The sequence below is a fragment of the Melanaphis sacchari genome, unplaced genomic scaffold, assembly GCF_002803265.2.
Source record: "Melanaphis sacchari strain LSU unplaced genomic scaffold, SCAv2.0 Contig95_pilon_pilon, whole genome shotgun sequence".
NCBI lineage: Eukaryota > Metazoa > Arthropoda > Insecta > Hemiptera > Aphididae > Melanaphis > Melanaphis sacchari.
The window spans coordinates 377,890-522,068 of record NW_020271679.1 but is presented as its reverse complement, the minus strand read 5'-3'; the positions used below and the strand labels follow the sequence as shown (position 1 = coordinate 522,068).

General features: G+C 25.7%; 14 protein-coding genes across 21 annotated transcripts in view; 8 read left to right on the top strand and 6 right to left on the bottom strand.

Annotated features, from left to right (window-relative positions):
• The window catches only part of LOC112603080 (proton-coupled amino acid transporter-like protein pathetic), a 21,315-nt gene extending 19,921 nt beyond the window's left edge, over nucleotides 1–1,394 (top strand). For both annotated transcript variants that reach the window (XM_025351496.1, XM_025351497.1), the window contains one exon: nucleotides 703–1,394. In XM_025351496.1, the coding sequence (XP_025207281.1) occupies nucleotides 703–992 (290 nt within the window). In that variant the 3' untranslated portion in view covers nucleotides 993–1,394. The remainder of the gene's footprint in view (nucleotides 1–702) is intronic.
• Nucleotides 1,395–6,639: 5,245 nt separating this feature from the next.
• LOC112603097 (methyl farnesoate epoxidase-like) lies at nucleotides 6,640–13,424 on the bottom strand. Its single transcript, XM_025351520.1, has 8 exons — nucleotides 13,319–13,424; nucleotides 8,216–8,467; nucleotides 8,002–8,153; nucleotides 7,665–7,925; nucleotides 7,324–7,607; nucleotides 7,142–7,259; nucleotides 6,919–7,060; nucleotides 6,640–6,818 (listed from the first exon to the last, which is right to left on the bottom strand). The coding sequence occupies exons 1-8, from the start codon at nucleotides 13,398–13,400 to the stop codon at nucleotides 6,640–6,642; spliced, it is 1,470 nt and encodes a 489-aa protein (XP_025207305.1). The 5' UTR covers nucleotides 13,401–13,424.
• A 4,793-nt stretch (nucleotides 13,425–18,217) lies between these two features.
• Nucleotides 18,218–21,224, top strand: LOC112603096. Its single transcript, XM_025351519.1, has 7 exons — nucleotides 18,218–18,327; nucleotides 18,434–18,579; nucleotides 18,661–18,785; nucleotides 19,219–19,561; nucleotides 19,626–19,888; nucleotides 20,660–21,074; nucleotides 21,187–21,224. The coding sequence occupies exons 1-7, from the start codon at nucleotides 18,218–18,220 to the stop codon at nucleotides 21,222–21,224; spliced, it is 1,440 nt and encodes a 479-aa protein (XP_025207304.1).
• A 4,330-nt stretch (nucleotides 21,225–25,554) lies between these two features.
• LOC112603095 (inhibitor of growth protein 4-like) lies at nucleotides 25,555–27,257 on the bottom strand. The gene is made up of 6 exons (XM_025351518.1): nucleotides 27,180–27,257; nucleotides 26,887–27,122; nucleotides 26,716–26,824; nucleotides 26,589–26,642; nucleotides 26,283–26,509; nucleotides 25,555–25,656 (listed from the first exon to the last, which is right to left on the bottom strand). The coding sequence occupies exons 1-6, from the start codon at nucleotides 27,226–27,228 to the stop codon at nucleotides 25,555–25,557; spliced, it is 777 nt and encodes a 258-aa protein (XP_025207303.1). The 5' UTR covers nucleotides 27,229–27,257.
• Nucleotides 27,258–30,394: 3,137 nt separating this feature from the next.
• On the top strand, nucleotides 30,395–38,250 carry LOC112603085. Of its 2 annotated transcripts, XR_003115146.1 has the most exons (5): nucleotides 30,395–30,628; nucleotides 30,899–31,618; nucleotides 37,774–37,844; nucleotides 38,043–38,109; nucleotides 38,171–38,250. XR_003115146.1 is itself a non-coding variant. In XM_025351505.1 (3 exons), the coding sequence occupies exons 1-2, from the start codon at nucleotides 30,395–30,397 to the stop codon at nucleotides 31,604–31,606; spliced, it is 942 nt and encodes a 313-aa protein (XP_025207290.1). In that variant the 3' UTR covers nucleotides 31,607–31,618; nucleotides 33,573–33,651. The 2 variants fall into 2 exon arrangements, 1 of the variants encoding a protein (XP_025207290.1); XM_025351505.1 differs by lacking the exons at nucleotides 37,774–37,844; nucleotides 38,043–38,109; nucleotides 38,171–38,250 and adding an exon at nucleotides 33,573–33,651.
• A 9,312-nt stretch (nucleotides 38,251–47,562) lies between these two features.
• Nucleotides 47,563–51,392, bottom strand: LOC112603077 (general transcription factor IIF subunit 1-like). The gene is made up of 11 exons (XM_025351492.1): nucleotides 51,239–51,392; nucleotides 51,098–51,171; nucleotides 49,808–49,942; nucleotides 49,620–49,739; nucleotides 49,399–49,569; nucleotides 49,206–49,333; nucleotides 49,029–49,133; nucleotides 48,661–48,787; nucleotides 48,343–48,596; nucleotides 48,107–48,245; nucleotides 47,563–48,040 (listed from the first exon to the last, which is right to left on the bottom strand). The coding sequence occupies exons 1-11, from the start codon at nucleotides 51,251–51,253 to the stop codon at nucleotides 47,782–47,784; spliced, it is 1,527 nt and encodes a 508-aa protein (XP_025207277.1). The 5' UTR covers nucleotides 51,254–51,392; the 3' UTR covers nucleotides 47,563–47,781.
• A 799-nt stretch (nucleotides 51,393–52,191) lies between these two features.
• Nucleotides 52,192–55,965, top strand: LOC112603076 (WD repeat-containing protein 20). The gene is made up of 5 exons (XM_025351491.1): nucleotides 52,192–52,931; nucleotides 53,253–53,435; nucleotides 54,202–54,599; nucleotides 55,118–55,631; nucleotides 55,706–55,965. The coding sequence occupies exons 1-5, from the start codon at nucleotides 52,644–52,646 to the stop codon at nucleotides 55,793–55,795; spliced, it is 1,473 nt and encodes a 490-aa protein (XP_025207276.1). The 5' UTR covers nucleotides 52,192–52,643; the 3' UTR covers nucleotides 55,796–55,965.
• Nucleotides 55,966–58,860: 2,895 nt separating this feature from the next.
• On the top strand, nucleotides 58,861–61,676 carry LOC112603074. Its single transcript, XM_025351490.1, has 4 exons — nucleotides 58,861–59,090; nucleotides 60,731–60,803; nucleotides 61,323–61,429; nucleotides 61,502–61,676. Exons 1-4 carry the CDS (start codon nucleotides 59,067–59,069, stop codon nucleotides 61,610–61,612), a joined length of 315 nt encoding a protein of 104 aa, XP_025207275.1. The 5' UTR covers nucleotides 58,861–59,066; the 3' UTR covers nucleotides 61,613–61,676.
• A 6,522-nt stretch (nucleotides 61,677–68,198) lies between these two features.
• LOC112603072 (battenin) lies at nucleotides 68,199–77,630 on the top strand. 2 transcript variants are annotated; one of them, XM_025351485.1, is made up of 10 exons: nucleotides 68,199–68,403; nucleotides 68,562–68,796; nucleotides 69,806–70,033; nucleotides 71,951–72,087; nucleotides 73,062–73,220; nucleotides 74,659–74,805; nucleotides 75,158–75,341; nucleotides 75,419–75,568; nucleotides 76,205–76,345; nucleotides 77,427–77,630. In XM_025351485.1, exons 3-10 carry the CDS (start codon nucleotides 69,887–69,889, stop codon nucleotides 77,547–77,549), a joined length of 1,188 nt encoding a protein of 395 aa, XP_025207270.1. In that variant the 5' UTR covers nucleotides 68,199–68,403; nucleotides 68,562–68,796; nucleotides 69,806–69,886; the 3' UTR covers nucleotides 77,550–77,630. The 2 variants fall into 2 exon arrangements, with proteins under 2 accessions (XP_025207270.1, XP_025207271.1); XM_025351486.1 differs by lacking the exon at nucleotides 68,562–68,796.
• Nucleotides 77,498–91,724, bottom strand: LOC112603071 (Bardet-Biedl syndrome 1 protein). Of its 3 annotated transcripts, XM_025351483.1 has the most exons (13): nucleotides 91,655–91,724; nucleotides 88,546–88,696; nucleotides 88,371–88,470; nucleotides 83,147–83,424; nucleotides 82,907–83,044; nucleotides 80,988–81,206; nucleotides 80,350–80,602; nucleotides 79,483–79,638; nucleotides 79,293–79,408; nucleotides 78,575–78,706; nucleotides 77,915–78,062; nucleotides 77,678–77,729; nucleotides 77,498–77,580 (listed from the first exon to the last, which is right to left on the bottom strand). In XM_025351483.1, coding segments are annotated over exons 1-13 (1,752 nt in total). In that variant the 5' UTR covers nucleotides 91,663–91,724; the 3' UTR covers nucleotides 77,498–77,579. The 3 variants fall into 3 exon arrangements, with proteins under 3 accessions (XP_025207268.1, XP_025207267.1, XP_025207269.1); XM_025351482.1 differs by lacking the exon at nucleotides 77,498–77,580 and having other exon boundaries at nucleotides 77,594–77,729; XM_025351484.1 differs by lacking the exons at nucleotides 77,498–77,580; nucleotides 91,655–91,724 and adding an exon at nucleotides 88,793–88,980 and having other exon boundaries at nucleotides 77,594–77,729.
• Nucleotides 91,725–91,854: 130 nt separating this feature from the next.
• LOC112603073 lies at nucleotides 91,855–96,797 on the top strand. 3 transcript variants are annotated; one of them, XM_025351488.1, is made up of 5 exons: nucleotides 91,895–91,979; nucleotides 92,689–93,169; nucleotides 95,330–95,480; nucleotides 95,567–95,815; nucleotides 96,651–96,797. In XM_025351488.1, the coding sequence occupies exons 2-4, from the start codon at nucleotides 92,769–92,771 to the stop codon at nucleotides 95,807–95,809; spliced, it is 795 nt and encodes a 264-aa protein (XP_025207273.1). In that variant the 5' UTR covers nucleotides 91,895–91,979; nucleotides 92,689–92,768; the 3' UTR covers nucleotides 95,810–95,815; nucleotides 96,651–96,797. The 3 variants fall into 3 exon arrangements, with proteins under 3 accessions (XP_025207274.1, XP_025207273.1, XP_025207272.1); XM_025351489.1 differs by lacking the exon at nucleotides 96,651–96,797 and having other exon boundaries at nucleotides 91,855–91,932; nucleotides 95,567–95,942; XM_025351487.1 differs by lacking the exon at nucleotides 96,651–96,797 and having other exon boundaries at nucleotides 95,567–95,942.
• A 959-nt stretch (nucleotides 96,798–97,756) lies between these two features.
• On the bottom strand, nucleotides 97,757–103,069 carry LOC112603094. Its single transcript, XM_025351517.1, has 17 exons — nucleotides 102,686–103,069; nucleotides 101,610–101,765; nucleotides 101,189–101,406; nucleotides 100,703–101,121; nucleotides 100,599–100,633; nucleotides 100,413–100,526; nucleotides 100,223–100,327; nucleotides 99,872–100,150; nucleotides 99,510–99,778; nucleotides 99,231–99,438; nucleotides 99,045–99,171; nucleotides 98,731–98,950; nucleotides 98,537–98,662; nucleotides 98,295–98,423; nucleotides 98,143–98,228; nucleotides 97,946–98,067; nucleotides 97,757–97,860 (listed from the first exon to the last, which is right to left on the bottom strand). The coding sequence occupies exons 1-17, from the start codon at nucleotides 102,996–102,998 to the stop codon at nucleotides 97,757–97,759; spliced, it is 3,030 nt and encodes a 1,009-aa protein (XP_025207302.1). The 5' UTR covers nucleotides 102,999–103,069.
• A 5,935-nt stretch (nucleotides 103,070–109,004) lies between these two features.
• On the top strand, nucleotides 109,005–118,946 carry LOC112603087. The gene is made up of 17 exons (XM_025351508.1): nucleotides 109,005–109,313; nucleotides 109,524–109,627; nucleotides 110,059–110,145; nucleotides 110,212–110,286; nucleotides 111,048–111,170; nucleotides 111,249–111,444; nucleotides 112,378–112,520; nucleotides 112,912–113,021; nucleotides 113,179–113,276; nucleotides 114,232–114,309; nucleotides 116,015–116,094; nucleotides 116,239–116,349; nucleotides 116,414–116,581; nucleotides 116,661–116,723; nucleotides 117,991–118,137; nucleotides 118,222–118,458; nucleotides 118,874–118,946. The coding sequence occupies exons 2-17, from the start codon at nucleotides 109,541–109,543 to the stop codon at nucleotides 118,895–118,897; spliced, it is 1,827 nt and encodes a 608-aa protein (XP_025207293.1). The 5' UTR covers nucleotides 109,005–109,313; nucleotides 109,524–109,540; the 3' UTR covers nucleotides 118,898–118,946.
• A 6,698-nt stretch (nucleotides 118,947–125,644) lies between these two features.
• LOC112603086 (ADP-ribosylation factor-like protein 6-interacting protein 1) overlaps nucleotides 125,645–144,179 on the bottom strand; it is a 24,715-nt gene continuing 6,180 nt past the window's right edge. The window contains exons 2-5 of the mRNA XM_025351507.1: nucleotides 137,669–137,802; nucleotides 135,909–136,146; nucleotides 129,586–129,670; nucleotides 125,645–126,085 (exon numbers count right to left, since the gene is read on the bottom strand). Of these exons, the coding sequence (XP_025207292.1) occupies nucleotides 125,970–126,085; nucleotides 129,586–129,670; nucleotides 135,909–136,146; nucleotides 137,669–137,802 (573 nt within the window). The 3' untranslated portion in view covers nucleotides 125,645–125,969. The remainder of the gene's footprint in view (nucleotides 126,086–129,585; nucleotides 129,671–135,908; nucleotides 136,147–137,668; nucleotides 137,803–144,179) is intronic.

Sequence of the window (144,179 nt, the reverse complement as noted above, 5' to 3'; positions counted from 1 at the left end):
GTTATATTTTTAAATAGTATATGGTAAAAAAAATGTTCGTAGTGAGAAAGTAGCAAAACGACATTTAAAGTTAAAAGTTTGATTAAAAAGACGTACACAATACAGTATAGGAGATTTTCGTTAAGCTGAACCATTGGTGTTTTTAAAATTATTATTAAAATGAATTGATTTATTATTCAATTTAAAAGTATAAGTATTAAAAGGGCGTGAGGTAGGTTTTTATTTATATTTTAATTTTAAAGTGAGTTGTATTACAATGTAGGATATTACATATATAACATGTATTTTTCACTTGCTTAAAAATGTAAATATCAATAAAAACCTACATACAATGACCTAGGACCTAGATAAAATTTTAGTTTAAATTATAGATTAAAATCAATTTAATTTTAATTCAAGCAACACAAAATTAATTCTGCTGAACGTAAATTTTTTATGTTATAACTTATAAGTTTGTAAGATGGAAGTAACACATGCGGATGTCCTCTTATAAATAGGTTTAGATTTTTCTGGGTGCTCCGCGGATGCATACGAGTCATAGCCATATTTCCTAATATAGGTATATTTTATACTCCAGTACTTATAGGTATACCCACACCCCTAAAACTGATATTTTTCGAGCCCTAGACTTACATATTTATTATACTCGATATTTTAATAATGATAATATAACATTTATCTACCTGTTTTTTGGTTTCACAGTGATGATCGCTGTAGCTGTACCGACAATTGGACCGTTCATCGGACTCATCGGCGCTTTTTGTTTTTCGCTTCTCGGCATCGTTGTTCCTGTTATGATAGAGTTTGCCACATACTGGAACGACGTCACAGTCTGGATGACCATCCGGAATGCAGTGCTGATTGCTGTCGGCATTTTGGCGCTGATTTTCGGCACGGCCAGCAGCATCGCAGATATCATATCTACGTACGATCCTGCCCAGGCCGTTAAGTGTGCTATCAACTCCACGCTGACTGAGCCAACCGCAGAATGACCGAAAGTCCGGTCATAGCATCCGTCACCCAGCCACACACAACTCAAGACTTCCGATCGTTCCGAGTATATCGATACGATAATAATTGTATATATTTATAACCATAGGCGTAGTGCTAGGAGCTCTTTGGCTAGACCAAATGCCTTCCACCCCTTTATCTCCCAAAAAATGAAAAGGGTCTATTGTTTATATTGTCGAGATCAAATTTTACGTTGTTTTTTAAAATTTACGAATTGCCTCCCGTTCTTATCGTAAATAAAAAGGTTAATAAATACTGGTTGCTTTCGATGAACAGATAGTTCATAATTATACACGTGTTATCTCCCGTAAAGAATAAAATAGTAGTTATAGTAGTCTTCAGTAAAATATACTATAAGAGATAAATATTATTACATATTTTAATATATTGTGTTATGATTTTAAACAAAATTAAGCTTACATTATACTATTTATACTATAATCAATAAAATAAAAATGAATATGATATTACATGGTAAATAATAACGATAGACATTAGTCTTATAGATATATATGAATACATTTTTTCCTATTTAATTATACCGAACACCGTGATTTTATTGTAAGTCTAAGAAAAACTACATATTACAATTATTTAGAATAATTTAATCATTAATTTAAAAATTTAAAATTATATAATACGATTAAAAAGTATCAAACTTAGAAAATATTTTATACATTTATACAAATTTCAAATACGATATACAACTATATAAAATAATGATATAATTAAATAATAAAAAATATTTGGTAATATTTATAAATTATAATACATATACATTTTTTGAATTTTTTAGGAATTAATTTTTATTTATCACCTACTCATTAGGAGGCAACTAGTATACTAGACCCTTTTCATTAACGATACAACTTAGGGTACATACACTCAAAGGCAATTGGTATAAAAATAATTGACTTTTTTTGACTTCAGGAGGTCACTAGTATGTGTCTAATTTTTAATAGGTTTATTTCTAATCTCGATAGTTTATAATATTATGTACAAATTCATAACTGACTGAATATTAAATATAATAATAAATTATAATTTATACATATATAATTAATAATTATTGAAATGCATGTAGAATATTGCAATAATAAATAAATTGTATTAATTATGTATTTTTTTAAGTTAATTTTTTTTTTATTCGATAAAAGCTATTTAAAATAATTTACCGAGTAAATAAAAGTTTGGTTAAAATAAAATTTTTCTCATTGAAATTTATCGTTATTTAACTATAAAAACAATTAGGTATGTGAATAAAAAAGTTTCCAAAAAAAAAAAGTTTTTTACACAAATAATAATATAATAATCACATGCAAAAATGCGGTAATATTAGTAATTATGGCCCTTCAAACGAAAATACTGACTACGCCTATGTATAAATTATAGGTTATTAATGCGTTTTCACGTATTCAGAATGTTTAAGTCTCGGCCGGGATGGTCGGACGACAGGTCCGATACGGTCGAGAGAAACTGCTACGATTAATAATCGTTATTTTTTCCTCGACCGGACGCCTGTTGAACACTGCGAGGAAAAATTGTCGGGTTATAATATAATATAGGTGACAGGCACGCATAATAATATTATTTTTTGGGGCTCAAAAATTTATCAAATTATTATTTTTATTTTAAATACTTTTTTCATAAATATATTTATCAAACTTATCATTTTTGTCGTTGTAATAATATTGTATACGATCAATTTTTTTATTCGATCCAAGCTGGATTTACATGGTATTTTATAATTATATAAATATTTTCTATTTTTTTATATATTATTTATAGATAATTAAGGAATTACAGTTATATTTTATTATTTTTTATGCATATATAATAATAAATAATATATAATTTAACAACAATGATAAAAATATTTATTTTTTACCAAATACCTGATTAAAATTATATCAAACCATATTTTTTGGACTGTCCAAATCGAATAAAAAATATCCGAGGTAAAATTTGGTATTTAGGTTATAATGTTATGTCTGTATTATTACTTATCAGTCATCATATTTTTATTGAAAATTTAGTTCAAACATTAAAGGGTTTTTGTGAAAATTCCAGTATTTTTTTTCTCAATAATAAATTAATAAAAAACAGTCGAAAATAGGATATTTTTTACTTAAAGCCAGTTTTCAAATAAAGACCATTTTGTTGTTGTATCGCCTATAGTAAAAAAAAATGCAAGAAAATGTAATTATTACGGGTATCAATAATTATATTTGTTGACAGGCAAGTAATAAAATGAAATTTATTGACCTATAGTAAGTTATTGTATTAATTTTTTCAATATTTTATTTATTATCCAACTATAAAAAAACAATAGACAAAATACCTATATAGATTATGGAAACCTCGATAAAAAAAAAAAAAAATTATCAACATCAAAACAATTATTTACAAAACAGAACAAAAGAAAAAATATACGAACATGTTTTAAAACACGATTCTTACAAGTAATAGGTATTTTAATCGATTGATATTACAATAACAATTTTATTATGATTATAATCAGATGTCGTCAATTTTTATAACTATTTTTTTTTTTTAGACGTTACCGTAAAACAACGAAATTAAACGAATAAACATTAAATCGCGGCTATTGTTAAGTATAATAAAATATATAAAGTTAAGTATACTTTATCAGTTGTTATTTGTAGTCTTGTAGGTAAATCAGTGATTTACGCTTTCGGGGATATCTATTTATAATGAACTAAAGTTGGAAAATATTTGTTATAATGTGTGTGTGTGTGTGTGTGTGTGTGTGTGTGTGAGTGTATAGTATATACTGTTTACTGTTTAGATATTTGATATCTATGGACGTTATCTTAAAACGGAATGAATAAAAATATTTGGAGACACGTGACGGTACGCCGCCGTACGCAACGGCCAACGTCGCCAGTACAGAGTACACAGATATCACAACAAATGGTCTAACATTGCGGTCACAACCGCCACGCACAGGTGAAGTCGCGACACCGTCGACTCTGCCGCAAAGGCAAAAGGCGGGACGCGAAGACAGTCGCAGCGGACATGGATTAAATAATATACTGAATAAAAATATATATAATCTATGCCTCTTAAATAGTGTTTATGACTTATTTGCTATATCAAATTAAAATAATGAAATATACTAATATTCTACGGCCATCTTGTCGTATGCGCTCTACTACCCAATTTATCTTTACTATCGTGACTTAACGCTAATAAAGATTATCACTCTCTTTTACTGCATGATATAATATTTGATCGTGTAGTCATTGGCCGACAGTTCTTGGGTTTACACGGTTTTTATTTTCACTTTTCGATATGCTTGCAAAAGAATTTTAAACCATAATTCAAAACGAAGAATCAGCTACTAATTTTTTAATTTCTAAAAATCTTTTAGTAAATGTAGAAAATATATTGTGCGATAAATGTATCTATATATATATACTATAAATTGTAATCGTAATCCGTGCCGGCCCAGATAATATTATCATCATTCATCTTCAAAATTATCTAAACCGCGATGTTTGTCAGAATAAAATAAATCTAAAAATACGGTTTCCAAATATTCCTATAGTTCGACTTATCATCTGTATATAAAATTAATGCTTGTACCTATCACCTGTCACCTGTGTATGTACATATGGTGTAATAAAAATTATTACTTTATGTTACTTACAATTAGAGTGGTAAAAACGGTAGTGCAATTAAACGATAGAGCGCATGCGGCATGCCGCATATTGCAGTCGTAATGTCGCCGGTAGAGCGCATACAACAAGATAGCCCTTCGACCGTTGTCGAGACGTCATCGTTTCGCAACGATTGTCGTACTTGCAATCATAATATCGTGTTTCTACTTTTTATCGTTAATCGTACACGCGCTACTATTCCGTTTGAACGTCGACGAATATTAACCTCACTTTTTCGGTTTCTTGTTTTTTTTTTTTTTTTTTTGTTTCACGGTAAAACCACTTGGTTAAATTTTGTCCGAGTGCTTATGGATTTATTTTGTGCTTTCGTGATCGGTTCGCCGCGGCTTAGCATCGTTAGTCCATCACGGTGGCCGTGTCCAATTGGCCCCCCCGAAGAGGAATCGTCGCCTGGAGACGGCGCAAAGGTAAGAGCTTTTCACGTTAACGCTACCTCGGGTTGTTCACTTTGATTGTTTCATATTAAGATATATTTTAATCACCACGAGTGTGTTTTCCGATGAGCTAATTTTACGTAATAAGTATTCTGGTACGCACTACGTAGGGGAAATTCTGCAGAACCGATAATAACTGCAATATGGCTATGGGAAGTAATTGTTACATAACTTACCATCACTCCGTCAAACACCCGCCTTTCGTCACTTGACACTATCGCCGATAACAGCGCAGTGCGCAGCTGAGAATCTTTTTAATTGCCGTCGCCGTTCACGTAATCCAGTTCGTTACAATATTGGAATACGCCGACGACATTACGACAACAATATCATTACGGTAATACAGTTGATCGTTGCTTACATCGACATAATAATATCATTCGTCAAAAAGATATTGTCATTCACTCATGAGCTTACGCTCGAAATCGCTGCGTCGTACTGTAATACTGTACACAAGCGCGCTCATCTTTCAACCGTGTAGCGACCACATCGTGTGATATTAGGATAACTTTGTTATATTGTGACTGGTAAAATGCTAGGACAGTTGACGTCGAACGAGTTGCGACTCGAGTGCATGTAGGTAGCGCGCGGAATTAGCGTGTCCGGATCGAAGTCGGATTTACTAATAAGGTAGAGGAGAAAATTTGGGAATCCGGTCAAGACCCCCGGTGACGTGTGGTTCTACCTCAACGTACTCGACCAACCGTTAGATTTAGATTTGACGGAAGGTGCGGGATGGGCACTCACTGTCACAACAGACGCTGATAGAAATGCAGCAACAGCACCGAAACGAAAGAGTTCGAGGCACGTTCGCGGGTGCTGGAGGCTAGAATGTCGAGGTTCTTCGAAGAACGACGCATACGATTAGCACACTGCAGTCATAACGTTGTGAGGTTCCGCAGCCGGTGACTACACTGGTTCAGAGAGAGTCCAAATTAAGAAAAGGGTCCAAAAATAATGTAGGTACCCCCGAAAATTAGGTTTGCGCACGCTTTTGTCGATTATCTTATTAAAATTAATATGTAGATTCGTATTATTACCTACAAATATTGGTGGGGTTTGTGTTGAATGCCATAACGGTAAAATTATCACTTAATTGGTAAATAATTATGATGAAAAATTATATTTTTTATTTTTTATTTTAAAATATTAATAGTTAAGTTTATGTTATCTGCACCACTTACTATCAAATAAAATTGCAATTAGTTATTATTTTTTATTTATTTAAACAGAAATGTATTACTCTGCAATAACAGACCTGTGATTTGTATATAAATAATAAAGACATTTAATGTTTTAATTAAAAATTCCCTTTTTAATTCATTTTACTATAAATACTAATGCTAATAATAATTAAAAATAAAAAGATTACATGATATATTATTATATATTATAACTAGTTATTACGTTTATTTAATATTGGAGATTTATTCTTTAAGATTATAGATTAACACATAAAGAGTGTTATACATTTTATTTTTTTATTTACATCAATGCCTAGGTACAAAAATAGCAGAAAATGGAGATGGAGAAATAGTTACACCATCTTGAGGTTTATCTGGTAATTGGTCTCCGTGCGGAATTCGTATCTCAAATTTTTGAATTAGTTTGGCAACGAACATGAACATATTGGTTTTAGCCAGTACCTCACCGAGGCACCTTCGTCTACCTATATATAGTTTAAAAATTCATAACTACTCGTTTAGTATTTAACTTCGATATTAATGAAGAATGCAAAAACATTTAATAAATAATAATAGTATACTAACCAACACCAAACGGCATAAGCCAGCTGTCATTTATTATTTGTCCAGTACTGTCTAAAAATCTTTCCGGTCGAAATACCTCGGGATCACCCCAATGGTTTTTATCCATATGAACGCTCCATATACTTGCCAATATTAATGTATCCTGGAAAATGTTTTCACAATTATTCATTATTCTAATACCATTTGTTATATAATGTATATTTTCACAGTAGCGGCATCATACTTTTGGTATTATGTATTTCTGTAGATTGGTTTTTCTAATAGTTCTATGAGCGATTGCCAACGGCGCCACGTTACTATGTCTTTGAACCTCCATTAATACAGCTTCGAGATAACTCAACCTGTGCATATAATTACCAATATGTTAAAACGTTATTAAAACAATTATGTAAGCTTTGTACCTACTTTTTTTTATCTGCAAGATGAATTTCTCGATCTCCGATTACCGCATCTAACTCTGCACGTACGTTATCTTGAATATCTTGATGTTTAAGTAAAAGTAATATTGTGAATGATAACATACTGCTCGTAGTTTCCGATCCGGCTAAAAATAGGTCCAATAATATAACAAGTAGCTGTTCTTCCGAAAATGACCCGGGAGTTTTTTTATTCTTCTCAATTTCCATTAAAAACGCGTGTATAAAATCCTCCTGGTCATTTTCACTAAATTTATGTTCTTCTATTGATTCCTATATAGGACATTAATTGATAAATAAAATAAATATATTTGATTAATTTAAAATTACTTTTAAAAACGTGTAAAATTCGATTAAAATTTGTTTGATGTGTTTGTATCCTGAAGATTCGGGTGCGAAAAACCGAAGGAACGGCATCTGATTTAATGTTCCTCCTGACATATCCAACATTCTGAAGCTGATATGTACTAATTCCATAAGTCTTGCAAGTTTATAGTCGTTCAATGCAAATCTTCGACCAGCTAACATTGCCCAAAGACCGTTCAAAATTGATACGTCGAATAAACCGGTAACTTCAATTGGTAAATCATTCTAAAAATAAATTTATAATACAATAATTATATTCTTTGTTTTTAGTTTGTAGAAAATATATAATATATACACATACCTGACATTTTGACGTTATGTCTATCACAAGATCGTTAACTTCCTCAATTACAATTTTTTCCATCAAATCACCACCAAATCCCATTTTTCGTAAATGTTGCATGCAAAATTTTCTCTGTACAGTCCACGTTGGTCCGTCCACAAATACTATACCTAATTTTTTAATTTTTTAAACTGATGTTAAATATTCAAATGTATCGTTTTGGTAAGCTTACCTAATCTCTTATTAAAAGCTCGGAATCTGAAAAAAAATCCATCAGGTCGGCCATTAAAGTCGTCATTGCATAATACTTGTCGTACTGTATCATATCCAGAAACTATCACAGCCTCTATTAGACCAAGTTTAACAGAAAAAACTTGACCATAACTTTTGGCCAACTCATCCCAAACCAAGTGATAGAATCCTAATTTATTTCTGAGCTTTTGAATTTCAAAATAACTACCAAGCAATGGAATTCTTGTAGGACCTATAAAAATTTGTTTCAATTTATCCATTTATTAATGATGATAATAATATTGTTTGTAATTTTATTCTAATGATATATGCATTTTTTGTAACTTAAAGGTAAATACAGTTTATAAGTCACAATTTAATATCATTCAATAAATTATTTACCTATAAAATATTACATCTACTCGGAAATTATTATTAAAGATTCAAAATCAAATTTATATAAATATTTATCATAACTGTATTAGTAGGTATATGCTAATAACCAGCAAATAATTAGTAATCACTAATTATTGGAAAACATAATTTATAAATATTTTTTTCTTTTAGATTACTTTACTCTTGTCCTATCTAAAGACCTAAAAAGATCTTGACTTAAAAATTAGATTATCATTTTAGAGCAAATTTAATGAAAAATTCAATTTTATCAATACTAAGTTTTTAAATTGTAGCAGTCTTGTATCAAGAGTTATTTTTGTTTTAAATATAACTTGTATGCATTTTTTACAGTATATTCCATTAGAAAGTTGTTTGCCTTTAAATATAACAGTTTTGTCTGACAAGTATTCAAAAAAAAATTTTTTAACGTTTAAACTACCATACGAGGAATATATTTTTTTTAATTTCAAGAAGATTTTTAATCCAATTTGAACTGTATGCTTTATATTTACTTGAACACTTTCTTCACAAACTTTTTGAAAGACTATGATATTATATATTTGTTTCAAATTTGTAACCCTACTTTGTACTGTTAACTTTAAAGATAATAATTTCTTTTTGTTTTGGATATTAATTTACTTGTTTGAATAAAATTATTTCACTTACTGATATGTAGTATGTTTTTCATTTAAATTATTTTAGTAAATTATAATAATGAGTAGGTGGGTGTCCTATTTTTTCTCCGAGTTTCGGATATTGAATTTCAAGATTGTATATTATTTATTTCCTGTAATGTAGCTACTCAATGGAACGTCAATTTTTTTATAAATAGGTATTAATTTCTTGCGATTGCTATTTTCAACTAAAAAAATTATATGCTCATTTGCTGAAATTGAAAGAACAAATATTTACATTACTATTTTCTATTTCACTAAATTTAAAAATAATCATAGTGTTTATAACATTGCTTAGAATTATTATGTTTGTCATTAAGTTTGTTAACTTTCAAAAAAAAAAAAATAAAAATATGAATCTATTATATCTATTATCTATCTATTTATTATAATATCAGATTATTGACAGATGACAGTAACACGCCATTAAATTCTATTTCGTTTTTATTTATTGTATTTTTGATTGTATGATTCAACGTTTTACATAAAAATAATCTACTGATTTATTTTATTGTTCAAATTTAATGTCACAATAGACAATAGTTAATATTATTGTATTCTGCATATTCCGATTTACATAATATTTTTTCTTTACGACACTGCAATATAAAATAAAATAATTTTTAACAATACAAAAAAATAATAAAAATCATAGCATTATCTGGCTAATTGCATTCGTGATTTCTGCCACAAAAGGCTTAAAAGAATATTATTTTTTCTGATTCAATTTATATATTATTCCACTATTGTACGTTTAACGGGCTTGCAACTTTACGAATTCACGATTGTTGGAAATGATTTTGTACTCAAACATTTATAAAATTTAAATAACAAGGCATTTTTGACTATTGTAAATTTATTACGGAACTATAGAGTGACGGTTAATTCATAAACATAATAGGTACATAATATTATATTATTGTGTATTGTTCGTATGTACATATACAATGATATAATAAGAAAATTAGTTTTAATTTAAACTTTAAGTAGTAGGTATATACTATTATGTGTAGTGTAAATACTATTTATAAATACTATGATATTGTCACCGTTTAAAACCAAACCTAAATAGTGCATTTATTCATAAATCATGAGGTACCTATTCTTCACACAATCGGTGTGCGTCATATTTCAGAACGTAACGTATAATTTTATCAATCCATGTTTTACTATTCGTTCAAAGTATAAAATACTTTAAAAACTACATCCCATTTAAAATATTTTAAAATTATTCGACTTAGATACTATTTATTTTAAAACAATTATGTATCCTGACCAAAATATAATAATAATAATTTATTATTGATTGTAATATAATTTAAAGTAAGTCAATCCCGTGTTAAAGGATATTAAAAAAATGGAATTACAGAATCGTTTTGATCAAAATCTAAACTGAAAAAAAATAATAATAATTTTCAACGTTAATAGGTAGGTTCTATAAACCATAGGATCAGATATTCAGTTGAAAGAGAGTTAATTATTCAATTTACGAACTGCGAGTACAGTATAAAAAAAAAAACGCCGGGAAACTTGCTCTGCCGTACCTATGTGTTAAATTTAAATATGACGTCGAAGTGCGAAGCTATAAACTCTTTCCCAAGCCTCGGGTAATATATTGAAAAAACTTTTGTATAATTAGATTTGGATAGTCTCTAGCGGACAACACAATTCTAGAATAAATATTACTTTTTGTACATCTCCCAGATATACAAATATGTATGATGTATGAAATACACTATATTGAGCATATTGATCAGTTATGCGCGACGGGGAATCAATCGATACATGCGTGCGGTTGGAGCAATTTTTTTCTTACCAAATCGATTTCTTTCGTTCGCCATTTTGCCGTTTTACACTCATCAAGTACTTCAGTACCATCAGCTGAATTGTTTCGGACGCTCGGCTTAGATCAATGAATGATTGAATGTACTAATAATATATTTTAGCCGTCAAATGTGATATAATATACGTACTACACGTTATTCACAATCCCCATTTTGACTAATTATTTACAAATGACAAATTGTGTATTATCATAAAATATGATTATTTTTGATACTCAACAAATAAAATAAATAATAATACTCACAAAACCCTTTGTTGTAAAATATGCAAATTAGATTAAAATTTATTTCATAAAAGGCAACTTCTTAGTGTTCCTACAAATTAGTAAGTGCGTTATTACATAGAATGCAGAAAGCGTATTCAAGGATAACTGCTGTGTCTGAAGAGGCCAACTTTCTAATCATAATGCATTTTCATATACGCCTTCTATAACAACATATTAATAACAAAGAGTTCTATGTTAAACAAGGCTTAGGTACCAAAGTACCGTTAATCGTGTGGGCACTACTCACCCAAAACCAAATTGATGGGTTCTATAAACTTTCTCTACGCATTCTTCAAAAAATTAGATACAGAAATATTCAAAAATTAGATACAGAAATATTCAACCGGGTATTATTATTTACTTAAAATGTCTCCTTTTGGAATTGTTTTTTATCGAATACTTATGTTGATTTATCGTTAAAGTCATGTTTAAATGTAACATATAGGTACGGCAGAGCGAGTTTTCCGGCGACTTCCCCCCTATAGGTCGCATTATACAGTCGACTTTCGATAACTCGAAGTTAGCGGGACTTTTAAAAAATTTTGAATTACCAAAACTTCGAATTGCTGAGTAGTTTGAAATATCGAGAGAGCAAAAAAAAAAAAAAAAATTTAAATTGCTGAGAGTTATGAAAAATTTTTTATTTTTTATTATTCGTACATAATTATTAAATATTTCAGCAAATTAGGCGGTATGTACATACTACATATTATGTAAATTAAATTATTATTAACAAACGATCAAGAAATAAAATGCTAGGGTTAGGTTAGAGTTCTTACGATAATAATTTTATAGTTATCGAAAATAATAAGCTAAATTTTTACACTATTGTATGGTAAATTATCGAAGAAAAGATTAAAAAAAAATACATTTGGTGAATATACTTCGAATTATTGAACATTGAACGGATGAAACTTCGAATTATTACGTTTTAGTGGCCAATTTTCCCAATATTAAATTTAAAATTACCGAGTATACTTAAATAAATGGTTTTTATTCAAATTACCTCGAGATTTTTAAAGAACGAGCATTTATTTTGAATTGCCGAACATTTCGAATTATCGTAGTTTTGAATTATTGAGAGTCGACTGTAAATAGATAATAAAGTGGTTATTACGATTGGATATGATGATTATCTGTACCGCATTGCATTCGTCATTTGGCTGCAACTGTTCTACAAAAATATAAAATCGAGTAATATCTATTTTATACAAATAAGAGTCAAAGTAAATTGTTGCGGTTTATTTACTGTAAAAATGCCCTGCCGATTTTGACAAAAAACAATTGTGAAAATTTCAACTGGAGAAAAACGGAAATGATAGATTCAATGGATAGATTATAATATACAATCGACTAATCCAGTTTATAGTTATAATCAGTTTATTTATGTTATTAGTCGGATAACATCTAAAATAATAAATATGCAAGTCCGCAGTTTTTGACCGATTGGCACCAAATTTTGCACACATATTAATTAGGGATCCCATAGGAGTATTATATTATAATAGAAGCCATGGGCAGTAATAATAACATTTATGCATAAAAATCAAAGTGAACGGTAAAGGCTTATACATTTTGACGATTCGTGGAAACAATAGATTGAACCAGTTATTGTTTAGTGGCTTATTTATTATCAATAATATTAAAAACCTAATTTTTTTTCTCGTAGTTGGTTACGCGTAAGTAAAAAAAATTGCTTATTACTATCCACCTCAGATGGATTGCCCATATCGGTTTCCTTTATCCCTGGTCAACGCCAGATTGTACATCCAATTATTATACATAAATATAAAAAAAAAAAACGGTTATGAGTATTATGACATAATACAGTGTTAATAAAAACTTTAAATTATAAATTACTTAATGCATTATGTGAGTATTATTGAAATAGTAAATGGGATAATAAATTAAATAATAGTCTTACCTATTGGATATTTATGCGGTGTAATAATATCTAAAATACAAAAAATAATAAAAACAGAAATAGCTGCGGCCACGAGAATCATTTTATCCCGGTTACTGACGGTTGAAATTATATGACTTTACTCACGTAAGCATAGGTAGCGTTTTCCGCAACCTGTCTGTACACCAAAACTCGAAAGAATGAATTGAAGTAGTTTTTTTATTGACCTTCAGTTAATTTTTATAAAATAAACATTTACTATTTGGAAGGGGTATACCGTTTTCTTCCTTTTATCTACGACTCTTTCTATATTAAGGCGATGATCTTATCTAAAATCATTCATGAATAAATAGAAATACTTTTTGTTAAACAAGGAAGACATATTTACATAACACAGCACATAACATTTAGTACATAAAAATTATATTATGTTCGGATAACTATTATACGATTTATTTGAAAAACGAAACTATTATTTTCAATCTAAACAATTGATTCATCTGAAAACATAAAATATCATAATAAATGAATAAAATATATTATTAGACAATAGTATTATACATACTAATAATAATAGCATTTAATACATACCTACAATGTTAACAATTACAAAATAAAACTTGTACAAGGTTGCGAGAAGACATGTATAAAAAAATACAAGAACATCATAAATTAATTTAACTAATTGTTTTAATTTACAAACTCTGTACATGAATAACATATATTTTAAGGGATTGTTTTTATATTCAAACGGAAATGCGAATCAAAAGCTCATTTGAAAATCCCTTTTATACTTGACATTTTTAATATCTCGGTATTTATTACGTAGGTAGGTATTTTTGTGATATTTGTGTTCATGTATTTTAAAATTTTATGTATTTATTTTACAGTGTTGTTATTTTTATTCAATAGAAACAAATACAAAATTATAATATAATTTATATGTAACAGGAACGTATATACAAATAGTCGCGATGACCGATGAACCGCCGTCGCCGCCACCACTGGCAGTAGAAAGCCGTAGAACGAGAAGCCACTATCCCATTCGCCCCTGGTGCTTCGGGACTCGGTTTCGGGATTCTAACGTACTCGAACGGTCTGAATAAGTCCAGGCAGCTAACTGTTAAGAAACCATACGACGAAAAGCCACTAAGGCCATACGTTCCTGGTCCTCGGGACTCAATTTCGGGAGAACTGATGGAATACTGGTGTACGCGAGTGATCTGCACAAGTCGAGCCAGGTAACTCTGTTAAATAACTATTCGACGAAAAACCACCAAGTCCATACGCCCCTGGTACTCGGGACTCAACTTCGGGAAAACTGTTTTTTTTTTTTTTTTGCACGTGTTGTCTCCGTCTTAAATACATACAACCAGAGGCGGATTTAGATATGTGGTGGCCCCTGGGCAAAATGCGTTGTGAGGGCCCCTTATACGTAAACAAGGAAATATATTTTTTTACTTATTAAATGGCATTTATTGACATGTTTAGTAGTAATAACAATCAACTACTTATTTAATAATAAATAATTATAAAAACAATCAAATCGAGTATATAACTAGTATAGGTATAATATCATCATAATATTAAGTGTAAGTAATTAAATGGAGAATAATAATAAATAATTATGTCAAGTAATCATTAAAATTAAATGCTGGAACTTTTCATAATTTTATTTGTACAAAATTATCAATAATGTTTTGAAAATCAAGTTTTCTTAAAATATCAGACTCGGAGCTTATTATCGCCAGTTAATTGATTTTGTCTCCGTCCATTAGAAGTACGCAATCTATTTTTTATGTGCTTTAAATTAAAGAATGATTTTTCACTACTGCTGTTTGTAATCGTAAAAACAAGATAAATGCGCAGAGCTACGACATTTTAATGTATAATTCTAGATCCACGTGTGCATATATTTTAGAAACACATTTATTAATATTATTACGATTGACGATGCACACCGATCATGGACGACATAAAAACCTATCTTATCTAGATTCTTAAACACCTTCATTGTCAATAAACTCGAATACATCTATTATTAGTCGGTAAAATTAAAATTTTTAAATGTACGAGTAAAGATCAATATTATTTAATTACTTATGTATAAATATAAATAAAATATTTTTCCTGTATCCTAATTTAAATATCATAACATTGTGAAGGCCTCTGAGCTTCAGCCCACTCAGCCCTCCCCTAAATTCGATTCTGCATACAACATTGCACACTTTCGTTCAGCAGAATCTATTTTATGTTGTTAGCTTTAACATTAGAGTAAATTTACCTATTATCAAATTTAAAGGTAAGAATTTTATCTAGGCAATGACTTATGCTCTTTTATTAATATTACTAGCGGCCGGTTAAACTCGATTCCGGATATATGAAAGCCACCTTCGGGGAGGGGGGATTGAGTGAAACTCGCTGTAAGTGAATACCCTAGGTCGGAGACAGCACTTGAGAAAAACCGTAGTTAGAAAAGTTTAGTAGTCAATAGTTTAGTCTTGGAGAACGAAATCGATGATAACGATGTTTGCACCACTGCTTTGGTGGCTCTAAACTTTGGCAGTGTCATTTTAAACGTGTAAATAAAAGTCTATGAAAGTATTGAAAGTTGAATTCGAGTGTCTAGCGGTCGATTATCACAGGTGTGTATTACACCTTGTCTCCTCGTCTGCCCAGTGCTTTTATGCATGTAGAAGAAATAAAAATACATTCTGAAAATGGCAATTGAATGTCTAGCTCACCCGGTGTATGTCGATACCTGGCTGGATAATTCGCTAGGTATTCATTTATATTCTATACGGAATACCGTAGCGGTCGTGGAGGTTAGGTTAGGTTAAAAACACGTATTAATATTAAATAATAGATTTAAAATATCTATAAATAGGTAGCTAAGTAATATTGTTAAAATTTTTAATAAATTATGCTTATGAGTAGGAAATTATGATATGAATATTTGGTGAAGATATATGTATATATCTATGTTATTTTTTTTATTATTACTATAGCATATCAAAAATTGATTGAGGAGAAAAAAATTATTTTACGTGTGAAATTTTAATGACGTTAAAATTTGAACTTAAAACGTTCATAAAAAATCAATGTGACTTTCTGATGAACTTTTGTTTTATTTTAGGTAAAAAACGTTAAAAATAAGATTTTTATTATATTTTCAAATCTTATAGATGTAAAAAAATAGTTTTTATAATTTTTAGCTATAAAATAAATAACAAATTTTTAAAATTTTGATAAAATTCTAACACCAAACGTTTATAAATATATTGTGACTATGTTAAGACAATTTTAACTGGAATCTGAAAAACTTATAAAGAACTTTATTAACAATTGTATTCAATTTTAAGTTTTTGACTAAGAAAAAAGTTTTTATTGACTAAAAGTAAAAATAATCAACTTTCTCATATTTTAAATAGCTCAAAGGGAATCAAAACATTTTGAAAATGTATCTTCTGTATTAATTACTGGCACAAATATTTGGTGTTAATACTTTAATAAATAATTTGCAACCGATAGTACGTCGTTTGTCAGCCTATAGGTACTATTGCATAATACTTGCTAAATTTTAACTAGGAACCAAGTTAATTACTTGTAATCGTCAAGCATTGACACTTATTATTCGTTTGTCGTACACACTAGATCGCGAGATTCTGTTTTTTTAAATTATTCCCAGTTATATTATGTTCTTTACAAAATTTATAAAAATAACTTTAAAATTACATTTAAATACGGATATGTAAAATATACATCTATTGAGAAACTATTTAAAATATTTTTAAGGTCAAAAACATATGTTTATATAATTGACACGTATTTAAATACTTTTTTAATGTTATTTATTTAATTTGACAAGTAGGTAAAAACAAATTAATATTGTTATTTAAATTACTTATTTAAAATGGTAATATTATGTCACATTTTAGTATTAAAATTTTGCACTACTTTTGTGTATTAAACAATAATTAAAAAAATATGTTTTAATTAAATTAGAATTATTTAATCAATAATAACAGTTGTTAATGAATAAATACTTGAATTTTGCAAAGTATTTGAAATTAAACTAATATAACTACGTCCAAAAATAATGTTTGAAAATATATTTTCTAAACATTTAATTTTTAAATACTACAAAAGTGTTTGATACATTTACCCAAATAGACGCTGTACTAATATGTTAGATTAGGTTAAGCTCACGTAGCTTAATTTAATTGTTTTATTTTAACAAGTACGCGTATGGTACTGTGATGTATTAACTTAAGACTTTAGACCGGGTTCTCCCTAGTCGATAATTTCTTCACCGGGCCGTATCAGGTAGAATTGAATATATTCAATTTGTCGTTGAGTACCAATATTTTGTTACTTACGTATTAAATAAACGAAGTCTAACACTAAAAAATAGCGTGAGCTCAGTTAAAAACAAGAAAATAAATTATACTATTTACTTGCATATTGCTTATACATTTTTATAATGTAATTTGTGATATAGTATTACGGGCCATGGCCCATAACTATCGATTATCCTTACCTGTGGGCTGTGACCAGTTACAGGGTTGTAAGTATTTGGATAATATGGGTCACCTGCGAAATTGTCAAAATGTACAAGTGGACAAATAATACTGTGGCTTCACTGACAAAATATTTTATTGATTTCTTATCTTAAGATTTTTTGAATGTTCATTGGATTATTGATTTTTGAATGTTTCTACACCTGTTGGTTGTGCATACGTGGAACATTCTTTTTATTTACTTTTTTTGTGTTCTTGTGTGAGTTTTATTAAATTTGTCGTGTATTTTGTTAAGTTTGAATATTATTCAGTACCATTGTACTAAGTAAAAAAATTATAACATATTATTTATTAGTATATACTATATTATATTTAATACTAATATAATAATATATGTATAATGTTATCTAACTATTTACTACCAAAAAGTGAGGTGTGTTGTGCTGTTGCTGGTTGCGAACAACATTCCGGCAATGCAATACAAGAAGGATATAACGTATCGTTTCACGGGTAAATATTTTTATGTTATCCGTATGGTTCTATGCCAATATTAAATAGAACATCTTAAGTATAATTACAAACAAACAATGATTATATACATTTTATATATTTATAGGTTTCCAAAAATTTTAAGACTACAAAAAATTTGGGCTGAAAAATGTAAAATAGTTGATACATGGGACCCTCAATTGTCATATTATGTTTGTTCTATGCATTTTGGTCGAGATGATTTTATTCATGATTTGGAAACAGAATTGTCTGGTAATTTTTTTTTCTTAACTTGTATTTAGATTACAATATAGATAATAATTACCTAACAAAATAATAATTACAATGTTTTAGGTTATGTTCCTAGTTATCGATATTTAAGACAGGGCATTACTCCAACATTAAATTTACCAAACGACTCGGAGATGTCGAAAACGCCTATCGAATGTAACAGTAGCTTGATTAAAACAGCTCAACGTGTAAATATTGACAAATAATTTTAAAATATAAATACTCTTATTACCCCTTATTGGAGGTTAGATGTACATGCATTAAAAATTGCTTAAATTAACGCTAATAGACGAATTGAAAAAATAAAATACAAATTAAAAAACAATTTTTATTTTTTAATAAATAACATAAATATTAAAACAAAATATATATTTTTAAGTTAAATTGTTTTTATATTTTATCAGTCTCATCACAATAATCAAATAATATTTACCAAATCTCAGTACTTATGAACTTATTTTTTTTTAAATTAATCTATATATTTTTTTCCAAAATTTATTAAAAATTATGCAAATGATTACATATGGTGGCTCTATTTATCTCACATGTGTCAATTATGCATTAAAAATATAATTAATTATTCTTTTGAAAATTTTAATTAGATGTATTATTTTTTTAAAGATTCGTGAAGTATTGGCTAGATCACTTCCACCAAGTTTTCTTCCCGGAACTACGAGTATATATTCATTACCACCAACAACAGCATCTATTTCATCATGCGACAACGATACAGTTTCACACCAAAATATGTCTACTTCTACTGATTATAAAAAGTTATATAATGATACTCTCAATGAATGCAATATTCTAAAATCTGAAAACAAGCAACTTTTAAAAAAAGTAGAAAAAAAAAAGAAGGAAAGTAACTGGACTAGAGATAAAGTAGCCAATGCTTTTGCACTAATGTACCATAGTAAAAGAGCATATGAATATTTAAAAAATGAGTTACATTATTCACTTCCTGGTAAGTCAATTTTTTTAAATTTTTAGTATGTTTCTTACTTCATCATTATTTAAATTTTTTTCAGAAATGTCATGTTTTCAACAGTGGGCCAAAGCAATAGTGATGAATAATGGTCTTATTGAAGACGTTCTGAAAATAATGAAACTGAACAGTGAAAATCTTAAAGACCACGAAAAACTCACAGTGCTTATGTTTGATGAAATAAAAGTCTATAACATATTCAATAAAACGAATGATAAAGTAATTGGTCCATATACCAATATGCATGTAGTCATGGCTCTAGGCATTGCGGCAAATTGGAAACAACCAGTTTTTGTTGATTTTAATGTAAATATGACTAGAACTATTTTATATGATATTATTGATAAACTGGATGATGTAGGTTATAAAGTTATATGTTGTGTTTCTAATTGTAGTAACAAAAATATGGAACTTTGCGATCAATTAGAATTAACTTATAATAACCCTTACTTTTTTATTCCTAATGGACGAAAAATAATGTACATTCCTGATTCACTTAATTTACTGAAGCTTGCGCGTAACTGGTTATTAGACACTGGTTTTTGTTTAAATGGATTAGAAATAAATAAAAAACCATTAGAAGCACTAATAACTAAGACATCAGCAGAAGATATACATCTCCACTTAAAAGAAGAACATTTAACATGTGAAGGGCCTCAACGGGAAAATTTTAAACTAGCTAAGCAACTTCTATCACATAATACAGCTATAGCGCTCCAACACTATAGACCTATTGATGATTGTCAATTAATAAATAATACAGCTGAATTTATTAAATTAATGAGTGATTGGTTTAATTTAACTAATGTTTCTCAGATGAACGATAGTACTCCGTTCAATTCTCCATTTGGAATGTTTTTATATGATCAAAATAAACTTTTGAATGAAGTTTATAATATTGTAAATTTGATGAGATGTAAAGGAAAAAATTATACAAATCTACAAAACTTTCAAAAAGGCATTCTTATGTACATCAACGGAATTAAACAGCTTCTTCCAATTTTAAAAGAAAATGGCTTAAATTATTTATTGACAGCCAAAATTAATAAAAGTGCTCTAAATATTCTATTCCATCAGATATATTCTATAGATAACTTCCCATCACCATTGAATGCAGTACACATATTAAAAATGATAACTTTAGGAAAATTTACAGACATTCCTAATGAATCAAATATAATGGACAATAAACATGAAGAAATTATGGTTGCTCAAGTATTAAAATCGGTTAACATACATTTTAACGATGAAGACGACAAAAAAGAAGACAGTGAGCAAAGTGACTCGGATACAATAGGAGAAAATGAATTAATAATCACAAAAAAAGATGAAATGGAACTCAGTGCAATTGAGTTTTTAGCAGGTTGGGTGGCTTTAAAATATAAGTCTAAAATTCCTGAAATCGGATGTATGACAGTGTCTAATGAATCAAACAAAGATATGATACCTTCATGGATGAACCACTTATCATATAATGGATTAATGATACCGAGTAATGATTTTAAAAATATTATTTTTCGTGTTGAACGGCTATTTAATAAATTTACAAAACATCAAATTCCTAAATGTTCAAATGCTAAATTGACAAACAAAATTTTCTCAAGGATGTCAGTTGAAAAAAAATTTAAAGGTGCAATTCTAACCTATATTAAACAAAGAATTGTTATACAAATGAAATATTCTAATTACTGCACTCAATTAAAAAAAAAACAAAAAACAAAAAAAAGAAATCCAACAACTAAACTAATTAAGTAAAGTAAATGACCTGCTCAATTAATTGTATTATTTTTATTCTATTTTAAATATTGTTAATTTTTTTTTATATTCACTATTTTAATTGCTTATAATTACTTCGTATTGGTAAACTTCTTTAAGAAAGTATAGTACTTGTATGTGTTGTCTCCATTTTACTTATATACATCATAGCAAATTTAATAAATTTAAGTATTTATTAGCTTTAATATTAGAGTCAGTTTACCTATTATAAAACTTAAAGGTAAGAATATTACTTAGAGCAGGGGTTCCCAACCTTTTTATCATCGAGTACCATCAGACACTTTTATAATCAATACGCGTACCACCTCAATTTTAAAACTAAATTAGGAGTCAAATTTTTTTAGCGTATATTTTTATTATTCATTCAATTCTTTACATTTTTATTATTTGATATTTATGAAAGTAAAAAAATCATAATTTTTAGTTAAATCTAAATATTTAAATTTTAAATTACAATTTTCAAATTAATAAAAAAAAATAATAAATATAAATAATAATAAAATTAAATAAATAAAATTAATGTGATATTTGTTGTTGTTTATTTTTCACAAGGTCATCAATATACCATATTATATAAAATATAATATAAATAACACAAACGTTAAAACACTTAAAACTATAAGAATGCGCTTTATCGATAAGAATAGAGTATCTAAAATTCTAAATTGCTACGATTACAAACCCCATGTTATCGACATTAAATTTATTTTGATAAAATAATAATTTTATAAAATTAGCTAATATCAAATAAACTAAACTAAATAATATTGAATGCAAATAGTAATAAAAAAATTTCTTCGCGTACCACCTATGAGCCTTCCGCGTACCACTAGTGGTACGCGTACCACGGGTTGGGAACCTCTGACTTAGAGTATCACATAGGTTTTATTGACATTTTCAGGGTGTTTTATGAATATTTTTAAATTTTAATATTTTACATAGCTATAACTCGGTAAGAATGAAAATAATAATAAAAATCTAAGTGATGCTTTAGTTAATATTCTTATCTTAAAGTCTTATAATAGGTAAATCAATTTAAAAATTGTTGAAGTTTATAGAATACCTAATATGGATTCCGCAGAACACTAATTTTCTATATTGTACATTAGTAAAAAGAAAACAATACATGCATGTACAGTATTCTTTTTACAAAATTAGCATACAGTGGTTCAAAAATGAAAATAGTTGATAAACTATTCTAGTTTTTTTAAAAACCTTTAAAATAATGTATTGTATATTTATATAATATATTTCATCAATTATTAAGCTAATATTTCATATCACAGTTTAATGAATTATTTAAAAGCCTATTTTTTGAATATAAATCAAGTTAAATATATACCTATAGGTACTTAGATTAGTTTCCTATTTTATTGAGTAGTATGTTTTACTATAACATGTTTTAACATTTCTTGATACTTTATATTTTATATTTTTAATGTTTATTTGTATTAATTTTAAATGTTCAAAATATAATTCTGTACAATTTTTTTTCTCTTTTTTTACAATAAAATACATAGTTAATGTAAAGATATTCATGATTTTGATTTTTTTATAATTTGTCGAATTTAAGTCATTATACATAATATAAAAAAAAAATTGAATAAATTTCATTCAGTAAAATATTTGAGTTTCAAACTTCAGATGTTTACTTTTAATAAATTAGCTAATTGCAAATAAAAGCAGTTAATGGTGATTTTTCAATCATTTGAGTGTGGTTTACTTTAAGGTGTTGACTATTTGTACTGTCGTGTTACTCCGTGAAAAAATATATTTCCTTTTTTTATTCTTGAGAGAGTACAAAAATATGAATGATGTCCTCTATTTTAATATTTTATTGGAATCTAACAAATTATTTCAATGTTAAAGAACATTATTTCTAGATGAAATATAACATGCATAAAAATTGTTTGTCAAAACTACTTTTATGAAAAGAGAAAAGGTTTTATCGATTTCAATAATAATGTTATAGATCTGCCTAATAATATTTTGTCATTAGTTTTAAAGTTCACATACCTTAGATTAAATAAAAAATGTTTTTACCTTTTTAATTTGGGTTTAAAAAAAAAAGAAAAATGTATATTTAGATGATTACTTTATTATTTGCACAAGTTGTATGATTTTCTAAATAAAAATCCACAAAAAAAAAAAATAATATTAATTACTATTATTATAAATATGCATTTTAATATAATTATGAATTTATATAGTTGAAATAAGAAAGAACAAGTAAAAATGTATGTGTCGTATTTGGAGGAGAAACTAAGTTGTATGCTAAGTAAGAGATATAAATCTGGAAAGAAGAAGAAGTAAAAAAAAAGCTAAAATAAGAAGCAAGTCGATATAATGGAAAATTAGATGAGGACAATATTTTTGTCAATTCAAGTAAAATTACAGATCGTAATATCTTCAAAATATATTTTTGTAGATTGCATATTGGACTGTTACCTATCAATTAAGTCAATATAGATAAAATAACAGATTGTCTTTGTTATAACTTGAATTTTACCAAAATAAAATGTTCTAAGAAAATTATTATAAACAATATAATGGACTTAAAAAAAAAATACATGCGATCTATGTGTAACATTTGAATGATACCAAATATTTTAAAATTGTATTATAATTTATAATATATATTGTTTAAAATTTATTTTAACAAAATGTCTGAAATATTTACTTAAAAAATAAGTATAACAAAATATGCACTTAAAAGAAAATAAGAGCTGAATATACAAAATGAGCAAAATAAAAAAAATCGTTTTAAACTTCTAGTACAAAGAAACAAATTTTTATATAATTGAGCTTTGTTTTGAATGATTATTGAAAAATATGCCAACTTCTATAAGTTCCAGCTTTAGTTGTGGCCTATAGAATATAAGTAATCCTTATTATACTAAATTGGTTGGCATACAATTTACAAAATATTCTGATATCAATGATTTATAATAAATACATTTATTTTTAAAGTATCATTCCAGGAATAATATAATAAGTTTATTTTTAAAATGGTAATTAAATAACAATATTAAATGAATATAAAGAGAATATCATATTTTAAATAAGTTTATGTAATCTCTTAAAGAAAATTATTCTAATAATTCATGGAACAGTTGTGCTATGTTTAGAGTTTTTTCTATGAATATTTATGTTTGTTGAGAAAATAATGAATACCTCCACAAATTGTATATAACTACTGCAAGTATTGGAAACAATGGAAACCATACTAAAATTACTTACATGATATCATAAACTTAGTTTGGATATATTTTTCATAAATATATATCATGAATTCGTGCTCAACACGTAAGACAAAATTAAAAGGTAATAACTTATACAATAATAACCTCTTAAAATATATCAATGCAACAATATATATAGCAAATATACATTTTTTTTGCATGTGGAACAAGTATTATCACTAAGTACTAATCAAACACTATTCTTATTAAAAAAGCTTGGCAAACACCATACTATTATAGTATGTCTTTCAATGAAAAAAAATGCAAAAATTATTGATTAGGTTGTTGTAAAACGTCTTTTGATTTCATAATAGATTCTTTATTTGTTTACTCTCTGTGTCCTGTATCTAATATTTATATAATTATATTTATTACTACCAACTAGTAGCATTGTGTGTATGCCATAAAACCATATGAGTATTTTTATTTTTTTGTTAAGTACCATGTTAAGTATTTTATTATTACATTAAATTCTAATACTGTAATAATATTTATAATTTTAAATATGTATTATTATTTTATGTTTATTTAAAAACAAATTGTAATCTATTGTATTAGAATGTATATTCATGTTTTTCCATGTATATAATCTATTTTATCTGGACTATATTTGTTTGTGGCCATGCACAAGTCATTTCATATTTTGTCAATTAATTGTACACCGTTTCGTGTATAGTACACTACTTAATATAATTAATATGAAAAATGACATTTTGGGTTTAGATAGGAAAAAAAAACAACATAAATTTATGATATAGATATGATAGAATATTTAATTATAATTTCAATTTTTTATACAATTAAATGATAATAATATAACTAATTTGAATAAATACAAACAAGTGCTCTTTCAAAAATGTGAAAAAAAATTTTTTATTTAAAAAATGTAAAATATGTTTATCCATAAGTAATTGTATATTATTAGAAGCAAACATATTTCCTTTTAAAAATGAATTATTTTTTTTCTCCTCTTTGCTTGCATATTGGGCAAAACCATTTTCCTTTGGGCTTAGTACTCAATTTAACACATACAAAGTGAAACCATTCAATAGGACACTAAAATAATAAAACCAGACAATTAAAAAAATTATACTTTATAAATATAAAACAAAACAATATTTATAATAAAAATAGAACAATATAAGACATTTAATTTTAAAAATATAAAACACTATATTTTCTAAATAAAAGAAAAAAATGTAGGATATTGGATAGCATATGCTGTTAGCATAATATATGTCAAGTGGATTACTATAAAGGGTGTATTAAATTTTAATTCTGAAATATTGTATTCAAAAATGATTTTAAGTTGAGACTGTTAGCCTATGTTAATATAAACATCAAGTGAAGATTTCAGATATCTATGGTTATTAGTTTTTAATTACACTAAAAAATAAAATTGATTTTGTCAATAACTGGTTTAAAGTAATTCCCTCTTTTCTTTAATTTTTTTGTATGTTTCTTTTAGTTATTTTGAAAAATGTAAGAAATTTTAAATTTGAAGTCTTTCAAAGTATAAAATTAGTTCACTCTGGTTCTATAATTCACCCTTAAATTTGGTTAGTGTAGAATTTTTTCAATTATTTATCAACTTACAAGATACAGACACAAAAAAAGAACGAATCATTATAAAATCAATAGATAATTATGAATAATAATTAAATAAAAATTACAAGACTTACATCCGGGTTATCGCAGCCGATCATTTGACCAAAGGAAACTTGGTTACATAAGCAAAACTTTGGCTCATTTGGATCCACAGGCATGTCGAGTATTTGGGCCAGGTTAGCAGCTTCGGCACCAGCCAATACACCAGTCTCTGCTTTACGGGTAGAAGCAATCGGTTTAGTGTTACCACCAAGCAAAAGTGTTTTGCTATGTACTGCAGCACTTGCTGTTTTTTTACCCCCTGAAAAATGTTGGTGATTTTAATTCATAATACAATATAATCAACTCAAATGATATTAGAATTATATTGTTCACAAACTTTTTTCCATTTTTTTTCTTTCTCATAGCTCTCTTCTCCTCAGTTCTTTTAAGTCCTTCTGAAAGAAATACAAATGAGAGAAAAGCTTAACATCACTATCATTACATTATATGTTACAGAACACTTACTTTTAAATGAACTTTCGTCCGAATTTTCTGGGACGTTTGTGACTTTATTTTCGATTTTGGTGTTAAACTGGGCCAAATTTGAATCAAGTTTTCTTATACAATCATCCACCTGAAAGGTACAAATTAGTATAAAAATTCTTGGGTTATATGGATAATTCGAAGACAACATACCAATGCATATGTTTGTATAGCCAGTTGCACTTTGTCATCGCTAAATTCTTTGGCTTTCTCAAACTGACGCTGTATGTTGTCCATTGAATGGTTGTTTTTATCCGATAAGTATTTTTTGGATTTAAAATAATCGTCCGTCATTTTATCAATGCCTTGCATCACATTGTGTGTTCCAGAATCGAGGTTACGCATCAGAGTGAGATTTTGACGTAGTATGGCAGGCAAGTCCTCTAAACCTAAAATGTAATTTTTGTTATTATTTCATTGAAATATAAAACCGAAAGATCGTTTACTAGTTAGAAACTCATCCATGTTTGACGAAGACGATGACGCTGAATTCATTTTTATTACTTTATGATCTATCCGAAATTGCTAGGAGAAAAAAAAAATTAACTAAGACGTAGAACGCAGTTTTTACTTTATCGTCTTACTAAATAGTATGGGTTTGACACAACAATGATTTTTGTGATATCACGAATTACGAGAATTTTCTAAAGCTTTTACAATCATTTTCTATAAATCAGACTTGAAGCATGAAAAAGCTGGTAACACTGTGAAAATCATATGATTTCTAAAAAGCTAGAATGAACAATGTCGTTCAAATCTAATGTTTTATTTTTTTATAATAGTTTATTAAAACGATCCCATCGGTTTTTATCAATGTCTCTTTACTTTGGAAGAGTGAAATGTATTATCTAGCACACTGCTACCCCCTTGCCTGGGAAGAGAATTTTCATTTGTATTGACGTCACTACCAATGAAGTAATGGTAGAGCAATCAGAACGAGGGGGGTGAGACTGAGAAGTAGTATTTTTTGCACCATGTCAGGTTTGAACCGATGATCGCGCGCGTCATGGCCAGATGTGTGACCATTGCACCACCACTGCCCATATGTTTTATGAAGAAACAAATAATGGGTGCGGTTTTTTACCATACATGTAGTTTTTGGGTAGGCCTGTTGAGTGGTCCTATCCCTTAGCTTGACTAGGTTTACAATATTTCGAGTTAAACAATTAAAAGTTTGTGGTTTTCATGTGTTAAAAGGTCATTATACTAAATCTATTGCATATCATTACTTAAAACTCCTTGAATGCTGTTTGCCTGGAACTGAGGAAGAAGGATGTTAAAGTGGTACAGGGAGGAAAGGGGGGCGTAGATATTTTGAGGGAAGATAATGTTAACACAGATGTTTGAAAAACGCACACTAAGCTCCTTAATTGAATGTGTCACCATTATGTGGCTTCTTTTATTAAAAAAAAAAAAAAATGATTCAATTTATTACTTTGATATATTATTTACACAAATAAAGCAATGACTTTAAATAGTGCTGTACTATTATATCAAAATAAAATATATTGTTAAAGGTACATTTTAAATTTCATACTACACACAATTTTAAGGGTTGAAAAAACTAATAAGTAATAATTGTATTTTTGTAAAAAGACACGTAACATACGATAATAAAATATGCTGTATTGCCTGTATTATTATTATAAATAACCTATCTCTATTGACATAATCACAACAAATTGTTAAATATGGGAAAACGATTTGAGATAATAATGATTATTGATCGCTGATAGCTATATTGCTGTAAATACATTATATGATACAATACTGTTAATAAAATAATTTCAATTATAAAAGTCTTAATATTTACAAGTGAACAAATTTCTGACCATGAAATTTTGGCACTTCTAAAATACTGGCGCCCGGGGCAGTTGTAGCCAGTGCCTCCCCCTAAAAGGGGCCCTATATCACGCACACAATAATCAATATGGTTTTATTTTTGTTATAATGATTATTAGTATTATCGAATGTGTCTTACGAGTTGTGAATATTATAATAGTTTATGTAGATATTATATTTGCCATTTCATCGTATGACGCAAAGTTTATTTGGTTTTCGGTCAGCACACTAATAAATTGTACTTTGTGTATTATAATCTACATAACTATTGAGATGAAAAACGTTATGAAATACAATAATTAAATTGAATATAATTGGTATACCAATAATAATTATATCATTTAAATGTCATATCTAAATAGTTTTTGAAACATATAATATTAGTATTATATTTTATAGACTTTTTACAACCGAATAAATTGCGATAATATCCGATAATAAAGTTAATAATGGTTTAGTAAGTGTGAGTGAGTTTTTTATTATTAAAGACGAAAGTATAATAATATTTTTATTCGTAGTTCTATCGCAGCGTTTCTCGATCAGCGTGTCACGAAGTATGCCAAGACAGGTAAAATAATGACACAAAATGTACAAACATTTTTGATACGATTTACAAAAGCTGATTTAGATATTCGATATAATATTCACGATGATTAAAAGCAAGCTATCTGTTATTGACATGTTTCATATAACCAATTAAAATTAGATATTATCAAAATTCTTAGTCCTTAGTCTTATTTTTTCTATTGTGTGTCCCGAAAGTACGAAATATTTCAATGTTATGTCGCCATATCACCAAAGTTGAGAAACACTGTTCTATCGTCTCGCGTTCATATTTCCATATATTATCGTTACCTATAATATATCATAGAATGATCAATGCTCGTAAAACTACATCGGAGTACCAATATACCGACGTTAATCGAGTCCTACGTAAAATATGCGTTGCGTCCGACGAAAAACAAAACGGCAGCTTTTATTTGGCCGCATAACGGACGCAACGGAGTGGGCTGAACAGCGCAGTCAAAATACAAAGCACGCGGACTCATCGCATTTGAGTTGGACAGGAAAACCGGGATTCGGGTACCAGGGACCTATTCGGCAACGACTAGCGCCGCCTTGAACGTTCTGGTCGGACGCGCATCACCGCGAAGCTGGTCGTCACCGATGCGTGGTTTATGAGACCCTGTAACCAAACACCATTTGTTTGGTGATCCGAAAAACGGCAGAACAACGACGACCGGGAATGGCGACCGGTGCGGACGGTGCTCATTGAAATGGTAACAAAATACATACAATACGATACGCCAAAGCGTGTCACGATACGTTTTCACGGCGTTACACGAGCACATATTAATACATAATAAAACATGATATTTAATACAATGTTCGCGGTAAAGTATATTTTGCCACAGTGACAATAACGAACAGCAAAAACAGTTATTGTAAGTTGTCATATTGATATTATAGGAAGCTTATTTCCATGTATTATAGTCCATTTATACTCAGTGTTTGTTATTATATAAATTATTGAGTTTTAGTTAAAAGTTATCTTGCATGGTGAAGGTACAAATGTACAATACATATTAATATGATAGTATACAACGTATAATTGGCTTATAGAATTTAAAGCTTTGCTGTTTTAAATATTAACAACGAAATACCTAGTTGACTATAGCAACCAGATAATACATTCGTTTATAATAAATTAAAATTTTAAAAATTAAATTTTAATCGTCTATAAAAAAAAATTAATCCAGCAAAAATTTACATTTTATCTAACTCAAACAATTAGAGAGGCACGATTAATTATTAAATAATGGCATTTAACTGTAAGCGGATAGCTAAGTCTGAAGGGTGTTGCCGGCAAGACAAACAAATGATGAGATGTGCAACGACTGCTCTAAAGCAGATGAAAGATATGTTTGAAACAGCTTGGTGTCCGGTTAAAGAAAAATCGGACAAACAATTGAAAGGATACAATGGTTGTGTAATAGATCCTGCATGTAACATCAAAGAATGTCCATTTCGCGGAACTGGTGTGGCGCCTAACGTAAGTATAAATAAAATGATTATAAATTCGTAAAAATATAGTTATAACCTTTAATTCTATTAAGATATTAAGCTTGCATAACGTCAAAATTATTTAAGTCACAGAATAATTTTAGAAAAAAAATAATATGTTACACAATTTAGGTATGTGCTATTCTTATCTAACTGACAATTTCTTTATAAAAGGATAAAGGGTTAATACCATATACGTATAATCAAAATTAGTTCGATTGGTTAAGTGATATTTGATTTGTACGCAATCGTTGTATAGGTTTTACAGAACTATTGCACAAAAAGCATCGAGAAAACCTTCGGCGGGCAATCAGACCGTGACGCCATGCGGCTGTTGCCAGGCGAAGTAGGCCTGCGTGGTGACCGTGCCACGTTCTCTTTGGTTCGTGGCGACTGCTTAGGGTACGACAACTATAGTACCGGTGGCGGCGAAGTGTACTACAACATACGTCCGAACGTAAATCAGTTTGCGGATGACGAAGAAGTTATCTACGTCGATAGCAACGATCTGCAGGAGCAAGATCAAGAACAGGATCAGGATCGGAATCAAGAGCGTGATCCGGAACAGGATGATAAAGAGAACGACAATCAGCAGGTGGAAGAGTTAGAAGAACAACCATTGTCAAACGAACGCAAGCATGTGATGGAAGTGTTACCTAAGTCTGTGAAACCAAAGCTGGGACCAGTTACCGGGCTGCCTGTCAGCGATGACGAGCACGTGTTCGTTCTATGGCTGGGGAAGCGACCGGGTGAACCTGACGAGAAAGCCCGGCTGCAGATCGAGGTGCGCGTGCCCAAATGGGTACCAGATTCAGAGGAGGAGACATCTGAAACAATGCTCGCGGAAGAATTACCTGAAGTTACGACGAAACCGATAAAAGAAAAAAAGGCTAGTAGCTCCAAGAAGTCCGGCAGATCCAAAAAGTCTCGCAACTCCAAGAAGTCCGGCAAGAATAAACAGAAATAAAATCTATGAAAAGTAAGAATTTTATCACGCGTGTATATTATAGTTTGTGCCTCCGCATAGGTACTTTGTGTCCCGTTAAAAATAATTGATATTCAAAACTTAAAAAAAAATAAATTTTCTTATAATTTATATTTAAATAATGCAACGCCGACATTGAAACGCATATTATTTATAAATTAACTAAAAATAAATAATTTATAACTAAAATGGTAGAATAAAGTTATATATTTATATATCTGCCGTAAAAAGTTTATTTTAGAGATATAGACCATTAACCAGATCTCTTATAAAATAAAAAGTTAAAGTATATAAACAACCGAACTCAAATAGAACAAAACGTGATTATACAAATATGTGTTAATCGCGACGTTAAATGGCTGTTAAAACTGAATTAAAATACTGGTGAATAACATTTCCAATTATAAATAGTTTTGATAATTACTTAATTTTCTATAAACAATGAGAACTTCACATAAAATAATCGTTTTTCGTTACCCTACAAATCTTTTTGTGAGTCTCTCTTTAAATACGAATTTTGATTAATCCTTTCCAAATGTGAATTTGCGTTATGAAATTAAGATATTGCCTAAACTCAGGGCCGTGTTTAAGAATGTGGAGGCCCTAAACCCACCCTTATGAGTAGATATTATTTTTCGATTACATATATTTAATATATTGTTATAAGTGAATTTAATTTAATAATATATTAAAATTTACTGCAAAACAATATTTTATTAGAAACTATGGTTTAAAAATATTTGTAATTAAATATTAAAATAAAAATAATAATAAAATGTGATACAAATGTAAATTATATTAATTAGATAAATAATTCTAATTGTCATTATTGTCATTTGCACTCACCAACTTAGAATACTATCCTAACCTAACCTGACCGTCTTGAAAAAGAAAAATAGCAGGTCACTTTTGGAATTTGGGAAATAATATTTACCTTCTACTTTTAACTTTCTTTCCTTTGTCCACCAGAAGTATAATATATGCAAGGCGTTTTATGACGACCGTCGTATTATTTTGGTGAATAAAAAATTTATGACTATAATAATGGAGTAAAATATATTTATATTATTTTATAAGTAATTTTTCAGTAGTTAAATCAAAGAAAATTTTTAAATTTATTAAATATTTTAGTAATATAAAATAGTAACGTTTTCACAATAAAATACATCTTAATCATCGACGACGACTAAGAGATTTTATAGGATTTGATAGATTGTACAATTTATATAAAATACGAGGCACAAATTTCATTAAATTATTTCGAAGTTATTTAAAATAAATTATACAAAATTAAATTTTTCTTATGTGAATTTACCGCGTGCTTACTGTAAAAATTTTTTTTTATCGTTGCAAAGAGAAAGTTTTGGAACTATATTTTCAAGTTTTCACTTCATAATACTATTTAATACACTTAACTAACTCCGATAATTATCATGATCAAAATTTTACCAAAATATACTTGTGTAGTTAAAGAGTGTACACGTCTACCACATCAATGAAACCTTTATCAACATTATCATAAAATGTTTTTATTTAAAACTTATTCAGAACAGCGGTCAGGCGGCTTGCTATACAAGTTATATTATGTATTTATTTATAACTAGGGCTAGTATTTAAATGTAATAAAAAAATTTAAAACATGCATTTGGCTTTTTAAAAATATGCAATTAATATACACTAAAAAAAAAAAAATCATACATTTTAAAATAATAAAATAATATTCTTAACTATTCACGCTTTTTAAATGTATTATATGAAAGAATTACATGGTGTTTTAAATTTTCAAAACTAAACGAGCTTCTGTTAAACCTTTAATATAAGTGTTTTTGAGCTACGTTAATACATACTGTCACGAGATAAAAACGTCTAGTAACAAAATATACCATATAACATGCATTTTTTTCCAAAATATACAAAATAAAAACACCACTGTTTATCTCATCATGAGGTGATTCGTGGATATAAATGACAAAAGTAACACTTTGGAGGATCTAAAGGCCAATCCTATACAGAAACGTGGAACAACAGACTGGTTTGATGCAGCGAGCATAACCTGGGATAGTTATGGAACGAAACTGAGTAAGAGATCATCCACCACTAGAAAGTTCTTGTTACAGCCTGCTGACAAATGAGATGAGCAACAAAATATTATTGCTATGAGAGAGGAACAACCTTTCTTATAAAATATTGTATCAAAATTGTTTTTATTATTACCAAATTAAGTAATGGGACACTCTACGTTCATTTTTTACGTATAATGCGAAATAAATAGTTAAGTTAAAAAGAAAGGTGTTTTTACTACTTATTAATTGATATTGGTTATATTATATTTTATTTTTTTATATAACTTATAATTTTATAATATGTACCTGGCTGTACACCCACATACCATGATAAATTATAATTTGAACGAAAGACACTTTTATAAACGATGTTAGGTAAGTCAGTAAGTGACATTTCGAGAAGTATCGATGGGTAATTAATACTTATTGATTTAAAGTTTGAACAAAATCATATTATTTCAAAAACAATTAAGTCCATCTTTTGTTTTTCTTTATCTTCAGTTTTTACTATTCATACTAGTAATATAACTGATTTACAAAGAGAAGTAGTCTGTAAGTGTAAGTGTTCTAAAATATAAGATATTAGTTATATTTGAATTAGTAGATACAATATTAAAGATTGAAATACAATTTTTTTATAATATGCACACTTCATATTAAAGAACTAATATAAAAGAGCCTTAAGAACTTTGTCCCCATCTTTATACCATAAGGGAGAGTGTGGTAAGTTGACGAATCGATTATATTTCTTAACAAATTATGATATCATTTATCGATTACATACATGATATTAAAAACAACCATCGAGATAAGAATTTTTTTACATTCTTATAAAGCACATACAAATATGCATTTTGAAAAAAAAAAATTTAAAAAATTGATAGGTTGTTAAACTAGAATTATGCCAAATGTATAATGTCTAACATAATTTGTAGGTATTTATAAAATCTGTTTAAAGTAAATTACCAATTGGAGAAATTGTACAGTGTTGCCTTTAAATTGCCCATTAGTACAAACCAAATGCAGCACATGAAATAACCATATTATTTTCAATTAATTTAATGTTACAAAATAAAAATATTTTATAACCTACACAAGGTAAAAGTCAAATAAATTTGAAGTAAAAGTATAAAAATAAAATTATAGTAACAGTCACACAGGTCTAAATAAAATACGAAAATAGGGATGTATTACAAATGCTTTACTATATTATCGTTATTTTTTTTTTGTACGGTGGTGGGGATAATATTTTAACTGGCTAACCTTTCTTGGTGTCTGTACGCACCCCACTATTCGTGTCTATTTTGATAGGAACAACTTATATATCAATTTCTAAGTTATTAGGATAAGAATTAAATTGTTTATACGAGTTATTCTAACCACGTTTTGACAATATTTTTGGAACATTTACCGTTAAGGAATTTTTGAATTACCGTAAGTATAATTATTAAATCGAGTTTATACTTTGGAAAGTACATGTTCTATGCTATATTTTAAATGTATTTATGTAGAATATAACAAGTTATATGTGCCGATAAATAATTAAAAGTTTAAAAAGAATGTGTGGGGAAAGATGACTTGGGTAAATTGATGATGTAAAATAAATATACAACAAAATCGTCAACTTACACAGTTACACCAGTACATTTTATAAAAGTATTCAATTTATACAAAAATTATTTGTTAGGATCATAATGGTGACAACGTACAAGAAAAAAACCATAAAAACGTGGTCGCCCGATACAATAAAGAAAGCAATAGATGAACATAAAAGTGGAAAATCGACATGCTATGCTCTTGCAAGACGGTATAATATTCCAGAAGCTACTCTTCGACGGTATATTAAAATTAATCAAAAGGTACCTAAACAGTGTAATGTAACTTTTTCATGTATTTAAACAAATGAACTGTGTCATTTGTGAATTTACATATTATTGAATATATTTAAAAATAGTATGATAAATGATTAGCACTATGCACAGATTTAAAGTTTAAATCCAAAAAAATTATTACATTTATATATCCAGTCATATATTATATTATATAACAAATGAATATTGAATAAGTTTATTAGGATTATGCTATACATAGTGGTCGATTTAGAGATACATTTTTCTCAGAAGAATAAACACAATTAGCTAAATACATCTCTGACATTAAACATAAAGCTTTTGGTTAGACTAAATTTCAATGTCAAACATTGGTGTATGATTTTGCTTAAAATAATGGCATTGTACATAATTTAAATAAAGAAATAAAATTAGCTGGTTAAGAATGGCTTAAGAAGTTTATGAACGATTTCGGTTGTAGTCTTAGAACACCTGAGTCAACATCAATTAGTCGATTAAAATATATTGAATAGAATAAATGTAGACTTATTTTTAACTTTTTAAAAGAAATAGGATTACAAAATAATTACACAGCACATCAAACATATAATGTTGATTAATCAGGGTTGTCAACTGATCTAACTAAGGCAACCAAAAGTTTTTCACCATTAAGCACAAAGTGGGTAGGAAAAGTTTCATCTAAGGAAAAGAAGTAAAAATATAGCAGTTGCATGTGGTATGAAATCTTTGTTCCCCCCTTTTTTCATCTTTCCAAGGAAATATATGCATCCAAAATTTATGATAGGATCTCCTTCAGGCAATAAAGGAATAGTGCAATTTCATGTTACATTTTGTATCATTTTGTAAAATATGTTAGACCCAATATTGATGGTTCTATTTTACTAATTCTAGGTAATCATGCTTCGTTTTCTACCAAATACTACTCATAAACTACAGCCTCTTGATGGTTTTTTTGGGGTGGGGGGGGGATCTCTGAAATCATATTATAACCAAGTATGTAACAACTACATGATATCTAATGCTGGACATATTATAACGGAAACACTAATTGATCATTTATTTGAAGAAGCATACTCGAGAGTTGCTACTTTAAGAACGTCTTTAAATGGATTCAAGGCATGTGGGATTAAATCATTTAATCTTTTGATTTTTCTGATGAAGACTTTGCTCCAGCTGCTACAACAAATTTAAATCTCATAAGAAACGCTAATCAATTTTAAGACATTTATTTGTGAAATATGTATCTGTTAAGTATTTTATTTTAATTTTATTTTTACCATATACTAAAATGTATATTAGTTGTGTTAAATTTGTAATTGTTAATACTTAATTTTTACTGATAAAAGTTCCTAAGAATTAATATTTTAAGAACCTATTATTTTCTTTTTTAAATTTATTAAATAATTATGTTGTTAGTTTTGAGTTTTCACTAAATAAAGGTTAATGAATAAAGTGTTTTAAATTATTTTGATTTGTTTAATCATGATTATTTATTTAAATAATAGGTTGATTATCTAATAATTATCATTTTTTTTTTTTTTTTAATTTAAATTTAAATTTTCATTATGCTAACTTTTATAATATGTTTAATATTATCATACATAAAATAAAATTAATAATTATTCTATATTTTATTGATTTATCAAATGTATTTAATAAACCCTTTAATATAAAGTTTTGAAATTATTACACATTATTCTTGATATTTAAGACAATGCTCATAAAAAAATTTTAAGATTTTCTGATTATTATTTATTAATGTAATTATCATTTAAACCTTAGATTTGTCAACTTACCATGCTCTCCCCTACACATAAACGCAAATTAACCGGTAACTATTTTTTTAAATATTTATTTACATAATTAATTACAATGATTGACAACATCACAATAAAAAGTACTATAAGCTTGAAAAAATTACCAATGCATAATTACAAACAATAAATAATACAGTTAGATTATACATAAAGTAATGCGTTTATTCGCCACTGTTTATCTTGTAGTATTCTCATACAAATCGATGTGTATCACAACAAAATTTAATCAAATATAAATTAAACATAATTAACATATATTATACAGTCAATTAAGACAAGTATTATATTTTTAAAACAAATTACTTCTATAGAGACAACAATTATTGAATATTAATATTTAATTAAATATTAATTGTATCTGTTTCAAGAGATTTTTATTTTGAAGTTAAACATTAATTATATTTTCTTTTTTCTTATAGAATTCAACCCCAGCAGAATTAAAAACTCTAGAACAATTTTCCATTGGTTTGCAATCCTCTAGCCATAACAGGTAATATACATATTTTTTTTTATTTACTCATTAAAATACTACCATTTAGTTTTAATCAATTATTATTATTTAATTCTGAAACAAATTATGAAGCTTCAGTTCAAAGACAAACTCAGTTAATTAGAATAATATGTAAATTAAAATATTTATAACTATAAATATGATTTTTGTTAATTTTAAATTAAATTATTTCAACAGTAACCAAATCCCTACAACATCAAAAGATATGGCAATGTCAACTAATATGAAACCAGATATGCTACGAGTAAATTTATTTTTAATATATTTTTTAAATATTTTATGATAATTAATTAATTACATTATAGGTGAGATTAGATAAACTAGGTGAAATTCCTTCAACATCTGACAGAGTCTGTATTGAATGCAAAAATTCATGTTTATTACATGAAAAGATTTGTGCATTATGTCGTTTACAGAAATTGCCAGGTCTTATAGTAACACAGATTAATATGCCTGGTAAGTTAATTTAGGCTTAAGGATTTTAAACTATTTAACAATAAATTTATTATTATTAAGTACCTCCATGAGTTCTTTAAATTCATTCAGAAACGAACAACCATTAGAACCTGTCAATGCTACAAGTCAGGAAAAAAATTCCTAAAGAAAAACAAAAAACGCGAATTATAATTTACAGTTTATAAAGAGTGAACTATAAACCATTTAACAATAATAAAAATATTAATTAGTTATAATAATATTAGTGGTGAAGCTGCTTACGAGACAAAGACATTGTCTACCCATTTTTATTTTAAACTGATTGCTTTGTATATATATATTGTCAATTTGTGTTTTAATTTGTATTAAAATAAAATGTTTTTATTAAAATTTATTGTATTTTATCATAGATAAATATTTTAGTTTATAAAATAAAATAAAATATATTTATATTTTTGGATATGCTGTTATTTAAGTTTTATTTTCCTTAAAATTTAAAATATATATATATATATATTATAAAATTAAATTTTTTTTTACTGATGTTTCCAAAAATAATTTATAATAAGAATATTTATTTTAAATTATTATATTTTTTTTTTAAAATCACTGTTTAATAATATGAATATATCTAAACATTGTTTATATAAATAAAAGAAAATACTTGCAAACAAACTAACAAATGATATTTAACTTTAAATTTCATACACAAAATACATCTGTAATATAATAATTACCTAGTAAAAAATTGTAACAAAATACCTATTATAATTATAATAAATATTATTTATAAATTATTAGATTTTATTTTAATCTGCAATTTAATATTAAAATATATATTATAATATAGAATAATTATAAATTATAATTAATGAATCTGCAGTAGATTGAAATAAGTTTAGTATACTAAATTCTTTATAGGTACTTACCAACAAATATTTTGTTAGATGTATATGACGTGCATGTTGCGACCGATCCAAATGATATTTATTTATTTTTTTATTTTGGGTTATTGACAATAGTCAGCAAATTTACAAGTTTTTTTAAACCAAGCTTTTTAGCTCCGCCATTCTCTTTTTTTCCCATAGTACTGTATTAATTATGTAATAATTATAGCTGTACTTCTACACTGAACACTGAACAACCAAATTTTTTCACACACGACTACACGAGGTTAGGTACGAGTAGACGAGTAGATGGTACTACGACAGAAATCAAAATCGTGGAAATATCAAGGCAATTCGTATCGTGCATTGAACATTTATACTATCATTATCATAGTATCATAGCTTTTATAGTCTCAATATTATTGTAATAACTATTTTAGGAATATGTTTCCTGGTATTCTCCAGTGGCATCGACCGCTGATACTTGATAGCATAGCGATAAATATAACATAAACTAGCCGACTAGCATATTATTGTGTAATAGTGTAATACGCAAGGAATCAAACTTGCATAAAATTATTAAAATTAAATATAATAATATAATATTTTACTTAAAACTTAAAAGAGTACTTACAAATAATATCATTAATATCTGTCTTTAAAAATATTTTTAATACAATAGGTACATATTGGGTTATTTTGTATGGGCCCGATGGATATAAATTATAAATATGACACCGGTCCACTATGCAAATGCACAGTAATAGTGTAGCACAGTGGCTCAGTCCGCCCCTGTACTCTGTAGGTACCCAAGAAATCCATCTCGTAATGAGCTTAGCCGATGGGTAAGATTATACGACTATGCGACTATGCAACGAATAATCTAAATTTTAAACTATTTGGACAAATGCGATAAGATGTAAAACGTCAATGATTTTTACTTGAAAGTTAATACCACAATTATCAGTTTTCAGTCGATTGTTTTAAAATTATAAAACTATCATCTATTACAATAAAATATCTAACATAAAAAAAATAATAATAAATAAAAATACTGTAAAATGCTGTTAATTATAAGAATATTATGATATTTAGTAATGTCAATTGGATACAATTTTAGATGAACTCAGTACAAAAAAACGCTAAATTTGTATGGCATTTAAAATTTTTTTTCACTTAGTTAAGTGTAATTGAGTGAGCACGTGCTATCTTTAAATTGTAGAAGTTGATTGTCGAAATTTCGACAATTAATACATTTTACTAATAAAGCTTAACAATAGATAAGACAAATATAATAATTTAACTTAATTAAAAAAGATGCAATTCATATTTTTTTAGTAGCTAAATAAAATTAGTAAGTGATTCATGTAAAAAATGATTGTGCTCTTTTTAATTTTTTAAATTACAATAAACATTTGTCTTTAACTTTAATTTCTACGATGTAGTATATTTTATTTACCTATATTAATGTTAAATTTAAATAATTATTAAAATGTATACATCTCAAATATCTAAATAGGTAAAAAAATTTAAAAAATAATAATGTTTTTTATCAAAAAACAATTTAAGATAAGTCATATAATATTAAAATAACGTTTTTAATTTAATATTTTTATACAAAATACTTTGTAGAAAACATTTTTTTTTTTTTAAAAAACTTTGAATCCAACTTCCAAGATATGGAATTAATTACTCAGTTAATAAAATATAATAAAAATTATATCATAATTTTTTACAAAAATTTAAAATAGTTTAAATCAGTAATTCAATAAATATAGTTGTAAATACGAACTATTTGGTAAAATCATATATTGTTTCAGGCCAACTCAGTGGCGCCGAACACGTACTTGAGGTGGTGCATTTGTACCACCTATAATATTGGTAGGTGGGTACTGGCCACTGGGTGTCTGGGTCCATATAGTTATGTATTATATAAATAGATCATGAATGTGTCGATTTATGTATAAAACAATATTTTATTAAAGTTTTATTGAAAATGTTGACTTTGAACTTAATTGGAAATAATATTTTGTGGGCGTCTAGGTATGAGTGGGTGGTGGGTGGGTGGTTAAAATTTGTGTTTGCACCACCTACTAAAAAGTAGTTCGGCGCCACTGGGCCAACTACTTAGCTAATAGTCATTACTTATAACTACTAATATTATATAGTATTATTTTGTCAAAAAATTAGAAACAGAAGACATATATAATAGTAGGTATTATATTATTTTTATTTTAAACTGAGTATTAGTATTTGAGTTTAATATTGTTTAAAGTAATTTAATATACAAAACCATTGAATAAAAAAAAAAACTCGATGGATTGTTTTTAAAATAACTGATAAAAGCTTAGTTATTTCAACGATAGATTTGATTAAACTGGTTAAGTTCTCAAGTTAATTTGAAAATAAACTAATCAAAAAGTTTCAAAAAAAATTGACTTTTTAACTAGCCTTCGGCTTTTTTCAATTGGTTAATGCGCACTCTTGTTGAAAATACTAAATCACGTTCGTGTGTACGAATAATATAATAATATTATATTATATTTCGCCGTATCGGACGCACCGCAGTACCGCACTGCGCGGCAGAACAGCATGGTCAGAATAGAAATCGCACAGACGCCACAGACTCGCCGCACCGTCGCTTCACGTAGGACACGGTGTGGCGAGTACGAACGATCGTACACGAACGATTTATTTTGTACGCCATATTATTCATGTTGGTATATTATGTAGAATAGAGCCCACCAGACAATCTGACCGAAATATCGTTTGTCAATAATTTTTGTTTCTACGGAGTACGGACATGGACAACGCTAAATATTTACGAAAAACTTATGCGGGAAAATCAATCATAGAAAGGCGTGCCGCGTGATAGATCTTTCATTGCTGTATTGAATGGAAAAAACGATAAAATAATGTTGCGAACGGCAATCGTCGTCTAGAGGAAACTAGTAAACAACGCGCGGGCTCCACAGTCCACACCACAGTCTATGTTTCTGAGTACCTATTTAAACGACGGAATTCTCACTAAGTCGACGTCAGTTATCGCGTTACATAAATCTTAAACAAACATTACCAATTAATTTTTTTTCCATTGAGCTATCGTATCTAAGCTAGGCGTGATAAAGTAAAATGTAATATTATGTTCTTACACTGCAGTAAGTACTATACCGAAACATAATGATTATTATGATATGATACATTACGAATAGTACTCATAAATCACTTACGCAGAATAGTTTACGACTGCCAATAAACATTATTACAGGCAAGACTGTACATAATCGTAAACGCGATTGCCGATTGTTTGATTCGGTTTTTATCGAAATATATGTTAGGGAAAAAGTAATATATAGCCATATAGGTACTATAAATGACGTCGACGACACGTCGGTTGTCGATAGAATATGCTTTTTAAGTTTTTTTACAATAAATGTTTAAAAACGATAACTGTGCAGTTTGTGTTTGATTTGTACTTTAACGATTAAAACGGGTTTGGTTTTTTATTATTATTGTTATTATTACTTTTCGTTTTTTGAATACCTATCCTAGGTTTACGAGATGATGATCAATTTGCGTAATCCTACAGGTAACAACTATATATATATCTATTTACTTAATTTATCATTCAGGCTCATTAACATGATTATCCTAACAACATGACATGCTTTTAATTGCCTACAATTACATGCCAGGTGTGATTAAAATTCGAAAGATACCAGGATTTTTTAATCCTTTTTTAAGTTTTCACAAATACAATACCTATTGTTAGGTTATTAATTCATTTTTAATTTAAATAAAAGATCGATAGCTTAATCGACAATAGGTTGGTGTAAATCATTATAGTAAAATTGACAAATAATTTTTCAAATACTTGTTCAATATTTTTTAGTACATACCATTATACTAAGTAGGTAGGTACGTATGTGAATATTTCTATATCGGTATTGATAGGTAGGTACATATTATAATTTGTATTATGTAGGTGAACAAATATATATATTATGTACATTTATTGTTTGTGAAGATGACCTTTGGTATTTGATATTAAGGTCATTAATAATTAATTTTATTATATTTACTATATTTATAAATATTATATAATATATTATTATTTTATAATCAGAACGAATGAGCAATGTAAAACATAGTAATATATTGTAACATATTTTGTAATTTTATACACACAATAAATAAGTATATCGTATTATCGTATAATTAAAAAAAAAATAACACATTTTATGAATATTTATTTAATTTTTGTCTTATAAATTGTTGTAAACTAATTAAAATAATTAAAAAATAAAATTTTTATTGTGTATAGAAAATAATAATATAATTTATAATTAATATGTAATGGAAAAATTTTAAGTAAGTATCTATAAATGAATAATTTATTCTTTGAGTTTCAAAAAAATATATACAGTAAAACCTCTCTATAACGGAATCGTTTGGGACCAATATTTTTTCCGTTATAAAGAGTTTTCCGTCATAGAGAGGTAGGAAATTATATATTATTTACACCGGGACTATTGACATTTTCCGTTATAAGGAGGATTCCGTTTAATAGAGGATCCGTTATAGAGAGGTTTTACTGTAAACCTATAAGAAGAAAAAAATAATTTTTTTATTAGGTATATCCGATTTCGTCAATATTTCAATTTCAAAAGTTCATAATGTAATTTAACTGTAGATTTTTATTTTTAATTTGTAGTAAGAACAACTCATTTGAAACATTGCATAACTTTTTTTTGCGAGTATACAATTTTTTTTATTAACATAAATAGAAAAAAATTCGAATATTTCAATAATATATAGGTAATAATAGCTCAAACAATTTAAAATTATATTATGTTCAATATATACATATAGGTAAATATTATATTTATAGTATATTTGATAAAATTTCAAGTTTCTGTGGTTATTCAATGATTTTTAATAACATTAAGTACTACTAATACCTAATCATAGAAGTCACCTCGTTGTAAGTAAATTTTAAATACTTCACTTTAGCAAAAAATGGATGAGTTAAAATTTAATTCAATGATAAATCATTGCTCATATAAACGATTCTGTGCGATTTTGAGACGGGGCAGACAGGCTGTCTGCTTATATTTTTAAGGATGTTTTAAAATCACCAATGTTAGTAAATTGTACAGTAGAGCCAAAATTTAAGATCGTCAGTTGTCTCCATTAGCTACTTTTTCTTCATCATATTTAATAGATATTTATTTGTTAAAAATAATTTCCAATTATTGGAAATTGCATGTATTTTATTTGGTGGAACATTTATGCATTTGATTGGTTATATATTTAATATTTTAATGAATTAAAATTATAAATACAATTTTCTCACTTTTTGCCTTTTGAATTTATGTTATACATACCTATAAATTTTTATATATTAAGTAGGTATCTAATTTTAGGAACCATAATTAATTAAAAAAAAAACTACAATTGACAAAAAAATAAAATAAAATTTCAATACGTGAAAACCATATCTAACTAAAAAATGGAATCTATGTTGATGAATTTACATTTTATGTACAAACATTTCCGATAATCGAGTATTCTCACGATTTTGTGTACTTGCAGTCATTACTCATTAAAATAACATTATTGTTAACGAGATTTTAGAAGATATGTACTATAAAAAACATCTAGGTATACATCGTATATATTATTATTATATATATATATATATATAAAAAATTGTTTAGTAGGTTTAAAATATTTTCATCATAATATTATATTTTAACTCTTAACGTTTATGTGTATAATAAAATTGGGTCATCAATCTACACCCCGCCACTTCCAAATGAAACCTTTAAGATTTTTATTAAAATAAATAGTTATGTATTAATATATTATATTACCTAACAATAATACTTTTTCGTATATCAAGGTTAACTGCTTTTAAGTTATAATAGTCAATATTGACATACCTACACTAGACAAGTGTTAATAGGTCCATGATATAATTAGGGCTGCGAATTTGTAGAAAAGTGCATTTTTTTTTGTGACTGTGAAACGTGGCTTTGTAAGTATATAATTTGAGTTAAGTAACAACGAATCCATTCATAAAACATTTTATTTTATATTTTTTAGCATTTTTAATATATTTAATTTTTAGGTTATTTTTTTGCATTTTAATGTCATATTTTCTTTTTTTAGTTTATTTTTCAGTATTTTCAATTATTTCCGTCAATTAACATTTATGAAAACTAAATTACTAATAAAATAAATATAAAAAAAATTTAAAAATGTTTCAGGTGAATAGCATTATATAAAATTCAAATTCAATCAAAAATTTTTTTTTTTAATAAACACATTTTTATGCATGTAAAAATATCATGTACTAAATGTATATCCTAAAATATCAATATAAATATAAAAATCGTATTAAATTCACAGCCCTAATTATAATATATTGATAGTATTATTTCAAATATTTCAATAGGTATTAGTGCAATTACTATGGGTCAGATGATTGATTGAATAAAATTACATTACATGAAAATCCAAAATATATAAATACATATTATACATATAAGGATTAAAATGATTAAATTAAAAAATGTAATTATTTGTTGATAATATATTATAGATTTATACACTTGAAAAATATAAAATATGAAAGTAGTATTATCAACAATTAAAAATACTACATTTTATTGATTGATTGATGACAGAATGTCAGTCATAGGTACCTTGCTAATGATAATTTTAAATTGATTTTAATGTATATTATGTACATTTCTGGATTTTCAAAGTTGAATTATTACAGTACCATCCACAAATAATCTTTTATTAAAATTAAATGTTTGTTTATATTGTTTTGTTTGTATTCACATGAAAATGAATTAGGTACATACTTATGAGTTTTAAATTAAAAGTATTAATTAAACAAATATTTTTCTTCATTTCACCAATGTACAGCATAGAAAATTTGAATTCATTTATTTGATTTTGGTTTTTTAATTTCTTAAATTTTTATACTTTATGTATGCATAAAAGCATAAAATTGTACAAAACCCATATGGAAACATAAATAATATTTTTGCTTTAAATTTGATTATATATTAATTCACTTTAATATTAAGGTTTTTATACAAAGTTCTAAAATTTGAACTGTTTAACACAAATTTGGTGTGTCGTACATTCGTATGACATAGTCAGCACTCAGCATCACAAATTAATGTCTTTGGTCTTCTAAATAATACTTGATAAAAATTTAGTATAAAAAAAAGAATTCAACATAATACATTCAAATATTGCAACATTAAAATCTATAAACTGAATTCCCATTTTTCATATTTTATGGACTTCTGCATATTTATTTATTTAATTGGGTTTGTTGGTTATCTCAAAGAACTGTGATAGACATTACCATAATTATGAAAAGACATTATGTTAGTAAAATAGAAATGATTATGATAACAATATTATGTTTTTTATATTTATTGAGCAAGTTGTATTAGCATGTTTGGTGATAGCTAGAGAGAATGCCCAATTATAGATACTACCTTACTGCTAACGCTAGTATTAAAATGTGTGGACAAGAGTGAAGCATTGCCATAAACATCTTCTATAGTGATTACTGATTAGATATTATGTTCCATGGACAAGTTCATTGGAAATGAAAAGTATAAACACTAAATTTTCAAAAATTAGTGTTATACTTTTCTTAATATTAAATTAAGGTGTTTAATTGACAATAGTTTACAGTGACAAACAAATTTATAAAAAATAAAAATCATAAAAATTATTATAAGAATACTTGTCATAAAAGTTTTTTATTTAAAAAAATTAATGGTTTTTGATATATTGAGTATTCTTTGATCAAAGAATAATCATATATATATAATTTAATAAAATATTTACTAAATATATTTATTATTATTTATTTATTTAAAATCAATTCAAAAATATTTGTACTTATTTGGAAATTTAATCACAATTTGGCTTATATATAACAAAAATATTTTAATATACATAAAAAGAAAAAAATTGATTTGAAATAAGAATTTATTTAGAATTTGCTCTTTGACAAAATAAAAAAAAAAAAATACATTAAAAAGATACAATAATCAATATTTGCTATCTTTATCATAAAGTGTTGCTATTAAAATAATATTATTACACAAAAAGACATTAAATTACATTTTGTTTTCATTTTTTAAATACATAACATAATTTATGTTCCGCTGTCCACATTTAGTGTTATTAATTTAACAAAAAATATGAATCACTTACTGTAAATAAATTTTCTATGTTACATAATATTCAAAATATGAAACAATTATAGATGTAAATTCAATTACATATATTGAGTAACCAAATTATTTAAGATAATTTTTAAATAATTTAAAACCATGATAAAAATGAATTAATAATAAAAATAAATTAAACTATGAATCACAATTTAAGATAATACAATCAGCCATCAACCTATACACAGGTAGACAAATTAAATCACCAACAAGTGGTTTTTTTGACTACAAGTGCTTGTGGCATAGCGTGAGTACATGACTTAGCTATTTAAGTACAAAAAAAAAAAGTTCTATAATTCAATATGATTTTAGTTAGCATTTTTAGTGTTTTAATGACAAGTACATTTTGTTCTTTATCATTTTTCTTTCGGGATTGATTCTTTTTAATAATAACGCAATAATCCTAACCAATTGCTCAGAGCTTAAATTAGAACGATTCTTAAACTTAGTCACAAGTTGAGTAGTAGTTATTGGTTTTCGTGACAAATATCGACGGACAGCTTCTTCAGTTATACCATGAGTATCAGATAAAGTAACTGGAGAAAAATCAATTTTAGCTTTTTTCTGGGAAGGTTCCATGCTAAAATAAAAATTTTAGTATTAGTTGGTATTAGTATAAGTTATGCTAAAAATAGATTAACATTACCTTTGATTAGATGAATCACCTGACAAACTAATTAGATCAGGACCATTATTTTTCAATGCATCTAGATTAAAAGGTCTTTTTCTGGTAATTGGCTCACTGTCTATATCTGAACTATCGACAGAACTATCACTATCTGAATCTACAAAAATAAAAATGTGATAATAAGTAATTAGACTTTTTAGATTAGTTAACAAAATAAATTTAAAAATATATTTGATCTCAAATAAATTTATTACCTGAATCTTTTTTTGACTTTTTGTCATTGTTTTTCTTTTTTTTCTTATTTGGTGAAGATTGCTTAGGTTTGTTTTCTTCTTTTTTGGTCTTATCTTCTTCTTCCACATCAGTGTTATTTTGTTCATCTTTATTTTCTTCTTTCTTTTCTGCATCTTCATCTTCATCCTCATCTGATGTCAAGAGACTTTTTAATGCTTTTTCTTCTGCCACTCCCTGCATTTCTTTAGTAACTTTAGCTTCGTCATCTGATACACTATAGAAAAAATTATAAGCATTTAATTTTAGGTTTACAATAAAAAATACTTCAAATTAATTACTCGTCTGAAGAATCTGATATATAATCCAACTCTCTTCCCTCTTCATCACCATCATCACTTTCTTCTGTTGCTGATTCGTCAGACCCTTTTGACTTTTTTTTTGGTTTAGCTTTGACCTTGTTTTTTTCTACAAAATAATAACTAAATGAGTAACAATTTGATGATTATATTTTTAAGATCATAAATAAGTAACTATGTTAAATTAAAAAAATATATCAATATGAAAAAAATGTAATTACAACAATTATTCAAGTTTTTAAATTTCTTAAACATTGTGAGCATTCCAAATCTTTGATATTAAAACAATCAATTACACAAAATATACTTAGATTATCTATAATTTTTCTTTTTAATAAATACTGCCTTACGTTTTTGTTTCTTTTTCTTTTCAATTTTTTCTTCGTCTTGTTCTTCTTCTTCGGATTCATCTTCTTCACTTTCTTCCCACTCTTCCATTTCAGATATTTTGAGTTCTAATTTATAATTGTCCAAAATATATCAACAATAGCAATTAATATGTCTAAATAGTAGCTTATTTTTCAAACCTTTGCTTTTACGACTTTTTGTTGTTTTTTTCCCTTTAGTTTTATCGTCTTCATCAATATCTTCCTCTTCTTCATTTTTAAGCCTTTTTTGTACCATGAGAGTAAAATGATTCAAAACCTTATTACGCCTATACATTTTTTATTCATATAATTATCATATGTACTGTAATTAACTAATTTTCTAATTAAATACCTTCCAAACTCTTCTTCTGCTTCTTCAGAAGTTAATGTTTTGTAACGTTGTACTGGTTGAAAGTTATACCACTCTTCTAGTTTATGTGCAATGACCATACCATCTTCTCCATGAGTAAACAAGTAATATGAAGAATTGTCAGTAATTCCTCCTTCACGTACACCCCTAAATCTACATAACCAATTAGGTATAATAATATTAATAAAAATAAAAAGACATACTTTTTCCCGCCAACTTTTAATGCCCATGGACTAGACTCTGAAACTTTTTTGTTACCTCCATATCTTCGTTTCCTTGCTTCTTGTCTAGCTTCACGACCAAATTCACTTCCAGCTCCAAATCTAATATAAATGAAACGTAAACATTTATAACACTTTAATGTTATAAATATAAAAAAAAAATACTGTACTTAGGCATATCTTCTTCTATAATTTTTCCATCTACTTTATTTGTCTCTCTCTCCATTTTGGCATGAGACCATTTATCAAAGTCAATGTTTAAATTGCTATTGAATTTCATCATCTGATATTTTACATCAGAGTTTCTATAAATTAATATAAATACAAATTGTTAAATTATGAGATATTGATAAGCAATTGCTTTTCTTTTTATGATAGTAGTAAACGATGTAATTAGCCATATCAGGCAAGGTAATTGGAATTTACAAATCATGTTTTAAATAATATAAAATAAAAATATTGATTTAGGAAATTTGTGTTCAGTAGTTTCAATTTTATGTTTAATATTATAGTAAATTACATGAAATAAAATTTAAATCTAAGAACATAATCTGCATTCTTATGTTGAGTTCTTACATTTTTAGTAATTTATGAATATTTTCAAATATTAGCCCAATTCCACTTTGATATTTATGCTAATAGAACAAAATTTTAATTATTGAACATAAACTTTGGTATGTTAAAAATAAAATGAAGGGAATGAAATGTTAAGTTATAATAAGTAATATAAATAAAATAAAAATACTAACAAAAAATTGTATAATATTACTTGCTACAATAACTAAGAAGAAACTTTTTTTTTCATGAGCTGAAATTTGTTTTATAACTAAGTTATAAAACTAAGTTAGATATAAGTTTATACTGTATATATTGTATAGTTATCTTAAATGATTATCAACTTTCACTGTAATTCATTGTGATAATACTAAACTTCAAATTAACTAGATCACTGTTAATATATTTTTGAATTATTAAAACACTATATTTAATTTAAATGAATAATTTAATTTAATAATTAATAAATTTAAAATGAAACTTATAGTTTAACAGCTATAATATTTACTTAGACGCTTTTATCCCACTACTAATGTACAAAAGCGCAAAATGAAATAGTGCTTTTTGCACTTTTGAGTTGCACCGTATTTTTAACAGGTTTACAGTTACAATACATTAATAACAAAAAAAAAATCTTATCTAAAATGTACATTATATTTAAGTAATTTTATATATATAAATCAAAAGTTACAAGATATTTTTGGGATTTTTAAAATTATTTATTTAATAAGGATGATTGTATATACTGAAACAATAATTATAAAACACAAAATCTAGCTTATTAGAAAGTATTTACAAACTATAAAAACACCAAAAACACTGACATGATTTTCGTAGACAAAATTAATAATGATATCTGTACGCTTAAACCCATAAATAAACACGTATAATTGCATATTACTTACTTGGATACCCTTAACGAGAATTCTTTAGTATTTACCATGGGTGACATGTAAGGAATACTGCTCCCGCTGACTTTCTAAAATTTGTTAACAATGTTAATCCACAGCAAAAAAAGTCAAAGAATTATTTACTATGGAACTTACATGTGAAAAACTCATTGTTGGCAGTCAGATATAAAATAATAAATTATTAGATTCGTACGTCGAGTCGTCGTTGTCGGGAATATAAGTCACACAAGCGAAGAGTCGTCACAGACAAGTAGACAACACTTAGCTCTGACTCTGAGTTTTGAGTGTTTTGACTGAACAGTGAACACACGCTACACGTTATCTATAAATTTGGGATAAATCTCAAATCTTGAGATAACGTGATACTGGTCATAGCAGTGGTACCAATACCGCCGCTGTCGCTAAATAGACGACGACTCATCCACGACATGAATAATTCATGTAAGCAAAAATTCATAAATTATTATGAAATAGAAAATAGATTATGACTTCCGAGTTTTGAGAGTTGCCACTTGACAATGAACAATATTGAATGTAAACACATCGTCATCTTTTATATCCGTTTGGTTATACACGTCCAAGAGGTACATAATTATATAAATAATACAATGACACATGATATCCTGACGTCTGTGCTGGTGCAGCCATTCTAGTGTTCTCTGATCGTAGTTCTTTAACCATAGATCGTAGAATTTTTATACTGTTGTCTGCGATAGTGTCGATAATATCAAATAGAAAACCCGACATATTCTTATACTTTAAATGAGCATGCACATCGATAATTCTAAACAATTTTCGTGGACCATCCCTCTCTACACCTTCCGACCGAACAAAGAGTAGGTATATTATCTTCGGGTCGTGTTCTATGCACATTGCACAGCAATTGACGGCGTCATTGTCCGTGAAAAATAATATTTATTTTTTAATTCTCTTATCAATTGACCCAGTGACGGTCGGCGTAGCTCCTATCAGTCTATCTATAATTATTCTGATGTCGGAGAGCTGCAGCTGATAACGCGACCGTCGTCGTCGCCGCCAACGCCGACGATGAGTTTTTCATCCGTAAGTACATTGTACCATGATAAAAAACATCACTTTATCATGGAGATGATGATTTCTGGGGCTGTTTCGTGTATCTTTTATCATCTTTCACGTTTCTCGTAAAATTTTCACCGGTGATGAATAACAACAACGATAACGTTACGATTGTTGTTCCTTCGCCGCCGATCGCAGTGACACGACGCCGACAGTATCGTCGTGAAAGTCGCCTGGTGTCCGAGACGATGTCGTGCCCAGTTCGACGGTCGTAGTTGACGGTCTGCCAGGGACGACGTGACAAGTCTAGAGACGACCGTGCGATATTGCGATAGTTGTTAGATAAGTAGGTGCCATCCGTCCGTGATCGAGAGATCGCCCAGCCGGGATGTGTCGCGCGTTTTCGTCTTCGATGTTCGCGTCTTGTCGCGGCCGATCGTGATCGACAGCGTATTCTGTGTGTTTCACAGCTGACCGGCCGAGATGTGACAGACGCCCGACCGTTATGAACGCGGCGGCCGACGGTTACGGTTCGTCGTGCATCATGTCAATGAACTTGGACGGCTGTGGCAAGGAGCAGCTCAAGACGCAGTTCGTCACCCGGGAGGGTGTTTATAAGCTGCTGACTTTGGCCACGTACTCTCGTCCGAATCGCATCGGCTACAACGTGCAGACCAACACGTCCGTACGCGTGTCGTTTGTTGGTTACTCGTCGTCGGATACCAACGGCGACCGCATGTGCTTTAATATTGGACGAGAGCTGTACGTTTTTTACTACAAAGGAACGAAAAAGGTGAGTAATTATTGTAGATTTGTCTTTCATGCATGTAAGTGTAGGTAGCTTTATGTCGAGGGTTCAGAAGTTTCATGGCTATCGGGTCCTCTTTAATTATGATTCAAATTTTTTTTTTTTTACTCATCTAATTTCATTGACTATTGTTGGCAAAAGTTCAGCATTCAGATACTCTTTAATTTAAAATATATTTCAAGTCACATTAATTAAATCAGTGTAAAATCAAATGGGTACAACTATCTGTATAATTGTTGGTACTACAACATGACATGAATAAATTAATAAAATTAAAAACTTTAATATCATTTGTATTATTTATAGGGGGCAGATTTAACTAAACCCATAGATAAAAAATTATATAAAGGAATAAGTCCTACATGTCATGACTTTAATTCAACTGCAATAACTGAAGACTCACTACCATTGATTGTTGGGTTTTCAACAGGATTGCTACAGCTAATTGATCCTGTTCGAAAAGATGTTAGTGTACTATTTAATGAAGAGGTAAGCAACATATTTAAGAAACTATTTTAAAATATTAATTTTTTTAATTATTGGTAATTAAGTATATGACAAGTAGAGTTTAAGTTGGGTATTTTGTATATTACTACTGTATAATGTGTTTAGTGTGTCATCAGTTAATACACTTACCAGGTTGTATGAAAAATTGATTAATTTGATAGTTAAATAAAATTTAATGGACAAATTATGGGCCACTAAATCATATTTAAGAGAACACTAGCTCACTATTAATTCATTAAATGTTTGGTGATTGTTCATTAACTTCAGCAATACAATTTTAAGTCCCAGCTTAATTCCCTTTGTTTCTTGTATATCATGTATTGTACAACTTAAAGTGAAACCAAATAATGTTGTCTATAGGTCGTTAAATCCATGTGTATGTTGTCTTCTTATGCATAACATAACAAATTTTATATTTAAATAAATCCATTTTACTCAATTATTTTAATATTGGAGTGAATTGGCTTATACTAAAATTAAAGATTATTATATTTACTAGTGCATCTCAAATGATTTTTTTTTTATTATTAAATCTTTTGAGATTTCCTTGGTTATATTTGTATCTTTAAGTTTAATGATGATAAGTAACTACTATAAACATAATTTACTTTAATATTAAAAATAATAGCGAAACAGATTCTTCTGAATGTTAAATTATTTGTATTATGTGTTAGTAAGATAGAAACTACTTAATATGTGAATGTAAAATATTTTTAAGTAATTTTTATTGTATTAATTTTTTTTCTAGAAAATCATCGATAAAACGAAAGTTACATGTGTTAAATGGGTACCAAATTCAAAACATTTATTTCTTGCATCACATGCTAGTGGTCAGTTATATTTGTATAACGAAACATTTACGTGTGGTACAACAACGCCAAATTATCAACAAGTAAAATCTGGTGAAGGTTATACAGTTCATACGTGTAAAACAAAAAGCACGCGAAATCCAATGTATCGATGGTTAATTGGTGGCGACTACAACAGCATTAATGAATTTGCATTTTCTCCATGTAGTCTTTACTTAGCAGTTGTTTCCCAGGATGGATTTCTCAGAGTATTCCATTATGATAAAATGGAACTGATTGGAATGGCTCGAAGCTATTTTGGTGGATTTCTTTGCGTTTGTTGGTCTCCTGATAGTCGGTAAATAACATATAACATATTAGATATTATAAATTAAAATATTATGTCAGTAAAATTTTAACGATTCTAAAAATAAAAGCATAAAAATAAAAAAATTGTAAATTAATGTTAACCAGGATTATCGGATAAATTAAATTACATTTATTTGATAAAACTAACTGATAAATTTTGTTATCAGTTTTGTAAAATTACCAAGTCAAAATTACACCTTTAAAATTCAGTTCAAATAACTTTATATAATTTACAAAGTTAGTAACATTATTTGATGTTTTAGCAACATCCAATTTTATTTACAGATAGTTGTTACAAGATATTTATACTATCCACCCATAATATTTTTAGAAATTCCGCTCGAAATTCTAACAAAATATTTTTGGTCTATACTGCAGTAATAGTATCTAACCCAGCAAAGATAGAGTAATTTAAATTATTTTTAAAAATAAAACACCATTTAATTTTTATTTTATTTTCTGTATATAGAAATAAGGATAATAATATTGAACAATTAAAATTTTCAGATATATAGTGGTCGGAGGAGAAGATGATTTAGTTACAGTTTATAGTATTTCTGAAAACAGAGTCATAGCCCGTGGTCAAGGACACCATAGTTGGGTTAGTGTGGTGGCATTTGATCCATACACAAGTTCACCGCCTTCTATTGAACCATGTTTACCTGGATACTACAGACTAGGTTCAGTAGGGCATGACACTCAAATGTGTTTATGGGACATCACTGACGATATATTACATCATGTTACATTAGTATCACCGCTTCCTGTGACATCTAAACAAAACGGTGCTATAAATAATGTGAAACATAATGCTAATAATGTACAAAAACAAACTCAAGACCCCATGCGATTGATTGGTACTACTGCTTGTCCACGTTTTGATCAATGTCCACGACTTGAACCATTAATATGTAAAAAAATTGCTCATGATCGATTGACAGCTCTAATTTTTCGTGAAGATTGCTTTGTAGCTGCTTGTCAAAATGGATATGTGTACACTTGGGCTCGTCCTGGAACAATTGTAAGTGTTGAATGAGTACAAATTGTTTAGTCATTAAAATAAATATTTTTATAAAAAGTTAATTTATTTTTCAGACAAGTCTCAATGCACATTTGGTTTCTGATCCAAGCTCTGTCATGTCATCATTAGATCTACCTTCATTGAATACTACATCTGCAGTGTAATGAATAATTTAGTACAAGTAATACAATATTCGTTTATTAAATTGATGATATTATGTTCTGTGTTAAACGACTACAAAAGTTAGGAATTAACAAGCAAAAGGTGATAAAAAAAAAAATAAAAGAAAGTTATAGTTCAAATGAATAACTTATTATTATCAAACTTTAGAATAGTAATTACATAAAAAAAAAAAACAAATTGAATTAAAACAAAAACAAATAGGCTGTGATCATTTATTAATATTGTCAGCTAATCTAATAAAATATCTTATTATATCTTAAATAAGAATTTTAATGTGTGAAAGAAATATTTTATCAAGATCAAAGGTATATTGTATTTTGTATGTTTTTCATTGATCAGATCTGTTTAATATTTGTATCAAGTCTATTGTTGTCTTGTGTTCAAATATATTGTGTTCAGTTTTATTTTCTCTTTTCAAATCATAAGTGTGTAATATTTTTCATACTCAAAAATTTTGATTATAGCCACTGTGAAATAAATAAAATAATTACTTTGATGACATAGTGCAAGTAATGAGTTGTTAAATAGTATTAAAGACTATATTATCCAAGAGCCTATGTGAGTAAAAAAAAAAAAAAACACAATAATAACTTAATTTACAAACAAATTTTACAAAATTTTTACATTTTTTTTATTACTTACAAACACAACTAAATGAAATAATAGATCATCAGAAATGGATATAATTTTATTTAATTAAAATAAATGTATTGTTCCCATTGTACATAAATATTATTTGTACTAGACAATTTAGACTGATTCCAAATAAAACATGCTAAAATGTATATATATTTATAAGTATCTTTATTAGTATTATAGTATAAAATCATTTTGATTGACTGGTAGATTTATTATACGTAAAAGTATCTGTACAAAATATTTTATTAAACAAGTTTTAATTTTGTAATAGTTTGATTATTTATACCATTATTAAATCTAATTTGAATTTATTTTCTTATCGTCTTATTGACTGAATTATATTTGTTTTTCATATTATATTTTCATTACTATTACTTTTAATATGACATCAGCAATTGTTGTATGAAAGAACAAACAATAAAATACAGTAAATTGAAATCAGTAAACATACTACATCAATGGGTTAAACAATTTAAAACTACCACTTATTACTGGGATTTTTTTTTTATATTGGGAACTATTTCTACTACACTATTTTTTAACGTACTTAAATAGAAGATTTTGTCACATTCCACAATCTGTTACATTTTTTTAAAATAATTTTTATGTATGCTTAGCTAGTCAAAATTTCACTATGAATGGTTATAACTTTTCTTTCTTTTTTTTATTTATATATATATTTATTATTGCAAGGGTAATTTTTGTCTTGATTTCAATTGGTAGTATTGTCTTTTAATATTTTTTTGTTTTTTTTTTTAAAGAATATAATATAATATTATACTTATCATTTTTGTATACTTTTAATTTAACTTTAGTTCAATAATTATTTAAAAATTATGTAATTGTTTTTATTTGTTGGATAATTTTATGGCCAATAAATATTTTATATTATATTATTAAATTATTCACTCATTGCGTTCAGTAAAAAAAAAAAAACATTTAATTGTTACAAACATATTGTAAGTTACTTTTATGTGTACGAGAAACATTTATTTTCTACCTACTTATGTTAGTGATTTTAAATCAAAATTCTTTACATTTTTTATAATAAAATGTAGAATCTATTAAGTAGTATCTTGTTACTAATGAATTGTATTGCATTTGTTTATTATTAAATATAAATATAATGTAATTAAACCATATTAATTAATTCATATTTAATTATTTTAATTCTAAAAAATATAATAACATTATAAATTTTAGTTTCATTAAAAATAAATTATTATTTTTTTTAAATATATATAATTGTATATAAAACAAGACTTCTGTAATTTTTAAATGGATTATTAAAAAGCAATTGGAATATTATTAATTTATCAATTAATATTCTTTTTTTTTAATGTAATATTACGATGTAGATGATAATATGTTATTATATTATGAATTATGGTTTAAAGTTATTATGTGTCTTTTTATATTATTAAAAATATTTAAAATGAAAAGTATACTATACAGAAATATTATGTTTATTATTTGTTTAGTATTTATATACTGTGTACATCAAATGTATACATATATTATACTGACATAATGTAACTCGGTTACATTTTTTAGTGACATAAAATTTGACTACATTACCTTGAGTCTATACTATTTTTTTCCTTAAGTCTTGTTGAATTTGAAGTGATTTTAAAATATGTATAAATTGTTTGATTTTTATACTTTGAAGAATTGAAACAAAATTAAAAATTAAAACTTAGAACTCTATTAGTTGGTCTGCATTTGCAAAAATACAAACTAAAAAGAACTACAGTCTGAACATTTGTTTTTTGTTTCGACGGTTGACAGTCTTTTAATGTTGTGTAAACACTAAACGCCACAGGTATATTACTCTATGATGTATGCTAACCAAATAAAAAACAGATAATACTGAATACAAATATTGTATTATAATGTGTATATTATATTACTCATATTATAGTTACTACACAAATAACAAGATCAATGAGTTGAAACAATATTGTATATTTGGTGTCTAGAAGTTTGGATTAATTTTCAATTTTAAGTACCAAGATAATATAAATACTTATCGTTTGATGTATTTAATTAATTAATTAATTTTTTTTTTTTTTTTTTAACAAACAGAGCCAATTATAATTCCTAAGCTGCAATTTTCTTTGAAATGATTATAGTTTCGAATACGTGTTTGAGCAGTCCATGTACAAGTCCGACCATCAAGTTTAAAATTGTATCTGTTTTTGAGTAGTAAATGCTTTCGAATTTCAAAAACAGCACGTCTGACGTCATACGGTAATTTTTGAAATGGTTTTCGACTAGTTAAAATTGCCGCCCCGTAGGTAGTACCATTGATAATAAATATTTATAATCAATGGTGGTACTAATGTCTTTGGGACCGATGGACTGCCTACCGAACGTTTTGCGTAGCGTGTACATTCTTATCAAATTCACTTATCAATAGAGTCTCGTCATCAGACGAAAGCATGAGACAACGATATTCGTTCGCGATCAAATTATCAAAATCATTATTTGTTTTTACGCTGTCAAATTATTAACTGTCGTTTACCTTTTCGGAAGAATGTTTATTGTTTGATAGTGTCAACAAGACAACGTCACATACTTAGTTTCGGCTGGATTATACGATCTGTCTTAAATATGGTACTACTCGACAAGACCAAAGTAAGTGCTTTACAAAATATTTATTTTAGTGCTTCGATTAAACGTGCTTAAAGATCTAAAGCTAAACACAATAAATTTTCCACTTTCCGCTACAAAGCCAAAAATTAACAAAAATTTGAAAATAATCTCCCTAATACTAAGCGACCTACTACACCTTTTTGTGTGTCTAAACATTAAGTAGTCGACTGTTTATTAGGATTGAAAAAACTTTATTGACTACTGACGTTACTTATCTGAAATTCCATCTGTCTGGTGTCATTTTCATAAATTATTCATAAGTTTATTCATTTTAACTTTTAGGTAGTTTTAGGTAGTTTTATAGGTAGTCTTATTATTAAGACAATGTTAACTTGAAATTGATTGGTACCTCTATATTTCACACACTTGTCATATAAAAATCATTCTTCGTATTTTTTATTTTATATTTAAAACTGTTTGAATTAAATAAGTATGATTTGTCACAAAGTTTATCAAAAATGTGTTAATCTAGCGTCCTGAATAGGTTTCTTAGTTTGTTTCAAAATCGTTTTTTTATTTAAATTGTAACCAATTTAAGTTGTTAATAAAATAATACAACTAGATTCTTTAATATTTAAGTCCTAGAAAAAAATGTATGTATGTTGGTCGTCATTTTTGACATTATTATATGTAGTATATTATGATAGGCTATAGACAGATATACAATATTAATTATTTTACATTTATATTTTTTTATTTTAAAATTAGCTGTTCTAATGTATATACACCTAATATAAATCAAATAATAATAATAAAAAATTCTATAGAAAATGATGACCCTTTTTGTTTCGTTCCCTTAGGCAGTTGTAGACTGGTATTTTTTAAATGAAAAGTTGGCAATTCTACTTATAGATATTAAGTGGATATTATACAAAATAAATTTATAATTTTTTTATTTGTTTTCTTACAATTTGAATTTTAAATGATAAAATAAACCATAATTATCACTTAACCAATAATAATAACCATAGATTTATTATTTCTTAAATTCTACTATGCTTGTATAGTTGTATATTTAAAATTTTAATTTATTTGTCCAAGGTTCTTCCTACATAAATATTGTTTATTATAATTAGTTTTATTAATGTCAATTGTGTACTAATTCTTAATTTTTCTTCACTACAATCTTATTTAATATTTTAATAATTATTAGATTGCTTATTATTTTAGATTCTGAGTGTGAGCTAATGGGTTTTATGATTTTTACAACATATTAATATATATTATGAGTATTAAGTAAAATATTAAATGATGCATATAGGTAGGTATTAATAGAAAAATAATTATTTAGACATAGAACAGAAATTAATATTAATGAATCATAAAAATATATTATAATTAAATTAGATTTAACAACTTTGCTAAAATAATATTAAATAAATTAAAACTATCAAGCATTTCAAAAGTATATGTAACTACTTATAACTGAAAATAAATAAATAAAAGAATTTAAATTAAAGAAATAAGTTTAAAATAATTATGGTTTATTCATAGGTACCTACACTTTGTACATTTAAATTAAAATTAAAAAAAATATTGTTCTATTTTGGCAGTGAAATATGATACTAATAAGTTTGGTTGTTAGTTGGTATCATTAATGTAATTTTTTCTTTGTTTAACAGTTTTTAGAAGAACTAAACATTTTGTTTAATACATCTCAGTCATCTGGATCAGTAAGAATAACGATGAAATTATGTAAGCTACTCATTATTTGATAGTACAGTGAAATCTTTGTTTATAGATAATCAAATTTAAAACTGAAATAGAGTTTAAAGATTTATATAGAGTAGTGTACTTTATAGAGCAGTGGTTTTCAACTAGTTAAAACAATAAGTTTTTTCTATGATAATATTAAATAGTAAAAATATAATACTACTTATTTCTTTAGGAAATATAAATTTATTAATTTGAACATATGATAAAATAGAATTTCACTAGTTGATTTGATGTAAAAAATTAAATATTGACCCTCCTTCCAAAAATAATAATAATAATAATAATAATTGAAGAAAAAATTGTTAAGTTAAAAGCACATTGTGCTATGTTTTAAAAAAAGGTTGAAACTCACTGCTATAGAGTATAATATGTTTAAATATTTTTGTGGAATTTACTGCTAATAAATGTTTGACGGAGAGTTGTTGTCTATAAATTGAGGTTTTGCTATGTTTAGATTTATGTATAGAATCTAAAAATTTGACATGTTTACATATTTAGTGCTATTGAATAAAGAACCAAAGGATCAAAAAGTTAAAATTGAAGTTCCTAAGGAAAAAGTGTGTTTGATCAGAGCTACATTCAAAAACAAAAAATTAAGTACTAGAGTAAGTGTTCATTTTGTTGTAAAATTGGAAATCAGTTATTAAATAAAAGTGTAATATCATTTTTATACATAGATAACTGCCGATGAAGTGAGTTCATTCCAAGAAGAGTATTGTACTTTGTTGAAAAATTCACTAAGTAGTTTGAAAAAGACTAAAAAGTTAAAGAAAAAAGTCATGTCTTAAAGTGTGCAATATTGTTTGTAATATTTCAACTATTTTTTCAAACATAATGTATTTATGACTTGTACACAGTTAATGTTTTTTTTATTAAAATAAGATTTTACAATATGTTTTTTTTTTATTTTAATCAAAAATTTACAAATATGAGTACCTATGTGATAATTAATAATTATTTGCAAAACTTGATAAGAAAAAAAGTATCATGCCTAAGTAAGCTTAAATTAGTAAGTACAATCTTATAAGTTATAATCTAAATCATAAAAATACAGTAAAGTAAACAATATATTTATATTGAAGATAGGAAGTAACAGATAAAACTAATGGACAAATAAAACAAATTAGTAATGTGATGTCGAGTTACCATGACTAAACATTTTCTGCAATGGAAAATGTTCTAGACAACAAAAATGCCTAATTGGTGTTTAATTGTTTATTCAAAATTATTGTCATGTGATTTTTAATAGAACAGATCACCTTGACTTGTATGTAAACTCAAAATATATCAAGTAGTGGCTAAGTTGGAATTATTTTTTGGTATGACAAATTATAAAAATTAATTTTTACCTATTGTGCCTAAATGAACTATAGAAAGGAGGCAAAAATTAAGATAAGTAAACATGTTTGAAATAACAATATTATTATATATACGCCAAAAACATTTTAATTGAAATACATTGTTGAAAAAATGTTTTGTTTTGAATTTAATAAAATATTATATATATTTTTAAGGTAAGATAATTTCAATGATATTTTTTTGATTGAAATTAATTTTTTTAGTTGATGTTTTATTAGATGATAATTAATTTTTTGAATTATAATAATGTTATTGTTGATTTTAAATTAAAATAAATTATCAAAAAAAAAAAAAAAAAATATATTTATATGTAGGTATATAAAAGTATAAATCAAAAAAAATTTTTTTAACAATATTAATAGCTAACTATGATATAATATTTTCTGTTCAAAATGAGACCAGTCTCGGGCAACCGAGCTGCAAACTCACTATACATGGTAGGTCTATAGATAGTTGTTTCAGTGGTGATGATAAATAGGTGTTGCCTAGCAAAGAAAATTAGTTTTATCTCGAAAAGAGTATAATTGGTGTCAAAAGTTAACTAACTATAATTAAATACTAAATAGCATAACATTGATACATATTATATTCAATAACATGGATTTGTGATAAAATTATAAAAAAAATTTTATTTGTAATTTTGTACTTAAATTGTACATTCTGTAAGAGTACTATGTAATTTTTTATCATGACGAAGAACCAAAGTCACTTTAGCACACTGTTTTCCAGGAGTATTTCTTCAATATTTGGGACCCATAGCCAAATGGGAAAATTTATATTTTAATCACTTATGTGACATGACTTGAATTTCAATCTAATTAATTTCTAATAATTGAAGTTTGGTTTATTCAACAAATAATCCACAACATTCTAATAAGTACCTATTATATTCTTATGCTTCCATACGCTTAAGTTACATGTGAACAATAATATTTTCTTAACTTAAAATGTAAAAAAAATAACAAACTTTGATAGCCTAGATATAATTTTTTTTTTCATAATTTATTATAATAATTATAAAATAATTTTATTCTAATGTTTTAAAGGCAGTTGATTTTTTTTTAAAGTTTGTATGAGATCAAAAAACAAGTTTTACACTCTTACATACTTAAATATTTAATCAAAACTTAAGTCCTAGAAATAATTTTAACTACCTATGTGTATTATAATACCTACCTAAATAATATAATAATTTACAATAAAACTTTTGTAGTAGGTACATTTTCAGATTCTTATACTAACAATAAAATTTGCAGTCAATTTTATTAGTTAAAAATTCAAATAATTCAAAAATGTTAACAATTTTATAGTTTCAAAAAATTTGGTCGACCAATATTTATAAAAAAAAAAAAAACTTTTTGTACAATTTATAAGATATATTTATAGGTATATTAAATCATTAAAGGCTATATTTTATTAAATTTTATCATAATATATGTAGGTAGGGACCAGAAATTATTTTTTGTACAATTTAAGTTATTCAAATATATTTAATAGCGAACATTTTATAGCCTATCAGTAAATAGGTACTTATCTTTAAGTAATGGAATACCTTTATTATTTTTTACATTACATTTTTAAATTAATTAAATATTAATAAATATTAATCGGTAAATCATACAAAATTATCACTTGAATTAAATTATTATATTTCTGTGAAGAAATTATTTTTGTTTTATTTAATATTTTCTGTATAAAATTATAAAATTAGTAGGTAAAAGTATGAAATGAACCACGAGTGAAATATTGTATTTTTTAAGAATACTTACTTATTTTTTTAATAAAATTTAATGATTAAGTATTAAGTTACTTCTCAGTTATTTGAATGAAAACGGACGTATTTGGGTACTATAGTTGACTTTTTATGTTTCATAAAAATCTACCATACACACCGTGGTATAACATAGTCATTATTGCTATAAATATTTATACGACTTTACTCGTTAATTTTATCAAGAATTATTAACAGTGGATACGGTCGATAGTAGGTAAACGTGTCAAACAACCGAAATTAGATTTTATTGAGCGTCTATCGGTATGGACACAGCCACAGCGCACATTTTAAGGTCAATGTTTTTTTGAACTTTATCACATACGAGTGTACCTCTACTTATGACATATCACGCCTATGTATAATAATACTTAACAATATGTTCATTAGGTAGATATACGCAAATAAAATATTGGGTATGGGTAATATATTATATTGGTACATCGACAGCTAATTATAAAATATTTATATTTTTATTTTTATTTGTTTTTACAGGTAGGTATCTAATCGTTCAGTGTTTAAACCAGTATTTATGAACAAGTTTAGGTTGGTTTTTGTATACTTTCCTACTTATGTAATACGCTAATGACCGTGTGTTTGTCAATGTTTCCAGTTTATTATTTTCTTTATTAGATACCTTCATGAATAAATACATTAAAAACGCTTAAGAAGTTAATTCTGGAGTTTGAGTATAATTTGTAGTATGACCCACCTATATTGGTATTGTAAATTATGTGTAAAACAGTTACCAACAAGTCTAGATTAAAGGGAAGGGGTTACGGTTTTGGAGCCTATCTCTACCAATGATAATATGTTTTTAAAACCTACTTACGTTCAAAAAATACAATTATTTTATTAGTAAATTATGAAATAAAAATGTTTCTAATTTCATATCAAACCTACTCATGTTCAAAAAATACAATTATTTTATTAGTAAATTATGAAATAAAAATGTTTCTAATTTCATATCAATAAAAGTATAACTAAATGAAAAATTCATAATACATTTTAAATTAATTTGTGCTTGAATGTTTGACAAAGTTTATAAATTAAAATTGTAGTTCTGAATTTGCTGTGAATTTAAGTTAAATAAACAAAAGTTGTGTATTTAATTTATTAAAATGGTTTTACGAAAAATCACTGCAATATGTATTTCCAAATATTTTAATTGCACTTAGATTGCATTTTTCTTTCAAGTACCTAGTCAATTGTTCGACCAGAAGAGCATTAATTCTTAAGTTGACATGAATAAAAAATAAATGCAGTACAGACCAGATTCAAGAAAATGTAATGTCATTAATGATATTATACGTAGGTACTAAGAAAATAATATTTTGTAATTTTAACCGATTTTAATGAAACCGCAACAGTTTACAAAAGAGAAAGCAAGGAAAAAAATATAAGTTATAAATATTTAACAACCAATACACTGTGGTCTTATACATACGTAGGTGTAATGTTATTGCATAATTTTAATTTGTTAGTTCATTAATTGTTTTTTATATACTACAAAATTATAAACTATAATTAACAATCGTAAAAATGTTATAGTAAAATGTTTTTTGAACTTTGAATTGAAAGTTTAAAGGATCCTATTAAGCGGGTATCCTAGGGCCCAAATGATACTTAATTTAACCTGATTACAGAAGGAAAATTTCTTTAAATTTTCTCTTAAAATTATAATTTTAATAATTTTAATTACAGTTATGTTTTTTTTTTTAATTTTAAATACGGAATGAATTCTAACTAAATCAATTTAAATTTTATGGTGGGTCATAGGAATTTTTTAAGATGTTCCCATTATTATATACTATACGTTTATCGGAATGTGCAGAGCGCTATTAAATTGGCCGTTATACATATTTTCACGAAAGATTTTTAGCTGGTCCACTTGTTGTTTTATAGATTTTCCATATTTATTTTATAAAATCATAATTATAAAATTAAGCAACATCGTACAGAAATGAAATGAGTTTAACGTTGGGAAGATGTTATAAAAACAATCGACAATAATATACAAAGCGGAACCGTTCGCTACGTATTTTTTTCTCTGCAGTTGTCGGTTATCGCCAGTTGTGATTGCAGACTGCGTGTAATGATAGGTATCTACACATTACATAGGTATTTATAATATTATAACTATAGAAGATAGAAATAAATATAAGATGTATATCATATGATATATTTTTACAAGTACATCTGTCTATACTCGAAAAAATATTTTTCTATTTCCATAAGATCTGAGTACAGTCACATAATAATTGTAATGATACGTATAGAAGCTCAACTTCAATACAAGTGTGTTGTGTGTTATATAATGTAGGTATAAATAATAAAGCGTGTAAATGCAGCAGATAAATAGATAGATTATAATTGTTCTAATAAAATAAATATATTAATTTATAATGTAAGTACTTAGTGTAATATAGTTGTTGATGCTTGTGAATTCAATCGTATAATTATTAAAATGACAGGTTTATATTTATATTTATGAGTACATAATTTATAATGTTATCAGATATTCAAGAAGTATTGGGTAATCTACCTATGTCTTTGTGTAAATTACTATTCCAATTTCTCTGTATTTTAAATTTTAATCCTTAAAGAAAATCTGAAAATGATTTCCTCTGAAAATATATATCCTCATTTAAAAGTGACGAGAACATGAATACTACTATTACTTTAATTTATTATCATTAATATTTTATTCCATAAGGACCCATAGCTATAGTATAATAATTATTATGAACCCTCTAAAATATTGACTTTTTATACAGGCTCTTGAAATTTTGATATTGCATAATATGTTTACTCAATATGTAAACAGGTACTTCAATCTTTATAAACTTTACTGGTAATATTTGAATTTATTTCATACCTATTTATTTGTATAGGATGATAAGCAAATCCTAGAGTATTCTTATTTAAAATTATTTTTTGAATTTATATTTTATATCAGAAAGAATAATTAATCTTTAAACTTTAAATATTCTCTTATATCGAAATATTTATTAAATAAATAATTTTTATAGGAAACGCCTATTAATAGTTCAATATGAATAGTTGTTGGGTCTAAATTAATTTTTTTATCAGATTGTAAACTGTATTATTTATATTAGTGGCGCAGCTACGAGGGAGGCAAAGGGGGCGCTTGTCCACCCAACCTCCTCTGAAAATATTAGGTAAAAAGTTAATAAAGAATAACAATGATACAGGAAAGAATTGAGTCATTGATTTTGGTATTCAGTATTCACTGGAAAAGAAATTTTAGAAAAACTTCAAATTCAAGACTTTATGGACAAATTTGGTGAAAAAGATAGGTGCATGAAATTATAAGTGTGAGATGAATTGTTAAGAGTAAATTTGTAAGTTTGTAAAATAATTTTCCATGATAAATTTTAGTATTTATACATAAATAATATTTTTATTTTTTTTAAAATAAATGTAAGAAGTTGTGTATTATTAAGTTCTATATTGTATAACTTCTTTTATTATTTTAATTTACTAAAATTAATTATTAATTATTACCTATATACTTGTGTATTTGGATTTATATAATCCATGATTATTATGAACAATTTTGAAATTTTGTCCTCCACCCAACTAAAATTCCTAGCTATGCCATTGATTTATATCATTGGTTAAATTATAGTGATAATATTTATGACGAAACTATTTTTATAGAATTTATATAATCGACAAATGAAACTATTAAATAAAATTAAAAATTTATTACTAATCATTTGAAGAACTAATTATTGGAAACTTGTAATGTATCAACATATTATCGCACACCTTATTCACTACACTATACTATAATCACTGTAAATCAATTATACTTGAACAACTGTTTATCATAACTAATATTCATAAAAGGCAGATGTATTATGTATAACTGTATCTATACGTAGATATTAAAAGTTTCGTTTAGTTGAAATTAGTCGACCTCTACATGAAGTGATAAATATTTTTCATCTCGTTTTTCTTTTACAATATTATTGAAAAAAAAAAACACACGCAATTACTATTTTATATTATTGCTATATAAAATAATTATTTACATATTAAATTTAATTAAAACTATCGTTATAATAATATGTGTATAATATTAAATTATAATTTATATACTACTGAGTCATTCAGATAAAATATAATAAATAGACATATCTATTATTATTATCGTTAATAAGACTATTACATCGTTTATTAATTGTAAATTGTAATATAATATTACGAATACACGAACATTTCACGGTGTGATGTTAACGTATTCTAACGATTTATTAGTATGTATAGTTCTTGAATTCGAGCTTATACGAATATCTCAGTTGTATATAAATTTATCATTATTTTGATCCTCATCACGCCATATTTCAATTCAAGTATTTGCTTAATTTTTTATTGGTACCTGCCTACTTACTACACTGAATTACCACTCTTATTATCAACGTAAGTAAATGTATTGTCGTATTAGTTAATTACTATTTATCAACCATCTGTTCGTAAAAAAATTGAAAGATTTTCAAATAAAACACGTGGACGTTTGATTTATAGTTATCTATAAATTATATAGTATCGTTCAGCAGCACCTATGATTTTTCTTTCAGATCTCACTTTATCGGTAGGTGCACCTATTGATCGTTAGTTGTCGAGTAAACAGAAATTTTATATTAATTAAACAGTTAAACATTTTTTAATATTTAATCGCTTATCATGAAAGCTGTAAATAAATGTCTGTCTTTAACATAATAAAAATGTACACGAAATACAACAAAATTCAATTCAAAATCTCGTCGAAAATTTGATGGTATCAAGGCGATATCACATACGTATTTTTATCAGGTAAAATTTATTAATATTTTTAAAAATAAATGATCGACCTAATTTAATTTTTAAAATATTATGCATGTCTATTGTTCGTCTTATATTTCAATCACGTCGATGAAATATAAACCTATCTAGCATATAATTATGTTTTTGTTTGCCATTCTGCGTGAGCTGTAATAAATTGTAAAAATACGAACCATAATCATAATCAAAAAACTATTTGATTTCGCAGGAGTGCTTCAATTTTCACTGTTGATCGATTTTATTTTTGTCTACGAATAAAATTATTAGCTATTAACCTTCTTTGTAGTTTTAAATGCTCACGTTTGTTTTAGAACTCGAGTTATCGCAAAAATTAAGTATTTCACAATAGGTAGTTGTTTTTCAGAAAGTTGAGAGAAATAGCTGGTAGAATTTATAGAATATTATTCAATTCGATTAATATTAATTTAGGTTTATCTACACAACAAATAAAATATTATGGTTTGATATGATAATAACTATAATAACTATAATAATAATTTTAGCTTCTAGATAAATTACACAATTTTAATAGCTTATTTTAGCATTAAATATTAATTATACTTATCTGTGGTATAGGTACCTGCAGTGTATGGTGACTATGATGTATATATTGATTTATGTTAAACTAAAATTTATATTTTATATAAGTTATTTATAGACACTTATAACCTCTAGACTTTGATAATTAGTTTGGTAAGTTTCAGTATAAGTGGTTATAATTTTGAACATATTTACGTATACTTATTACGTATTCTGGACATTTAAATTTAGTTTGATGCTTTTTATTCCGGCTGGTTTGCCTTGTCCTTGTTCCATTTAATATACCAAACCACGTTCATGACCATCCTCATTTGGAATCCTTCGTACGACGTTTACATACCATAATAATGTATTGTACGGACGTACTGTGACATAGTATTGTAAAAACACACTAACAATTATTACTATACAAGTTCGATTATTAAACAATAAATTTCACATAGGTATTCGTTAATTTCAGTTTTAGACGAACGCGAATTGATTTCCAGGTCAATCAATAAATATATTTCATATTTGTCAAAATATAAATATACAATACAGGATGGAAAACGTCGAGGTGAAGTCAAAAATTTTGACTTTGGCGTCATTCTGGATATTGGGTCTATGCAATAACTTTGGATATGTAGTGATGTTGAGTAGCGCTCACGACATTTTAAAATCTAATTCCGGCACGTCGGAAGGCAACGAAGTAAGTATAAATTATAATATTACTTCGAAAGTATTATGCAAAATATTATAAGTAATCAGCTTTTTTTTTTTCCTGAGAAATTAGTATGAATTGTAATTAGTATTGTTAAATTAAATGTTTATAATTATTAATTCTGCATAAAAGGTATTATTTTTTTATTTTTTTTTTTTGACCATGTGATATTTTAGTGTTTTGTATAGATAGATAGATAGGTTGTTACAATAAAGTGCAACAATATAAATAATGTTCTAATAGCATGTATTATTTAATGTGCTTATATTTTTTAATTTAACTAAAATTTGTATGAAATCCAATTGATGGCATGCATCTACAGAATCACTCGTATAATATTCGTTTGTTGCAAAATTTATTGATAAAAACCACATTTAGATAGTATTACTTGTTAAAAAAAAAAAAATTATAATTCGATCATTAATTAGGTCTCAGATTAATATTACAGAATAAAGATAATAAATATAAATGTAAATAAAAACGTTTTTTCCTTCATAAATAATTTGCTATACATAATATTAAAAATAAATATAATAGGTAACCAAATTTATATTAAATATTAATATCCATAATATAGGACTATATGTATATAGAAATTTATAGAAATCGAGTCGTTTTAAAAATATTCAAAAAGTTCTTGAAAATAATTAAGTATTTGATTTAATATAAATAAATTATTTATAGCTTAAAATATAATTAGTATGACTTAACAGACTATACACTGACTTTAAACTATTACTTAATTAAATAGATTAATACTAATAAAGCTACTGTACTATGCTTATGACAATAGCTTTAATTAATTAAATGATCGAATTTCAGATTGTTTGACTGTGATAAAGATTGTATAATAGGTACAAACATACATAAATTTTAACTTAATTTCACTGTTAACGTGAACAAGTAGCAAGACTTATAATTATGTAAGTTTTATCCTATTACAACTGTTATTGATTTCTATTCTAAAATTAAGTGTTAGGGTTTGTAGTTACCACTCATAATATGATATGGATTAAACAATATTTGAGATTTGTTAAGTTCTTAACGAATTATAAGCTGTAACAGACAAATTAATTTGTAATTTGATAACGAAAAACATAAATGAAGTATTATTGGTAGATAAATATGGTGCTAAATATTAGTTATTAAAGGTAGCTAATAATTATTAATTGTAATAATGTATTAATCTGTATAATGATAAGTATTAATAAAAAATAATTCTGTATATATAATATTTAACTTTTTAAATATTTGAATATTTAAGTAATATAGTTTGATCATATTTCGTGTTTATAAATAAGAGTAAATGTAATATGATCTTTTTTTTATCCACTATCTATACTTCTTATAGGTAGACAGATACTCGTACATTATACACTTTAACCTAATCTAACTTGGTTAACATATGATGTTTCGGTTTACAAGGTTTATTCATCATGCTAGCGCGTGTAACATGTCCCTAATTTAAAGAATGACTTTTTTCGATTTGATTTTGCTTATCGATTTTAACTAATATGAATAAATAATTTTTATTTATAAAAACTTTAAGACCAAAATTTCCAAAGTAGGTATATTTATATTAATTTAAAAATTAATTGAGTTCCGAAGACTTGTAAAATTAATTGTGGTCTGTAATCGGTGACCACAACTCTTTAAAGATTGTGGATGATTATAAAATTATAATATGTATTTATATATTATTATTTTGATTTAATTTAAAAGTATTTAGCTATGAAATAAAAAATAAATTGTTAAGTTATTTAAATTTGTACCTGTTTATAATTTTTTTAGATGAAGTTAATTTTATAAATCAATATTATTTTTGAAATAAAATATTTATTTATATAGATTTATTTAATGACATTATAAAATAAATATTTAATATCATTAAATTTGATTTTAAAGACAGTTAGCCTCAATTCCACTCAAGAAGGATTTAAAAGAGAGTGTAATCATTTGTCGACCGGCGTTATACTTTTGGCCGATATAATACCTGGACTGTTAATCAAGACTTTCTCACCATTTTTCGCGTTGTATATCAAGTGGGTATTATCTATTTGTTGAGTAATTGGATCATATAGTTGTTTTATTATTATTATTGGTCTCTTAATGTTTAGATGAATGGATAGTTAATAGTAAATAGTAATATACAATAATTTCACAATGTTGGACATAAACAAGTTAATATATAAACCTTTTTATTAAACTTTTTTTATACCAAATTTTTTATCAAATTTTAATTGATTTTTATAAATATTTACTAAATAATAAGTTTGACAGTAATGACTATGGATGCTCCCTTCCTATATTTTTAAGTCTAGTACAGTAGTATAAATTTTTAACTTAGTTACTTATTGTAATATTTTGTGTATGCATATTGTCAATGTATTTTATCAATACAAAAAAATTAACTAATTAATAAATGAGGTAGGTACCTACTTAATTTACTTTTAATTTTTTAATTACATTTTTTTTTATAAATTATTAAATAATAAATATAACAAAATTATTATTGATGATAGATTGATATATATTACAGGAAAACAAAAATATTATTTTCATATTTATTTATTTTTATTGCCATTTGTTCAATAAATATAACTTATTTTTGATACTATGAGTATATAGACATTTACAAATAATAAAAATATTAATAAAAAACGTTTATGAAATTAATTAATAATGGTACATATTTCCAAGAACAAATAATAAAATATTTTCATTATTGTGATATTAAATAATAAAATGACACTGGACCTCCTAAGTAAGTTGTTACTTATTAGCTATTATTACTGTTATTGTAAATGTATTACTTGTGTCCGATGATATTTAATACTTTTATTATACTCGTATTAAACTATCTGTTGACTATTAATAGATTTAATAAAAAAATAGTTAAAGTTTTAAAGAATTTCTAAATGTTTTTTATTACATTAATTTAACTTGATTAAAAAATGTCATTAACTTACCCAGCTTTTATAATATATTTATTTAATCAAAAATATTATTTTTACAGCCAGAGACTATCATTGTGTATTTCACTGACAATCGCTAGTTTTATAACTGTAGCAAAAGCGAATAATGAACTAGTTGCTGCCGTCGGTGTAGCACTTACATCCTTGGCTTCAGGTCTAGGAGAATCAACACTTTTATCTTACATGGTCAACTATGAACGGTATGAAAATAAAGTATAAAGTAAAATATTTTTATGATTTTAATATATTAGTAAGTCAATATAGAATAAACTTATTGACGACTACTATTATACACAGTGTTTGATTGTGAATAGGTATGAATTCCTCAATAACTTGTAGGTTAAATTAAACTAGATTTTAACAATGATCGGTTATATTATAGATTTGCTCTAAAAACTATACAAATATACTCTTTGTGGTTATAAAAATAATAAAAATATGTTTTATGATATGCATATTTTCTTAACAAATAAAAAAAAACACAAGAACATGTTACAGTGTTACATATTATTTTAAAATAAAAACTAACCATAATTGTAGAAATAGAACATAAATTTATTGCTACCTTAAAGAACATTTTTTTAAATATTAATGATTTAGTTAGAAAAAAAATATTGTAAAAAAGTTAAAAAGCCGTTTTAAAATAATTTCCATGAAGAATTCAAACATTTTATGGAATAAATAGGTCAGTCGATACAACTGTTAACAAAAGATTAATTAATACTTTAACTTAAAAAAAAAAAATAAATAATTAATATTCATGGTACCTATTGATATGTGCGTGAATATGCGAAAATTCTCAACTATATTTTACTTTACGGTCACTTACTAAGCGCGTGTAGTACCTACGTATGTGCAGATTTAGAAAATTACCTATAGTGAACTCCTTAAAGACCACGTATTTTCAAATTGTTGAGATATTTTGTATTGTTTACTTTAGGAGTGTCCCATGAGGATAACTTTTGTTGTTTTTTTTTTAAATGAGAGTTCCTCTTTTTTACTGTAAATTATTTAATGCATAATTGTTTTTAAAATGTTGATATATCTAATGAGAAACTGAAAATCGAATGAGTAATTTCTCAATCAATAAAATGTTTATATTTTACATAAAAAATGGTTTTATAAAAATATAAAATCAATGTCATATTGGACCTAGTGCTTATTATACTTGGGCCAATTTTATAAATTATAAGTGTTGATAGGTTAATAAGTTAATTATAAACATTTTCAAATTACCATGCCTCCCAATACTTTATAAGTTCATTAAGAACCTATTATTTTTAGTTTAAATAAATCGAAAACTCCTCATTTGAAATTTTATTTTAATACGTCACAATATTTTTAGAAAAACTATACGCTAAATAATTTACCGTAGAAAAGAAGGGCTCTTGTTTGAAAAACAAGTTTTACCCCTAAGTAGCACACAAAATATCAAAACAGTTTATTTAACAGCTCTAAAAATAAATGTTTTAATAACTGTTATTGAAGAAAAAAGAGATGCTTGCTATTTGGTCAATTACGTGAAAAACGTATTCTGTGCGAGAAAATAAGGACAGAAATTGTTTTTTTAAAACGTTTATATAAGATAATTATTGTTGTGTTTAAAAAAAAAAAAAAAATAAATATTTTATATTGTAGGAGTGTAATTACATCTTGGTCGTCAGGAACGGGCGCTGCTGGTATATTAGGAGCGTTGACGTATGCAGGATTGACTGGCGTTTTTCATTTATCTCCGACCACTACAATGTACTTAATGCTTTCGGTGCCATTTTTAATGGCTGTAACGTAAGTATTTGTTTATTTTTAGTTCATTTTAAAAAAAAAAAACACTCATTAATAATAAACAATGCGTTTAGTTAAAACAAAGGCAAGAAATCCAATCGAAATTAATTGTCTGTCATAGATGGTAAATACTTATATAATAGATTTTTTGATTATTATCTACATACATATATAGATTAAATTACAGCGTAATAAATTATTGTTCATATGATACCTATCTGAAATGCATTTTTAATTATTACAGTTTTTTTTAATATTTGTTTTTGTACATATATTGTTATTGTACATATTTATAATAATATGATTTTATAAATTTAAAATTGTAATATTTTAAAAATAATTAATTTTTTCTAAGGTTTTGGGTATTGTTAGAACATCCGAAAAAAGAAGAAATTCCAACGATACCTAGCGATTGTCCTGAATTCAATACAAACACTCAGAGTTTTTCGAAAAAACTATCATATGTGCCCTCGTTGTTGAAATTTATGATTCCTTTAGGATTAGTGTACTTCTTTGAGTATCTCATCAATCAAGGATTAGTAAGTTTTCCACACAATTTACGTTATATTTGGTTAAAATTCATATTATACCTATTAATAGACTTAATTGTCTTCAGTTTGAGTTGGTTTATTTTGAAAAAATATGGTTGACACATGCCGAGCAATACAGATGGTACCAAGTCATATATCAGTTGGGCGTTTTCATTTCTAGAACTTCAGTGAATCTCTTTCCGATTGAAAAAATTTGGATTTTGACAGTATTGCAGGTATCTTATTTTGTATACATTTAGGGTTAATTACATAGTTTAGGTAGATAATTAATTCAAAAATAACAAAAAAAAAAAAAAAATGAATATAATCAGTACATTGAATTACAATAAAAGTATATTAACTAGATTAAAATTGAACAGTATATTTTCAAATGTTAAAATAATATTAAAACTTTTTGTTTCAATACCATGCTTCAACATTAATGGAAAACATCTGTTTTCTTTTTAAAGAGAATAAAAAATGTTACAAAAAATGAAAATTTGTTATTTTTAGCCTTTGTGGTTATAGAAAATTGTGTTCTACAAATTATGGATTAGAATGTTATTTAAAAATTCATTTGAACTAAATAAAAAAATAAAATAAAAAATAAACTTATATTATTATTATTATTTAATATTTTAGTGATAAATTAAAGAGTAGAAAGAAGTGGTAAAATAAAATCTGTCCTCAGATTGCAAATATTTTAACACAGTACTACATTTAACTTGTGAACATTTTAATAATAAATTAATTTGATTAATGTAATGTTTTAATATTTAAGCTACTGTGTAATGTTATTTAAAATTTAAAAATAATGTCTTCAAAGTATGTTTGTGTTTATAAATAAAATTAATAAAATTTTTCATTTTCAGGGTCTCAACGTCGTATACTTTTTAATTGAAACGCTTTACTCTTTCACGCCAAATATATATATTATATTCATTATGATAGGATTCGAAGGTTTATTTGGAGGAGGAGCGTATGCTAACTCGTATCATAAGATCATGAAAAAAGTACGAAATTGTTTTATTTTTATAACTCATCAAATATATAATATAAATTATATATTAAATATATATTTACAAAATAATTCACCAAATATGCTTACTCCCACCTTTTTCTTTAATAGTAAATTTATTCAAATTATGAATTTTGGAATTTTTAAATGTGAATTATTAAAGAAATTTTATTTTAAAATACTTTGTTTTATTATGCAATTTTTACTTTTTTCAAATTTAAACCACTCTTTTTGATTATAAATTATGAAGAAGATTTTTTAAATATTTTTATACGTTTATAAATTTAACTTTAAATGAGTATTTTCCAAGTTATTATAAACTTTAAATACTAAGGATAGTAAAGTTTATAGTAATATGTGGGTATTAAAATAAGGAGGCTATGATGTTTTTAAAAATAAAGTAATCAATACAAATTCACTAAAATATTATAATTTGTGAAAATTATTATAATTTAATGTTTTAAATTAAACTACTATTAAAGACTATTATCCTCAATACATAAAGTTTAATAACTCAGTATATACTTATTAAATGAATACAATGTTTAAAAGTATCGCTTAGCATACAATTTACAAAAAAAGAGGTGATTTTTATTAGAAAAAAATTTACTTGCAAAAGGAGACTTTATACAGTATAAAAAATGTCTGTATTTGAAAAAATAGTCTTTAAGTGTACCTACTTCTAAATCTCATTCACCACTCATCCACAGAAGGTTAAAAAAGTAATAGCCTAGGGACTTGCTAAAAGCATAATATTAATAATTTATCTTGTCAAGTGGTACTACGAAGAGCCTTCCTATTCTTAACACAAATGTCATTGTTAAATTTGTCATTAGATTTACTTATTATACTATGCTTCAATGTTTGTATAGATAGTTAATATATTGTTAAAAAAAAAAAAATGTCAATAATAAAAATGTGTACCTAGATATGTATACTTACTTGAAAATTCCAAATATCAGAATTTAAATAAATTTATAAGAGGATAAAAGAGGAGTAAGCTCTAAGTATGCTTGACGAATCATACCCTATATACATAAAATCAAAAATAAACTCTGTTTTGTTATTGCTTGCAGGTTCCGAAAGAGCATCAAGAATTTTCAATGGCCATGACGTCACTTTCTGACTCGATCGGTATTACATTTGCCGGACTATTGGCGATTCCGTTACACAACCGAATTTGTCATATATCGAAATAAGTTTACTTATTGATAATAATTGATACTGTATCTATAAACAAATAAGAGTTTTTGTACTAGAAAAATTAGTTTAAGAATATTGTGTAATTTTGTTAATTTTCAACAAAAATTATTTGAATGTTACTTACTATGACATAATATCGTTTAACTCCTCATTATGATTATTGGTTTGAATATTGTCTGTAAGCAAACATGTTTATTATTTATTATAATAATATTATGAACGAATAAGATAGCACAAATTTGTACTTAAGAGAATGTCTTAATTATAAATTATAAAAGTTTCTTAAATAGTTAAAACCTTTTTGATATTTAATAATAAATTATAATATTTTGTATTCATATTTTTTCTTTTTTTAACTCACAAACTGGCATGTTGACTTTTGCTCTATATATTACGTTCGTTCTTTGGTTAACTACGATGTCTATTGCTCGTTCATCAGCACCGCCGTATGTACAACAAGTAACGAACGTCTCGCAATAGATTTCCATATCCGGAACAATTATCGGCATCTATTATGAATTAGTAAGTAATTAATTTAAATATGTTCATGTACTAATAAAATTAGTCTTGTTTTGCAAAACTTTTTAATGTTATGCCAGTTTTTAAGAAACTATAAATATTATACTTCAGAGACATCTAATCAGTGCTTATATTATGTGTTGTCTCTGCAGTCTTATTACCATTCATAACATACCAAAATGTAGGTACATTTAGCAGTTCCAATTTTTTATGTTTAACTTCAATATTATAGTGAGTTGATAAATTAACAAGCTTTAAGGTAAGAATATTAAATTTGTTTTTTATTAAATTAAAACATCGTAAAAGATGTGAAAGACACAAATAATATTTTTATCTAAAAGTTTTATGATAAATTAATTAATTTACTATGATATTTAACTAATCACTCAAAATTGGAACTACTGAAACTGAATGTAAATTTTGGTTCACTATGCGTAAATAAAATAGTACAACACATTATCCTGTTATACTGGTACGAACTTCTCTTAATTTTTACGCTTACCCTGCAGCGTGGTGATTCTATACTATGATAATGGGCATTGTACAAAAATGCCACGTTAATGCCCATCAAAGGTTCTTTACCCAAATTTTTCAATAAAAAACGTATTTTGAAACGCGGACCCAGACCTAAAAGCTAAAATATACATTTCATGCAATATAATACTGTATTTATGCCAAAATGGGTAATATTATATTATACTGCTACCAGTGACGTATCCACAGAAATTGATAAAAGGGACTATGACAACTTATCTTTATATCTAATATTAAATTTATTGTCACTATATTATATCTATGCAGTAGTAGGTACATAATGTAATAAATATTTTTATGAAATATATTTGTCTCTATAGAGATATCCATTTATTGAATTTGTATCATATAACGCATAACTGTGTAATATATACAGTGTATATATTATAAAGTAAATTAATTGTTTTTAGGTGCGTCTAATGGACACAAATTATATCTGTTTAGTGAATTAGAAACAATTTGATTTATTAACCTTATTTAAACCAAATTTCTAGTTTTATTCTCCAGGGAAAATTTTTACAGAATGTGTAAATAAATTTTCAGTTTTTTTTTAAATTTAAAACACAAAAAAAAAATCTCAAGTATACAAATATTCAACACACATTTTCGCAATAAAATACAGAAATATAGCCCCTTTAAACTTCTCTCTGGGAATGCCACTAATCGCTACTTTTTAACTTTTATACTTGAGCAGACGTGTGTATGAATTGATTTGTAATTTTTTGTTTGATCGAATTTAACCGTTTGTTTGACACTATCATTTGTAGTATTTGCCACGTTTGTTGAGTTCGTACGTGCATTTCTATAAAAACAAACAGAAAAAGAAACGTTAGACGATTCATTCGAATTCTGAATTGATTTTTGTTTATTATTTACCCTTGCAGTGTTCTCTCTCACGCAAAGTCTGTTCTATGAACACATTACTTCTTTTGGGTATGCTCAAGTTACCTTGGACGTGCGCTGTCAACGTTGGGCGAACACACAAGTCGAACGTCGCTGTTCGTTTCAAGAGTTTTATGTCCACTTTTCCATCTAATAATATTTTTGTAATCATTTAGGTTGGTCATTAATTTCTATATCTAATTATAATATATATATATATTAAGATTAACTGTGATTTGTGACTACAGACCATATTATTATGATGGTATAATTATTGATTAAATAATTTATCGATAGGACCGCGAGTTAAATGAGTCATTATCCAAACGCGGAATTTATGATATGATTAAAAAATAGAAAAAATTGCACTACAAATTCCAAAAATTCTATGCAAAATAAATTCACAATTTATAATTATGTTTTATGACACTGAAGATATCTTTTCTACTAATAAATGATATTTTTAAAATATTAAAAAATATTTAAATAAATTTAACGAAAAATAAATAAATAGATAAACGTAAAAAAATAGATATTTAAAATATTCCTAAACTTTTTATATAAAAATATGATTTTTGAATATTTTACATGTGATAGTTTTATTAGTTTAAATGTTAAATAAATTGTATAAAGCGTCAAATCAATAAATCTATTAGAACAAAAATTTTGATACAAATACGTAAAAATATGAAATGAAAACACTTAAATATACCTATGAAAATTAACAAACTAAAATGATATTATATATGTTTTCAATAAAACACGTATTAAGTTCAGACTCGCATTGAATTCAAAACGAAAGTCATTGATTTGCAAAATTATTAAATTCACAGACCTGTTTTTATTAATAAGTATACTCACTAGTAGTAATCATGATCAGAGCATTTTCCTCTTGTCCAAATCTTCCAAACACGATGCACGTCACTGGATCCGGCATGGAAATCTTGTGGATCACCGTCGAACCACAATACATGAGGATCAATCCTCTCGAGTGTCCATCAGTGTTCGTCACGTTGCACGACACAACTGTCATTTCGAGTGACATACTTTGCACATACATGTTCACCATTGTCATAGGATCTCCGGGTAACTTAATGTTCCACAAAGACACACACTGCAATAAGTGTACGGAGTTGTCGATGAAAAAAAAAAAAATTGAAAAATGTTGGTATAAACATTATACATTGTGTTTGGAGAAGAGGAAGCTGAATGTGTCGAAAGAAGTTAACACGTCTGCCCCTTGTTAAAATAATGTAAAATTTATTTTTTGTGCAACAAGTATTTTATATTTTTAGGTACTCATCAGTGACATGATTACACGACCACATAGAATTTTAGTCTCTACTCCCTGCAGTAACACATTTATATCTATAAATGATAAGTCTATATGTATCATAGGCAATATTTGATTGAATTTTAGAGGGGAAAGGGGCTTAAATCTTTCTTTGCATATAACTGTATAAGAACACCGCAAAGACTTATACGAAACGTAATGTCACCTTTAGCGTATAACACTGTAACAGTCCGTCTACAGTGCAGCAGATGAACTTGTCGATACGAAGTATTACGGCCACGATCGCGTGTGTCGTCTCGACCTTAAAGCCGCTCGTCGACGATTTCGAAAAAATGTACATCCTACCCGTTCTTGTGGCTACGAGAATCTTATAGTCGACGTCGTACAGTCCAATAGCAGACATGTAAGCAGTTTCACCCTGTAACTAATAGGAGTATGAAATATATTATTTATTTTTTGTCCACATTATTATCGTATTATTAAAAATGTTTTAAAAAATATTTTTTAACCGTCCGAATCCGTATATTTTACAATACGACCGTATTATGTTATTTATATTAATTTTTGATAGTTGATGATTTATTTTACAGTAAAAAAACAAATATAAATGGTAGATATTTCATTTCTGGTCAATACCTAGCATACAACTATAAAATATTGATGGTTAGGTATAGAGGTATAATAGTATACAAGACACTTAGACACGTATAGATAGGATTATTCGATTGTTAAAAGTATGAAATAACCGAACATTTTGATTAATCAAAGATCTTTACTCAGAAAGCTTTAGTGCTCGATTATTGAAATAGTTTAATAGAACTAATCAATTAACCAATTATTCGAAACAATCGAACAGTCCTACGTATAGGTTAGATAATTTAAGTTTTTTTAAACAAAATTTAAAAATATATTAAAATTATTAATTCACACTAAATTTTGTAGTTACTCTCCTTCTTGGGTCGTTATAGCTTTAAGCTTTGATATTGTAGTAAATATTAGTTTGCTCATTATCAAAATTAAAAATAAGAATATCATCTGAAATTTCAATAAAATCCTATGGAGTAACTCTGATTATAATATTCTTAGTTCTTCCCTACCCTTGCTCTAAGTTTGCACTTTACTTATAGCAAACAAATATCATCAGCCATCAATAAATAATTATTTACAAAAGAATACGATGTTTATAAATAAAACATATAATAGTTTTTGACAATCATATTGACTTATTTAATACGAAAAAACGCCAAGCACGCAATTTAATACATTATACACAATACACATTCATATTGATATTTATACATTATATAGTAAACAAAAAACAAAAATGTATACGTTATTGCATTTAATCCAAATAAGCTTTGCACAATATTAAACTAATAACTCTAGTAAGTTATATATGTATAGTATATTATATTATAATAACTAAGGCTCGGAAATTATTTTATTTGCATGTTTTTTTTTTTTAGGGCTATTAGATTTATTTTTAAGTAAGCTTGAAATTAATTTTACGACACAATAAAAAAATATTAAAAGCTTATTGTGTATATTTTTGCATATTTAATGATTTTGTAATTTTTAAAGCATAATTTTCAATTTTACCATTTTTTAGACCACATTTGATGATTAATGATATGTTTATAACATAATATGAAAATTTGACAATAAAAAATAAAATGCTTTATAATGTTTATTTATTTTCAAGATTTTTCTAGGTATTACTGTATGTTTTTGAAATTCCTAGTAGACATGCAATTTCTCATCTTTATTAATAAATATTTAGTAGAAATTATAAAATGTAAAAATATTTTTTAATATAATATTCATATTCATGAAAATTATAAGTAGAAAAAAAATAAGTGCTGAAGTGCATGCATATTTAGTAGGTGCATTTTAATTGCATTAAGTTCCAAGTCCTAATAATAACTATACGATTGATACATAGTATAAATATTATATGTATATAATATAGATTATAGTATGCATAAATAGTATATATTCAATACTATTATACTCACAACTGAAAAATCAACTAAATATTAACCAAAAAAAATCCGTAAAGAAGAACTCGATTATAATACAATCATAAAATACATTATTATGTAACATCTTATAAAATAATATTACCTCATATTTGTCCGGTAAAATTTTAAACGATTCAGTATCAAGTATGCTGATCATGTCAGTGGTTGCTATTACCAGACAACTGACCCCCTGTACATCGCTCTTATTCCTTTTCAACTCCGTAACACATGTTATGGTGTGCTAAAAATTATACATTCTAAGTACCTATTTTATTAACGATTGGGGTCGACGGAGAAGTTATTTTAGTTAGGTAATCAAAGTCAATAATATTATAATACTTGCTTGTTTTACTAGATTATTTTTTCTATACTTCTCGAAATATTCGACGAGATGACACTCGTTTAAGCATAACATTTGCTGTGACGTCGTCGAAAGATTCACGAATCCTATTTTTGACGAAAACACTTGCAAACGTTTTAGCAAATCGAACGCATCTTCACTCTCTTGCCACAATTTACATTCTTCGGCATCTTTTATTATTGTCGATTGAATTGAATATTTATGATAGGGCTTACAATTTCGATAAAAGTATATCTCGTTTTTTATCACTACAGCTATACCTGCAGAAAATATTTCATCCGATCATAATAAAATATTAAAATAATAATCATTTTATTGTCTTACAAAGTACGAGTATAGGTATATATGTAGGATATGTACCTCTGTGATATTGTGTTATAAATAAGTGTCGCTTCTAACATTATTATAATGTAATGTATGTTTGGAAACTTTTTTTTATTGTTTTTAAGAGGACATCGCACTCGCGTGTGTTGTCTCCGTCGTACACACGTTCGACATAGTAAATTTTCGTTTACTAGTTTTAATAGTGTGCTTTTAGTTTTGAGTAAATTAACCTATTATCGTTTATCAAGCTTTTAAGTAAGAACATAATCTGTGTTCTCTTGTTAGTTTTTTACGATATTTTAATTTTTAAATGAGTTAAGACTGTTAAGAGTATGAAAAATATAAACATTTGAAAATACTCGTAATTCACAGGTCGTACGAGCTAGTCGCTATTCGATTTTTAGGTATGTTGTCCGGCGCGCGGCGTGCAACGACCGTGGCACAGCGGCTGTAGTTGCTCGTTCAAAAAACCGTCACTCACAACATACGCCCCTGTTACATGTGTACCGATCTTTCCCCGTTATAACGCGTTCCATTAAACGTTTATAACGCGTTTTCATAACGTTTATGATGCGTTTATATCTTTCATACTCGCAACTCACTTAAAAATTAAAATATCGTAAAAAACCCAACGAGAGAACATAGATAATGTTCTTACCTAAAAGTTTGATAATAGGTCAATTTACTCTAACATCAAAACTAAAAGCACACTATTGAAACTGGTGAACGAAAATTTACCATGTCGTACGTGTGTAAAACGGAAACGACACACGCGGATGCGACATCCTCTTAATGTTTAGATAATTTTGTATTTTTATCAAAGCATTTTCTCTTTATTGTTCATACAAATTTAGCACTGTCCATAAATAATTATTTCACTAGTATGAAAAATTTTCTACTTTTTTTTCAAAATAAAAATTTCGAATCAAGTTTAAAAAGTTGGTCAAGTGTATACCACTTCGCTGTACATTGAGTAATGACTAATGAGTGAGTTACAGTATAAAAAGTTGATTATCAATTTTTAAATTAATACCATCTTATCGTAAAACAGTGTGAATATCTAAAAATCAATTTATTTTAAAATATTATTGTTTTAAATAAAATTAATCGAATTAATCGAATAATACTTTTGAATCACAACAAATCTATAAAAATAACTGTGATGTTTTTAAGTTTAGCATAAAAAACTTATGAAGAACATTATTTCAAATTAACAAGCTTTAGCAATAAAAATTGAACATTTTATAAATTTTCAAGTTGAAAACAGTTTCAAAATGTTTGCGATTTTGATGAATTTTGTAATAATTTTAACTTTAATTGCATATAATAATAATTATACTTACGTATATTTAATATTTTTAAATAGATATAAAAATAACTTTTGCGGGATCTTATATAATTTTCAAGAATTTTGACTCAATGAATAATTTTTTATCGTCATTCATAGAAAAAAGAGATAACAAATTTAAAAAGTTTTTAAATAGCTCAAAAAGATTTGAAACATTTTTAAAATTGTGATTTTATAAAAAAAAATGATAATATAGGTAAATATTGGTGAACATTTTCGTATGATTATTTATTTTTGAATTACAACAAAAAACATGATTTTGCAATCAACATTTTTCTCAACAGGAACATTGTAATCAATTCTCAAACCAATATTATGATCTTGTATAATTTTTAACATACTTTTATACGAAAAACATATTTATAAATTGAATAGAGATTTGGTCATTTGGATACTATAGTATTATATTTAATTTATAGATAATTTGACTACGTAGGTTAAATTATTATAGTATTATAATTTATTATATAATCATTACGTATTTTTATCGTTTATTACCTATAACACGAGTACGTACGTATAGGTATATCAAACTTCATCAAAAAATGTAATATCGATTAAGATGCGTGTTTAAAATATTGGAATAGATTTATTGTTTGTGGGTCTGCAATTCAACTCTCAAGAACACTCTAAGATATTTTCGGTTAAATTAGTCACTATTGATGTACGTATTTACCTATTGAACTTATTGCTTATAATTTTGATTTGATTGTACTTATCAAAATATTAGAATGATCAAACTTTCTCACGACGCCTCGCTCGTCGCCCGAGTGCCGTTTACTGATACCTAATTTGCAAATAAAAAAATACTCTATAGTATATACATCATGGATCATGTTACACAATATGTCTTTATAATTATGTAGTTATTAATAGGTGTAACTCACATACAAAATAAAAAACGTTTATTTTAATTACTTCGAACTCGTTATTATAGAATACCTATACAGTTTTCATGCTTAAATTTAGATTATAATATATTTTGATCAATCGTTTGAGTACAGAAAATTGTAATTTAAGTAACAGTTAATGTTATGTTTCTACGATTAATGTGTAATACTTTTCGAATAACGACGAAAAAAAAAAAAATTCAAATCGTTTTTTAAGCGTGAATTTTATCAAAATGTAAACTTAATTATAACTAAATTATGAAAGTAAACACGTGAAATTATGCGTAAAGATTTTCAAAAATATCTGCTGAATTAAAAGTAAAAAAGAAATTCTCGTCTGTAAACCAGAACTCTGAATGACTGTGTCAGGATGGTATAAATAATAATTAATTCATATTATATTATATTTTAATAGCGCAGTATTAATCCGGAAACATTCTAGAAACGCGTTATAAACGTTCTAGATACGTACTACAAATGTTATGAAAACGCGTTATAACCGAACTAAAACGCGAAAGATCGGTACACATGTAACAGGAGCGTATATTGTGACGTGACGGTTTTTGAACAGAGCAGCTACTGCCGCCGCCACGGCCGTTGCACGCCGAGCGCCGGACGACAAGACTTTGAATCGAGTAGCGACTAGCTCGTGCGACCCTAGTACTGTAAACTCCGTTTCGTCAACGCAAATCGTCATCGACCGCGTTTGGTATGTTATGTGTACCTCCATGTTCAGTTCCGGTTAGTCAATTTTAAATCCCCGCCAAGTTTATTATCACATTATTGCTATCATCATTAGTTTACTACTGCCGTCTGTTGTATATTCAATTAAAAAATAATATTAGGTATTAATCGTCACTGTTGTAATCGTTGTGATTTGTACTCATTAGCGTATTCAATCGTTTCAATCTGTATACGTTTAATCATTTATAATTATGTGTATAATCCGTCCAGTTCATCGTAGGGCTCGGTAACTGAAAACACATTTTTAAAAAAAACAGTGGTCCGAAAACTGAATTGGGTACTGAAAAACACCATGGACTTACGGGGCACGGACTAGTGCACACAGAAAATGAGATGATAATATTTTTTTAATAGTTAATCTTGATAGATATAATACAATTTCCGGACTGATGTTTTTTTCCAATCTCAACGGTTGTCGTGCCAAGACGAACAGTTTGAACGGGTTATGTTTTCCGTTTAAATTGGATTGTGACTTTTAATTCCTTATTTCCTCGTTAATTAAATTGTACTTCATTCAGTTGGAAGTAGGTACTTACCTATATAACTGCATAAGTACCTACTTAATATAATGTGCTTAAAGGCGTACCAAAGGTGGGGAAGCTGGGGAGTCATATTTAGGCCTAATAGGTATTATTTTAATTTATTTGTATACATAGACATCGGTGTGTTTTTCTTTGATAGTTTATACATTCAGTTTAAAATATTAAATCAAAATGAAATTGACTAAACTTATAGAAACAGCTAGGACTATACATATATAATAAAGTTGACGTCTGTATTACACTTTCAAATTTTAAAGATTACCAATTTAATTGATTAAAACGCCCAAAAAGTCCACAAATTTTCAGTTTTATATAATTTCCAAATTATTTTTATGACCAATATTTATATAAATACTTTTTATGTAAGTGATTATTTGATTTACCTATGTATGATACGTTTTAACATTATACCAAGGGTTGTTTTATTATATTTTACTATATATTAAGATATATAGTTAATAAATAATATTTTTTTGCGCAATTGAAATTATTTAAATATTATTTTATAGGTAGCAAACATTTAAAAATGATCAGTAAAAATACTTAAATTAATATATTATATAAGTACAGTTCATTCAATATTCATAAATATTTATCAATGAACATTATATTATTTATTGTAAACCTAGTAAATATAGAAATTAAATCGATGTTTTTTGAAAAATAACAAATATTTATATCAATATTGGATGTTTCATATAAAATATTTATAATTTAATTATTTTTAAAAATGACAAACAAACTTATATTGAAAACATCTAATTTAAATATCTAAAATGTCAAATCTTATTTAAATATAACTTTAAAATTTAAATATATGTAGCTTTTTTTTAAAAGTTACAATGAGAATTGCAACTAGATAATTTTAAAATAACTTGAAAATTATATAACTGATTTATAATATTATCCTGTCTTGGTTATTATAACACTAATATAACAATTTTACGTTTGAAATAACAAAGCACCAATGGTGATTTAAGGTATTTTATTAATTTGATGTAGATTTTAATATTTTTTTAATCATCAATGCTACGCGTAGTCATGAAATACAATTTTCTTTCGTCGTTACTTACAAAAATAATTGGCTCATTAATAAACCGCACGCTTACATTTTTTCTGATAACATTATTTTGATATCCAATATAACGATTTGATTTCATGAAATCGATTAACCTCATGCCATACAATTTTTATATTTTTATGTCATAATTGATATAAGTACCACGCACGCATCATATGATATAACATTACTGTTAATCATTTACATATCATGTGCATCGTTAATCGTTATTTATTATAAATTTTTAAGTATCACCAATGGGGTACCTACGTGATTTTAAAATGTTTTTAAGACTTACACGGGATGTGTTGTTCACTGTTGTCCGTGTACACGGTTGTAACAGCTGATGGTTTTTCGTTCAAGTATATTATGTGCGTTCGTTTCAATCCTTTGTAAATCTAAAAAGAACGTAAATATATAAGTATTTATACATATCATAAAATATTTCATATCTTATATAAAAAGTGTAATACTTTTAATTGTGGACTGGACGTTCCCGAACCGAAATCTATGACTACGAATTTATTATCATTGTCACCGTGGACATCAGACAACATCATACAGCAGTTAAACGTTTGCAGATTGATTGGTGGGTTGATATCCACGTCTATCCACGTAGAACTCCTGTAAAACGAACGTACATTCAATGAAAATAATAAATGCATTATAATAACAATTAATTGATAATAATATATTGCGATAAATTGTTGACTTGTTTACATTTTAAAATTTTTTCCACGCAAAAACAACTATAATTATAACGATCGTAACATTATTCTAATCGAAGTTCGAACATGTATTAATTCGTGCACGTATAATATTATAGTATTTTTATAGAGTTTAGACATTCGTGTCGTATTAGTGATGATTGCATTGTACAGTAGGTAACAGCAAGTAACTTTTTGTTTTAGAACGCTTCGGTGTGTTGTACGGCCGGTCGCTTAGCAACTATTTATATTCCCTTGTGCGGTTTAACTTATGAATCAAAAATGTGCAGTACGTAAGAATACATTTTTTTTCCTATTTTCAATGAGAAACGATAGATAGGTGAACTGCGATCTAAAACAAAGCAGGTACACTGACATATTTAATGGTACACAAGCCATTTTAAAATATTAGAACAATTTAATATCATGACACTCTACAGTATATCTTTTTCTAAAAAATGTAACCCTCTAACATATTTTAATTATAAGCTATCAAATAGTTTATTGAACTAGACATATAAAATTAAATACATTGATGTTATATTCTATTCAAAACAATTATTTATCTTGTATGTATTTCAAATCACTATCTGTTTTTGGTATGATTAATAAAATTGTAAATTGTAGTGATCTTAGTAATTTTATAAGTATTTAATCTTATTAGTGACCTATGGTATATATATTTTTTTTTCCTTGTTATTAACTCATTATCATAATTACCATACACATATAAGTATCAATCTTCATTACTCTAATATTACATTATTATTCTAAAATAATATGTTAATGTATTTTTAATGCTGTGTTTTTAAGTTATCAATGTTATTACTTATTAATTTACTGTAAATTGGGCTAACGCCTGTTAATATTATTAATTAAATATATGACGTCATACAATTTTAATGACACTATTATAATATTGCTCTTATTTTTCTTCATGTTGTATGATTTTTTTCCCATCAATATGCTTAAAATAGTGTATCTGACTTAAGATTGTGAAATTAAAATTACCAGTTTTTTTTTTTTAAATGAAAAGTTCACAGGATTTCAGCACCTTTAATAAGGGTGATCAAATATTAAAAAAATCAAGAATTTCGTATACCGAAAAAGGAATTAAAAAAATTGAATGTGTGTAGTTGAGTTGATCACCAAGTAATTATAACATGCAGTATGTCGATTAACTTAAATGCTAATGAGTAAATAATTTATGATGCAGTAAAAATATTTTAGTGTAGTTTTTTTAATATAATATTTTATATACATGACATATGGGGCCTTGTGGTAAAATAAGAGCTAATAATTAAAAAAAAAAAAACTGCTAATAACTAAAATATTACCACTTTCATCATTGTGAAATCTGTGGATTATGAATTCAAGTCACTGACTTTATTTATTAATTAGCATGGTATATAAGATCGAATTATAGATTACAGTCAGACTATACTCTTCTCATCATTGGGCCTATTTTATGTATAATAAACCAATATGTTTGTTATGTGCAGCCGTGTAGGGTTGAGCAGTACCTATCTTCGACACAATAGTACCTATCTTAAATACATATTATATTGTATTTACAATTGTATTTTTTATATTGTATCTCGAAACAGTCATAGTAATTATCGAAAATTTATTTGTATTTTGATACATTTTTAGTCTATGTATTTTTATTAAATAATTGATACATGGAGTAAAAATGTATCAAAATACAAATAAATTCTCGATAATTACTATGACTGTTTCGAGATACAATATAAAAAAATGTTCATTTTTTTCCAAAGATTAATAACTCTTATTATAATGTACATATTTTTATCTTCATAATTATTGTTATATTGTTGATAATATTAATCCAGTCTACACGATTGTAGGTATGTATTATACATTTATACGTGGAAAATATTCGTCAATTATTATATTTTACGAGTCTTTAATACATAGACATCAAATGGTAACTTAGTGATGTTTCTAAATGTATATAATAGATATCTCACATTCGCATCATATCATATCTGTAAATGTATTGACATATAGTTAAATAGTTACTGTAGCCGTGAATGGTAAAAATAAAAAAACGTATACAAAAATATAATATTAAATATCATTATATTACGATCAAAAATTCCCAAATATTGGGTAATTTAAACAATTAGTCATTTAATATTACTTTAAAAAATTTAAAGATATTTCTATTATAAAACAAGTTATACAAAAATAAAATAAATTAATAACTCTAACTGGCTTGGTTGTTTATTAGTCATTTTACTATTATAGATGAATACTTATAATATGACAGAATTACTTTTATCAAAATAATTTTATATTTACTATCTTCGTAAATGTTATAAAGTTTGTAATGACTAATTATTATTAATAATTTATGATAGTATTTACTTAATGTTAATTACTTACATTATTTAATAAATAATAGATAACAATATTTTACAATTTATGATTTTTTTTTTTTATTTAATGATATAAATTATATTTGATTAATCGTATAGAATTTATTCATTTTTCAGACTAACCAATTTAAGAAGTAAGCCAAATCACAATAATATTGGATTTTAAAAACGTAAATGCATATTTTGCGTGATCCTAATGACAATACTGCTTTGCACTATACGTATTACAAACCATCAGATCTGATTAAAATGACGGCCGACATAACATGTGGCTTAAAATATAATCTCTATATCTACTTGGACGAAAAACAAACATCTGTCGGCGTAAAAATATTAAAAAATATCATTATTCATCACACCGTTTAGTGTTTACCTATACGAGAGTTTGAGACATGCGTGCTTATCTTATATATATATATATATATTATAGCGTATAAGAAAATAAATAATAATTGTGTATACTCATTACTCACCGCGTCATCTAAAGTCGTTTTATCTTTGTTCGGTAACATAATGTCGTCATTTAGTTGTAGTAATATTACCACGAGATAATAGTAATTGAACGCGCTGTGCCGGCGCAACCGCTTACATATTATATAGTTATCATCGCTGAAGTGCATCCGTAAACATCGATATCGTAGATATTTACGTCTAAATATTTAAGTTCCAAGTAGGTACAGCACTACAGCAGTACACGGCAACTCGTTCGAATAGAATATTTCTACGTCACCTGAATAATCATATTATATACGTATGTACCTACCCTTGTGACAAACAGGGTTTCGTTTATTACTGCAGGTAATAATATTAAATATAATATCAAATAATAAGTATACAGTTTGGTAATTTAAAACATAATTGATTCTTATTCAAAGGTTAATCCAGGTTTAGTATAAAAGTTTAATAAAAATGAAACTCGAACAAAAATTACTTTTTCTCTCAAACGCATAAGTCATGAGTATAATACATTAATACAATATATTCAATATAATGGTATTTTTCAAAGGAAAGGAAATAGCTTGAGTAACTATTATAATGTTACGTTGTTCAAATTAATTACAAAATATTTTATCGTTTTAAATACCACCGGAGAAAGGTCGATGTTGAAATATATTTATCGAGATTTCGGTTGAATATAAAATTGTATCGATCAAATTACTTACTATACTTATACTAGTTTGTCGCTCAGTTCATTCAAGTCCCCATATTAATGTGTTATGCTAATGATCAGTATGGACGTTGAGATATTTGTAGCTATGATGTGAAGTATAATATTATTATTATTGGATAGTAAATAGTAATACGTCGAAATCACATCAATCGTTAACTGATCGCATCTGAATAGGGTTCTATGTTATTATAATGAAGTAATTTAATAAGATGTACTTAAATCTAAAACACGGTAAATAATAATAATAATAAGCCCCCACAAATCCAAATGGTAAAAAATAAAATAATAATAAACCTGCACATTACTATTAACGCACTGTGAACATTTACTTTTTAGACGATCGTAGATCCCGAGCCTAGCCGATTAATATCGTAATATTATAATATCATAATATTATTATTATTAAAACACCGTCGATGTCGTCCAGACGACAGTCCGTCGTCGCGAAACCCGGCGGCGGAACGCTGATCCGGTTGACGCTGAGCGGCGGCGCATTAGTCGCGTCCATAGCGGCTGTCAGCTGTTTCCTGACCGTGTGGTCGTACTGGTACTTCGAGCTTGACGCCGACTGCACGCAAGCGCGCGACTGCAAGTGCCTGCTGTTCGGCACGAGCTTCGCGGGCGGCGGTTTCGTGGGCGGCGACCGGTTCGCGTGCCTGTACGTCACGTACTCGCTGCTGGCGTCCGCCGGGCTCGCGGCCTGCGCGTGCGCATACCACGGTTGCAGGGCGCTATTCTGCCGGCACCATCAGCACCACCAGCCCATCAGGTCAGCGGCCCATACCGGACCCGAGAACGGCACCAGTGGCCGCAGAAGGTACATAATAATAATATGTACCTTATTTCGTGGTCGAAAATCTATTTATTTATTTATTTAATTTTTTTTTTTTTTTTGAAAGCTGAAAGGTAAAATCTTTATTGTTTTTACAAAGCCGTTGTTAGAATTTTGATCGCAAACGATTGGTTTTGAAGTTGTGGTGATTTAAAGTTTGTCAATTCGGGAGCGGTTTTATTTACATTTGCTCCTTTGGGTGGGTTATTTTTACCCCGGTGGGCCTGTTTAGGATTGAACTATTATCCAACGAGAGGTCTGTACAGGATCTAAAGTTTTCAACCGCTGTAGCCGGCAATCGCCGCGTATCTATATGGCCGGGGAACAGCTACCCTTTATTAATTTAGTATTTACCTATATACATATCACGCACGCCCTCCCCTCCAAAAAAACACGCTGAAAAAAGTGAGTTATTATTTTATTAACATACTCAAATTAGTATATTACGAGTACCATAATAGTCTCAACATTAATTTATTAATATTTTGTATACACGTAGACCGAGTAGATCGACAACTTGCGGCCCTCATAGTGACTTTATGTGGCCCGCGATAACAATTTATAATTAGTATAAAAATATTGTAAGTACAGTGTACTTAGTACACTATATTATTGCTTATAAATGAAAATTATTGAGGCATTGAGTTGCAAAGTGACGGAAATCTTAAAACCAAGGCTTATATTTGAAAAAAAAAATTGTTTTACGTTATTTAAAATTCAAATGTTATACAAATTTTCAGTTTATCGTTGTTCAGAATTAAAACATTATTCAACTTTTGCGTCAATCGTTATTCAGAATAAAAAATTTTAATATATTTTATTAATTATAATTATTAAATAATTGGAAATTAATTATTTCATTTAATGATATACTATATTTAACGTTTTGCGTTGTTTTGTTTTATGATATATCATATATTTTGTTAATCGTTATGTTTTATTTTGTGTTATTTAACTATTTATGTTTATTGTTTTCCGTTATAATTACATTATAAATCTCAATCGTTTTTTGTCAAATTTAACGTTATAATCATAGCATTATCATAACGTTTGCAAGCCTTGCTTTAAACTGATTTCATGATGGCCAAAACTTAGTTCAGTTTTATTTGAGTCTTTGTGAAACAAAATTTAGAAAAATAAAGTATTTTGCTAAATAAATGTTATCCGTGTTTGGAAGTACATAGGTACGTTTATTTGTGAGCAAAATTGTTCACTAATGAAATCGAAAAAACAAATTTATGCTTCGCGATTATCCGATAGTCACTTGATTGCTATATATTGAGAATGTTTCATCGAAAATCAAACCAACGGGCAACGATCAATAAACTGGTTTATGCTATTCAAACTCAAAAGTCACATTAACTTTTACTTTGTATTTTTTTTTTTTTTCATAATTAGTATGTGTTATCGTTAAAAAATTGTTAATATATATCTTATTGAATTAATATATAAAACAGCGATGGACTTAAATAAATTAAATTTGATATAATCATAAACTCTTGTTTAGATAGAATAAGGTGTACTTGATTTTTGTTTCGTGAAATTTTTTTTTTTTTTTTTGACCCTTGTCACTAAGAAAGTTACCGCCAACCACTGATATAGACTATGGCGGTAGTGTTTAATTGTTAATTGCTACAAATATTAAAATTATAAAATTACAATATTATCTATCAACTATATTCTAACTAATAAATTATTTATTGGGTATAAGTTAATTATAGATTAACATGACTTATTATAACACATTGCTATTGCACACTACATGTAGTCGTAGTGTTATTTGTAGTCTACTGCTATTCACAAAATTTCGGTTAATTAAGAATTTTTTTTTCATTAAAATATGTATTTAAGATATATAAACAATACACACGTTTTAATATTTTTACCTTGTTTTACTACTTTGATATACCTACAGAAATGATTCAAAATATCTATTTGGTTATATTATTTTAACTTTTGATTTAACTGATTATTTTTAACTGGTCTTAAACCGACCACAGTGTGCTCGAAATAAAAAATAACAAAAGACTCTATCGAATTAAAAACATAGAAATAATTAGATATCTGGTGAAAATAATTATTTGAAGTTTCCTATCTCTAACTACTTACATCCCTCACGCAGCGATTTGAATCTAAATGTTTTAGTCCGCAGATACAGATGAGTGGTTTAACGATGTGTTTTGCAATTATTCTCGCTGTCATGGCGTTAAATATGTTTATTGCATCCATCGTGCTGAGTAATGGATATATTTCGACTTGTCTGCAGTACGTGCATCGAGTGAAAAGTTTTTTGATGGTACCTAATGTTTTAAATTTGTATAAAACTATAGCGATTAACAAGATTAACAATCAATATAAAAATTGTTCGTATGATTATTATAGGTTTCCGGAAACATGGTAGAATTGATAACAAATCGTATGTCTTGTGCCACCATTTACGATTTCATGGACTATTTACAACCACCATCGCGACAAGTGACATATGAACTAATCCATCGACACAAAACTAATCCGCGCGATTCTGTGATTAATACATCAGCACTTTTAATGATATCTATTGTACTGTCATGGTTGAACACACTAATATGGATTTTATTTACGTATTGTACCTATTACTTCAAGTAAATAAGGGTAACTATCTATTAACTTAAATAATTGTACTTAATTTTAGAGTAATTTATTGAGAAATGTTTTTTATCTTATTTATTGACACGAATTAGATTTGTGTATAATATTTTAAACATTGGTACCTACATAACCGCGGAGGTAGGTACTTAAAATAATCAATTGTTACTTGTTAGTACAAAAAATGAATAGGTACCTAGTTGAGTTATTTAAATAAATGTCATTTATAAGAAAAATCACTGTTAACAAAAACACGAGCGACACCTAATATTAAGGTTTTGTAAATATAATTTACCTTACCTACTTTATTTAACAGTTGTAATAATATTTTTAATATATTTATGAGCTTTTTAAAATTTAAAGTCTAATTAAAATGTTTTAAAATCAAATGTTTTTAGTTTTTAGACAGTCTGATCATAATGCAAAAATAAAATGGTAATAGAAACATTTGATACTAACTAGTCGATAAAAAAAAAAAAAAAAAAAAAAAAAAAAAAAAAAAATAAATAATTATAAGAATCACATATTAAGAGGATGTATTGTCTCTATACATTTTCATACCTAATTTTTACAATAGCTTATTTACTGTTAATACCGGAGGAAATATACAATTGTTTAAATGTATAGAGAAGAATATGAATTGTAATGAAGCGAAGAATTTCATTTCATCATGCTCTATAAGTACATATACCTACTAGAATAATTTAAAATATAAAGTTCATATAACATGTTTTAAAATAACCATTGACAAAAAGTTAAAAGGACAGTTCATATTCTCCTCTAAAAATTGTTTTGTATTTAAATTTACTTTTATAATTTTAATTGACTTGAAGTTTTATAGTAAGATTTCAGTGTTTAGACTTGTTATGTTACGCGTGTGTTAGACAGAAACAACACATGGAGTTACGACGTAGTCCCCTTCATAATTATATATTTTTTATATTTAATTTAAAGTATGTTAAGATGAAGTCAGTTTTATAATAAAATCTTTTCAGTGAAATATGAATATTGATTATTATTTAAGTATTTTTGAATATAAGTACTTCTTTGTATAATTGTATAGCTTAAAAATTAAAATATTACTAATTTTTGTTATTTATTATTAACTGGTTGATTCTTTTAATAGTAAACACTCATTAATTGTTTTTTAAAAAAGTATAAGTATTTTTATACATTTTTTTACGTAATTTGAATATATAGTAAAATTTTATTTTAATCTTATTTTTATTTTCTTGAGAATTTTCAAGTAAAAATATTTTATTTTAGAGTTTGGAATATGAAATTCAAAATGTATATTTTCATTTAAAATAGTAAGAATATATATTTTTTTAATATTGTTTTGTAATGTCTTAAAATTATGTAAAAAAAAAATCGTGGTTATTGGTAAAATAATTATTTTGTGTATATTATATAGAAATAAAAATATGAATTAACTTAGTAAAGTAAAACTACGTAACAAAATGTGATGACAGTCCATTTTACATAATAATTTAAGATAAAAAATATTTATTTAGTATCTATTATATTATATTCATCATAAAAAACATAAAAATACAAAACCTTATTTTACAATATTTCTACTACTGATACATAATTTATATAAGTAAAACACTAACATACATACCTAAATACTATCTTTTTGAATAAATCTCTATCACATTTGTCTTAGAATCATTTAAAATGTGTACTTGATCTAACAAACATATTATGTAAAAATATATTTTCTTAAGTAGGTACTATATAAAATATATAATATTTAGTACAAACCATTAGTTGGTGTGCATTTAATTTAAATGAAGTTAAATGTGAACATTTTTATTTATAAGCGAGTGAACTGATAAAATTTTATTTTTTAGTTATTTAAAAAATATATAAATATTTACTTTTAAAACAACATTTATATACTTATAAAAGAGTAAAATTATTTTTTCATACAAATATTGATATTTATATCTTGATAATAGAATATGTTACTTTTGATTGTTCCATATCAATGTCTGGTACTTTCAGGTGAATTTTTAACTGGCATAATTTTTCTAGCACAGCAATACCTTAAAAATAAAATTATTGTGCTTTCTTAACATTTTGAATGAAATTATTATAACCTTAAGTTAAGCTTTAAATAATTGTTTTTACCATCTCCTCTGTTGTTACTATATTTACATTCCCATGCATCAAAAAGCATATTATAATATCTAGAACTATCAAAGTATTGATGATATTTAAAAGATGAAGCAGTTGGAAATATTTTTTGAAATCTAAAATCATAAACATAGTTAATAATAATGATAACAATGAAATGAATAATAATAATGTATTAATAAAATACGTACGAGCCACTTTGTGACAGTTCATCTTCGTATAAAATAAGATGCCGAATATCATCTGGTAATAAATCATCTAATATACTATCAATATACTAAAAAATAAATAAATAAAAGTTTTTTATTAATTAATAATTATAATTTTAATTAATAATTTATACTTCTACTCTGGATTTAACATTTGTATAATATTCTTGTTTTTCTTTTTCTTTAGCAGATAAATTTAATGTATATAATCTCTTATCATAACATAGATGTGATTTGACTCCCAACATCTTGAGCAAAGTATTCTGCAAAAAAATTTTAATTTAATAAAAAAAAATTAATAAAATATTTATTGAATGATAATTATTGAAATCAGTTATTAAATTAATTAATATTTGTATAAGTTATTATAACTCACATGTGTATTATAAGACATTTTATTTGGAATATGGTAACCAACCATATTCATCACATCTCTGACTAATGGTCCTTTGACAGCCAAATCAAGTGGAGAAGATGAATGTAATGAAGGAGATATATTGACCTATCATTGCACATAAAAGTATAAAATCATTAATAAATTAAATTCTATAAACGCGTAATTTTAATTACCTCTAATATCCAAGGTTTAAGATATTTATCGAACAAAACATCTATTCCAAATAATTCATATGCGTTATATCTGTTAGTTAAATTTGAACGACACATTTGACTCATAGGTGATTCACCACTAATGACAGTTTTCACAACCAAATCTTTTAAGCTCTCCCATAATTTTTTAACATCAATTTTGCATTCATTTTCCATGTACGTCCATAATGATCGTAATGTCCTAAGTGATTATAATTAATTAATAATCATTGCATTTTTTAAAACATAATTCCTACATTAAGCGTACATTATATACTATATATTTTATTATTTACCATTTATGACCTTGACATGCATCAGCATCTTCATTTTCAGTAAACTGACTACTAAGTCTGTTAATACTGTAGTTTGTCAAATGCATATATCGATCACATATAGTGGTAATATCAGATGAATACTTAACTAAAATATTAAAAATAAATAAGTGACAGTTTTGAACATACAAAAAAAAATGAATATACCTGAAGCAAATCGTACAAGCCCATTATCATAAAGATATAGACGAAGTGGATTGATTGAAGTGATGAGTATATAGAGTCTTAAATCAAATTTAGTATCGTTGATTAAATATGGATTATCTATGTACCTTTGTACAACTAAAGGTATATTTTTTGGTATTTGATCCCATTTCGATACAACGTAAATTCCAGTTCCTCTAGCAGATGCTGGCTATAAATACCAAAATAAATGTAAGATATTAAATAAATTATCGTTTTAAGGATTAGTTTTAAAAATAATACCGGTTTAATAATCCATTTATTTTCATCATTTTTCTCCCAAACTTGTCGTAACATTTCAGCTTCTTGGGGTAATATATATGATGTGGGTAAAAAACCAAATTGTTCTTCACCATACTTTAACATTAATGCATGTAAATTTTTCCACAACTTATCTTTACGACCAATTTGAAAACTACCCGGTAAATGGTTAATTTTTTGTTGTTGCCAAAGTGTTTTGAAACATAACGATTTAATATGTTTACCCCAAGTTCCTATCCAATCATTAGATTCTTAAAAATAATAAGACAAACAAACATTAATTATTATTTTTAACAATTATATAATACAAAAGAAATAGGAAAAAACTATAAAAAGACACTCACGGGATCGTGGTAACATCATTAATTCATTAGGTGGAGGAGTTATACCACAAAAAGCATCAATGATAGGAGGTGTAACACCACAGTGGTTTTGTAAGGAAATGGCATTTTGACTGAATTGATTAGCAATGACTGTAGGATCAATTGTATTTTCAACTAAACTATGCTCACTTCTAACGAGTTTAAAACCACTATTTTGAACAGTTCGACGTACAACAATTGGAGTTATTGAACTTAGTTTCCATTTTAGTAACTTTTGCAATGATAATGGAAATGATTTACCTGTAATAATAATTATATTGAAATATTAATAATTTTTATCTAAGTAAATATTCAATAAAAACACATTGATACCTTTACTATCATAAGAAGAAAATCGTATGTATGGCGGCATATTAGAAAATAAACTAGGTCTTAAGGCTGAATGATATTCAAAATTATCATTTTGTTTTTGAGTATCTGTAAGTGTTTTGTATTGAAAATGATCATTATTATATAGGTATTCAATATTTTTATGTTTAAATTTGTATTTGAAACATAATACCAGAAAACAAATGGTCAAAAGTTAATTTATTTGTTTCGTCAGTCATAAAATCTTGTTCTATTATACTCTTGTTAAAATTTTGCACTATTGGAGATTTTAAACATTTTTGAGCATCTATTATAGAAACAGTTTGTTAATATAAACAAATATAAAGTATTATGTCAAATTTTAGTTAATTTATTTTACTTTCAAGTTCTAAGTCCTTGTGTGTCTTTAATAAACTGAAATAAATAAATTCAATAATATAATTAAAAATAAAATGTTAAATTGTTTAATTATTTAATTCTTACTTAATTGGAAACACAGTTGTGTTATTTATATTATCAGTTATGTTTTTTATTTTAGTAGTTAATATTTTACTATTTTTATTAGATAATTTTGATTTTTCTTTTTCATTGATATCACTATTAATTATTGATTCTGGTTTTAGATTTGTTTTTTTGAGAATTTGTTTGTCTTCTTTATTAATCATAGATGATTCTTTCACCTTAGGAGTATCTTTTATATTTTTCATTGATTTTAATGTTTCTTTTGATTCTACGGGCATAACTGTAGCTATTCGTACATGGTTAATAAGCGTTTTCTGATTTGGAATGTCCATGAAATCTTTATTCTTTGATTCTATATTATTCGAATGACTATTTATGGTTAAAGATGAGCATTCTATCTTTTGCATACAATTTGACTTAGGAAAAACTGTTGGTACTATCTAAAGTATAATTATATACAATATAATATATATAAAAATTAAAAATTATTATTACTGTAATACTTACTTTACCCTGGCGATAGACAGGGGGTTTTCCAATGTTTATGTTCTTTTTATTCAACGAATAATTAAATTGATCAGTATTTTCTAACTTGTCTTGATTATTACAGTTTTCATTTTCTTTCCATTGTCCTAAATTATTATGGTATTGATTAACATCATTGCATCTATCATTCTGCTCTATTTCATACATAGATTGTGTCGTATAATCTTCCTTTTTGTTTTCTTAAAAAAATAGATATTTTACTATAAAGTTATTCTCTAGGTAAGTATTTAGTTTATTAAATTTGAAAAATACTATTTTTTAATCTTCTGTTAGTATATTGCAATTTGCAATACGTTTGGCAGATTATCAACTAATAATATTAATTTTAATTTTAAACCAGAATATTTTAATAAACTAATTAAAAATTACTTATCCTTCTTACTTAATGAATTAATAGATTTGGATATTATATTTGAGTAGATTAAATTTTCCAATGTAGGATCAGTATTTAAGATTGGATAGGGACTTAATTTTAGTAGCTTCTCTTTAGTATGATCCATATTTTTATGTAAATTGGTGTGTTGACATTTTAAACCATCTATAGGACATAACTGTTCTTTAATCTCATTTAATGACAAAGTATTATATTGTTACAAATTTCCGTTTTAGTCAGGTTTCTATATAACTGAATAAAAAGAAAAATCCGTGCTATAGGGTTAAAATATTCTGCATAATTAAGATTTAAGGTTTTAAAATATTTCAGCCAATAATAAAAATTAAAATATTGAAAATTAATAAATATTATAGGTTACAATAAATTTTAATTTTTAGTAAATACCTAATTAAATAATATGTATTAATAAGATATTTCAAAATAATGATATATCAAAATTTAAAAAAAAATCCAAAATTTAAACAACATATTTAGTAGGTATTAATAAAATAATAAAATAAAGTAAGCAGGTTAAAATACAATTAAAAATTCCAAAATTCGTGTTAAGTTTTTTTTTTTAATAATTAATAACTTTCTTCTATAACTTTCATTTTTTCATTTAAACTTAAACAAATATTTGAAGACGCGTAAGACGGGACGAAACGATAGGAAAAATACGACTACGGTGTCACAACAATAAGAACTGATGATATAAAATCAAAATAAAATGTAGTTATCTATCAATACGTATTAATTTCGCTGATCTTAGTAATTATTTAATAGCAAAATAAATGTAGTTATCAAAAATATTTTTGTTCATTTTATGATATGTTTTTCCGTTTGCTAAAGGTGAAAATGATTCACGGGACCGAAAAATAGCTCTTTGTTTTATGTAAGACAGATTCTATTTTATCAAGAATTTAATTCTTTGTTAAATTATATAAATCTGCCAGGGCTATAATAAATTTCTGCACAGAACAGGATTTCGTCTTATCAAGAGTTCGGATAAGACAAGTTTTACTGTATATGAAATTTACAGTTTTTTTTTTTTTTTAGATAAAATAAAGTAATTTTAAAGTACTTACCTAATGAATGAGGAGATCTGGATAATACATTTGAATAGTTTAAACTGTTCAATGTAGGATCAGTATCCAAAATTAAATAGGGATTTAATTTTAGCAGTGTTTCTTTACCGTGATCCATTTTTTGATGTAAGTTGGTATGTGAAGTTTGTAAATGATCTATAGGACATAACTGTTCTTTAATCCCATCTAATGAAAATGCATTATATTGTTGATGGATATCAAATGGTTGAGATTGTTTAATTATATTCATATGTACATTACAGACAGTGCAAAAATAATCTTCTGATGCAGTTCTATCATCTCCCATCTTCATATTTTCTTAAGTCAATATTGAGTATGATATATTGTTCATATTCTATTAACTGGTTTAATAATATTCAAATTTATTTGTTAAAATAGTGACATATTAAAAATAATTAAAATAAAAGCATTATAATAAAAATACACTAAAACATAAAATTAAATATAACAATATATATATTAAATATAAATGCATTTATTTGAAAATATGTTATTGAGCAAGAGAGAAGAGTAAGGTAAGATGTATTTTAGACAAATGAGGTCAGTAGTTAGATAATGGCATGTGTATAGTATAAGTACTTGGCACAATGTTTAGATACTTTGACATATACAAGTATTCTATCATTTATAGAATGACATTAAAAAGAAACTATGTTTCAAATTATTTGAAAGGAAAATATCTTTTAGAATTCTTTAAAATATTTTACAATTATAAATATAGAACTATTTTATTTAATTTTATTTATAGAAAGAAAATTAATAGAAATATAATTCAAGCATAAAATATTTATTTTCAAATTATTAATTAAATAAATGACAATGACATATTGTAGATAGTTACTGTATTGAATATACTCACATGCGTAAATAAATTTAAAAAAAAAAAATTATAGAATAAAAGATATAATAGAAAATAATAGAAAAGTATGTATTAATATTATTAAATCTTATAATTCTACTTATATATAGTCCAAAATTTACTGGACTTGGCTTAATAATCAAAAACATTCGTAACAATTATTTTAAAATAATTTTAAAAAGAGTTATTTAATTTTATTTAACAGTACTTGATACTTAAATTTAAAAAATAAAATAAAATCTTGTTCTAAATTACAAGGTTTATAATCCTTAAAATTTAATTTTAACCAAAACACAGTGTTTAAAATAAATATTATACTATTGTTGTAGATATTAAATAATTATTAATTTAGTTTTTGTATTTATTTTTGAGATATATTTTAATAATCTTATATCAATATTGAATAACACTGGATTCCAATTATAATATTTATTCCTGACTGCAAACATTTTAGGATCTAGCTGATTAGAAAATAATTACACGTTATATTTAAAAAATGTAACTGATTTCATCAAAAACAGTTATTAATGATTCTAGTTATGTTTTTTTTTTTTGCTTTGGTTTATTTTACTTGATAACATATTTTGTTTTGACTTAACTTTTGATAATTATTGATTTGTTGCACTGTACCTATATTTTGTTATGAACTGATGAGTCGTTAATTTTTGTTCAAAATACAAAATAACTTTTTACAATGTTATTTATTTTACAAGTGTGTATGATGTTACTAATAAATGAAGTATTTGAAAAATATGTTGATGATAGGTTAGATATAGCTGAGTAAAAGTATGTACAGATAAGGGGCCCTTATTTCTATAAACAAGCCCTGACACTATGCTACATTATACCAGATATTATACCATTATATAAGAGTAGGGAATAAAATATAGAAGAGAATTATTTATTAAAATGTTAACTAATTTTCATATGACATGAGTATGATTTTTATTAGAATTAAAGTTAAAATTTACTATATAAGTGTGGAATTTACTGTAAATAACGTATGAGTTTAAAGGCGTATTTAGATATTTCCCACGCGTAGGCCTGTGTAAAATTGCCGACCTAAATAACTAAAATAATGTGGGTACAGCACTAACTGAGTAATCATTTGATAACTTATTATAAAATATATATTAATTAGGTAAGTGTGCAAAACAAATTATATTTTAATATTAAAATATAATTTCTTAAGAGTTATAAACTATTTTTATTAATATCTAATGACAGAATACATTTTTAAACTCGTACATGAGTCACAATGCTTTAATTGTTTAATTTTTCATTAGTTTGAGCGGATTTTAAATAATTTTTTACGCGTTTTACTCGATCTCTTTGTAGTACAATTATTATTCACAAAAATTCTTAATGGTATGTTAATAACTGAAAATATTTTAATATGCAAAGATTTTTTTCTATGAAATAAATAACTTGTAATACTTTATACTTGTATAGTTTGATTGGAGTTGAATTATTTATATACTATTGTAAATTTGTAAATGTGTTTACATTTATGAAAAAGTGTTGTCTAAATTATTTGGGTATACTTTTTGCAATTTTTCAGCTAACTCAACTATTTTCAAAGAATTTAAAGATGTGATTTTTAATCGAATATATCACAAAACGTTTTGTAAGAACTTTTTATTTTTTTTTATTAAAAATAACGCAAGATGATTTTACACGAAATGTATTCCCATCACTTAACTTGGCTTACACTTTTTTCATTAAAGTGTAATTTTTTTCTGGTTGATCATCATTGTACTCGGTAATCGTTGAAATTAATTTAATTTTTTTTTCATATTCTTTAAAATTATCTTGAGTTTTTTGTTATAGATTAATATATTATTAAATATAAATTTGAGAAACATTTTCATTATCAATTTCAATACATTGTAATACATTGTTTATTTGATACATTAAAACGTTCTAATATAAAATTTCAAAAAATTGCCATAAATGATGTTTCTAATTTTTACACTTGATTATAAAGATCGTGTGATTCATTTCGCGTAACACACTTTTCATTTTTGATATTGACCAATGTGTTAAAAATTTCGTTTTATGAATAATATAAGTAATGCTTTACACGCATCTATGTGAGCCGACCATTTAGTATTGAATAAACTTTTAATTGTATTACCATTCTGTTTTACATTTAATTGCAAAGTTGATCATCTATGTGTTGATGCAAAAAAGAAAATGTTTAATTTTTGTATATAAAAAAAAAATTATGCTTATGGTCAATGGACAACTTTCTGCAGCAGATAAAGGGACCAAATTTAACAAGTGTGCGCTACATAATACATTTTTTTTTTCGCCGCTTAAACGTTTTTTACTCAAAATCACAAAAAATGAAGAATATTAAAAAATATAAATAAATAATAAGATTAAGATAATTAATTCAAGAATACGAAAACAATTTACAAACACCTTATACGACAAATGCTACTGAATTTAAAATTATTAATTGATAGATAATTGACGATAACAATTTCTTTGAAATTCAACGTTAAATATTCCCGAATCCTTGTACACGGTGATAAGAAATTATAAGAATAGATATCCTGTTTGTAAGTTAAATAAACTATTATCTACTATTATATATTTATATAGTATACATATTTTGCAATAATAGAAAACCTAAAAATGTAAATATATATAACCGTACAACATATAAGTATAAAGTATAAACTAAAAAAATTTGTCGCTGTAGGCACGTGCTTATACTGCTTGGTATACACCACGGCCCACGGGACTGAGTTATAAATGCAACATGGGCAAGCTAAAACATAGGTAACTTAAAATTATTTGAGCAATAATAGATGTAATTAGATATTAAAAAAAAGAAAGAACAAGACATTCCTAAAATTACCTACTAGCTGTATAAGCCGACTTCACCCGGACAAAGTGAACATACAATTTGGCTTTATTGATGTATCTTGGTTTTAATGTACCTACCTTAATTCACGGGCAAATCGGCATCGGTGTTCTTCGTTTTGTATACTAATTCGATCGAGATAGACAAATAGATCGTCAGTAATGGATTGGATATAACATTTGGTATATTTTTGAATGTAGTTCAAAATAAATAACTATCTAAACTCTTTTGATATATCTAAGAACAATCTCTGAAACTTTCATCAAAATTGGTTGAGTGGTTTTTAAGTATATAAGTTACAAGAATTTAGGCGTTGTCTTTGTTATATACTTGAATAACAAATAATGAATGAATTAAATCATTTTCTTTTATCTAAAATAAATCGCATAGTTACGCATAATAGGTCAGTTAGAGTAGGTAGGTATACATTTTTTTTTTTTAATGCCAAAATGAAATTTATATACAAAGCTGTGAGTAATGTAAGCCAATCAATAGCAACCAAAAATAGTTGAATAAAGAACGTTAAAACTTAAAATCCTCTCTAAGTTTCATGGAATTTATTGATACAGCCTTTATTGAAATCGGTCTGGTAGTTAATTTTGAAATTAGGTTAATTAGTAAAACTTCATTTCACACAGGTTTGATAATTTAACTATAAGTCTATTACTAATGAAATTTACTGGTTAAAGAATATAATTTTAAGACAAATTTCCTTTTAGTAAAAAATAAAATTCTACTTAGTTCAACCTGTATTACTTTTGTATAAGAAAATTTTAAAACTACACGGTAAAAAATAATCAAATTTAAATATAATTGAATATTAGAACATAGTCTAAATGATTAAAACGTAGTTGTTTTAGTACAGATTATAGATACAATTAATTAAATACCTAGTAATGAAATTAATGAATTGAAATTAGTTCAGTTAATCCTTGATTATAACCGATGTATCCAAGATGAAATAGGTAATTCAAAATGTACTTTGTTCGGAAAAGTGAAAATTCAAATATTTGGAATCTTTTAAATACTATAGTACCTACGTCCTATATACACATAATGTGTTCATACCTATCACGTAAAAATATATATAATAATTTTATTATTAAAGAATTATTATAGGTAATATATTAATTTATTTTTTGTGTACCTATAATATATGAGATTACGTGTGTATAAGCACTAACTAATGCACTACAACGCGTTCAGATTGTAATAACTAATAAGTTGTAGTTTGGATAATGAAAAGTTTAACAAAAGTTCAGTAATTTATTGAGGTTCTACTATATACTTATATTTACAATAATACGTATACATTTTATAGGTACTTACCGCACTCTTCACATTTGAAATTTAATGAAAAATAAACTTCAAGATTAAAACAAAAAAAAAAAAATTATTCAAACATACTGGACGTGTATAAAAGTTTGTTTTAATTTATGCAGGTATAAGTACACAGGATGCAATTTTAAAATTATTAATGAAATGGTGAAAACACAATGGAATTAAATGGAGGTAATCCTATATGAATTAAACTCACCATGGATACGATCGCGATAATATTTTATGAGTTTATGACAATAAAACTAAATGTTGACAAAAAAGTTTTTCCTCAGCAAAAAACCGCTTGAAATTATAATACAAGGTTCCTTCATAAGTATTTCATACTGGAATAAATAAAAAAAAAATTGATTATAAATTTACAATATTTTGAAGTCAGAATTTTGTTAAAGTTATTAAAATTCTTGAATTATTTTATAAGATTTATAAAATACTCAATTCGACTGGAACATTGAATTAAAATATTTCTTACATTCGACTTTACTGTACAACACATTATCTACCTACTCGCCAAATATCTGTTCAATTAAAAAAAGCCAAATAAATAACATAAATTAGTAAATATGTTTATTTCAGTAGTATTAAAGTTATTGGTAAAGGTAAGGTACGTGACCTCTAACCAGAGTATAAAATTATTATACCACACAGTCATTCATGGATGAGTAAATTCTAAAGAATTTGAAGATCAGGTTTTATGCTTACTTAAACTAAACGGTCTAAACGTTAATGACTATGCATAAATTATAGTTTGTTAATAGTTAATAATTCTGTGATCATTAAATGTTGAGTTGTCATGGTTTTTTGCAACTGTTTGTACGGAATCCCTTTTGAGTCAGACAACTTGTAACTCATAGCCTGAAAGTGTTCTATCCCGAAACTCTAATGATTAAGTAGAATTATATCAAAATAAGTGTTTAAAACTGTCGGATTATTATTTTAAAACACTTTAATGAAAACGCTATTGAATAGGGTAATTAACTCTATTTGGACAGTGACAATTGAGTAGTAACTAGCACGTTTTAAAACAATTTATGTAAATGAATCAAGCCGGCCGAGTGTGTTTTTAAAGAAAAGGCAGCTGCTGTCCGACTCTCCTTTAATACGCCCACCGTGCAACGTCGACCGCATAGATAACAGCGATGATACGAGGAGTTGGGTAGGTACTTTATGGTTTGTTTCTTCTTCATTATTTTGATAACGACAATTAATTGCAGTGATAAGAAGCGGCTTGTGGACTTCTGTATTATTTAGTAATTAATTATATCTAACGCGAGTTCCTAGTTGTTAGTTAGTTAAACTGTGATGATATTATTATAATTTATTATTTAAATTTTATTGTATTTGTCAAGTTCGCGAATTAACAGACGTCAAAATCGATTGGATTCATCACAGTAAATCGTAACTTGCGTCAGATTACCCACCGGTTTTGGTTGTCTTTGCCCCATGAAATCTGTTCGTTTGTTGCGAGTCTAACTGGTGGTCGCTGTGGCACCTACTTATAGCTGTGTCCTTTTACGATCTCTCATCTCTCACAGGTAATAAAATGATTCTCAAACATAGTCCTAAAAATTTCGATACCCCCGGTGTCCAGTGTTAGTTGTAATCGTATTTCATACACAGTTTCTGGGTTGACACTTAAGTAAATTGTTGCTCTGTTGGTCTGTCAGATGCTTTTAACGGTGTTAATTTCTGTGTTTCTGTCTTTCTTGACATATGGTACATATTAATGCTAAATTTTAATCTAGAAGTCACAAGCCACATTATGTCGGACACAGATTCCATCAAGACCGATAAATCACAATCAGATTTGCAGCAAAAGTATGATAAATTGGCCATGGAGTTTGCCAAAGTAAGTATATCTGTGGGTTAAACTGAGAATAAAATTGTTAAAATATTAGTTTTCAAGTTTTACTCAACAATACTGAGAGTGTGTTAAATATTCACTTATACAGATTATTTAAAAAATATATATACGATAGAGAAATAACATTTAAATTAACTTTATGTAGATGATATACATAGACAAAAATGTGCATCTAATCCTTCAACTTTCCTTCCCCAATAATGATATAAATTAATTCTTTAAAACATATATATATATATATATATATATACTATAAGTAAATATTAACAATACATATTAATTAAGAAATATATTTTAGTTATATAAAAATTAATTAATAATAATTGATGATAAAAACATTAGGTATTAAACAAATAATGTATTTACCATCAATAAATTATTACATTATTTAGGTACTTAAAATTATATGTTTATAGGCCAGAATGCAATTGAATGTATTAAAAAAAGCTTATACTGCAAAAACTTCTAAATTGGATCATAGAAGTATTGAATCTCTGGACCAAGTGTGTAATTTGTTTTAAATACATTTAATATGATGATAATTTATTATTTTTTCTTTAAATATTTAGTTTGAAAGCTGTAAATATGATACAATGTCTACGAGTAGCTTGGAAATTCAAGAGAATTTTAACAAAACAAATCAAGTAAATTTTAAAATAACCTTTTATTTTTATATTAATCATACATTTTGTAATGCATATTATTCTGTACTACATTTTTTTTTTGTCTAAATTACTATTAGACATTAATTATGAATTTATACTTTATTGAGTGAAAGGACATTCATGATTTACTATATTATGATGTTATGCATTACAATATATTTAATTTAAAGATAAAATGTTGTCTCTGTTAATAGGATGATACAATGTAATTTGTTGTAAAAGCATATTTATTCATTAAATGCACAATCTTTTTACATTACAAATATTTTACATTATACAATCATCATTAAGTGTTGATTAATCTTAATAGGCCTTTAATCATTGGTTAATTGATCAATTTCTGTTTCTTAAGGTGCTATGAGTTTCCGAATAATATAATCTTAAGTAATTTCTGGTTAAAAGTTGTTAATAAGTTGTTATAATAAAAAAAGAAAAAAAACAATACTAGTGTTTTATATTAATTAAAATCCATTTAGTTTTGAACTACAGGTGTCATATACTATATATTAGAATATATAGTTTTAGTAAAGAAATGTAAATTATTGTTTTAAAGATTTAAATTACATCAGTTTTAAATATTATTTTTTTTTTTTACTATAAATTACATAATTTAGGCTCTTATTAAATATTCTTACTGCCATAAAAATAAAAAATAAAGTTGTGATTATGTATCTCATATTGAAATATAGGTATTGCTTTATGCATTTTGTGGTTTATGTTTATAATTGCTTGATTTAAAGGGAAAAGGAACAGATGAATTGAAATCTAAAGATATCCAGTTTTTAAGACAAGATATTAACTCAGTGCACCAATTTATACGACGTGTATTAGACTCTACTAATTCAAATCAACTTGATTACAACGTTTGTACATTATTAATTAAACCTAATCTATTATTATTTTAGTAATACCTTTAACCCTATTTTTATTTTTATGTTTAGCTTATTATGTCAGAAATTGAGTACTGTAAAGGCATACATAATAGTATTTCAAATAATTTTTGTGAAGTAATTAATGAGGAATTGGCATCATTAAAATGTTCTGTTGCTGATTGCTTGTACAACATATTATATAATAAACTTGAATCTAGAACTAAAATAAATGCTGAAAATTCTCACCTCACTTATCCTCAACATTGTAAGTATATTTACAGTTAAGAATATTATAAGTATTGTTAAAAAAAAGATGTATGTACTTAGATGTTCTTTATTTTGTACAAAATGATATTAATACAGTGGTGAAGCTACCTATGAGACAAAGAGATATTTTTAAGTTTATTTTATTTGTACGTTACATTTACATATATATTACATAAATGAATATTTTATTATTAATAAAAATAAATATATTTGTATGTATGCTACGGATAAACAGATTATCAGTCTGGCTGCGATGTAACAAGTCAAAATCAACAAAGATATTTCCAGCTTAGACAATACATGTAGTCGCATACTATTGGGCAAGCGGTTTAGTAGGTGCTTGAAAATGGGGGTACTTGTGCAAGGATGTAAAAAGACATGGCACTCATGAAAATGTTATGATGAAAAGTATGTTTATGTTTATAGAAGATAACTTTCTTCACGGACCCAACAAAATGTAATATGCACTCTCCTTTTTGGTAAAAATGCAAATGATATACTATAATATTTATATTTTATTCAAAATAAGATGCCAGTTTTTGTGGCTGGCGGTCGAGTAATGTTTGTCTGTCGTTTTCATGTCTACCATTTGTATACTTAAATGTGTGAGCGTGTAGTGAAGCCACTACAATTCCTGGGCAAGGGCCAAGTCGGTTGCCGAGTATGAACTTATTTTGAATAAAAATATAAAATATACATTATGTATAATTGTATCAACCTTGGATATTTTATTAAAATAATAAAAAAAAATATTAACACATGTTAAAAAAAAAAAAATTGTTTTGTCTATCTCAGTTTTGAACCCAAGCTTTGCCACAGTATTAATATAAAAGTGAAAATTTTTTATACTATTCACAATTGTATATTTATTTTTAATAATAAAAATCAACTAATTACTGTTTTTGTAATTTGTATATATTTTTATTTCTAGATTCTCTGGATAATAACTATAAATCTGATGAAGACAGATTACAAAAAGTTTTTATTACATTGGTTCTCCATTTTTTTCTGTCTTTCATTATACATTTTAATGATGTCTTAGAAGAGTTGCTCAAAGATATTAACCTAAAAGATGTTCGTACTTACATTTATTTTTATTTATTTTAATTGAACTTAAGTCCTGCAACTAGGGCCATTAGCTGTTTGTAGGGGTTCTGAACTATGGTAAGGGGTAAGGTTGGTACGGTAGGTTGTCTTTTACGATTGTTATGGTTGATAGCAAACACATGTATGTGTGGAAAGGTTTTTAACCACTATGATCCCGAGTGGTCACCCATCCGGAAGCTAATACCTGTGGCCGTTACTTACTCTCAGTCGCATTCCGTGATTGGTAACTGCCAACGCACCACGCCAAGCCACTTACATTTATTATTGATTGCTGGATTTGATAGTATACTACATTAAATAATATTGAGTCCTTACCTATATTAATCATGTAAAAATATATTATTTAATTAATTTTCAGGCTTCAATTGTTTTACAAAGAAGTTTAAAATCATTAACAAATAAATTAAATAGTAATTCTTTGATATTGGAAAAAATTTTAACTTACAGTGCTGATCTAAAAACATTTAAGTAAGTATAAATAATCACAATATTACTTTTTGTGTTAAATAAAATATTTTTTATTTGTTGTCATTAATAATAATTTAAATATTAATTGACATTGTGTTAAACATAAAATAGATTGTGTCTCAATGTGTAACGAAATAATTGTGTTATATATTTTTAGATTTGATTCTCAACACATTGTTATGGAAAATATTTTGCTATTCATATCAAATAAATATGTTGAATGTGTTAATTCTATTGAAGATATCATAAAATCAGGTAATGTTGACTTAAATTTTTATGTTAAGTTTAATATTGTAATTTTAGATTCTAAGTGGAATGTTGTATGTATTGATTTTAAAATTATGTGTATTTTTTTTTTTTAGATATATATAATAAGTAGTAAAAAATATGCTTCTGTTTTTAACTTAAGGATTGTTTTAAATGGAAAATTTGATTTAGTATATACTTAAGTTAAAAATTATAAAATCCAAGAGTTTTTATAAATAACTGGAATAACAAAAATAAGTTAAGGAAAAATAGGAATTTTTACATAAATCTAATTTTAGAAAAACTAATCATGATATGGCTGAAGAACAAATAACTCTTATACTGTACATTTTCACCAAATGTTTATATGATCATTTTCCATATATAGTATAATTTTCAAAATATTTTAACTTTTTTTAATAACATTTTTCATTTTATTTAATATTTTTTTATGAAAAATTATATATCTAAGCATTTATTCACTAATGGAAAATGCTTAAAATTTTAATGTAAGGTTCTTTTTTTATCTATAAAAAATACCAAAAATTTATGATTACAATATGTTAAGCATTTAAATGTAAAATTTCAACAAAATTTGTAGTCCCAGATATTTTCAAACTATTTTTAGTCAACCTATATTAAAACTAAAAAATGATAATCATTATTTTATTATTGATTAAAAACATTATTCATTAGGGCATACAATTTTATGTATTTAAATAATATCATTATATTATATACACAACAATGTTATTGGTGAAAATTATTTCAGTCTGTTGTATTAATACTACTAATAGTAAAATAAATTATACTACCTAATAGTAATGTCCAAAGAAATTAGAAAACGTAGCATAAAGTATACTTAGTGATATAGGTTAATAGATCATTACAGCTTAGAATTGTTTATCAGAATTTTTTTTGTATTGTAAATATGTATTAATTTTATGTTTATTTTTTGTTATAGATAATACTGTTAACTTTGATTGTTCATCTTTACGTCAAAACATAATATCATTTATGGCATTAAAGTTTCCTATTGGAGGTATTGAAAAATGTATAAAATAAATTTATTACAAAATTAGAATTTCATAACAATTAAAATTGCATAAATATACACTGTAATATATTTTTAAATATTGCTAAATATACAATATAAACAACAAAATATGTAGAAAAAACAAAATTATATTAATTATTATTATTATTAAGAATTTATTACTTAAAGATTATTATAGTTATTTAAAGTTTGTAAGTATTTAGTTATTCTAATCAGTTAAAATTTACTCAATTATCTTTCAAAATTATAAAATATAAATAAGTTTGTGGAAGTAAGTGAAAGCAATTTCCGCGGTGCCGTCAGTTCAAACGGGAAAAAATATGAATAAGTAATTTTAAATTATTTCCCTGAATGTTACATTAAAATGCTTAGTCAGATTTTTGAACTTTAACTTTTGCGGTTGTTTATTAGCAAAGTTTTATACAACGAAAATGAACGTTTGATGTTCATTGATACAATTGTTCATATTTTAAGTATATAATATCACTTATAAGATAATCAAAATTTGTGTTTTTTTGCCATTCATTGTTTTGTAGTATATGTTTTAATCTTAGAAAAACCACTATTTTTTCTAAAATGTTTTTTTAATTTAAGATCTATATTGTTTTACTGGATTCAAAATTTAGTGTTTTAAATGTTTCTTCAATATTTTCAACAACATTTAATGATGTGGCTATGAATAAATTTTTTGCTTGCAATTTATCAATGGCTACAGATAAAATTTAATTTTATGTAAGTTAAATTATTTTTAAAATTGGGGTTTTCTAAACATTTTTTTAGCTTTTTTAACACTATTTGCATCATTTTCTTGATTGAGTAATCCATTAACATAACAAATTACTTCTATATTCTGAGAATAATATGTAGTTGCATTATTTCAGGGTCTCTACCATGTTAAAATTGGTGTAAATTTATATCAGATAATTTATTTTTAAATAATTGCACCCAACTTGGAAATTTTTTTAAATATCTGTTTAATACTTACAGTGAATAACACATTGTATAGAAATGAGATCTAACCTTTCAGGTTCTCTGTGCAAACTTTATGCAAACATCATATGTAGTATTTTTTTAATAGAAAACTTAATTGTCTTCTGTGCCTTGACCATATATGATGCTGCACTTGGTACAAATATGAGAACATATTTATGTTGTACTTCATTCAGCCATAATATACTTATTGTTAAATAGTTGAATAGCAGTGGAATAATTTGTTTTTTTTTTAAATTATATAGTATAAAGTAAAAGTATAACACCTCAGTGTCAAGAGTACCAATTATCTTTTTGTATCAGTTATTTCATCGATATTGACCCATACTTGTTTAGATAATAACGTAGAATGAATGTTTTCCATAGTCTCTTTAAGTATATTATTCACATAAAACTTTTGTTAACATGGTTTGATTTGGAATTGGATTTTTGAGTGTTTCAAAAGGTTGTCAAAAGATTAAACTAGATAATTTATTTAAAGGAATATTCATTGCTATAATTGTTTTACACAAATTCAAATTAAAAGGGTTTTATTTTTGGTAATTTATAAGAAGCTGTTATTTTTTTTAAATTTTATTTTGATGGTAGTTTGTTGATTGATTATGTTTATCTGTTTTTAATGGCTGAGTTACGTACAAATATGTAAAAACAAATATTATCATATATTTTTATGATTTTTATGTTAATATTTCATTTGCAGAGTTAGTTAGCTCCAGCGAGTATTTGGATTCAACCAATATAAACAAGAAATTGGATGGTGCTTATGATATAGTACATACTGTAAGTGAAAAAATATAACTTGTATGTTGATAAATTAAATAAAAATATTCTCTACATTATATAATATGTTCATTTGAATTTACAATTTAATTATTACTTCTATTCTTGAATTTTTTTTTCATTCAGAATGTATATATTTTATAGTTGTTACGTGCCATCAATTTATTGGAATTTGAATATTTGTATAAATTTAGCCAAATTGATATGCATTGGCATATGAGAAATCCACTATTACACATAAAATATTCAAAACAAGTAAAAGTTGCAGTTAGATTTAGTTTTTAAGATTATATTTTTGTAATTGTCTAACTATTTTTAGGCTAAAGAAGAATTAAATTCACCTTTAATTTCTCAAAATAGCTATAAAAGTATAATTCAAGTTTATAATGAAAAATTAAATGAAGAGATGAACAGGTCATTATCGTTAGAACAAGAAAAAATCCACTGGGAAAATGAGTATAAACTTTTATGTAAAAAAAAGGAAAATGTAAGTATACTTAATAATTTATCAAAATAAAATAAAATTTTATTTTTTTAATGCCCTAATTTCCTTAATATTTAAATAGATACCATTTGACAATAAAAACAAATATTCTGCATCTTTGGAGCCATTAGTAGTGGAAAATGAAGTAAGCATTAACAATACTTAAAGAGTTATTTTATTTTTATAATTTAGAATACATAATGTGTATAAAATAAACTATTTTAAAAATAAAAAATGTTTGTAAAATAAATATTTATTTTTCATTTAGAATTTTAAATATTCAATTTCTTGTAAATTAGTTTATGTTGAATACAAAAAAAATTTAATAAAATAATTTTGAATTGTGAAATTAAAATACTGGTAATCATTGTGTCTCATGAAAAATTATTAATCTCTTAAATCTCTATTATGTTCATCTAACTATCCAAGGTCGTGGAACTATTACAATATACTGTTAATTGTTAAAGAAATAATAAATAAAAACTCTTATCAATTTGCAGTTAAATATTTTCAAACTATTATCATTTAATCGTTTATCGTTATTTTACTAAAAGGACAGTATTTCACTTATAAACTTGCTTATTTATTTTTATCGTATAAAATATAAATTGTTATTTTTTCAATTGTTTTACTTGACTATAGTACAGAAATAGGATTTTGTCATTTATACCTTAAGCAATATTGTTTTCAAAGCTAAATTTAAATCTTAGTTTATTATTATAAAATCTCCTTTAGATATTTCACTGTGCAATAGAAAATATATCTAAATTCATATTAGTTAAATGTTAGTTATAATAGTGTTTGGTGGTGAACTAAATTCAAAATATTTTGTCTTATTTCAGTAACTTTTAACAGATAAATATTAAATTGTTTATTTGCTCTAAGTAGTTTTGTTATTGTAATTTATAAGTTGTTAACTTATTATAAATTACAGCGTCGAAAAGAAACAATTATTTTAAAATAATACTATATGGTAAATTACAAAGAATCATTAGGTATAATATGACCTATCTGCTGGATTGGGCAAGTTAAGTATTTTCTTGCTAATATGAAAAGTTACGAAATTAAAAATTCTTGTTAAAACAGCTTTTATCAAAATAATAATTTATATAACTTATTTATTATGTATTGATATTGTAATTGTAGTAGAAGTTGTGTGATTTTATGACAGATTACAGACATCAAACATTCTTTTTGGCTTATTATGAAAGTTATATACTTATATTTATCTACAAACTATTTTTAAAGATTTGCACAGTCAAGTTTCTTGTTTTCTGGTGACAATACCAAATAATATAAACAAAAACAAACTTTTAAAAATTAAAATAACATTTATTTTTTGTTTAAAATAATTAATTTATTATAATAACTCCATTATAAATAAATCTTAATTATAAATTGTTTATTTGTAGTTGGGAAAATGCGAATCGGTTTTACAGTTTAATGACGAAGTAATGGCTAGAGAAAAAGAACTTAAATGTTATTTTGAAAAAAAAATCAACAATTTAATTTCAATAAATAAAGAATTATCCAGTCAAAGCAATGCTTATGCTATGGAGGTTAGTTCTTAGATATTATTATATGCCAATCAGTCTTTGTTGACTTAATTTTAATATTTTTTTGATATATTCAAAACTATATAGATCACTGCATTGAAAACGCGACTGGACCATAGCATATTTGTGCGTAATGATCTAGAAATAAAGTTACACGAGGCATTGGAGCACATCGATGATCTAAAAGAGGAATTTCACTTGACATCTACAAATTATGAGACTCAACTCAGAGCAATGACTGAACATTTGGCTAGTTTAAACGAGACGGTTGTGTTAGAGCGACGACATATAGATGATCTTAATAGCCAATTGAAAATGAAAGCAGTGAGTTAAATTTAAAATTAATTGTTACTTTAAACTGTAGGTTCTTAACTTTACTTACATGTACAAATTTGTTCTGAAAATTAATTTAAAAGTTCTGATTTAATATAAATTTGTTAAATTTTGGATTTAGAATTGAAATACTTATTGCATATTTTATAACTTCTTTAATATTTAAAAGAGTTTTTAAGAAAAATGTATTATTTAAATAAAATAAACAAACTGATATTTTTATTGTTGACGTGATATAGAAAATATTTAAAATGTTGGATACTTTTAAAAAATAATTAATGTTTAAGTATATACTTACTACTTAGTATTTACTTAAGTACTTATAAAATATATCAACATACTTTTAAACTTACATATTTTGCAATCAACAATTTAAATCAAAATTTGCATCATTTTTTTTTTCTAGAGTAAAAAGAAGTCTTCCAAATGAATATCATCAGTATTAAGTATAATATGTATATTGAATATTTTATTTTATAATAATATATTATAATAATTATTGATAGTTTTCTATGTTATTTAATTATTTTTTATCATAGTATATTGTAATAGTATTTTATATAAATGATTTTTTGGATCATATTTATCAAAATCTTACCTATCAATGTTAACATATTGTGATATTTCAGTTATATCTCATCTTTATAGTTCTGTAATTATTTCCATTTTTATTTATTATTGTCAACTACAATTATTTTATTATATAAACTATTATGTAAACATATTATATTAAGTGTCATGTGTATTGTGTGAAACAAAATTTATTTAATAGCCTATTTATAATATACATATATCGTATACCATATTTACAAATTTAACCATACTTACAGTTGATCATATTTCCATAATTATCTATGGACCAGCATTATTTAGCTCCTTTTGGATTTATATACAATTTTTTTTTTTAATTTTTTTAATACTTATTGGAAAATATATAATAAATATCTACTCTCTATTATTCTAATGTTGTCTTTATCATATTGTAGTATCTATTCAAATTTCAAAACATAATGCGTGTGTGACTTACTATAATGCTCAAAATTGGGAGAGTCACTGAGAGGATATTTAATTAAACTAGAATAAATTAAGTTATCTAAAAAATAGTTATTTTAATGTTGCTTAAAAATATAAATAAAATTAGTAATTGGATTACAAATTCTTATGGAAATATTTTTTTAGGTTATTTAAAATTAAAAAGTTACTTTTTTGCCTTCATATTTTGAACTAACTAGAAAAAAAATTGAGATTATTATATATTGAAATTATAACATCTGATCTAATAAAAACTGTGTTATCATCTTCTATTATCAGTGGATGTAATTAATATGAATTAGAAGTAAAGTGGATCATTGCTGCTTAAGTCTTTCAAGTGAGTTAATTTATCGGATAAGTTAAAATTTAGTTATATGATTTGTTATTATACATGAAAAATGATTCTGAGCAGAGACTGTCTGTCTATATCAGGTATTCCAACCGGCCCGTGATCATTTTATAAAAATTAGAAATTTGTAAAGGTGTAAAAAAAAAAAATTATTATTTACAAAAAAATGTATTTTATTAAGTTTTTAAGAGTATCAAATATTTTACAATTTTGAATTTTTATATAAAAAAAATGCATTGGATTTTAGAATATTAATAAAAAAAAATTAGTGAGAAATTTGGGTTTGTTTTTCTTTAACCAATCTTTCAATGTTTGGAGTGAAATGTGTAACGCCAATTCTTAATAAGAAGTGTAGGTGTTCATCAGTCAAACGAGATCTTTCTGAACATTTTACATAGTTCATGCGTGAAAACGTTTGTTCGCAAATATAAGTAGAACCAAATACTGTAAATATACGCATTGATAATTTTTTTATTTTTGGAAAATCATCAGTAAGAGTCTTATAAAAATGTATTAAATTTGTGTTTTTATCTTTGATATCATTATATAAATCTTTCAAATGATTATTTGTTTTTAAATCAATCGAAATGAAATCATATGTGATTTGAAATCTTGGAAACGGTTTTCAAATTTTATTGATAATTGTTCCAACATACTCACAAAATGATTTGTTGGAACGTCAATTAAAGAATTTTGTTTAATTTCTTGACACATTTTAAAATGTAAACAATTTTGCTTTAATATTTGGTTTTTAAAAAGTTGTAATTTTATTTCAAATGATTTTACATCACTTATAAGCTCGAAAATAGTTTTTGAAGTTTAAGATTTAATTCATTTAAATGAATAGAAATATTAGTTAAGAAAGCAAGATCGTACATCCATTGTTCGTTTTTAAATTCTTCTACTGGTTTATTTTTTTCTATTATAAATATTTGAATTTCCCGCCGAAGATCAAAAAATCATTTTAATAATTTTCCTCAACTTAACCACCTAACCTGGTTATGATACAAAACATCTTTATGTTCCGATTCAATTTAATTTAAAAATTCTATATATGGCCCGCAGTACAAATATACATTTTGAATGTAGCCCGCCAGTTGAAAAAGATTGGGCATGCCTGGTCTATATCATCAAGTATATTTCATGATATGTTTCTTGATATTGTTATAATATTCAAAGCTGGAAAAGTTACTGAGCAGATATTTAACACAATTAAGTTAAGTTATTCTTAAGAAAGTTAACTAAATTAATGTATAGTTATTTAAAAATATGAATGGAAATTATTATTATATTATTGCTATTTTTTTTAAAATTATTTATTTTACTATTGGTATTATGGTTAAGTTAAATGTATTACATCATTAATATTTAATTATTATAATAATACCTATAATCTATATATTTATACAATATTATATTATTAACTTTTAAGTCAAACCACCTTACTGTAAGATAGTGTATATAGATTTATAGTATGATTGGGTACCTAATTGACATTAGCTTAAATTTAATTTAAATATTTTGAGAATGCCAATGTGAATAGTATAATTTATTATATGTTAAAAATTCAAGTCCTTAAAAATAAGGTTTTTGAATTATAACTAAATAATCCATATCTTTATCATTTGTTTAAGTATAAGATTATATTCAAATTAGAACTTCAAATATCTATAAAAATAATCAGCTTATATACTTTTTAGGTTATTGGCATTTATTTTGTTATTTCTAGTGATTTTAAGTGAAAATTTCGTTAAAACACAAAATATACATAAACTTAGATGTTGACTTCTCTATCTTGGTCAGTTTTGTAAATAGAAAAAAACTTATAATACAAAATATGTTAAAAAAAATAAAATAAATAATTATCTAAATATGTAAAAAAAAAAATAATAGTATTCCATTTAAAAAAATGTAAGTTGTGCTGCGTATGTGCACATCAAAAGTGTAAAAACTTTAAAAATCATAAATTAATGTGTATTTAAGTACCCCTAGGCCCTCTAAAATATTCACTTCATTACAAGGTTGTCTAGCTGAGATATTTAGTGGTATCTTAAATCATGATTATATTATATAGGTAACAAATTAGAGTTAATAACATTACTCAAGAATAAAAATTATGAAGAATAATATTAATGAATTATATAGTTTATATAAGTACAGAATATATATGTTGAAGGTTTTTTAAAAGTGTGAATATACAATAATAAATTTTGTTATTTAATTATGTGACATAATTTGGTACCTATATTTTAAAGTTGTTAAAAAACAAACAATACAATAACAAGTCGTGTATGGTGTATTATAACCAGTCTAGACAGCTTGTTATTTACGTTGTACCTACCTTTACATTCCTTTTTTGATATTTATCACAATACTAATACTATGTTGCAATCAAATCTCCTCAACATGAAATAATTATCAAGTGAGACAATCAACTCTCTAGTTTTCATGTACCTACCTGACTAGAGACTGACTATGTGTGTTGTATGTATGTATATGTATGAACTATGAAGTTAATACATTAACTAATACGTTTGTTTAAGCATAAACTTACTTGTTGTAATTTTAATATAAATTGACAATAAAAACATGTATGATTAAAAGTTAAAACGATAATGAAATATACACGCTCAGAGCTGTACCTACCGTGTTTGAAAAGAATGTTTTTTGACTATTTCAACCACAGTAACTACGGTAGATATATTTAATTATTTGAAGTAATGAATAGGTATAATTTTATAACCATCTACCGTGGTTTTACTGGTTTTAGAGCAGTGACCACGAATTAAAAAAAAAATACAGGTATTATTAATATTGTTAATCAAGGACTGCGTCGTCGTGTACACTGCATATATCATGTCTCAACTTAAACAAACTTATTTAAGTAGTATATTTTACGTTTAGAATAATCCGTTCACGTAACTCGTTTATATTTAATATTAGCTCGAACTGATATATAAATCACCTACTTGAGAAACGGCGTAGTAACTTGTAAGTCACAAAGTATTGAGATAATGCGTAAAATGTATTATGGATTCATATCATGTGTGAATGTTAAAAAAAAAAAATTATTTTTAGATGGCGGACCAAATAATAGGTAATCAATAAAATTAGTTTATTGCAGTACTCATCTATTAGTCCTTTTTGTCTTGTCATTAAAAAAATTAAAATAAAATTTTAATAATATTGTTTTATAGGTGTACCTATCTAATTGGGACTGATATACATTTTTGAGAAGAACATAAATTCAATATGAACCTATAACAATTCAATCTCACATTTGCATTACGGAGAATCGGGTACTGTAAAAACGACGTAAGTCTAGAAACTTTACAAATAACATTCACCACCTTCACGCTAAGACGTAGGTAGTTTTTTTTTCATATTGCGTATCTCGCCGAGTTCTTTCTATTAGACCTCTTGGTTTATTCACCATTTATAACGTAAAAGTAGTTTTTTTTTATTGTTTTCTTCGAATTACCTTTTATTGATATACATCGTTTCTTAAATATTTATTATCTAATTTATTTATTTATATTATCAAAGGATACCTATAAATATAATCTAAGACATCGCGTACAATTTATTTTACGTTTTATAAATAATTAAAATACTCATATTATATTACTTAAAAATTAAAATATTTAAAAAAACGTACATACGGTACATTGGATAATATTCTAAGGTAGAAGTAGGTACCTATAGATAGGTACCTTTAACATCAATGATAGGTAAGTTCACTCTTAAATTAAAAATAATATAAATATTTAGATGGATTATTTTAAATGTAAAATTTGCCATGTTATATTCCATATGCGTTAGTTATAAGTTTTAACTATAAAAAGTGGCAGTGGCGTACTAACATGGGTAGGCTCTTCGACTGTCTAATAAATGCAGAAAATCATTTTCAAGTTTGAAAAAAGTGAATAGGGGGAGCACGAATTTTAGGATTTTTTCAGTAAAGGTAAAATTATGATGATATTTCCTGTTTCTCCAAAAATATAATATATTCAAAAGGTTTGCGTAATACGTATAGAGTAAACTTTTGACACATTTGCCATAAATTCTCGTAAATTAATTAGGTATAGTTATTTTTTATAGCCATCGAAATTAGCAAAATCGTATGGAATTCCGACGTTCTTTTGCAACTTCTATAGCCGTAAGTAATGCCGTAAAGATTATACGCGGTTAGTGATTACTTTATTACATCATACTTTAAGTCCGAACTCCGAACTAAAAACATGTAACGCAACGTATTTTAATTATCTACCGTATTGTTTAAAAACCATGACTTACATGAAATCGATAGGAAATTTAAAATTTTTAGATGACTTTTTAAAATTTGTGTATATATACTCAGCATGTGTTTTAAAAAGGATAGTTGGGTAATGTAATAACAAATTGGGGTTTTTTTGTAAGAATTAAATACTTTTAAAAAGTATTCTGAATAGGTACCTTAAAAAAATTGTTTAAAAAAGGTAGGCTCTGCTTAAAATTTTTATTATAAATAATATCTATAAATTGTGCCAATATATTTTTTATATTTTTAAACAACTTATATTGGGATGTTGTATTAAATTTTCAAGTATTTCAACTTTTGATCCATCAAATATTTTTTTTATTAACAAAGACAATTTTTGATACTTATAAATAGCTCAAAGAGTCAAAATATTTTGAAAATATTATCGTAAATAGAAAATAATAATATAAACATTAGGCGAAGATTTCAAGTATCTACGTGTATTCGTTTATTAATACCAAAAACAAAATTGATTTTGTTAAAAATTACCTGTTTTCCTTAATTTTTGGGTTTTCTGACTGTGAAAAAAAACACTGGGAGTTTTTCATTTTGATATCTCTATAGTACAATAATTTGATCCAATTTGTTACTAGAAACTATCCCTCCCCAGTCTCATTTTCGAAAATAAAGCATTTTATCGACTACTTATCGTGTATGTATACTCATAAAACAAAAATAAGGACACATACATCATTGCTTCGCTCAGAATCTAAAAATATTTTAAATGCACCATTATTCAAAAGAATTCATTTGAAAAATGACTTATGTCTGGTAAATGATCATTAGCGTTCATACGAAGACGTGCTTATAATAAAAGAGTACATTTGTTCTCGAATGCGCACATAGATGCATGTCAACAATACGATGAGTTGTGTATAATCGCATACTATATCACTGCTAAATTGATGATTTTTCATTCCATCATATACAAATTGATCGGTTGATAGGATAGAATTAGTTGAAAACTAATTTTTAGAAAGTCTAAATATGTTTACTTTGGATCTTCTGAACAACTCTTTACATTTATGAAGAAGTTCAGGTAATATTCTATATTATTGAATAAATAAATTTATATATAACACTTTCATATTTTTTAATTAAATTTTTTATTAGTGTATATCCAACTGTTGTAAATTGTTCGTAAGATTTGAAGAAAACATGTCGAAGAATCTAAATCGTTTTTTAAAATCTATATTACTTACTATGTACTATTATATAATTTATATCCGCATTATGTTAAAAAAAAAATAAGTATTTTTTTTTAGTACGAAAAGCTGTTCAGGTTGAATCTGCTCAATAAATAAAAATAAAAACGATACAGTCAAATTGTTATATCTCGTTTGCATTTATTAAACAACGACCGTCCTATTAAAATATTTGTATTATAAACGCAAAAAAACACTGTAGAAAAAACAATAATAATACATTATATAGAACAAAAAAAAAAAACTATAATTTCCATAAACTATAGTATTATTATAATAAATTAGGTACAAAATTATATTATTATAAATAATTAAATGTTTTATTCGTTTTCATAACAATCGTTATAAAACGCGATCTCTATGATTTAATATTTGTTCTGCAGTTAACAATTATTATAATAATGTATCTAACACAAACACACACATACACATTATTGCAGATGCCTACTGTAAATGATAGGACATATGCCAAAAAATATTTATTCATGAAAACTTCAAAGGCGAAAAAATTATTTAATTAACTCTATAATACGCCCGTCTTTTTTAACACTAAAACGTTATAGTGAAATATGAGCTTTGATTAGGTATAGATCGCGTTGGTTTCGAGGAATTTGCTTTACGAAAACGCTTCTTCGTTGTCGCCGGACAGCATTTGATAAGCGTACCTCTGCAGACTGTCCTCGATGTATTCCGATTTGGTTTTAAATCCGGGAAACAGCAATACCCCCATTACTTAAAAATGAAAACACAATCGGTTACTAATTACTGTAATGCACATATTATACAATAAAATAATAATTTTGGAAAACGTGATTGTTATGGGACAATAGTTTTCACCAGGAAAAGACCAAAAATATTTTTAAACTACATAACAAAACTCATAAATTGTTGTTATCACAATTCATGTATTGTTTATAGATTAATCATAATATTAAATCAATATTAAATTGAAGCCACCATCGCGAATTGTTAACATATATATAATTATAAAATAAAAATGAACGTATAATTAAAAATTTAAATTACATTATATTTACGTATTTTTGAGAGTAATGACCTATTAGTTTTAAATACTAAAAAAAAAAGAATTATTTAAAAATTAATTATTATTTATTTACTAATATTTACTTAAATATCATTACTATTAAATTCTATGTTTTTTAATTAAGTATAAGAAGGACAAACTACAATTTGTTTTAAGGCTTATACTAATTTATTTTAATATTGATGTGTTGCGTTAATTGTAATTGTATTCGTACTCGAGTTATGTAATATATTTGAATATAAATTAGGTATAATATTATGTATTCTAAAACAAACATTTCTGAAACTTGGCTTTCTAAAAAATATTATAACACCTTATAGGAGTATTTAAGTATCTTTATATTGAACTATATATAATAAATACAACTAATCTATTGCGAGTTGATAGTATTACTAACAAATAATAATTATTGTCTCTATTAAACGTTGATTGTCGCCGTTCTAAACGTGACATTGTTACCTTATTAGTAGATATTTATTTTCGACTTTATATTATTATATAAACGTTCGGTCTACAGAGATAAGTATATAATGCAATTATATTTTTTGTTATTTGCGCCTACTACCTACGATTACGTCTTATGAAACGTAGATATACAAATTATTATGATGACGCATTGACTTTTAAATATAATATTATATACCAAATATATATAATATATATAATATACATAAATCTATCTAGGTATAGTTACAATTCTGCAATTTTTTTTGTACGCCGATCAAAACATATTGAATATAAATAAAAAGTATTAACGAATTGTTTGGTATGCATAAACCTAATAAATAGGTAGTATTGTTGAAATTCTAAACCATAATATTTCCAATAATTAGTTAAATTAGTAAAATTATTATCAATTCAGCATACATTTATTAGGTATATAATGTTTTTGAAAGTTATGAGTTAAAAATTTTAGAATGTTATGTAATAGAAAATGATTTAAAATTAAAAAAAAATTGAGTCGATGGGTCAAAAATATTATAGGTATACACACACAAGTTGTATATCAATATTATTGGTAAGTAGTGTGTCGATTGGTCAAATATATAAAAATGCTAGGCCGCTAACTTACTCGACTACCGAATTTTTAGATGATAGTTAGAAGCTTGTAAATTTAAATATTAGAGAGTGGTGAAGTGTTAAAAACAGACTTATTGTCAATTTTATCAGCCGATTTGTATCTATACACATATCACACATGGCTTAATTACTTATTTATTTTTGTTATAAGAGATTTTAACAGACATTTTTGAATTCTCAGCTATTGTTAATCAGAAAAAAGACTGGTTGGTTAGTCAATCTTTTAACAATACAAAAAATTACATTCTAAAACATGCATCTAATGTATTGAAATTGATATTCAATTTAAATATGACTGACGCAATCATTTTTTGAAGATATTTTTATGAATATTACGGTTTCTAATATTTGTAGGTATTGTTACAGTTTGCTTACTTTACACAGCAAATACGAATATACGATAAAATTTGTAATACCATATCAATTAACTTTTTCAAAAAATTGTTTGATTTCACGAGTATAAAATCCCAGTAAACGGAAAACTGGTTGGTACTTGGTACCTATGTGGAATCCTGGAACAGTCTCAGCGACGAGGCTAGGTAAATAAAATTGTGTTCACGACAATTGTATGTTTTGAAAGTGATGAATTGAATCCTACGAAAAAAAAAGTAGCAGGTAAATCGGGTCCCGGCTTTCTACTTTCGATTATTATATATATATATATATATATATATATATATATATATATACTATTATTACTATTATACTGCGATTGATACCAACCGTGATTAAACCAACACGTTTACAGCCTACATCCCGATATTTTTAACTTTATTGACGAATTAATAGAAGTAAAATCAGATACGTTTGTAAAATACAAAGCACAAATCAAAAAAAGAAAAGTACTTACGCTGCATAATAAAGAACGAAATTTAAGGGAGTACATACTTAGTACACTATAAATGTAATAACTCGATTTGAATTCCATGTTATTTAAGTTTTTACCGAGAATATAATTTTTAATGGGTTTATATATTAAAAAAACACGTATCATTTTGATTTAATTATAATAATAATAAATGTTTTTAATTAATAATGTATACAGTTTATACTATAGTTGTAATTTATAACTTTTAAGATAAACCTATTATTTATTTTACTTGCCATAACGATTTATTTAATATTAAGAAATACATGATTTGTTTTTTTTCTAGGACTAATTTACCTTCAACTTTTTTTCCTGGATCCAATTACTAGAGAAAAGATCTTTCGGGACCCTATTTATCAATACCATTAGTAATAGCTTGTGTATACTGTACTTTATTTTCCACTTACATAAAACTATAGTAAATACTTGCAATACATATAATGAAAGCATTTAAAAGTCAAAGAGGTAGTGATTTTATAATATATTATTATAAATATTCTTACGAGATTTTCAGAAGTAATAAAAATATTACTGGACAGAAATTCGCACAAAATACAAATTTGAAACGTTTGTGGAAAAATATAACTAATATGAAGTTTAAAATATATTAAAGAATATCATATTATCAAGTATTTTACACAAAACTAATATATAAATTAATGATAAGAAAATTAAAATTTTTTATTCTCACAACTATTTAAATTTGTATGTATTTTTTATAATTTGGAAAAGGTACTTGTTTGTGTTTTAAACGGATTGTAAAACTACAAATTAATAATAATATGCTAATTTTAAAATATTGTAAAAAAAATACAGGAAATAGATAGCTATTGTTATTCATTAATTATAAAGATTTATTTGTATATTAATACCTATAACCTATTACTTTTTACGTAATTTTTATTTTGTGTTCATTTTGAGTGTTGCCGTTATTTTGTAATTATTTGTTTCAAACATAAGTATATTTAAATGAAAAAAATAGTTGATGAATGACGAGTAATTTAAAACAACATAAATATTTTAGCACTCCCGAAAATTAATTTTCGACGGGTACTTGTATACTGACTATCAAGAATCTCAATTACACGACACAATACTATCATATATACCATGGTATATATGTATTACATCTATTTTAAAAATAGTTAAATATTTAATTTAATATATAATAATTAAAATTACAGAGCACGTCTACCACATATTAAAATCATGCTCTTGTACGGTTGTTGAATGACATACTTGTAATATATGATATGAATAAATTGTTGAATGTGGTCCCGATGTACAAAAGGCTGAAGAACGATACTGACAAGACAGAATGAAACTGAAAAAAATAAATATTATATTATTTAATACCGTACTGAGTACATTGCATATAATATTAGCTTTAATTATTGAAGATGACACATTGGACATTTGGCGGATTTTCTTTTCCCCACTTGCATCGCGTATTTGTGTGTGTAAATACGTAAGTAAATAAAAAATGCTACTGTGTCAAACGATATATTATTGTTCTATAAATTATTTTAAAAGGACTGTAAGAAAGTAAGCTTTGAGGTAAAAAAGTCCCGGAAAATAGATCTGGCAATAAATAGGTCATAGGGACAAAATGACCAGCTGAAAATAAAAGTCTCGTATTTTTATTTTTTACCAAGTAAATTAGTAAATTACTATAAATGATTATCATCACATTACAGCTATTATTACATACTATATTAATAAAATTCATTTAAATACCATAATAACTAATAAGATACGTGGGAAAAATATTCTATATTTATATAAATATATCTATGTTTGTATAAATTATATTGTTTGGCTTTTTTTTCTCCAAAACGTGTGCATAAATATAAAACAGTAATCTAGTTGACGTTTTAGTTATTTTTTTTTTTTTTTTTTATTGCTGGTTCATCTAGTTTGTATAAAGATAATATTGTGCGGTTTGCAGTTATTTCATACCCGGTTTTAGTAATATAAAATATTGTCCAATTCTATGTATTATATACAGTGGTTCTAACTACTCGTATATCATGAATTTATCTATTAAAGTTAATAATTTTAAATGTTTCAAACCATTAGTTTTACATATTTTATCTTCGATATTTTATTTCCCGATTTTTTTTTTCAGGATTTTGCAGTCTTCCTTTAAAGGAAGGTCACTATAGGTTCTTTACACAAAATATTACATTTCATAATACTATAAGGTCTATAAGAACGTTTGATTGCAAATATAAATTGATATGATATGAAAAAAACTCTTTAATTTAGTGCATTAGACTAAAATATTATAAAATAAAATTAAAAATTATTTTTACATTAATTTTGGTAGGCTTATATAAGTTTGTTATATTTGTAAGTTTTGCGATAGCTATAACTTCTAATTATATTTAAAATTTTTGAGTTAGTGCTCAGGTTTCTACGTATCTGTAGTATAAAAATAAGGTAATGCTGGTACATAAACTTAAAGTATATATATAGTTAACATATATGGTAGGTACATTAAGAAGAAAAGTTTTGTTTTTCTTTTGCGCGACAAGTGCATAATCGTAAAAAAAAACTCCTAATTCAATTTGGAATTACCTATTAAATTTTTTTTTCCGATTTTGATAAAATATATAAATAACTATTAGATATGAAATCATATACAAATAATGTAGTGCGATACTCGATATATTGATATAATTGCAGAATAATACAGTGAAAATTGATATAACAACTTTGTATGGAATAGTTAGTATATTTGTTTTGAAGAACTATGTTTTGAAAACGATATTTCTATACCTATATTATATGATTAATAATTATTATTGTTTGATTATTTGTTACATTTTTAGACCTTGAGCAGAGCGATGAAGGTATTGATTTTACAAATATATAACACAATAAATATGGTACCTAAAAAAAAGTGCTTCAATTTTTAACTTATTTGAAGGTAGTTTCTAATAAAAAATTGGATCTAATTTTTCAAAATATAACTGGAAAGAAAATAAGTTTAGTGTAAAATTGAAATTTTCACAAAAAATAGTTTTTGACAAAATCGATTTTGTTTTTTAGATATAACTCAAAAATGAATAACTTTAGGTACTTTAAATTTTTACCAAATATTTATATAATTATTTTCTATACGTTATGAAATATTTCAAGATATATTGACATTTTTTGAAATATTTATAGATATTTTACATTTTGTTAGTTTATTTGCTTGGTCAAAAAGTATGAAGTTTAATACAAGATTTCTCATAAAAGTTCATACAAAATATATCAAAATTGCATTCAAAGTCATAATATTTTTAAAGGTTTTAAAGTTAGTATTTTTAATACCTAAGATCTAAAAATTTAACCCAAGATTTCTTATAAGTTATTATTGGATAAAAGAAAGAAGTTGACTGTAATTCCATAACTATTGACTTAATGAGTGAAATACGATATATTTATGAAAAATAACGATATTTCTCATGAATTAATTTTCTTATTTTGTTAAAAAATGAATAATTGCAGATATTAGACATTTTCACCAATTTTTTATTTTGTCATTTTCGGTTCATGGTTTAATTTTTTTTTAATAATTAAACTCATTTTTTAACTTTTTATAGAGATTTGAAATTTTTATAAAAAAGCCGACAAAAAAAAGTTTGCTTGGTTAAAAAAAACCTTTAAATATAATATATGATTCTTCATAATTTGCTAATAAAGTTATTTCAAGACATTGCACAATTTTTTTGTAAGCATTAAAAGTTCAAATTTTGTCAAAAAAAAATGTATAGTGTTCAATTTTTTTACTGTAAAGTTTTGAAAATCTCATTAAAAGTTTCTTATAAGTATTTTATGCTGAAACAAAAAAATCTAAAAAAAATGTACCTCGGTACAATATTTTTTCTTACAAACATTTTAAGTTAAAATTTGACTAAAATTAGATATTTAAACGGAGAATAATGATTCGAGTTATTTAATTATAATTAAAAATATTTTTAGTGAGGATTTTAAATTCTTATGTTTATCATTATATTTTATATTTTCGTTATATACAGTGTTATTTCATTACATAAATCTCCAACGTTAATCATAAAATTATAAGCTACAACACATTATTTAAAAATGTATTTGTTCATAATGCTTTGTACTAAAATCTTTACTGAAAAACTCTACACATAAATATTTACTATGAATGCTTGTTTGAATGACGTCTTTGTATTTGAAATCAAAACTAAGGATTGTTATAGATACCCACAAGAAGCCGGATGAGATACGTCGAAGAAGTTTAAGGAAAGTATAAATAACTTACAGATCGCTACAGCTGTACAGTGCTTGTAAAAGAATATTGTATTTGTACTATTGCATATATAGCGTCATCACAAAGATCAACATTAAAGACAAACATTTTTGCATGCGCGTAAAAGGAGCATTGGAAAGAGCCAGTATTAAATTCTAAATCAATTTTTATCGAATTGTGAAAATTACTTGAGGAATTTACAGAGAAAATGTGACTTATATAGCACGGTAAACGGATAAAGGTAAGTACAATACTATAACAGTGTTATTTAAGATAGGTGTGTATAGTTTATATATATATATAAATGTTAATAACTTTAATGACATAAAATTTGTACTAAGGGAATAAAGGAATTTATTTTAAAATTTATATTGTAATTGTTACTGTGTAATATTATATTCAAAGAATTATGCACATACAAACTTTAATCATGTACAGTAGGTAGGTAATACATTTAAATTTATTGTAATTACAAACGATAATATAAGAACGTGATATTTAACATTTTTAAGAGAATTACAAAGTATACAACAGGTAGAATTTATATAGTAGGTTATTTCCGTTTAACAAGAACGAGCAATATAACAGAGATGGTATTATTCGTTTTAGGCATCAAAAGGCTAAAAGAAAAGTTTGATTTAAGGGTGCGCTGATGACCTGTCATAATACCACGGTGTACAAAAATAGTATCAGGAATAGTATCAGGAAAGTAAGTGCTTTGTTGAGAAAACTAATTCCATAATTGATTATTAACGTTTTGATAATTATTTTTACTTTTATCACACTAATTATACTAGATAGTTGCTTAAACAATATTCAAAATACACTGCGTAATCGGTGTTATAGAATATGTCTATGTCAACAATACGGCTAGATATTAGACTTTCATACATCGAAAATTCTCAAAAAAATGTCATGCTTGGGGCTCCTGCAAGTGTATATTCTATTATACAAAAAGATGCTTTATACTTTAAAAAGATAATCAAGATGTTATAAAGACGATTTTTTAAAATCGTAGCTATAATGAATTCAAAACGCGGTTTTATTTAAAAAAATAATAAATAATATTTACTAAGAGAATGACTGTTAAATGACAAAATATAACCATTCTACTATAATACATAGGGCGTATCTTAGCAATTTTATTCATGCCCATCCATCCACTTACATAATATATACATTATACTTAATACGGTATATAATATTATTATATCTATATTATACGCCCGTTTCCAACCAAAACTTTTACACTTACTTAACCATTTAATATGTGAATTAATTTTAATGGAAAATATAAATACTTAACTATAGGAAAATTTAGGTACATAAATTATCGTTTGTTCGGATGAGTTTTGTATAATGTAAGCGGCACAAAAACAAACAAAAAAAAGAAAATTTAATATTTTGTCATTCATTCCAAGTCTGATAAAGTAAACAACAATTATTAAAACTCAATATTTGTCAAACAATTTTAAGCTGAAATTCTCACCAACTCTCGTGTTTAATATTATCAATCATCGATGGCATTGCTACCTACAGTCTACATATATATCATATAAACAATACACAACTTCCTATATAACTTTTATTTTGAACGCTTTTCATTAACCAACATTGAATTAACTTGTAGAATTGTTTTCTTTACAGAGAATCAAAGATTAATTTTTGATTTTGAACAGAGAATTGATTCTGCAATGATTCTGTGCGTTTGACATAACATTTTGAGCAGCACTCTTATTTAGTTCTTAAACATGAGAGTGGTCTTCAGTAGTAAATTAGATCTAGTCGGTACTTTGAAAGTTACTAAGTAGAAAATTGCTTCTACTTATCTAAAAAATTGGGAACAAATAACAATGAAAAACGGGAATATTTACGCAACATCAGTTTTTGACGAAATAAAATTTAGGTTTTTATTGTTATTCAGAAAGAAATAATCGTATAGAAACTTGATATTTTCATGAAATATTTTTATTATTATTTTCTAGACAATATTATATAGTTTTTAAAATAATGTGTATACTTTTTAGTTATTTTTAATTTTTAATCCTGAGCGAAACCATGAATGTATTAATTTTCAATGATGTGTGTTTTTTGTGTCTGTAAATACTTTTTTGCTAAAGATGTTTACTGATTAACTGAACGGTACCTACCCACTTGCTTACCTTTTTCACAGTTGTTTTTTTGATTTATTTTTATCGTTAAAAATAGTTGAAAATGTAATATAAGATTCATATCATCATATGATTTGTTGTAATAGCAATACATTTCAAAAAAATAACGATTTTTTTTTTAATACACGTTTAAATTCACATTTTAACAAAACCAAGAACTTTTCAATTTAAAATGTAAAATTATTTTGCAATTTTTAATATCCACTTATAAGGCAATTAGGCTTAACAATTTAATAAATTTAGTATCTTAGTGACTGTAAGTAAGTTATTTTTAAAGATTTAAAAATACCAAAATTTAATAGGGATAATGTTTTTTTTTTTTATATGGTATTATTTAAAATTTAAATATAGATAATTTCTAAAAAAAAAAAATTATTTAATTGGTTATAGTTATTTTATTGTAATCCAAATAATATAAATACGTAGTTAGGAAACACTAATCAAGGTTACGGATATTATTATTTTTTATACATGATGACATTTAAAAAATATTTCGAATTAACGAGTTAAGAAAATAAAAATAATATAACATAAATTACAGATGCTGATTAATTCATTCTTTTAGATCAGAATAGTTTTTTTTTTATATAATAATATATTTCTGAATTCAAATTTAACACTCCTATTGCAGTGACTCGTTGACGAGTTGCACTTGAAATCTGAAATACAGCATAGCGAGTTTCCCGTTTTTAAAAATAAATTAATTTAATTACTTATATAGAGATACAAAAATATCCTAAAACCCACTAACATAGGGATGATCTCATACTATTGTTTTCACTCAAATACGGCGATATAATGCTACTTTGAATCATCTTCAGGCTTTTGTGCGCAAGATTTCTTTGTGGAGGGGATTATGAAAGAAGTAGGTACTATATTTATATTAATTTTTTTAAGTATTTTTAAAGTATTTAATAGTTATAGTTTTACGATTATACATAATACTTCAGAAGTCTAGCAGAAGTAAACCTCTTTTTAATTCGATAAAACCAATAGCTGTTAATGACCTATAGAATCTAGATGTAATAAAAGAAAAGCAATGGGGAGGATTGAACCCCTTCCCCTCTTTGCACATGGACCCGTTAATCTTAAAAACATACTCATGAAATACAAATGTTTACCAGTTTAGTATGTGTTTTCCTGAGGTTGAAAAATCGGCCCATATACAGCTTCGTCGTCACCCAGTAATCAGCCATCCACTCAGAAATTTCGGTGAACGTGCGTTCCTTATCCTGGTCCCAACTGTTAGGTGGCAGGATCCTTTGGAATGGACCACAAACGATGCAATCCAACAAGGCAGCGCATAGGCCGGCTGTCCAGATCATGTTTAGTATCGAACAGTTGACAAGCCACATGTATCTAAAACCCAAACGATAACGGTAATATAATTACTTGCATTATAATGCATTTGCTTGAATCAGTAAAATAATGGATTAAAATCGGGTTTAAAGTTTAGAAAAAAAGTCTATCAAAAAAATATTTTTATAAACATTTACAGTATGAAAATGATCTGTTTTGAATCTATCTCAGTACAATAAAAATTGCAAGAATTCAATATTAAGTTAAAATAATTTAGTATACGTATATAATACAATTAATATTTAATTTTTACTATTTTAATTTTATTTTTTAATCAAAAAGTATTTAATTTTAGTTAATATGTATATTTATAAATGAAAACATTACATTTATATCATACTATGTTTTAATAATTGTTAATTTATATATACTTTAAATCAATATAAATAGGTTAATAGTATAAATATCTTAAAATTAATCTTTATATTTAAAAAAAATTTATTTTTCAATTTGATTATCTGCAGTAGAAGATCAAAACTTTTGGAAAAAAAGTTTTTTTTTTTCAGAAATTTTTGGAAAAAAATGTTTTTAAATAGTAAAATTAAATATTTATTAAAATGTTTAATGCTCGAAAAGGAAAAAAAACGATTAAATCATTTTAATGACGTTTTCTGATTTTAAAGAAATTTGTACTTGTTTTGTTTATGTCATGTTAACCGACTTGGTAAATTATACAATTAATTTTCTTGTTTCAGTTACCTATGTCCTATTGGTTATTAATTTGTTATGTATCTATGTGTATACAACAACTAACAAGCAGATTAACTTCAGTCGATCGAGAGTGCAGTTGACGGACAATCGAAAACTTAAATTTTATTTTGTGGTAAACTAATAAAAAATAATAATATTAATAATTAATAAATTCAACAACTGATCGTTTTAATTTATACGTAAAGAATACCACGGGTATAATTTATTATTTAAAATCCATCCACGTTCCATGTTAGATAAATGGAAATTAATATGACGTTTTAATCATGTTTCGAGAAATATATAAGTTTTGAGAATATAAATAATGTCTTCAGCCGCGTATCAAAGTTTCGCAGTGATATACAGTGGATCGACGAAGTAGTAATTCGGCGAGACTTTGAATAAATACAAATTATTTTGTTATTTTTGTATAGCAAAGGTATATATTATATTATAAACATCAAACGACATTAGCAGAAATTAAGATAGATTAAATCGGTTATATGCCAAGGTTAAGATAAGCCAAAACAAATCAAATTCATGTGTTTGCGTAAGTAATATTAATTTTGAATTTAATTTCTAATACCTAAAAGGCTAAATAACAGTGTTTACACCGTGCGGTATCTCTTGTCTGCAACTCCCTTATAATATATACATAACAATTATTTATCATAATATCAAATGCACTGTTAACTGTTTATGTTTCAAAGAATATACATAATTTATAGGAAAGCCAGACTTGATTTTTTTTTTTTTTTGAAAGGTAATAGGTTGTTCATACATTGTTCACACGAGGGAATGGGTAGGTATGAGTTTAATATTATATACTTACAAGTAAAAACTTGTTACACATGTAACCGTAATTGCGGGAAACCAATTTTTTTGCCATGACATAATTGCGTTCAACAATACTATAATTTCTTTCCATTCGTTCAGGCGAACTCTAAGTTCTTTTGAAATCTTTTCCTGTAACAGAACCAATTTATAATTAAAAACTGTATTTTGTGATATGTTGAGTTAAGCATTAATACTAGTATAATTTTTTATTTTATTTCTTATGTTATTTAGAATAGTTTTCTAAACGTAAAATGTACACATCACATAAAATGTATGGATTGTGTGGATACATAGAAAACCTCGTCATTGAGTAGGTCACTGTATAATGGACGTATTAAATTTAAATTCATTTATAAATCATTGTGTACGATTAAAACGGTTCTGGGCTAAAACAAACAAACTTTATGGTGACCTTGGTAACCAAACAATTATTTTAACAATAATGTTACAATTTAAAAAAAAACGTTTCTCATTATATATTTTTTTTATCCTAAATATATCAAAAACAACATAGAATTTTCTATTTTAACTAACCTAATATATACCAATTATATTACATTTTCTAACTTAAAAATGTCCTTAAAATTAATGATTGGAGCATTTCATCTGCTAGAAAATGTGAAATAAAAAACACATATTTTAAAATCAATACATTTTTCGCTGCCCTTAGAATTCTAAAATGAGTCACATCCGTTACAGAGACCTACTCGATGAAGAAGTAGGAACACTAGAAATTTACAATACATACAATACAGCAAAGTGACCTCAGTTTTATAAAAAAATGTTAGTTACAATATTTGTATTTATAGGTATTTGTCTGCAGGAACGGTATAAGGGTGAACTGGGCAAATCTTGGTGGTCCAGTTTAGGGCGTGAACTGAAAGATTTATTAATTAATACAATATTAAATTATAGCCACTTACATTATTAATAAAAGGATACACGATATCATAACAGCTACTTGAAATACATTTTCATGGTACAATTATTAATTATATAGTATAATAATTTATTAAGATTACCCTATTTCTTGAAGGCCACATATTTATAACTTTGATTTTAACCATTTCTATGCATATTACGACATTAAAGCTATATTAAGGTGATTTTTGACCTTTGATGTTTAAAAATGTTTAAAATTACTAAAACTGAAAAGCAACTAAGAAATTTAATAATTTAGTTTAATATAGGTAATTAAATGTTTAAAAGTATATAATTAACAGAATTTTAATGCGTTACAGATTTCACTTATGATAAAAAAATATAGGTGTACAATTAAATTAACAAATAAATTAATGACTGTATAATGAATAATCGTGACATTTAATTTTTATTTAAATTATTATTTGACAATTAACTGACATAATTGATAATAAATGTAAGTACAAATTATTATGTAAAGTATTTAAATGTAAATATGAGAGACAACTCATAGTGTGCGCTCGTTATAGCCTTCAAGGGTCATTAGATATTAATTATCCATTTATAATAATACATAAAATCTGTTAAGCGATACATAACTTATTTAATTTAATTCAATTTTTTATATTCTAAAAATAGTGATGATTCATTTTTTATTCGTAAAGTTAAAAATATATAATTTGATTCAATGTTTTTTCGTATAGTATAAACTCTACTAATTGCATTAATTTTAGATTCTGCAGTACGCAGCACTTTTAAAATAAACTGTGATTTAATTTTTTGGGTTTAAAAATATGAATACAATAGAAAAAAATGCTTCAATTTGCAATATTTAGAATTATTTCTGATAGAAAATTGGACTTAGTTTGTACCATGGAAGGTAAAGAAATTCCTATAGTTCTTTCAATTTTAATTGGTAAAAATTATAAAAGAATTACTTAAGTTTTTTGTTAATCAATAAGTTTATGAAAATATAATGAACATTTTTCAGAAATTAGTTATAATTACATAAAAATATCAAAAATGCAAAGTCACTTATTTTTGTTTTAGCTTTGAAGATAAATATTGACAAAATCAGGAAAATTTGCAATTATTTCATATTTATAAGAATTTATATAATTTTGATAGTCGAAGCTTGAAAATATTATTCTAGGTTTTTCTTAAATTTATTGCAATTTAAAAATATAGAAAATTCACATACACAATTTGTTTTCATTTACATATGAAATTCAAAGTTTTAAAAAGTTCCTCATACATTTTTAAACATTAAAAAAAAAAAAAAAATAGCCATAATAATATTTATAACATTGGAACGAAAAATTATGTCTTTCAAAATTAATTTTTATTATTTTTATGTAACTCAATAAGTATTTATCGTTCTTAAAACTTTGCCATTATGAATATTATTATGTTCTAAAAACATTTTATATATTATATTCATAATGAAATATTCATCAATTTTAATTTATTTATTTGGTACAATTTAATCTAACGATATGCATTATAATCCATCAGCAGAGGAATATGTTAATGTATTATTGAGTTTAAAAATCAAAAATTAAAATGGACAAATCATACAGCTGGGGGACACCAATAAAATAAAAAATTATTTTTATCAATTAACTTAATACAAAAAATATAGTTATTATAAATATTTGTAAAATTTATATGGCCTAAAATTAATTAGGGAGGTTAAGCTCGCCAAGTTATCCTAAATACATCTATGCATACTGTATTTTTAAACGAATGTAGAAGTAATTAAACATAGAATTATTCACGTAATTTAGGAACAATTGTCATCGTATCCAGTGGTGATTAAATTACAAAAAAAAAAATCAGAACGTATTCAAAAATTTCAAACCTAATTTTCATTTTGACAAGTTATATTTAAACAACTTTGTATAATATATGACTATGTGAATATTAAATGTATAACACTTAAACTTTTACAGCAGTATAAAATTTACGGAGACAACCGTGTTATAAATATATCTACCAATTTACCGAAGTTCTGAAAATTATAAAAAACGTATAACAATATAAGCTTTAAATAATATTATAATTTAATTAAATTTTAGTTTTCAACTTATAAACAGTTGCCTGATAAATCTCCTAAATATGGTTTGAATAGTAAATCTAAAATTTCTAGAAAGAAATTACAGTGAAACTTTTATCTCACGAAGTTTTACAGGGAATAATAAAAAACAAAATTCGAAATAGAGGAATTCGTTAAATATAATTACACATTTTTAATACGAGTATTTACGTAATCACATATTTTATATCCTATGATCTATATTATATTAAAAATAAATATCAAATATCATATTATATATACGTATATTATTTTTATAAATTGTACTTATATCATAAAATGTTTCAATTTCATTAAAATAATTGTTGACTTCTTCATAAATACATTCTTTTATTCGTTTTCTATTGTCGATGAGAGAAGTTTCTTTGCATTTGTTTCATTATCTTTTCACGATTTTTCAATATGGTTGAACAGAACTTGTTGGAATATCATACTCTCTTACTAATTTTAACACCTTTATCGACTTCATTTAAAATTTAAAATTTATCAACAATTAATAGAAATTTACGTTTCGATATTTTTTTTTAAACAAATAGAAAAAATGACGAAATAATTTGAGCGAACAATTACGTTTATGTCAATATTGGAATTGCAGTAAAATTAACCGGCTTGCCTATCAATGTTTCATTTTTATCGGATACAATAAAATTGTAGTTATTTTAGAACAATAATTAATACTTGACAGTGACAACATTTACAAAAACAGATTTATTATTAAATAGTTTATTCGTTATATAGAGATATATTTACGCATGATTAACAATAAAGGTCACGGTTCTCAAGAATAATTCGTTAAGTGGAAGTTTGTTATGTATATAGAAGTTCACCGTATAAATTTAAAGTACCAAACTTTTGTTAATAATTTATTATAAACGTACACTACGCGTATTAATTATGGTTCAGATTTTAATTTTGTGTACCTATTATCGATTTCTTTTTATAAAAAGTTTATGTCATAATGTATTAATTATATTTCAAAACAGCGGTGTTCGTGAAGTTTTATCCTTCCCGAAATCCAAATCACTAGTACATCGTGCATTCATAAGTTTCCTATGTTTAAAAAAACATTTTACGTATTGGTAGTTTCCAATACATTTTTATCAAGTAGAAAATTTCAAGAGTGAAATAGTATTATTAGAATTGTTAGTGTATTTTTGTTATTATAATGTACTACGCTATTACCTAATAATTTCTTTATGTACAATAAAGATTCATTTTTTTTTTTGTTGCTTAAAATTATTTTAAGTTTGGTCTAAAATTATGTATTGGAAATAATTAACCCAGTCGATTTCATCACTCAGTATACATAAATCTAAAACATTTATTTTATACTTTTAGATTCCGAACGGAAAAATAAATATATATTGGATTAAGGTACAATAATATGAGTGTGTGTTATTCTTTGTGTCTGAAGGCATTTTTATAGTGAAAATAAAAATATACTTCAATATTTAATACTAAAGATGATTTTCGTAAGTAGCAAAATATATCTAATTTGTTTTTTGGGTTTGAATGTTGAATGTTTGAAAATTCCTTGTCTCAAAAATGGAATGGGAAAAGTAGCTAACCACTTTGCCGTACAGTAGCAGGTGTCTAGTGTGCATTGTCATTGAATAAATTACTGTAATGTATGGGTTAAATTTGAATTTAATGATAAATCATTGCATATGGAAAACAATTCCGAGCGAAGACGAGACTGTTGGCCTATATTGCAAAATATACTTTATGATGTATTCATATTTTATATTGTTAGTAATACGATAGGTTGATTGATTTTTGCAAAAATAGCATTTATCATTAATATAATATAATATTATTTTTTTTTAAATTTCAGAAAATATAAGAAATAAATCCTTTTGGAAATAATATGTATACTATACACAAGAATATCAAATATGATATACATTACGAATACTTATTAATAACTAAACAGTATAAGACGAAAAGATTGATAAGGCATGCTGAGTCAACAACATTATCATTGGTCATCACTCATCATTATACGGTTCAAAGGTTCGTTTTTAAGGTTGTTGGTGGTGCAAAGAAAACGTAAAGGGAGTTATAGTGCACAAAGAATGTTAAGGTACTTTAAAATATATTAAAGAAAGCAATTCGAGCAAATCAATATTACCTCGTAACAATCCGCCAAAGAACTTATGGCCTGAAATACGTCTAAGCTCCGCCAAGGAAACTAAATCAAGTCCGTAGCTATAGGGTTTACATGGGGTATTCAACTTAAGGCTTGCATACTTCAATAATATCCGTTGAATCCTTTCCAATTTTATAGTATCACTAATTGTGCGCGGAGTCCAAACAATAGTACCTACACCAAAATAGGGCTTACAATAGCGCAATATAATACCTCAAAGGATAAACATTCCTGAAAATCTCTACAAAATTGTGTATACTCATATCATAATATACAAGTATCATATAATTGTTACTTTTGAGTTAATACCGACTTATAGTAAAATTGTGTGATCAGATTCATAGTACCTATAATAGCCTTAAATTAATCTGAATGTTATTACTTTTTATATATTATGTATAATGTATATACATAAAATATATTAACATACGTAAAAGTTATATTAGTCAATATTTTTAAAATGTTTAGATTTAAAAAGCAGGCACTTATTAAGATGGACCTTGAATTTAATTTTTAAGATTATACTAATAAAAATTGAAAATTTTATACATTTTTAACTGTGGAATAATTTGAATATTTTCGTGATGTTAATGAGTTTTGTAAAAATTTAAACTTTAAATGCTTATGAAAAAAAAATTGTGGAAATATATTTTCTAACAATTTAATATATGTAAAATCTTACAGAAAATTAAAAAAAAAAAAAATAGAAAATTTTAAATAATTAAAAGAGCTTAGAATTAGTCTTATTATGTTCATAAAAATATTTTTGGAATTAAGCTCATTTTTTTTTTTTTTTTTTTATTATTCTCGCATGAAAAATTTGAGATAGAAATTTGTTTAAGATTTTTAAACTTAAGATAGAATATAAAAATGTTATGATTTTTTTTGAATTTTGATGTATTTAATGAAAATTGAAACTTTAAACTCAAGTAAAAAAAAATTTGGACATTGTGTTTCCGGTGTTTTTCAATTATAAGCAACACGTGAGGAACATTGTATTACTGCATTTTTATCTAGTAAATAAATGATCGTAATATACGAACATTTGGTAAAAATTTCACATTTTTCAAGTTACAAAAAAAAAAGAGAAGAAAATACGAAATTAAATTTATCAAAAACTAATTTTAAGTAAAAACTAAAATTGTCCGTTTTTCCTTAATTTGTCAATTAATTCTTTTTTCAAATAAATAAATAAATAATGAAAATATAATATTTTAACTTACAATATATTGGGTATATATACACACATAAATATGTATAATATGCATTTGTATACATAGAATTATAATATTTTTTTAAGGAAATATTTCGATGATTATTGTTTTTTTGTTTAAGGAGAAA

Excerpts from the sequence above, each read along its gene's own strand:
- LOC112603097 (XM_025351520.1), bottom strand. The coding sequence starts at position 13,400 with ATGATTCTCGTGGCCGCAGCTATTTCTGTTTTTATTATTTTTTGTATT. Across the intron at positions 7,608-7,664 it reads AATTTTACACGTTTTTAAAA|GAATCAATAGAAGAACATAA; the intron begins GTAATTTTAAAT and ends TGTCCTATATAG. Across the intron at positions 6,819-6,918 it reads GCTTATGCCGTTTGGTGTTG|GTAGACGAAGGTGCCTCGGT; the intron begins GTTAGTATACTA and ends AACTATATATAG.
- LOC112603096 (XM_025351519.1), top strand. The coding sequence starts at position 18,218 with ATGTTATCTAACTATTTACTACCAAAAAGTGAGGTGTGTTGTGCTGTT. Across the intron at positions 18,328-18,433 it reads TATAACGTATCGTTTCACGG|GTTTCCAAAAATTTTAAGAC; the intron begins GTAAATATTTTT and ends ATATATTTATAG. Across the intron at positions 19,562-19,625 it reads GTTACATTATTCACTTCCTG|AAATGTCATGTTTTCAACAG; the intron begins GTAAGTCAATTT and ends AATTTTTTTCAG.
- LOC112603095 (XM_025351518.1), bottom strand. The coding sequence starts at position 27,228 with ATGAATTCAGCGTCATCGTCTTCGTCAAACATGGATGAGTTTCTAACT. Across the intron at positions 26,510-26,588 it reads AAAGAAAAAAAATGGAAAAA|GGGGTAAAAAAACAGCAAGT; the intron begins AGTTTGTGAACA and ends AACATTTTTCAG. Across the intron at positions 25,657-26,282 it reads TCGGCTGCGATAACCCGGAT|TGTCCTATTGAATGGTTTCA; the intron begins GTAAGTCTTGTA and ends TTATTATTTTAG.
- LOC112603085 (XM_025351505.1), top strand. The coding sequence starts at position 30,395 with ATGGCATTTAACTGTAAGCGGATAGCTAAGTCTGAAGGGTGTTGCCGG. Across the intron at positions 30,629-30,898 it reads GAACTGGTGTGGCGCCTAAC|GTTTTACAGAACTATTGCAC; the intron begins GTAAGTATAAAT and ends ATCGTTGTATAG.
- LOC112603077 (XM_025351492.1), bottom strand. Across the intron at positions 49,740-49,807 it reads ATAGAAGAAGATATGCCTAA|ATTTGGAGCTGGAAGTGAAT; the intron begins GTACAGTATTTT and ends CATTTATATTAG. Across the intron at positions 48,041-48,106 it reads GGTGATTCATCTAATCAAAG|CATGGAACCTTCCCAGAAAA; the intron begins GTAATGTTAATC and ends TTTTTATTTTAG.
- LOC112603076 (XM_025351491.1), top strand. The coding sequence starts at position 52,644 with ATGAACGCGGCGGCCGACGGTTACGGTTCGTCGTGCATCATGTCAATG. Across the intron at positions 52,932-53,252 it reads ACTACAAAGGAACGAAAAAG|GGGGCAGATTTAACTAAACC; the intron begins GTGAGTAATTAT and ends TATTATTTATAG. Across the intron at positions 54,600-55,117 it reads TGTTGGTCTCCTGATAGTCG|ATATATAGTGGTCGGAGGAG; the intron begins GTAAATAACATA and ends TAAAATTTTCAG.
- LOC112603074 (XM_025351490.1), top strand. The coding sequence starts at position 59,067 with ATGGTACTACTCGACAAGACCAAA. Across the intron at positions 59,091-60,730 it reads TACTACTCGACAAGACCAAA|TTTTTAGAAGAACTAAACAT; the intron begins GTAAGTGCTTTA and ends TTTGTTTAACAG. Across the intron at positions 61,430-61,501 it reads ACAAAAAATTAAGTACTAGA|ATAACTGCCGATGAAGTGAG; the intron begins GTAAGTGTTCAT and ends TTTTATACATAG.
- LOC112603072 (XM_025351486.1), top strand. The coding sequence starts at position 69,887 with ATGGAAAACGTCGAGGTGAAGTCAAAAATTTTGACTTTGGCGTCATTC. Across the intron at positions 73,221-74,658 it reads TACATGGTCAACTATGAACG|GAGTGTAATTACATCTTGGT; the intron begins GTATGAAAATAA and ends TTTATATTGTAG. Across the intron at positions 74,806-75,157 it reads CCATTTTTAATGGCTGTAAC|GTTTTGGGTATTGTTAGAAC; the intron begins GTAAGTATTTGT and ends ATTTTTTCTAAG.
- LOC112603071 (XM_025351483.1), bottom strand. Across the intron at positions 83,425-88,370 it reads CAGTGAACAACACATCCCGT|GTATAGCTGTAGTGATAAAA; the intron begins GTAAGTCTTAAA and ends TATTTTCTGCAG. Across the intron at positions 78,707-79,292 it reads TCATACACACGTCTGCTCAA|CTTTTAGGTCTGGGTCCGCG; the intron begins GTATAAAAGTTA and ends TGTATATTTTAG.
- LOC112603073 (XM_025351488.1), top strand. The coding sequence starts at position 92,769 with ATGTCGTCCAGACGACAGTCCGTCGTCGCGAAACCCGGCGGCGGAACG. Across the intron at positions 93,170-95,329 it reads GGCACCAGTGGCCGCAGAAG|TCCGCAGATACAGATGAGTG; the intron begins GTACATAATAAT and ends TAAATGTTTTAG. Across the intron at positions 95,481-95,566 it reads GAGTGAAAAGTTTTTTGATG|GTTTCCGGAAACATGGTAGA; the intron begins GTACCTAATGTT and ends TGATTATTATAG.
- LOC112603094 (XM_025351517.1), bottom strand. The coding sequence starts at position 102,998 with ATGAAGATGGGAGATGATAGAACTGCATCAGAAGATTATTTTTGCACT. Across the intron at positions 99,172-99,230 it reads GCTTGTACGATTTGCTTCAG|TTAAGTATTCATCTGATATT; the intron begins GTATATTCATTT and ends TTAATATTTTAG. Across the intron at positions 98,068-98,142 it reads GAACTGTCACAAAGTGGCTC|ATTTCAAAAAATATTTCCAA; the intron begins GTACGTATTTTA and ends TTATGATTTTAG.
- LOC112603087 (XM_025351508.1), top strand. The coding sequence starts at position 109,541 with ATGTCGGACACAGATTCCATCAAGACCGATAAATCACAATCAGATTTG. Across the intron at positions 110,287-111,047 it reads ATTTTAACAAAACAAATCAA|GGAAAAGGAACAGATGAATT; the intron begins GTAAATTTTAAA and ends CTTGATTTAAAG. Across the intron at positions 116,350-116,413 it reads ACATAAAATATTCAAAACAA|GCTAAAGAAGAATTAAATTC; the intron begins GTAAAAGTTGCA and ends AACTATTTTTAG.